This window comes from Oncorhynchus gorbuscha, linkage group LG02 (assembly GCF_021184085.1).
Source record: "Oncorhynchus gorbuscha isolate QuinsamMale2020 ecotype Even-year linkage group LG02, OgorEven_v1.0, whole genome shotgun sequence".
NCBI classification, from domain to species: Eukaryota; Metazoa; Chordata; class Actinopteri; order Salmoniformes; family Salmonidae; genus Oncorhynchus; species Oncorhynchus gorbuscha.
In genome coordinates, this window is record NC_060174.1 from 25,390,743 (window position 1) to 25,532,703 (window position 141,961).

Genomic DNA, 141,961 nt, shown 5'->3' on the forward strand with positions numbered 1-141,961 from the left:
AGGGTGTCAATTTCAGACCCCACTGCATATGCAGCCTGCTGTGTGGGAGTAGTTCAGTACTGTGGCGGCTATGGTCTGTGACTCAGAGCTCTGTGGGACAGTAGGACCCAGGGCTGCAGACAGACAAAGGCAGACAGAGATGGGAGGTGCCTGTCAGGGAGGAAAAATAAACGCAGTGAGCAGAGCTCCACACCCTGAAGGGAAGGAGAAGTTTCACTGCATTCCTGTCCTGCAACTCAACTTTGAATCAACCATCTGCAAGGACAGATCCGTAGTGTGTAAGTGTGTGTGTTTAGGTCTGTGTTCAGGACCCCTGACCAGGCCCCACCTTTATTTCAGGACAACTGTGTGTGTATGTTCATGTGTGTGTGTTGTCTGTGCTATTGTGTGTGTTCAAACATCACACTGGAGGGGGTGTGGGCCAGCTATCCACATACGCCTATTGACCTATACCTCAGCGCCCTGTCAGGTACCGTAAACTCCTTCATACACTCATTATTCTTTACTTCCCTCCCTCCTTCCTCCTCTATCTAGCTTTCACTTTCTTCCTCTCGGCCTTGATGTTACATGTTATATATATCTCTGTTGTCAGAGGCAGAGCCCATAGGAAGTTGCTTATCTGCTCAGATGCTGCTACCACACTGCCGTTTCTCTCTGCGGTTCCTTCTTGACGCACAACATAATTAAAGAGACAGTGACGTGAAGCACTTAGAGCCAAGCACAAAGAAGACTATGTACTGCAGCCGGCCTGGCCCCTTGTTTCTGTTGACAACGTCTATCTCTGGCTACTGCTGCCCTCCTATGTTGACTCAGTGTTCACAACTTCAGATCTCTGCCATCTGGTCATTCCTCTCTGTCCTCTCTATGTTTTACTGCTTCCCTGTCCTCTCAGCATCACATGCAAATTGGCCTGCTCTCTAACCTACAGCCACAAACCTCTATGGCTATTTGAACTCTCCATGTAAATGTGTGGATTACAGGGTGTATAAATATATCACAGATGATGAACCAGGTAACACACACGGCCTCTCTACAGGGAGATGATGACATCACTAGGTGATAAAGGTGAAGGCCACAGGGAGACAACGGCATTGCTGGGTAATGAAGATGAAGGCTCCGTCCAAACCCAGACGAAGGTCCTGAACCAGGACTCCTGGACGCAGGTCAGCTGTCCCTGCTGTGTGTCTGAGCAGGTGGAGCCCCTGGTCCTCATTCAGCTTTCAGACAACATCCAGCCCGTCACCAAGAGGTGGCTCATCTCCCTGATCGAGGTGTCCGAGAGAGACGGAGGTGAGAGGTCAGGTCAGGTAGGATCAGCAGCAGATCAGACGTCTTCAATCTTTGTTGTGTTTTGTTCCAGCTCAGTACTATTGAGTAATATTAGTTTATTAGATGAGTCTCTTGTTACAAAGTAGTGTGCGTACATCCAGTGACTGCTTTATTAACGTGGGTTAAGCCTGACGAAGACCTTTGAGTCAAAACGCTGCACATTACAACTGCGGGAGCATTCATCATTATCTAAGTTTATTAGCTGAATCAGGTGTCAGTCATTACCGGGCTGAAACGGAAGATTGTAGGACTACACCCTCAAAGAACACTGCAGTAGAGGCAATGATAATATGGTTGAACCTCTCTCCCTGGACTAGGCGCAGCGTTGCTGGCCCACCCTGGAGAGGATGAGTGTGGGGATGTGATCGTGGTGTCTGCTCCTCGCTGCACCCTCCTCAGAGCCACAGAGGACTTGGGTCTGTGTAAGAAATACCACAATGAAGACATGGTTGCTTTCTCCTACAATGACAGAGACAACTTCAGAAATGTTGGTAAGAATGTAGTTAATCAGCAGGGAAAGAGTAGAGGGATAGTTACGGTAATAACAGTTACTAACACGACTAGGCAAGTTGAAATTGAACTTGTTGTGTCGATATTCAGCACTCAATACACCTTCTGTTGGAATAACAATCAACACATTCACTGTGGTAATAAACTGTAGTAATAAAGATCAAATACAATATGAAATGTAATATATATGACAGTCTTGGTTGACGCCTGTCCTCTGTGTTACCAGATGACATGCAGGAGTTCCTGACGCTAGCGGAGCGTCAGTACATAGTCAAGTATGAGCTGGACTTTCTAAGGGCCCAGAAGGGGCAGAAAATCCCTGGAGTCCCTGAGTCTCAGGGGGTCCTGAAGGCCAGGGAGAACATATGTGAGTCTCTACTCTGTGTGTGTGTGTGTGTGTGTGTGTGTGCGTGCGTGCGTGCGTGCGTGCGTGCGTGCGTGCGCGCTCGCGCGCTGTTTTAAATATTCTGTTTACCTCAGCATTTTTGGTTCTCTTTGTCATTATTTTGCTTAGCTAAGCTGCTCTGCAGCAGAGCAGAGCTCCACCTCTGGTTGATCATTTCTGTGCTCTCTCCTGTCCTCCCTTACTGCTCTGAGAACTACAACACACTGTCCCTTACATATGCTGGATAGCGTTAACAGTGTAATGCATTTCTGCCGAGCTTCTGCCTATGTTACCTCCTCTTCCCTGTCTGTATGTGTAGTAATGGTAGTTGTATTGTACAGCTCTCTGTCCTGTCCTAGCCTGTCCCTCTTGTCTCTATATTGTAGGTCAGAAGCTAGAGAAGGCGGGAGTGATAAAGGACATCTTCCCTCTGCATGACAAGCAGAGACTGACAGACCTGTGCAGAAACTGGTACTCTGGGAAGCAGATATGGGGACAGCCTCTTGGTAAACGACAACAACATGAATATAAACATAGACACACATACACAAACTTGTATTCCTTTATCCTACTAATGGTCTCTCTGTCCTTTATGCAGACTCTATCCAAGCCTACTTCGGAGGCACCGTGGGGTTTTACTTCAGCTTTCTGGACTTCTACACCTGGGCTCTGGTGCCCCCTGCTATCCTAGGCCTGGTGCTGACCTTTCTGCTGCCTGGAGGTGGATCAGGAGCTGGAGTTGTGAAGGAGCAGGCTGGGGGGGTGGTAGAGGTGGACGACAGCCCCTCGGTCAGCGGTCACATGGTACAGGCCGTGTTCAGCATGTTGTGGTCCACGCTGGTCATGGAGTTCTGGAAGCGACGCAGCTCCTCCCTCTCCCACCGCTGGGGCTTGCTACACCTGGCCGAGCGCTTCGCTGAGCCCCGCCCTGGTTTCCACGGCACCCTGGGGATCAACCCTGTGACCGGGCGGCTGGAGCCCCTGTTCCCGGAGTGGCAGAGGCAGCTGCGTGTAGGCCTGGTGTCTGTGCCCCTGGTGGGGTTCTTCCTGGGGATGGTGGTGCTGGGTATGACAGGGTTCTACCACGGAGAGGCACTGGCACAGGGCTTCCATCAGGACAGCGGCTCCCTGTTCTCTGGAGCTCTGCTCTACCTGCCCTCTGTGGCTCACATCGTCTACACCAACATGCTGGGGAATGTGTACCGCACTGTGGCCATGCAACTCACCGAGTGGGGTGAGAAAGGGCACTGGGTGACGGAGAGGTAGATGGGTTAGATAGGGAGGAGGTGAAAAATAATCACATTGAGAAGAGGGAGAGAGAGGTGGTGGTGCCGTTCATAGTGGACTGGGGGTAAAATGTTTGGGAAAACAGAGCTAAGTTCACCGAAGGGCATAGGCTAATAGAATCATACAGTATGCAATTGGATACAAGGTGTCACAGATTGTTTGTCTGTAACACCTGAAAATCTGTTTATTTTCTTCTTATAGAAAACCACAGAGAGGAGTCCTCCTTCCAGAACCATCATACCACCAAAGTCCTCCTGGTCAGTCCCACTTGTCCTTCTCCATCTGTCAGTTTATTCCTCTCCTCCTCCTCCTCTTCCTCCTTCTTCCTCCTCCTCCTTCTCCTCCTCCTCCTCCTCCTCCTTCTCCTCCTCCTCCTCTTCCTCCTTCTTCCTCCTCCTCCTTCTCCTCCTCCTCCTCCTTCTCCTCCTCCTCCTCTTCCTCCTTATTCATTCTCCTCCTCCTCCTCCTCCTCCTCCTCCTCCTCATTCTCTTCCTCCACCTATCCCTCTTGTCCTCTCTCTCTTTTCCTACTGAATATCAAAATCTATTGCATTAGTTCCTGGTGCAGAGCTAACTGTATTCTGATACAGATAGGTTTAGTGTGCAGATGGTATCATCTGTGTATGTATAAGCAGATGTGGGAGCCATTCCTTAGTCAGAGGCAAATCAGATACAGTAAAACAGGATATGTATTCAGTGTTTCTCACATGTGCATTTAGCAGCGGCGGTGTGCAATTTTACCATCCCAAATAATTTTCAGTAAAATGTTTTCAGTGTGAACTTAAATGACTAGAACTAGATATAAAGTATGTAGAAAATATATTGGAGCAATATATTTAAAATTTAGATCACCTCTGGGAACTAACAATCACCAAAATAAAAATGTAGTCATGGCATGAGTCCCCCATTGATTTTGTTATAATGTTTGAGTCACCCAGATAGCATAAGAACATGGCATAAGCCATGGCAAAAATTTGTACTATTGCAGAAAGCTAGTTTTAAAACTGCAAATATTCTCTCAGCCCCATGTCAAAATGTGTAGGAAACTAGCTTTAAAACTGTAAAATGTTCTTTCCGCCCAATGACAAAATGTGTAGAATTGCAGGAAATTAGGTTTGAAACTGCCATTTTTCACTCAACCATATGACAAATGTAAAGATTTGCAGGAAACTAGCTTTAAAACTGTTAAATGTTTTCTCAGCCCTATGGCAAAATCAGTAGAATTGCAGGAAACCAGCTTTAAAACTGTCAAATCTTCTCAGCCCCATGGCAAAATGTTTAGCATTGGTGGAAATTAGCTTTGAAACTGCAAATGTCTATTTTTCAGTTCACTTTCTTCAACTACTTTGCTGTGCTATTTCACATTGCCTTCTACAAACAAGACCTTCCACTTCTAAGGAAGGTAAGATATTTCAGCTGGGCAGCACTGTTTGTTTATGACTGCCCAGAGGAAATTATTTACAATGTAACAGTAAAAATCGCTAATGTAAATAAATGTTTTCTTGAGCTGTTCAACATCTGTGTGCAGTATGTACTGCACCTAAAGTAGTTGATCACAGCGTGTGTGTGTGTGTGTGTGTGTGTGTGTGTGTGTGTGTGTGTGTGTGTGTGTGTGTGTGTGTGCGTGTGCGGGTGCATGCATGAGTGCGTTTCTATACAGCAGGTAACTATTTGTGTGTGTTAACCATCTGTCTGTGTACGCAGAGGCTTGCGTCTCTGCTAATCGTGACCCAACTGGTGAACCAGTGTACAGAGGTGGTGGTGCCGTTCATAGTGGACCGCTTCTTCAGTGCTCCTCAGAAGAAGCAGCAGGAGGATGACCCAAATGTGGACAAACTCAGAGCCCAGAGAAGCCTGCCCCCTTTTCCAGTAAGTCCATGTAAAATGTGTTTGTGTTTGAACGTTTTCCTCTGTTTCTCTTCATTGTGCTCTTGTCTGACTTTCTTTGTATCTGTGCCGTAGGGGGTTGAATTAAGGTTGAGTGTATTTGCACTGTATTTGTACTGTATGTGACTGAATGTTATGTTTTGGTGTGTAACTTATCGCATCTGTCGCTATGTTTCAGGGCCTGTTTGCGGAGTACATTGAGTTGCTGGTGCAGTTTGGGTATTTGAGTCTGTTCTCCTGTGTGTACCCGCTCACCGCCGTCCTCCTGCTCCTCAACAACGTCACAGAGATCAGAGCAGATGCATACAAGATCTGTAAACTGTTCCGAAAACCCTTCTCAGCCCCTGTGTCCAACATAGGAGTGTGGCAGGTCAGGTGGTTTTTAAGAGAGGGAATGTGAAAATGTGAACAAACAGGGAGCGCATTTTTACTGCAGATGGAAATGAGCTATGTAGCTAAATCTGGTGAATAAATAGATGTGGTTAATGTCATTTTCAAATTGGTGCCAATCCATGTTGCTGTACACGTGTCTGTCTTTGCTCCTGTCCTTCTATGTGCCTGTAACTATACTTATGTATACTTATGTATGCCTTTGTATATTTCAGACAGCGTTTGAGGTTCTGGGGTTTGTTTCAGTTATGTCTAACTGCTGGCTGTTGCTACTGTCTCCTCGGGTCCGGGAGTTCTGTCTGGAGGGAGGGATCAGTGGCAGAAACATCATTCTCTTCGCCATTCTGGTCGAGGTACAGTATGATTATAGTACAGTTCAGTATCTTGCTCATAACATACGTCTTATTCATATTCATTACTCTGTCATTATCTACCCAACTGTTCATATGTTGTATGTACACTGAGTATACCAAACATTAGGAACAGCTTCCTAGTATTGAGTTGCTCTGAAGTATAGCCTCAATTGATCTGTGCATGGACTCCACAACGTGCTGAAAGCGTTCCACAGGGATGCTAGGCACATGTCGGGGCGGCAGGGTAGCCTAGCGGTTAGAGTGTTGGACTAGTAACCGGAAGGTTGCAAGTTCAAACCCTCGAGCTGACAAGGTACAAATCTGTCGTTCTGCCCCTGAACAGGCAGTTAACCCACTGTTCCTAGGCCGCCATTGAAAATAAGAATTTGTTCTTAACTGACTTGCCCAGTTAAATAAAGGTAAAATAAAATGTTGACTCCAATGCTTCCCACAGTTGTGTCAAGTTGGCTGGATGTCCTTTGGGTGGTGGACCATTCTTGATACACACAGAAAACTGTTGAGTGTGAAAAACCCAGCAGTGTTGTAGTTTTTGACACAAACCGGTGCGCCTGCCACCTACTAACATACCCTGTTCAAAGGTACTTACATTTTTTTTCTTTCCCATTCACCATCTGAATGACACATACACAACCCATGTCTCAATTGCGCCAAACACAACAGGTGTAGACCTTACAGTGAAATGCTTCCTTACAAGTCCTTAACCAACAATGCAGTTTTAAGAAAATACCCAAAAAAAGTAAGAGAGAAGAAAAACAAATGATTAAAGAGCAGCAGTAAATGACAATAGCGGGGCTATATACAGGGGGTACTGGTTCAGAGTCAATGTGCAGGTGTACCTGTGTCGAGGTAATTGAGGGATTATGTACATGTAGAGTTATTAAAGTGACTATGCAAAGATAATAACATAGGGGGGGGGGGGGCAATGCAAATAGTCTGGGTAGCCACTTGATTAGCTGTTCAGTAGTCTCATGCCTTGGAGGTAAAAGCAGTTTAGGAGCCTCTTGGACCTAGACTTGGCACTAAGGTACCGCTTTCCGTGCAGTAGCAGAGAGAACAGTCTGTGACTAGGGTTGTCAGTCATGGAAAGAGCAGGTGTTCTTCATGTATTGTATACTAATACTTAGTGTATATGTGTGTGTTTGTTTGTCAGCATGTCCTGATCCTGGTCAAGATGATTCTTGCTTTTATGATCCCAGACGAACCAGACTGGGTCAGAATCAAGAGGGAACAGATTGAGTTTCACTCCATGCAAGCTCTTGGGCAGCAGGTGAGAGAATAATCATTATAGAAAAGCCCTGACCATACCGTAACAATCAAGTGTCTGACAATCAAACATCTCCCTTTGACTTTACAGAAACTCTAAAGGTTGTGGAACCCCCAGTGGTGTAAAAGTACTCAATTGTCATACTTGAGTAAAAGTAAAGATACCCAGTAAAGTACTACTTGAGTAAAAGTCTAAAAGTATCTGGTTTAAATGTACTTAAGTACAGTGATAGAAAAAGTACTACATAGTCATACTTGTGTAAAAGTACAAAGTAAAAGTAAATGCTGTACATAAAATTCCTTATATTAAGCAAACTATTTGGCACTATTTTCGTGTTATTTTTAATTACGGACGGAAAGGGGCACACTCAGATATAAATTACAAACACAGTAGTTGTGTTTTGTGATTCCGCCAGATCAGAGGCAGTAGGGATGACAAAGTGTTATATTGATAGGTGCCATAATTCTGCTTGAGCATTCTAATTGTAACGAGTACTTTTGTGTGTTAGGGAAAATGTAAGGAGTAAAAAGTACATTATTTTATTTAGGAATGTTGTGGAGTAAAAGTAAAAGTAGTCAAAAATATAAATATTGAAGTACAGATACCCCCAAAAACTACTTAAGTAGTACTTAAAAGTATGTTTACTTAAGTACTTTACACCACTGGGACCCCTGAGGGGAAGTCCATAATCTGTCTCCTGTTGCCCTTCAAATGTTGGTCTGGACCTGGGGGCTCATTAGACTCAGCTGCCATGGCGATGAGGGAGAGGAGGATCCAAAGAGATGTCTGTCTGACCTCTAAACCTAAATCCTGGAGCCTGCCAGAGTCTGCCCTGAGAAGCTCTGTCAGTCTCAGTATCTCACCCTGGAGGACTGCTCAAGTCATAACTAGAGAAGTCTCTCATGTCATGGGAGATGGCAGGGGTGTCAAACTAATTTTGGTCCGGGGGCCATTTGGTCTTCATCGAGGTCTGGAGAGCTGCACTGAAAATGTGCTATATTTCCTCACTGTCAAAAAGTGCAAAAAATACTTCTCTATTGTTTTTGAAAATGTTACTCCTTGTCTGTCCAGCTTTCATTTCGGTGATTTTTAGGATGCTGGACACACTCAAGAAACTGTAAGAATGTAGGTCCATTAGCATTTCTACACAGTTTCAATGTTGTTTTAGTCATTTTAAAGTATAATGAGTTTGATTCCCCCTTAAAAATGTATAATAATAATTAAAAAAATAATATATATACAGTACCAGTCAAAAGTATGGACAATAATAATTTAAAGAATAATATATATATATATATATATATATATATATATATATATATATATATATATATATATATATATATATACCGTACACTTGGACACACCTACTCATTCAAGGGTTTTTCTATATTTTTACTATTTTCTACATTGTAGAATAATAGTGAAGACATCAAAACTATGAAATAACACATATGGAATCATGTAGTAACCAAATAAGTGTTAAACAAATCAAAACATATTTTATATTTGAGATTCTTCAGTGGCCACCATTTGCCTTGATGACAGCTTTTTTCTACAATGTAGAAAATATTCCAAATAAATAAAAAACCCTTGAATGAGTAGGTGTGTCCAAACTTTTGACCGGTACTGAATATATATATATATATACATACAGTGGGGCAAAAAATTATTTAGTCATCTCCCATTGTGCAAGTTCTCCCACTGAAAAAGATGAGAGAGGCCTGTAATTTTCATCATAGGTACACTTCAACTATAACAGACAAAATGAGAAAAAAAATCCAGAAAATCACATTGTAGGATTTTAATGAATTTATTTGCAAATGATGGTGGAAAATAAGTAATTGGTCAATAACACAAGTTTATCTCAATACTTTGTTATATACCCTTTGTTGGCAATGACAGAGGTCAAACGTTTTCTGTAAGTCTTCACAAGGTTTTCACACACTGTTGCTGGTATTTTGGCCCATTCCTCCATGCAGATCTCCTCGAGAGCAGTGATGTTTTGGGGCTGTTGCTGGGCAACACAGACTTTCAACTCCCTCCAAAGATTTTCTATGGGGTTGAGATCTGGAGACTGGCTAGGCCACTCCAGGACCTTGAAATGCTTCTTACGAAGCCACTCTTTCGTTGCCCGGGCGGTGTGTTTGGGATCATTGTCATGCTGAAATACCCAGCCACGTTTCATCTTCAATGCCCTTGCTGATGGTAGGCTTTGTTACTTTGGTCCCAGCTCTCTGCAGGTCATTCACTAGGTCCCCCCGTGTGGTTCTGGGATTTTTGCTCACCGTTCTTGTGATCATTTTGACCCCACGGGGTGAGATCTTGCGTGGAGCCCCAGATCTAGGGAGATTATCAGTGGTCTTGTATGTCTTCCATTTCCTAATAATTGCTCCCACAGTTGATTTCTTCAAACCAAGCTGCTTACCTATTGCAGATTCAGTCTTCCCAGCCTGGTGCAGGTCTACAATTTTGTTTCTGGTGTCCTTTGACAGCTCTTTGGTCTTGGCCATAGTGGAGTTTGGAGTGTGACTGTTTGAGGTTGTAGACAGGTGTCTTTTATACTGATAACAAGTTCAAACAGGTGCCATTAATACAGGTAACAAGTGGAGGACAGAGGAGCCTCTTAAAGAAGAAGTTACAGGTCTGTGAGAGCCAGAAATCCTGCTTGTTTGTAGGTGACCAAATACTTATTTTCCACCATAATCTGCAAATAAATTCATTAAAAATCCTACAATGTGATTTTCTGGATTTTCTTTTCTCATTTTGTCTGTCATAGTTGAAGTGTACCTATGATGAAAATTACAGGCCTCTCTCATCTTTTTAAGTGCGAGAACTTGCACAATTGGTGGCTGACTAAATACTTTTTTGCCCCACTGTATGTATACAGTGCATCCGAACGTATTCAGACCCCCTTTTGTTACGTTACAGCCATATATTATAATAAAATGGATTACATATTTTTTTCCTCATCAACCTACACACATTACCCCATAATGACAAAGCAAAAACAGGTTTGTAGAAATTTTAGCACATTTATAAAAAATGTAAAATTGTAATATTACATTTACATAAGTATCCAGACTCTTTACTCAGTACGTTGTTGAAGCATCTTTGGCAGCGATTACAGTCTCGAGTCTTCTTGGGTATGATGCTACAAGCTTGGCACACCTTTATTTGGGGAGTTTATCCCATTCCACTCTGCAGATCCTCTCAAGCTCTGTCAAGTTGGATGGGGAGCGTCTGACACCAATCAAGTTCTACAAACCTCTCACGGATGGATGATCAATGGAAACAGGATGCACCTGAGCTCAATTTCGAGTCTCATAACATTTCTAAAAACCTGTTTTTGCTTTGTCATTATGGGGTATTATTACTGTAGATTGATGAGGAAAAACATGCAATTTAAAACATTTTAGAATAAGGCTGTAACGTAACAAAATGTGGAAAAAGTCAAGGCGTCTGAATACTTTCCAAATGCACTGTATATGTCAAACCCCCCCCCATCTATCTATCTATCTATCTATCTATCTATCTATCTATCTATCTATCTATCTATCTATCTATCTATCTATCTATCTATCTATCTATATATATATATATATATATATATATATTACTTAAACCACCCGCAGGCCGGATAGGAACCTTTCGCTGGCCGAATCCAGCCCGTGGGCCATATATTTGACATCCCTGTACTAGAGTGAGAGGCAAGGCACTGATGATGAAGGAAAACCAAAGAGCAAGAGCTAAGAGCTTTTGTACGTTGTGTTAATGCAGCTTCAGCGTAAGTGTGTTTGAGACTTCTTGAAATATTGGGTAGCTTTGGACTTTATTGTGTGTGAAACATACTATGCAAGTATTTCATTTGCTGTATAATCACACAAGCGCAAATATGCATATCATTTTGTACATTTTTCCCGACAGTTTGTTCCACGTACACTTTTAGGAAGAAAGGTGCTATCTAGCCTAAAAGGGATCTTCGGCTGCCCCCATAGGAGAACCCTTTGAATAACTATTTTTGGTTCCAGGTAAAGGCCTTTTGGGTTCTACCTGGAACCAAAAAGGATTCTCCTAAGGGGACTTCCCGAAGAACCCTTTTTGAACTCTTTTTTTCTAAGCACGTACTTTCACATTATGAGTGTTATGTTATACGCTTCAGGCACATTGCAACACCACTGAAAGCACTTGATATCACATATCTGTGTACTTTTATTTGAAGATGACTATATTTAAACATATGGATTGATGATGAGCTTGATGTTGGAATATGTTATGTTACTACATGTGCATTATCTGTATCTTTTAAAAAGGAAGAGTTTTAGAACACATGCAGTGTTGGATGAATGTAAACAGCTGGGTTGATGGTTGTGTTTGACTAAATAAACTAAACATACCTAATCATCCAAAAAGTTACTGAAATTCCTTTTGATGCATTTGTATCATTTGACTGACTAAAAAAGAAAACCATGACTGCTTCAGAGGAATAATTATTGGTTGATCATCTCTACAGCACATACAGTTGAAGTCAGAAGTTTACATACACCTTAGCCAAATACATTTAAACTAGGTTTTTCACAATTCCTGACATGTAATCCTTGTAAAAATTCCTTGTATTTGGCTAAAGTCAGAAATGTCCAAATAATAGTAGAGTGATTTATTTAAGCTTTTATTTCTTTCATCACATTCCCAGTGGGTCAGCAGTTTACATACACTCAATTAGTATTTGGTAGCATTGTCTTTAAATAGTTTAACTTGGGTCACGTTTTGGGTAGCCTTCTACAAGCTTCCCACAATATGTTGGGTGAATTTTGGCCCATTCCTCCTGACAGAGCTGGTGTACTGAGTCAGGTTTGAAGGCCTCCTTGCTCAAATACACTTTATCAGTTCTGCCCACACATTTTCTATAGGATTGAGGTCAGGGCTTTGTGATGGCCACTCCAATACCTTGACTTTGTGGTCCTTAAGACATTTTGCCACAACTTTGGAAGTATGCTTGGGGTCATTGTCCATTTGGAAGACCCATTTGCAACCAAGCTTTAACTTCCTGACTGATGTCTTGAGATGTTGCTTCAATATATCCACATCATTTTCCTACCACATGATGCCATCTATTTTGTGAAGTGCACCAGTCCCTCCTGCAGAAAAGCACCCCCACAACATTATGTTGTCACCCCCATGCTTCACGGTTGACATGGTGTTCTTCGGCTTGCAATCCTCCCCCTTTTTCCTCCAAACATAACGATGGTCATTATGGGGTTTTTTCATGGCGGTTTTAGAACAGTAGCTTCTTCCTTGCTGAGCGGCTTTCAGGTTATGTCGATATAGGACTCATTTTTACTGTGGATATATACTTTGTACCTTTTTCCTCCAGCATCTTCACAAGGTCCTTTGCTGTTTTTCTGGGATTGATTTGCACTTTTCGCACCAAAGTATGTTCATCTCTAGGAGACAGAACGTGTCTCCTTCCTGAGCGGTACGCCGGCTGAGTGGTCCCATGGTGTTTATACTTGCGAACTATTGTTTGTACAGATGAACGTGGTACCTTCAGTCGTTTGGAAATTATTCCCAAGGATGAACCAGACTTGTGGAGGTCTACAGTTTTTTTCCTGAGGTCTTGGCTGATTTCTTTTGATTTTCCAATGATGTCAAGCAAAGAGACACTGCGTTTGAAGGTAGGCCTTGAAATACATCCACAGGTACACCTCCAACTGACTCAAATTATGTCAATTAGCCTAATAGAAGCTTCTTAAAGCCATGACATTATTTTCTGGAATTTTCCAAGCTGTTTAATGGCACAGTCAATTTAGTGTATGTAAACTTCTGACACACTGGAATTGTGATACAGTGAATTATAAGTGAAATAATCTGTCTGTAAACAATTGTTGGAAAAATGACTTGTGTCATGCACAAAGCAGATGTCCTTACCGACTTGCCAAAACTATAGTTTGTTAACAAGAGATTTGTGGAGTGGTTGACAAACAAGTTTTAATGACTCCAACCTAAGTGTATGTAAACTTCTGACTTCAACTGTACCCCTTAAATCATCCACATCACAACTCCGTGACTGGTTTAATCCACTTTAATAAATAAATACAAAAATAAATGAATCTCATCGAGACATAGTTTAAATCAGGGTCAATGGGCCGACAGACAGATGGACACACCTCAGTCAGCTGATTTCAGGCCAGGTGTGGAGGTGGACCAGACAGCCGGTTGGTGGAATCTGAGGCCCACCCCCTTCCAATGACAGAAGAGGAAAGAAGACAGGGGAGGTGGAGTTGGCGTGTTCATATCATATATGTGCCAGCTAAGGTTAGTGCTCTGTGTCCATCACTACACTCTTCTCTTCCACAACGAGGGGGCTGAGACTACGCCATTCATTCTGGTCGCATTCAGTAGCATGGGATGTCCGTGTACCACTGTTCCATGGTTCCTCTGGGCATTCCACTGATGGGAAAGAACACAGCTTTCTGAAGACACTCGTACTGTAACACTCTCCAATAACATTTGTTCCTTGCATAATAGCTAGTTCCCATGTAGACTAGAGTAGGATTTCTGATTTGATCAAGCTGTATCTCTTACAGTAGTAGCAGTACGTTCTCTCAGAAAACACTAGACAGACAAAATGTATACACAAATCACAAGGCAAATCCAACAACATTTTACAAGTATCCTCCCCCATTCAAAAAAATATATACATTTCAATATATTTAAAGTAACGTAAAATATATTTCAAATACATGTAGATACATTTGCATCTTTACTAAAATGCATGTAATGCCTGACAATATTCCCGGAAATGTATGGCTTCTAGTCTAAAGGGTGTCAAAGTGGTTCCTAATTGGGAAAAACTTAGCCAAAACTTAGGCAGTTAAATTATTTAAATTGTGATGGTGAGTGCAAAAACAACATTTGATTTCACCTAATTATTTCATTCTGTCATAAAGAGCACATGTTCAACTTCATAAAAAATATGTTTTCCCCATAAAAAATAAAAAAACAGACTTTTAGTAAGTGCCTCTCTTCAGCTTAATCAAATAATAAAAACATTGGGCACTAGGCTGTTTTTATTATTACAAAATGTTTTATCAATTCAAACAAAATCGATACATACTACAATGCTCCACAATATGTCAAAGTGTAGGTCTAGGTCTTGTGCATCCAATGAGTGGTGTTATAGAGGCTCTACAGAGGATGGTTAGTGGTGTTATAGCGGCTCTACAGAGGATGGTTAGTGGTGTTATAGCGGCTCTACAGAGGATGGTTAGTGGTGTTATAGCGGCTCTACAGAGGATGGTTAGTGGTGTTATAGCGGCTCTACAGAGGATGGTTAGTGGTGTTATAGCGGCTCAACAGAGGATGGTTAGTGGTGCTATAGCGGCTCTACAGAGGATGGTTAGTGGTGCTATAGCGGCTCTACAGAGGATGTTAGTGGTATTAAAGCGGCTCTACAGAGGATGGTTAGTGGTGTTATAGCGGCTCTACAGATGATGGTTAGTGGTGCTATAGCGGCTCTACAGAGGATGGTTAGTGGTGCTATAGCGGCTCTACAGAGGATGGTTAGTGGTATTAAAGCGGCTCTACAGAGGATGGTTAGTGGTGTTATAGCGGCTCTACAGAGGATGGTTAGTGGTGCTATAGCGGCTCTACAGAGGATGGTTAGTGGTGCTATAGCGGCTCTACAGAGGATGGTTAGTGGTGCTATAGCGGCTCTACAGAGGATGGTTAGTGGTGCTATAGCGGCTCTACAGAGGATGGTTAGTGGTATTAAAGCGGCTCTACAGAGGATGGTTAGTGGTGTTATAGCGGCTCTACAGAGGATGGTTAGTGGTGCTATAGCGGCTCTACAGAGGATGGTTAGTGGTGCTATAGCGGCTCTACAGAGGATGGTTAGTGGTGTTATAGAGCTCTACAGATGATGGTTAGTGGTGCTATAGCGGCTCTACAGAGGATGGTTAGTGGTGTTATAGCGGCTCTACCGAGGATGGTTAGTGGTGCTATAGCGGCTCTACAGAGGATGGTTAGTGGTGCTATAGCGGCTCTACAGAGGATGGTTAGTGGTATTAAAGCGGCTCTACAGAGGATGGTTAGTGGTGTTATAGCGGCTCTACAGAGGATGGTTAGTGGTGCAATAGCGGCTCTACAGAGGATGGTTCGTGGTGCTATAGCGGCTCTACAGAGGATGGTTAGTGGTATTAAAGCGGCTCTACAGAGGATGGTTAGTGGTATTAAAGCGGCTCTACAGAGGATGGTTAGTGGTGCTATAGCGGCTCTACAGAGGATGGTTAGTGGTGCTATAGCGGCTCTACAGAGGATGGTTAGTGGTGTTATAGCAGCTCTACAGAGGATGGTTAGTGGTGTTATAGCAGCTCTACAGAGGATGGTCAGTGGTATTAAAGCGGCTCTACAGTGGATGGTTAGTGGTGTTATAGAGCTCTACAGATGATGGTTAGTGGTGCTATAGCGGCTCTACAGAGGATGGTTAGTGGTATTAAAGCGGCTCTACAGAGGATGGTTAGTGGTGTTATAGCGGCTCTACAGAGGATGGTTAGTGGTGCTATAGCGGCTCTACAGAGGATGGTTAGTGGTGTTAAAGCGGCTCTACAGAGGATGGTTAGTGGTGTTATAGCGGCTCTACAGAGGTTGGTTAGTGGTGCTATAGCGGCTCTACAGAGGATGGTTAGTGGTGCTATAGCGGCTCTACAGAGGATGGTTAGTGGTGCTATAGCGGCTCTACAGAGGATGGTTAGTGGTATTAAAGCGGCTCTACAGAGGATGGTTAGTGGTGTTATAGCGGCTCTACAGAGGATGGTTAGTGGTGCTATAGCGGCTCTACAGAGGATGGTTAGTGGTGCTATAGCGGCTCTACAGAGGATGGTTAGTGGTATTAAAGCGGCTCTACAGAGGATGGTTAGTGGTGTTATAGCGGCTCTACAGAGGATGGTTAGTGGTGTTATAGCGGCACTACAGAGGATGGTTAGTGGCGTTATAGCGGCTCTACAGACGATGGTAAGTGGCATTAAAGCGGCTCTACAGAGGATGGTTAGTGGTGTTATAGCGGCTCTACAGAGGATGGTTAGTGGTGCTATAGCGGCTCTACAGAGGATGGTTAGTGGTGCTATAGCGGCTCTACAGAGGATGGTTAGTGGTGCTATAGAGGCTCTACAGAGGATGGTTAGTGATGCTATAGCGGCTCTACAGAGGATGGTTAGTGGTATTAAAGCGGCTCTACAGAGGATGGTTACTGGTGTTATAGCGGCTCTACAGAGGATGGTTAGTGGTGTTATAGCGGCTCTACAGAGGATGGTTAGTGGTGTTATAGCGGCTCTACAGAGGATGGTTAGTGGTGTTATAGCGGCTCTACAGAGGATGGTAAGTGGTATTAAAGCGGCTCTACAGAGGATGGTTAGTGGTGTTATAGCGGCTCTACAGAGGATGGTTAGTGGTGCTATAGCGGCTCTACAGAGGATGGTTAGTGGTATTAAAGCGGCTCTACAGAGGATGGTTAGTGGTGTTATAGCGGCTCTACAGAGGATGGTTAGTGGTGCTATAGCGGCTCTACAGAGGATGGTTAGTGGTATTAAAGCGGCTCTACAGAGGATGGTTAGTGGTGTTATAGCGGCTCTACAGAGGATGGTTAGTGTTGTTATAGCGGCTCTACAGAGGATGGTTAGTGGTGCTATAGCGGCTCTACAGAGGATGGTTAGTGGTATTAAAGCGGCTCTACAGAGGATGGTTAGTGGTGTTATAGCGGCTCTACAGAGGATGGTTAGTGGTGCTATAGCGGCTCTACAGAGGATGGTTAGTGGTGTTATAGCAGCTCTACAGAGGATGGTTAGTGGTGTTATGGTGCATTCGTAACCAATTGGGAATTTACCAAATCTGGGAAAAACACACTTGAATGGCCCTTCAACTGGTAACTACTAGTTAAATCAGCCATAAATCCCCTTGTGACAGGGGGATTGGAAGCTTTATTCATATTGAAAATCAGATTTATTGAATTATCCTTGTTGTCTATATCAAAGGGCACTTAATTTCATATAACAGGCTTTCAAAATTCAATAGTGGTGTATAATTTCTACTTAACATACAAAAGGGACGCAAAAAGGCACTATTTTTGTGGAACGACCAGCACACGTTAAATTCTGCCTGTTGGACATTGGTTGCAATTGCTCTCATCAAGTTTGTTTGTTTATTTGTCATATGCACATTCACTGACCGATAATGTATCATGTTTGTAGTTATTTTTGTAGTCATTTAAATGCATTTATTTTCATGTTAGTGCCTTTGGTATGTGTCAAGTACAATAAATGAATTTTGACAAGATAGATTGTGTAATAGTGGCAGCCTATTAGAAGACTTGGAGGTGTGGCTTGTTGGGGCGTGGCTAAGTCTTTTTAGCCTCTCATGTGACCAATTGACATGACACTTAATGTGTTATGTTGTGTTCTGTACTTAAATGTTAAGCTTGTAGAATGACAGTTCTGCAGTCTTAATGAGACTCACATAACTGCATGTGATACCAAAGAGCCTACTAAAGCTTCATTGTTAAGACAGTCACCATTTTGCTGCAATATGATTTGGCATTTTTTTTTCATGTTTGCCATACATTTTAATAAAAAAATATATTTCTTCCAAATACATTTAAATGCATGTTGGAATATATTTAACAAAACACTTAAAAATACATGTCAAAATATATTCTAAAATACATCTTTAATGTATTTCAGAGTGCATTTTAAAATACATTAAATACATTTTCTGATGACCTTAACATATATTGTGATATACATTTTATACACATTGATATAAACCTTTTAAATATATTCTGTAATTTATCTTGGAATGTATTTAAAGTGTATTCAATAAATAAAAATGCATTATTTGGCCAATTTTGTTTTTACATTTCACATGTATCCTAAATAATTTATCAAAACATATATTTGAAATGTATTTTTTCCCCCCCATATGGGCACTCATGAGACTCATGATCACTCCGGATGAATTCTGTCACACTTACAACACAAAACAATTGTTATAATCACACACCTCTTTTCTACAACAACAAAAAATATGTTATGATAAGAGTTCAATAGCATTTGTAAGAATAAAGTACATATACACAAATAATCTGGAAGACCTGCATTTACTTAGTTGATACCTTATCATATATATACACTGCTCAAAAAAATAAAGGGAACACTAAAATAACACATCCTAGATCTGAATGAATTAAATATTCTGTGCTGAATGTGCTGACAACAAAATCACACAAAAAATATGTATCAACCCATGGAGGTCTGGATTTGGAGTCACACTCAGAATTAAAGTGGAAAACCACACTACAGGCTGATCCAACTTTGATGTAATGTCCTTAAAACAAGTCAAAATGAGGCTCAGTAGTGTGTATGACCACCCTACAATGCCTGGGCTCCTGATGAGGTGGCGGATGGTCTCCTGAGGGATCTCCTCCCAGACCTGGACTAAAGCATCCTGGACAGTCTGTGGTGCAACGTGGCGTTGGTGGATGGAGCGAGACATGATGTCCCAGATGTGCTCAATTGGATTCAGGTCTGGGGAACGGGCGGGCCAGTCCATAGCATCAATGCCTTCCTGCTGACACACTCCAGCCACATGAGGTCTAGCATTGTCTTGCATTAGGAGGAACCCAGGGCCAACCGCACCAGCATATGGTCTCACAAGGGGTCTGAGGATCTCATCTCGGTACCTAATGGCAGTCAGGCTACCTCTGGCGAGCACATGGAGAGCTGTGCGGCACCCCAAAGAAATGCCACCCAACACCATGACTGACCCACCGCCAAACCGGTCATGCTGGAGGATGTTGCAGGCAGCAGAACGTTCTCCACGGCGTCTCCAGACTCTGTCACGTCTGTCACATGTGCTCAGTGTGAACCTGCTTTCATCTGTGAAGAGCACAGGGCGCCAGTGGCAAATTTGCCAATCTTGGTGTTCTCTGGCAAATGCCAAACGTCCTGCACGGTGTTGGGCTGTAAGCACAACCCCCACCTGTGGACGTCGGGCCCTCATACCACCCTCATGGAGTCTGTTTCTGACCGTTTGAGCAGACACATGCACATTTGTGGCCTGCTGGAGGTCATTTTGCAGGGCTCTGGCAGTGCTCCTCCTGCTCCTCCTTGCACAAAGGTGGAGGTAGCGGTCCTGCTGCTGGGTTGTTGCCCTCCTAAGGCCTCCTCCACATCTCCTGATGTACTGGCCTGTTATCGCCTCCATGCTCTGGACACTACGCTGACAGACACAGCAAACCTTCTTGCCACAGCTCGCATTGATGTGCCATCCTGGATGAGCTGCACTACCTGAGCCACTTGTGTGGGTTGTAGATTCCGTCTCATGCTACCACTAGAGTGAAAGCACCGCCAGCATTCAAAAGTGACCAAAACATCAGCCAGGAAGCAAAGGAACTGAGAAGTGGTCTGTGGTCACCACCTGCAGAACCACTCCTTTATTGGGGGTGTCTCGCTAATTGTCTATCATTTCCACCTGTTGTCTATTCCATTTGCACAACAGCATGTGAAATGTATTGTCAATCAGTGTTGCTTCCTAAGTGGACAGTTTGATTTCACAGAAGTGTGATTGACTTGGAGTTACATTGTGTTGTTTAAGTGTTCCCTTTATTTTTTGAGCAGTGTATATTTTTAATTCTCCATTATGAAACTCTGTCCAAAAATGTTTCTCTCCCTGGGTGTTGCTCTTACATTCAGTTTAGATCCCAAGCCTTGTTACTATAACACACGTGATATGAACCATGGTCTCCCACGGGTCCCAACACAGACCCTGATCACGTGACCATGAGCAACCAAGTCTGACAAGTCCACTACATTCACCCCCCTTTGACCTCCTCCCCCACGAGAGATCGCCTCACGTTGGGCGCCAATGTAACATACAGGATATCATCGCGGGTCTCCCTAGGGAGCCAGACCATTAGACCAAGAGGAAATTCCCACATGGTCCAAGGTCAGACACTGGTTTTGAAGTTCGCAAGCGGGGCTACTTCATCACGTGACCAAGAGCAACGCTGCCCGACACATCTCCTCTGCACTGCTGTGTACCACTGAGATTCAACAATGCACCCACATTAGTGCACCAACAATGTAATTGACGTGAGTAACCCCCCGCATTAAATGATACCATGCTTCCAGCTACACTGTCTAGAGCATCATCACACCTTCCATCATGCCGCTAGCGGAGCTAACGAAGGATGGCGCCTGAGGCATGGAGTGTAGCTTTCACCTATACAGCATGCATCATCTTACACATTCCAATTATAGCACTGTACTAGCAGGCCTCAGAGTGACAACATACCATATGCTAAAATGGGCTCAGTTCTAGATAAGCTAGTACTAAATGAAAAGCTATGATACAAGGGCAAATAAAATAGCAATCAATTCAAAGCTACATTATATAGTGATAGTCGAAGAAGACCACGCAAAAAGCATTTTCTATAGTCCAGTACATAGCAGCACAATGAGGTCCAGTTTTTGTCTCACAAAGAAAGCAGAAATAGACGGTAAGTATAAAGAGGTCAGGGTGGGGGCTACACAGGTCTAACTACAATTGGCTGGAACGTGTCTGAGGTCACAGTATGATAATTCCGTTTAGGTTGGACACAGACCGATAGTTCAGATAGGCTACATACTGTCTGCACCAGTGTTTTGTGTTGAAGTTGAAGTAGATGGAACAGTGACAGGGTCTGGGCCTGGTGTGAGGGTGTCTGGAGTGATGCCCATTCCTACCCCTTGGCTCGGGGACAGAGTGAGTAATGTGGGAGGTATAGGGTATCTACAGGTGTCCCTGCCTACAGTACATGGCAGCAGTTGTACTGGGCGAAGGGCAGGAGTTTCTCCTTGGAGGTGGGCTGGATGTTGAAGGACAGGGCCTTCTCACAGAGAGGGAACTGCAGCAGGCGGTCTCTCAGGTTCACGTTCTTCCCCTTTCCAGGATCCAGTCTGAACGTAGGGTCGGTCCCCGTCTCCCTGGGCCCAAGGCGACCCTGTGGTGCATTGTGGGATCTCTCTAATTGAAGCTCCTCCGGAGTGTCCCCTTCAGACTCCCCGCCAGGCCCTCTCACCTTGCAGGTCGTCTCCACCCCGTCGGGGCCCAGGTCCACACAGTGGTTATGGGGCAGAAAGCGGGGTGAGGCGCCTGGTGTGGACCCCCCACCCTGCACCAGGAGCTTAGGCTTGGACTCTGTGGTGTTGTTGTTTTTAAGAATAGCATCTTCCCCTTCTATGGTGTCTGGGCTGGGAGTTTCCTGTTGCCCACAACAACACTGCACCCCCCCGAGGCGAGGCAGGTATGGAGGGTGAGCTTTAGGGCTGATCGAACTACCATTGATTGGCTGGTCTGAAGTCAAATGACTACCTAGCCTCAGTTGGTCACATGACATGTCTCCTTCCTCCATGGGCTTCTCCCCTGACTCCATCGTACCCTGTTCTTGTTCCTGTATGGCTGCCAGCTGGTCAGGCTCCATCTCTCTGCTGTGGCTAGAAACCCTGGCCTGCAGCTCCCTGTCCCACTCCCCCCTCTCTGTCTCCAGTGCCTCCTCCACTGAGGTGGCCAACAGGCCTGTTTCCTCTCCCTGAGCTGGGACTACTCTGACTGGGCTCTGTGGAGCCTCTGGAGCTGTGAGCATGGGACTAGACTGTTCTGTAGACACAGAGGCTGATACCAAGCCTATTATATGAGGCAGTGTTTGAATATTATGAAGTCCAACAAGTGGTTTGCCTGTCTCTTCCGCCTCATCTTCCTCCTCTTCTTCCTCTTCACAGATGAGCTGCAGGGCTCCCAGGCTTTTGATCTGTGGAGGTTCGTCAGGGGGTGAAGGGCGCAGGGTGAGCCCCAGGTAGGGCTCTGTGCTGTACTCAGGGAAGGGGCTCTCTGTGCGACTTGGCTGTGGCTGAAGCAGCAGGGGCCTGTGGGTCAGGAAGTCCACAGCATCAGACACCCCTTGGCGGGGACAGCCAGCCAGCAGGCCATGGAGCCCCCTCTGCTCCAGATCCAGAGGCTCAGACCGCGGCCTCCTGCAGAAGAGAAAGATATATTAGAAATTAGAGTTCATGATCAGCTAGTTGCATTTTTACTATGACTGACTGACTGCACTGTGTGCCTTTGTGAATCATTGCGACTGACTGACTGACTGCATTGTGTGCCTTTGTGAATCATTGTGACTGACTGACTGCACTGTGTGCCTTTGTGAATCATTGTGACTGACTGACTGACTGCACTGTGTGCCTTTGTGAATCATTGTGACTGACTAACTGACTGACTGACTGCACTGTGTGCCTTTGTGAATCATTGTGACTGACTGACTGACTGCACTGTGTGCCTTTGCGAATCATTGTGACTGACTGACTGACTGACTGACTGACTGACTGACTGACTGCACTGTGTGCCTTTGTGAATCATTGTGACTGACTAACTGACTGACTGACTGCACTGTGTGCCTTTGTGAATCATTGTGACTGACTGACTGACTGCACTGTGTGCCTTTGTGAATCATTGTGACTGACTGACTGACTGACTGCACTGTGTGCCTTTGCGAATCATTGTGACTGACTGACTGACTGCACTGTGTGCCTTTGTGAATCATTGTGACTGACTGACTGACTGACTGCACTGTGTGCCTTTGTGAATCATTGTGACTGACTGTACTAAATGAATGCTGAGTCTTACTGGAGTTGTGATGGTTCGGCCCACGAACTGTCGACTTTGGGGATCTCGCTGGGCTGCTCCTGCTTGTCTCTCAGGATGCGCTCCCCCAGCAGGTAATACGTGGCTGTGATGTGGTTGTATTGATCCGCTTCTAGAGCCCTGGGTGTACCACAATGACACACAATTTTGTTTAAATTTAGAATAGAATATTTTAAAACAACCACATTTCAGAACTGCATCCACAAATGCATTTCACCAAGTTATCTTGCTTGAAAAGCTTTCAGATCTGAGGTAGAGTACAAAGGAAGAGGATTGAGAGAGAAGAGGAAGATATAGGGCAGTCCTCACTGTTGGATGGCATCGCGGTCAGCGATGTTGCCGCTGGTCATGGCATGGAGGATGATCTCGTGTTCCTCCTGGGACAGGCTGCGGTGGGAGGTGAGGGGGGCGGCACTGTGCCCTGTGGGGGAGGGGTTGACCCCCTGCAGCCAGGGGTGGTTCTCGATCTCCTCCAGGGAGGCACGACTAGACGGGTCCCTCTGCAGCATACGGGAGATCAAACTGGAAGAAAGAAAGAGAGAGACAGATAGAAAGAGAGAGAGAGAGAGAGAGAAAGAGAGAGACAGATAGAAAGAGAGAGACAGATAGAAAGAGAGAGAGAGAGAGACACAGTTGAGAATTCACCTTCCATAGATCAGATACTATATATACCTCTATGGCCTCTTGTTTGTAACACCGGTACACGAGTGAAGTTCTCATGCATACTGATTCAGTTATTGACAGTCAAAGCACACAACCCCATTTATCTGCAATACGAGAGTGAATGAGATCAAACTGTCAATCTATTCCATCATCAATATTCATGAGCGCCTGCAGACATCAGACAATCTTTAGGTGCATCCATGCAGGGCAGGTCATTTCATGAGAGGCATGGCACAGCCTGACTCTGTGCATCATCATGCAGGCTCTGACGCAGGATGGGGACTTTGTATTCCCCTCTATATGTGTGTGTGTGTGTGTGTGTGTGTGTGTGTGTGTGTGTGTGTGTGTGTGTGTGTGTGTGTGTGTGTGTGTGTGTGTGTGTGTGTGTGTGTGTGTGTGTGTGTGTGTGTGTGTGTGTGTGTGTGTGTGTGTGTGTGTGTGCAGAGAGGTATGCAAAGTCTGCATCAGACTAATCTATTTGTTATTGTGACTGTTTTAATGCACTGCAGTGAGGCTGAGAGCTGGCTCTAGTCTGGTGTAGAGGAACAAGTTCCTGTGAATGACCACCAGGGGATGACACTGCTCCCTCCGTCTCACTGGTAGGCGTGTGTGTGTGTGTGTGTGTGTGTGTGTGTGTGTGTGTGTGTGTGTGTGTGTGTGTGTGTGTGTGTGTGTGTGTGTGTGTGTGTGTGTGTGTGTGTGTGTGTGTGTGTGTGTGTGTGTGTGTGTGTGTGTGATCTTGCTCTTTTATCCTCGCGGGGCCCTAAAATCTCCAAAAGTCCCCACAAGGATAGTAAAACAAGGAAAAATCTCCCTCGTGGGGCCATGGAATATGTTATTTTGAGTTTAGGGGTTACAATTAGGGTTAGGGTTGGAATTAGGGTTAGGGTAAGGGGTTATGTTTAGGGTTAAGGTTAGGTTTAGGGTTAGGGGTTAGGGAAAATATAATTTTGAATGGAAATCAATTTTAGGTCCCCACGAGGATGTGTGTGTGTGTGTGTGTGTGTGTGTGTGTGTGTGTGTGTGTGTGTGTGTGTGTGTGTGTGTGTGTGTGTGTGTGTGTGTGTGTGTGTGTGTGTGTGTGTGTGTGTGTGTGTGTGTGTGTGTTTGCACACACCTTTAAGTGGTTTAACCATGCAAGACCAGGATCACCATTCAGCCTAAAGGCTCTATCCTCCTTTAATAATGCCCTATTTTCCCTTATGTCCATTTACACTGTGCAAGTACCCATACTTCTCTGAACCTCCAATAATGCTCTTGTTGTTTGGTATATCCTACTCATACTACTGAAATATTAATACAAACGAATGACTTACACACTGTCTTCCTAACTGACCCATGCACATCTCACAACACTACTACGCAGTAAAGTAAAGCACTTAATACAAAGTAAGAGTAGGTAGGGAGAGAGAGAGAAAAAAGAGCAAGAGGGACAGAGAGAAAGAGAGAGAGATAGCAGGAGAAAGAGAGATAGCAGGAAAAAGAGAGATAGCAGGAGAAAGAGAGCAACAGGGGGGAGAGAGAGATAGCAGGAGAAAGAGAGATATCAGGAGAGGGAGAGAGATAGCAGGAGAAAGAGAGCAACTGAGGGGAGAGATAGCAGGAGAGAGGGAGCGAGAGAGAGGGTGAGAGAGAGAGCAACAGGGGAGAGAGAGATATCAGGAGAGAGAGAGAGAGAAGAGAGAGAGGGAGATAGTGAGAGAGGGAGAGAGAGAGAGAGAGAGAGAGAGAGAGAGAGAGAGAGAGAGAGAGAGAGAGAGAGAGAGAGATGGAGGGTGGGTGGGTGGGTGGGTGGGTGGAGAGAGGTCTGCTTTCACTCTGTTGATTGTGCCCACAGGACTGTTCTGTTTTGCAAGGAATCATCTTCCCATGAAAAGAGCTTTCATCAGGGCCTTGGTCATATGACCCAGGTTTTATGTTTGAAACTGTTCCTGAGCCAGTCAGTTAGATGTCTGAGGCTCATTCATCTGACTCAGAACCACAAGGTCTGGGAGGTCTGGACTGCGGTTCAGTGGCCGCAGGGGTGTTCTTGAGTCTCAAACACAAATAGCATTGGTACCAAGGGGCTTAGCTAATTCATCCCCTTTTAACACAAAGACAGATATGTTCAGATTGAACTTTAATAGATACCAGAGCTGGGGTGAGATCTGGGGTGAGATGTAGAATGGAGTGACTAGGTATCCAGGGATTGATCCTAACCAGTGGCAGTGGCAGTCCAATACAGCACGGATCTGAACCAACTCACTCAGCAACTCTCAGTTTCCTAGAACTCTCATCATTTTTGGAAATCCTGAGATAAACTTTCATTTCAGCCATCTCTTTATTCTACCCACTGGTTGGCTGGCCACCTCAAATCAACTTTCAATATTGTATTCCCTATTCAGTGATTGGCTTGCGCCCTCTGACAAAAACAGCCAAAGAGCACAGGGTTGACTGTGTCCAAAAGGCTGTTTGCACGAGGTTCTCAGTCAGGCGTGAGGTTCAGAGTTTGGGCGATAGGAGACATGGGTTTAATAAAATCTCACCCACCTCTTTGAAGTCATGTAGATCACATCAATACGCTCCACAAACGTCTGCCTTGCCTAACATCCCTGTTAAGATTTAAAATGACAGATGATCAAGCCCGCTGGTGTCTAGAGAGTTAGGTAAATCAACCTTTCATTTTTCTTGCACCTGACTTGTGGAATGATCAACAATTATACCTGGTGCCTCTAGGGCATTTCAGCCGTTTGTCAGGGGTCCTTTTTACTGACGAATGTGTCCGTTTTTTTAGGATCGTTGTGCTTTTCATGTATTGTTGTGTATAATAACGTGTATTTTATTGTGCATATGAATGTGTAGTTTGATGTGTATTGTGGTGCTATACAGGGCTCATCTGGAAAACAGACCTTGGTCTCAGCACTGACTCCTTGTCAAAATAAAGGTTGGCTGGGGATGACTGGGGTAGGGCAGGTTAGGGCCAGGCATTCAGAAACACACAGAGAGCCGACAACTGGCATCGTTGTTATTATGTGTCTGTATGTATCACTGTTGCGTGACCACAGTCTATTTCTAGTGCAACTGAGAGAACTATAAAAACCATATGACATATTTAAACTGCATTGTGTGACACCGTGTTGGGGTTACTGCATGGTGTGTGTGAGAGCTGGAGGCCCAAAGAAGAGGGTGATGCTACTCACTCTTTACAGTCTGCAGAGACATGGTTGGGGACGGTGTAGCGACAGTCCATAATCATGGTGAGCGTCTCACTGTCATTGGTCTCCTGGAATGGCGGCTGTCCACACACCAGCATGAAGAGGATCACCCCCAGTGACCAAATATCTGGAACACAAACACCATGCATACAGTCACCATAGATACATAAACACATTGTCAAACTTCGTAATGTGAGTATGCACACACATACTATTTGATCACTAGGGCCCAGATATTTGTATGTTCAGGACTCCTTGCCCTAATAATCACTGGAACAAACCAACCAACAAACATCTACAGTATAACTGTCCCTCAGTAGTCTGGTTCCAGTGGCTGAAATGAATGATGTTGTTTACAGATCCAGGCCTTTGTCCCAGACAGCTGCTGAGTAGATACAGTATGTAACTCTCCCTCCCCCAGTCAGTGTGTCATTGGCAGGGTCTGGAGCCTGGAGCAAACACACAGGCCTTGAGACACTCCGGGAAAACCTCTCACCCACACTGTGAGTGGCCCTATGAGACAGAGAGAGCCAACCTCTCACCCACACTGTGAGTGGCCCTATGAGACAGAGAGCCAACCTCTCACCCACTGTGAGTGGCCCTATGAGACAGAGAGAGCCAACCTCTCACCCACTGTGAGTGGCCCTATGAGACAGAGAGAGCCAACCTCTCACCCACACTGTGAGTGGCCCTATGAGACAGAGAGCCAACCTCTCACCCACTGTGAATGGCCCTATGAGACAGAGAGAGCCAACCTCTCACCCACACTGTGAGTGGCCCTATGAGACAGAGAGAGGCAACCTCTCACCCACACTGTGAGTGGCCCTATGAGACAGAGAGCCAACCTGTCACCCACACTGTGAGTGGCCCTATGAGACAGAGAGCCAACCTGTCACCCACACTGTGAGTGGCCCTATGAGACAGAGAGAGCCAACCTCTCACCCACTGTGAGTGGCCCTATGAGACAGAGAGAGCCAACCTGTCACCCACACTGTGAGTGGCCCTATGAGACAGAGAGAGCCAACCTCTCACCCACTGTGAGTGGCCCTATGAGACAGAGAGAGCCAACCTCTCACCCACTGTGAGTGGCCCTATGAGACAGAGAGAGCCAACCTGTCACCCACACTGTGAGTGGCCCTATGAGACAGAGAGCCAACCTGTCACCCACACTGTGAGTGGCCCTATGAGACAGAGAGAGCCAACCTCTCACCCACTGTGAGTGGCCCTATGAGACAGAGAGAGCCAACCTCTCACCCACACTGTGAGTGGCCCTATGAGACAGAGAGCCAACCTCTTACCCATACTGTGAGTGGCCCTATGAGACAGAGAGAGCCAACCTCTCACCCATACTGTGAGTGGCCCTATGAGACAGAGAGAGCCAACCTGTCACCCACACTGTGAGTGGCCCTATGAGACAGAGAGAGCCAACCTGTCACCCACTGTGAGTGGCCCTATGAGACAGAGAGCCAACCTGTCACCCACACTGTGAGTGGCCCTATGAGACAGAGAGAGCCAACCTCTCACCCACTGTGAGTGGCCCTATGAGACAGAGAGAGCCAACCTCTCACCCACACTGTGAGTGGCCCTATGAGACAGAGAGCCAACCTCTTACCCATACTGTGAGTGGCCCTATGAGACAGAGAGAGCCAACCTCTCACCCATACTGTGAGTGGCCCTATGAGACAGAGAGAGCCAACCTCTCACCCACTGTGAGTGGCCCTATGAGACAGAGAGCCAACCTCTCACCCACACTGTGAGTGGCCCTATGAGACAGAGAGAGCCAACCTCTCACCCACTGTGAGTGGCCCTATGAGACAGAGAGCCAACCTCTCACCCACACTGTGAGTGGCCCTATGAGACAGAGAGAGCCAACCTCTCACCCACTGTGAGTGGCCCTATGAGACAGAGAGCCAACCTCTCACCCACACTGACACTCCGTGTCCCTATGGCCCTGCCCAGAGCCTTCTATATATCCGGCTCTGGCTACGCTCTTACTGACGGACATTCTGTTTTAGCATGCTAGCATATACCCATAGACTTCCAGTCATTGAGCTAGCGCTAGTTAGCAATGGCTCGCAGAACTACTTCTAACTTCTGTCATACTGGACATAGAGACATAACAATGCTATCCACTGACTCTGGGGAAGTATCCCTTCAAGGTTCAGTTACTGATGTGGGGCGGCAGGTAGCCTAGTGGTTGGAGAGTTGGACTAGTAACCGAAAGGTTGCAAGATTGAATCCCTGAGCTGACAAGGTAAATATCTGTTGTTCTGCCCCTGAACAAGGCAGGTAACCCACTGTTTCTAGGCCGTCATTGTAAATAAGAATTTGTTCTTAACTGACTTGCCTAGTTAAATAAAGGTTAAATGTATGTGAGAAAGCCCTGTATGAGGATAGATTTGACCCATGTGGAATCCCAGTGATTATTCTCCTGTTCTGTCTCTGTGATCTCTCTCTATATACTGTAGATACACTGAACAAAATAGATAAATGCAACATGCTACAATTTATAAGATTTTACTGAGTTACAGTTCCTATAATAAAATCAGTCAATGTAAATAAATAAATTAGGCCCAATGTAACGAGTGCGCTGAGAGTCGGGAAGCAAGTTCAGGGAGTGAGTGTTTAAATAAATAAATAAAACAATAAACACGTAACACAAACAACATGAAAACAGAGGCAATAACGCCTGAGGAAAGAGGACAGATATAGGGACTATAATCAAGGAGGTGATGGAGTGCAGGTGAGAAGTGTGTGGGATAAACAGCAGCATGAGGTGAATGAATGGCATGACAATGGGCTTCAGGATCTCATCACGGTACCTCGTTGCCTTGGCGGAGATCTTTGTGGGCTATACCCGGCCTTGTCTCAGGATGGTAAGTTGGTGGTTGAAGTTATCCCTCTAGTGGTGTGGGGGCTGTGCTTTGGCAAAGTGGGTGGGGTTATATCCTCCCTGTTTGGCCCTGTCCGGGGGTATCATCGGCTGGGGCCACAGTGTCTCCTGACCTCTCTCATCATCATCATCATAGCCTGGGTCCTCTCTAGGTTTCTTCCTAGGTTTTGGCCTTTCTAGGGAGTTTTTCCTAACCACCGTGCTTCTACAACTGCATTGCTTGCCATTTGGGGTTTTAGGCTGGGTTTCTGTACAGCACTTTGAGATATATATATTTTTTTAATTTTACCTTTATTTAACCAGGCAAGTCAGTTAAGAACACATTCTTATTTTCAATGACGGCCTGGGAACAGTGGATGGATTCAGTGAACAGTGGATGGAGTCAGCTCGGGGGTTTGAACTCGCAACCTTCTGGTTACTAGTCCAACGCTCTAACCACTAGGCTACGCTGGCGCCCCATATCAACTGATGTACAAAGGGCTATATAAATAAATTTGATTTGATGCTGACTGCCACACCAGTCAGGTGGATGGATTATCTTGGCAAAGGAGAAATGCTCACTAACAGGGATGTAAACACATTGCATTTTATTACAGCTCATGAAACATAGGATCAACACTTTACATGTTGCGGTTATATTTTTGTTCAATATATATTGTATACCTACCGAATGCTTTCACTCACACTGTGTTTTTGTGTGTGTGCATTCGTTCAAGTGTGTGAATATAAGGATCATGTGCAGACAGACATACACAGAGCTCAATGCTGCTAATTATTGACCTGCCCACAGTCTTGATGTGTGCAGGTCAAGGGAGTGGGCGTCTGACAGCCAAATCTCTGTACTCTCTTTCTCTGCTCTCCCCCTCTCTCTCTACCTGTGCCCCCCCCTCTCTCTCTACCTGTGCCCCCCCCCTCTCTCTCTACCTGTGCCCCCCCCCTCTCTCTCTCTCTACCTGTGCCCCCCCCCTCTCTCTCTCTCTCTACCTGTGCCCCCCCCTCTCTCTCTCTCTCTACCTGCGCCCTTCTCCCCCTCTCTCTACCTGTGCCCTTCCCCTTCCCTCTCCCTGTGCCCTCTCTCTACCTGCACCCTTCTCCCACCCCTCTCTCTCTCTACCTGTGCTCTCCCCCTCTCTCTCCCTCTCCCTGTGCCCCCTCTCTACCTGCGCCCTTCTCCCCCTCTCTCTCCCCTCCCTCTACCTGCACCCTTCTCCCCCCTCCCCCCTCTCTCTCTGCACCCTCTCTCTCCCCCTTCTGTCCCTGCATCTTCTCCTTGTGCCCCATCTTACTCTCCCCCTTCTCCCTCTTCCACTTCTCCCTGTTATCCCCCTCCTCCTCTCCCTGCGCCCCCTCTCTGCCCTCTCTCTCTAAATATCCCAGCAGATGGTGTTTGTCTCCAGAGGAAATCCGCTCCCTCACTCAGAGGAAATACTTTGTTCTAGAGTACATAATGAGAGCTCTCTCCCATCTACATCTCTCCCTCCCTCTAAACCTCACCCCATCTGTTTATAACTCTTAGTACAAAACTCAAAACAGATCATCAAAAAGGCAGTGGTTTCAAAACTCTAAGCACATTTTCAATTGACAAAGTACAACACAAAATCATAGTCACCTTTTCACCAAACTTAGTGTTTCATCTAGAAATACATGTATACAAATACATCAAATGTACTTGCTCATTTGTTAAAATATATTACTTAATCCTACTGCTCTTAATTGACGATCACTTAAATGTTTGGTAAACCTAGAGGTTTGACATGTCAACTGGTTTGTCTACAAGAGATTTTGAGAAATACTGTCACATGAATGAGGCTGGAGAGGCGTTGCAGGTACGGGGAGTAAATCATTTAATAAATAACGGACATGGAACGAGACAGGAACAGCATCAGCAAACAGGTAACACAAAAAAAAGATAATCAATGCAGAAGCGGGGAACTGACAAATACAGGGGAGGAAATAATAGGTGGAACTGACAAATACAGGGGAGGAAATAATAGGTGATGAGTGAGTCCAGATGAGTCCAATATCACTGATGCGCGTGACGAGGGAAGGCAGGTGTGCGTAATGGATGATAGGAGTGATGCACTGATGCGCGTGACGAGGGAAGGCAGGTGTGCGTAATGGATGATAGGAGTGAGTCCAGATGAGTCCAATATCACTGATGCGCGTGACGAGGGAAGGCAGGTGTGCGTAATGGATGATAGGAGTGAGTCCAGATGAGTCCAATATCACTGATGCGCGTGACGAGGGAAGGCAGGTGTGCGTAATGGGAAGGCAGGTGTGCGTAATGGATGATAGGAGTGAGTCCAGATGAGTCCAATATCACTGATGCGCGTGACGTGAGGGAAGGCAGGTGTGCGTAATGGATGATGGATGAGTCCAGATGAGTCCAATATCACTGATGCGCGTGACGAGGGAAGGAGGTGTGCAGGAGCAGCCTGACGAGGGAAGGCAGGTGTGCGTAATGGATGATAGGAGTGAGTGATGCAGGGCAGCCTGGCGCTTGGGGGAAGAGCGGAAGCAGACGTGACAAATACATAATGAAAATGTCTGCCTGTGAAGTAGACTTGAATGTTAAGGCAGAACAGAGGTAGACAGACAAGTTCTAATGAAATAGCCCAGGACACAAGACAAGACAGAGGGCCTGAGATGGTATCCGACTATCTGTTCTTCCCCACTCTGCTTGGTTTGGCTTATGTAACGTTAACAGCCATGTGTTAGACACAAAAAACAGACTCCCTCTCCGATCGCCCTGGGTCTGGGACGTACCCTGTGTGACTCTGCACACACAGGCCTCTGATTGTCTCTGCCTCATCATATAACCACTGTGTTCAGACAGTCACACTGCTCTCATAATAGCTAGGAGACAGACACTCAGTTCAATGACCCTGGAGGTCCATTCATAGCAGTATGCAGTACCCACCTATACAATATTCCATACAATATACAGTACACACTGTACAAATAGTCAATACATGATTCTACATGTGTGCGGGTGCGTGTGTTCGTGTATATGTGTGTGTATATGTGTGTATGTGTGTATATGTGTGTGTATATATGTGTGTGTATATGTGTGTGTATGTGTGTGTGTGTCTATGAGTGTGTGTGTGTGTGTGTATATGTGTGTGTGTGTGTGTGTGTGTGTGTGTGTGTGTGTGTGTGTGTGTGTGTGTGTGTGTGTGTGTGTGTGTGTGTGTGTGTGTGTGTGTGTGTGTGTGTGTGTGTGTGTGTGTGTGTGTGTGTATGTCTATGTGTGTGTGTGTGTGTGTGTGTGTGTGTGTGTGTGTGTGTGTGTGTGTGTGTGTGTGTGTGTGTGTGTCTACAGCTCTTCTTCACCTGGCAGTTTGCTGCAGGGCCACGTTCTGCCCATTCAGCAGATGAAAGTCCAATCTTTCAGGTGTCATTTACCTTCAGAGTGGTTGGAAATTCAATTCACTTTCTGAATTGCCTGAATTGAAATGGAGTTGACCTCAACCCTGTGCTGTATTTTGTTATGCTTTGCACTGTTGCGTTATCATTAGCAGGGCTGTATGGCAGTGTAGTGGCGGCAGGCCTCGGTGAGCGAGCTGCCTCTCTCAGCTGGCACTCTGTCACTGAGGCCTAAAGTGTGGATTAAACCAGCACCTGATCAGTGGACCAAAATAATAGCATGCTGAGCTAAAGAATATTAATTCAGAGTCAGTCATACTGTAACTGTACACCACCAGCCAGGGAACCTGTGGAAATACTACACCACTCTGACTCAGTCTCCATCCATGGAGTTCAGGAGTCATCTGAAGACTACTGAGTCACAGAGACTAGACCATATAATGACATATATAATCCTGTAGTAATAGGATCCCCCCCCCCCCCTTGTCCCAGCTTGACTTCAACACAGCCTGTCAGATTACATCAGAGACAAGTTGACACTAGACAAAGGTATCTTCTGCCACATTGCTATGTGTGTGTTTCCCAGGTTCTGTTTAGACAGGGCGCTAATCACTGGGTCATCATGACCGGGCTCAAATCAGGTTAATGCCAGAAACCTGTCCCGTGTCGTGTGTTGGTTGGGGAATGGGACCTTTCGCTGGTCAGTTCACACTGTCTCACACACAACGCTAAGGCCACCCACGTGCAATAGGCCCAAAAATGTGGGATTTTATTTTATAGCAGTGCCACTGCTGTGCAAGCCAATAATCACGTTTTGATTTTTGTGTGTGTCTGTCGCAGATGTGTTTGTGGATTAACTGATACATCAAGCGGATGTATTAACCAGAGGGAATGAAAGCATCCACTACAAATGTAGGTGAACACTGCCCAAACACACATTGACACACACAGGACTGATCAGAGAATATAGATCTAGGGATTCTGTCACAAATCTCCTGGGCTGGCTCGTGTAGTCTTTATTTTGGGGGCATGTTTGAGGTGTGTAGGTGCTCACGCCAGGTCCTGATTCTGCAGGTGAATAAGGTGGTTGTGGTTTTGGTTTCAGTGCACGTGCCTAAACCCACTGCGGTCCCTCTGCAGTGGGCGGCCCCCTTGGCTCTGGTCACCTCGTTAGGCTGGTCTGGGTCGGTGTCTCAGAGGAATCTGACCCAGTTAGGGGCTTTCAATCTGGCACACTCCCAGCACAGCACCACATACAGCCCTGTACTGTAGTATTACCAGTCCTGCTTGGGTCACACTGTGCTGAAATATCAACATCAAACCGTCTCAACTAGATTTTCTAGAGTATGTACCCATAGGGGATATACTTTACTTAGTGTAGTGCTGATCTTCATTATTTCACATGGCCAATCCCATCAGCAGTTATGACCAAGGAATGTATAGAACCACACTGTGGACTAGTAGTGTGTCGTGCTGAGATGAGGTGCGAGTCTAATTAGATTCCCTCTAAGCTGTAATCCTGTCCTCCTGTATATGTGTCTGTCTGTGTCATTGAACGCTCAGCTGTTCCCTGGCCGGTGGCCATTACCGAGCAGATATAATAGGTTTACTGGATTCCACACTGCTAGGAACAGAAGGAATTGCTCTACCTTCACTCACCTCTTTGACTGTCTCTCAGTGTGTTCTGTTAGGGTGATAATGGCACAGCACCATAACACGCTCCACGTGTGTGTGAGGACGTCATGGCGTTTTCACAACAACAGTCCATTTTCTTAGCAACGAGGTCAGGTGAGTACGGTGCAGCCAGGTGTTCACATATCTGGGGCAGGATAGAAGTGTGTACTTGGGGAATGTTAAGGTCAGGAATTACTGCAGGTCTGGAGACCTAGTACATATCTTCATAGTTCATTCATTCTCCCTGCACTACTCTCCATTTGATTTAATTCGATTTAAATGGAAGAAAAAGCCCATATTACAACCATGTCTGTCTGCGGTAAACAGACCAGATTAAAAACAACATCAGTGTGCGGACACACTGAACTGTAAGTGGAAACCCACAATCTTCCTATTCTGACACAGAGACAACTATCCCCCTGACTGTGGGCTTTAAGCCCAGCATCGGCACAGCTTCAACGTCCCTGGCCTAGATTAAAGCCGTGCGAGGATTGCTATGCCGCCTATCCATGCGCAAATTACATTTCCATTCCAGATTCTCTGCAGCCCAGAGACCATCTGTTCACGTTTGTGTGTTTGTATGTGTGTGTGTGTAGAAAGTCTACATCCCCTTGAATTTCTTTTCACATTTTGCTGCTTTAAAATCTAAATAGGGATTCAATGAATATACACTTGTGTTGGGTGAGCTAGAGTAATGATTGCATCATGGACAGACTGACAGACAGTACCACAGATAAACCCATGTTCATTTCTCCAGCTTTATAATAGTCTCTGAGGATTTGTGTCAATTCTGTGGAGCTCCCAGGTTGCACATTTTCTTTTCTGCCCTAGCTCTACACAGCGGATTCAAATGACCAACTCATCACCAAGCTTTGATTATTTTTAAATCAGCTTTGTAGTGCTAGGGCCAAAACCAAAATGTGCACCAGGACTGAGTTTGGAAAACCCTGGCGTAGAGGGACCAGAATGTGGTCTGGACAGAATTTTAAACAAATATGTGAATCATTTGTCTGTAAAATGGATCACTCGCTGACTTTGTTTTCTATGGAGAATTATATAGAACTGTCTTTCCACATACAGCGCCCCTTTTAACATACAGCGCCCCTTTTAACATACAGCGCCCCTTTTAACATACAGCGCCCCTTTTAACATACAGCACCCCTTTTAACATACAGTACCCCTTGACGTTTTCCACATTTTGTTACGTTACTTATTTTTGTTAGTTTTTAATACTACTACATTTGAAGCACCTTTGGCTGTGATTACAGCATAGAGTCTTCTTGGGTACGATATTACAAGCTTGGCACAGCTGCATATGGGGAGTTTCTCCCATTCTTCTTTGCAGATTCTCTCAAGCTCTGTCAGGTTGGATGGGGAGCACTGCTGCACAGCTATTTTCAGGTCTCCCCAGAGTTGTTTGATCAGGTTCAAGTCGGGGCTCTGGCTGGGCCACTCAAGGACATTCAGAGACTTGTCCCGAAGCCACTCCTGCATTGTCTTGGCTGTGTGCGTCGGGTCGTTGTCCTGTTGGAAGGTAAACCTTCGCCCCAGTCTGAGGTCCTGAGCGCTCTGGAGCAGGTTTTCATCAAGGATCTCTGTACTTTGCGCCGTTCATCTTTCCCTCGATCCTGACAAGTCTCCCAGTCCCTGCCGCTGAAAAACATCCCCACAGCATGATGCTGCCACCACCATGCTTCACCATAGGGATGGTGCCAGGTTTCCTCCAGATGTGATGCTTGGCATTCAGGCCAAAAAATTCCATCTTAGTTTCGTCAGACCAGAGAATCTTGTTTCTCATGGTCTGAGAGTCCCCGATTGTGCAATCTCCCCCGATTGCGCAGTTTGGCCTGGTGGGCCGCTCTAGGAAGAGTCTTGGTGGTTTCAAACTTCTTCCATTTAAGAATAATGGAGGCCACTGTGCTCTTGGGGACCTTCAATGCTGCAGAAATGTTTTGGTACCCTTCCCCAGATCTGTGCCTCGACACAATCATGTCTCGGAGCTCTACTGACAATTCCTTTGACCTCATGGCTTGGTTTTTGCTCTGACATGCACTGCCAACTGTGGGACCTTATACAGACATGTGGGTGCCTTTCCAAATCATGTCCAATCAATTTAATTGGACTCCAATCAAGCTGAAGAAAAATCTCAATGATGATCAATGGAAACAGGATGCACCTGAGCACAATTTTGAGTCTCATAGCAAAGGGTCCGAATACTTATGTAAATAAGGTACTTCTGTAATTACATTTTTAATAAATGTACAAACATTAAAAAAAAAAGGTATGAATATTTTCTGAAGACACTGTATATCTTTCTCTCATCTCTTGAGCCTTATGATAGAAAAAGCCATCCAGCCAGCCAGCAAGTCATCCATCCATCCAGAAAGCCAGACAGACAGAGAGAAAGTTAACCAGCCAGACATCCAGATGGACAGACAGACCCCCTGCTCATCCAGACACCCAATGTCCAGGTCCCCCATGTGTCTTACCTACAGCCGGAGCGTCATACTCATCCCCCAGCAGGATCTCTGGGGCGGAGTAAGCCAGCGAACCACAGCTGGTCATCAGCATGGTCCCGGGCTTGAAGAGGTTGCTGAAGCCGAAGTCGGTCAGCTTGACTGTACCCTGCTGCCTGAAGAACACCACATTCTCTGGCTTGAGGTCTCGGTGCACCACATGGAGCCGGTGGCAGTAGGAGATGGACTGGACGATCTGGGCGAAGTGAACTTTAGCCGTGTCCTCGGCCACTCCACCCTCGTGGCGCAGGATGTAGTCATACATGTCCCCTCCATCGCCCAGCTCCAGGATGAGGTAGAGCTTGGTGGCGGTGTCGATGACCTCATAGAGCCGCACCACGTTGGGGTGCTGCACCAGCTTCATACAGCGCACCTCCTGCAGCAGGTGACCCGTTGCCATGGTGTCCAACTTGGTCTTGTCAATCACCTTGACCGCCACCAGCTGGCCTGTGAAGACGTGCCGGGCCAGCTTGACCACGGCGAAGTGGCCTTTCCCCAGCGTGCGATCCAGGTCGTAGAGGCCGGCGATCTTGCCCTCGTAGCCACCCTTAGAAGCAGCCATGTCTGGGTGGGGCGGGGCAAGGGCGGGGTGAGGGGAGTGGTGTGTTGGTGCTGGAGACAGTCTCAGTCTGGATGAGGGGTCTCGGTATGAAGAGAGGGAGGGTTGGGCTGGAGGCTCTCTCTACTGATGCATTACCTGGACAAATTAAGCGATGGGAAACACAGTCAGTACTTCATATCAAACAAGATGGAGGAGGGTTTTTATTATCCAGATTGTTATGGGAGATGTGGTGTTTGAAATACTATAAAAAAACACTTCGATCCTAACAACATTGAAATGCACTGCAACTTCTTCAGCCCTGCAGTCTTTTGCAAGCAGCTATGTTCCTTTATTAGAGTTTGATTGCTCAGATTTTTTATTTTACCAGGCATGTCAGTTAAGAACAAATCCTTATTTTCAATGTAGGCCTACCCGAGACGTTGCTGGGGCAATTGTGCACCACCCTATGAGACTCCCAATCACAGCCGGTTGTGATACAGCCTGGAATTGAACCAGGGTCTGTAGTGACGCCTCTTTCACTGAGATGCAGTGCCTTTGACCACTGCGCCACACAGGAGCCCCCAAGTGGTACAGGCAGAGTACTCAGTGGGTGGTCTGCCAAAAATAAAGGCTCCACTGACAGATTTACCATTACAGGGCTGCTATGGTGACAACACACATTACACAACACACATTACACAACTTTAATGAAGCAATTCATTGTATCGGCCTTATGCCTATAGATCCCAAATACGGGCGATTCCAAGCCAGCTAAAAATATTTTGGGTATCTCAGATTGTTCTGGCAATTCTGAAATAGAAACTGAATTTACATCATATGCTCTTATCCAGAGTGACTTACAGTATTGAGTCACAACCCTGATGTTACAAGTGCCATGCTCTACCAACTGAGCTACACATGAAGAAGGATGTTTGAAATGCTATATACATTTGTATCACAAACCATTTTTTAACCTACCATTTTTTAACCTACTGTATACTGTATATGCCTCCTGTAAGACCCTATGATCTGTGAAACGTACATGATACAGACAACATCTTGGTGTCAGGATACTCCTTATAGTGTTCTCTCAAATATGGGGAATGTCTAGATTCTGAAATACACATTTTCACATGATTTTTGTCAACATTAAAAATATTTACATTGATATTTACATTTACATTACATTTACATATCTCAAAACTACCTTTTTAGATGCATCTTATTTTAGACATGTTGTTGGTAACAACACACTCTTCAAATTAGATGTCACAATATCAGTGTCGCGATACTACAACACCAGATTTTCCATGGCAAAAAAGAAAACATGAATTAGACTTAATTCTATCCCCATTGAGATCGTTTCTGTGCCTTCGATCTAGATTGGGCAAAATCACCCATATATCGCCCGAACAGTGTAGTTATTCCCTCCGCAAGGCAATCAAAAAAGTGAAATGTCGGTATAGGGTCGGTATAGGGACAAAGTGGAGTCGCAATTCAATGGCTCAAACACGAGACGTATGTGGCAGGGTCTACAGACAATCACGGATTACAAAAAGAATATCAGCCACGTCTTGCTTCCAAGCAAACCAAACACCTTCTTTGCCCGCTTTGAGGATAATACAGTTTCACCGACGCGGCCCGCTGCTCTCCCTCTCCGTGGCTGTCATGATTAAGACATTTAAACGTGTTAACCCTCGCAAGGCTGCTGACCCAGACGGCATCCCTAGCCGCGTCCTCAGAGCATGCGCAAACCAGCTGGCTGGTGTGTTTACGGACATGCTTAATTGCTCCCTATCCCAGTCTGCTGTCCCCACATGCTTCAAGATGGCCACCATTGTTCATGTACCAAAGAAGGAAAAGATAACTGAACTAAATGACTATCGCCCCGTAGCACTCACTTTTGTCATCATGAAGGGCTTTGAGAGACTAGTCAAGGAACATATCACCACCACCTTACCTGCCACCCTGCCATCATCGATGCAGTGGGTTTTGTCTCTGGGCCTACACATTGTCACGGTCATACCATGGATCATACCTTTGTCCCGTGGAATAAATATTGTGAATCTTAATGTTTTTCCTCATAATCCTGGACTATCGGACTGAGTACTGAGACTGCACTCGTGAAGGTGGTAAATTACCTTTTAATGGCGTCGTACCAAAGCATCTGTCCTTGTGCTTCTAGACCGCATTTGACACCATCGATCGCCATATTCTTTTGGAGAGATTGGAAACCCTAATTGGTCTACGCGGACAAGTTCTTGCCTGGTTTAGATCTTATCGCTCGGAAAGATAACAACAGTTAATCTCTGAGGATGGTTTGTCCTCTGTCAAATCAATTGTAAGATTCGGTGTTCCTCAAGGTTCTGTTTTAGGACCACCACTATTGTTTTCACTATATATATACTAACTCTTGCTGATGGCATTCGGAAACACAATGTCAACATTCACTGCTTTGCAGATGAAACACAGCTGTACATTTCGATGAAACATTGTGAAGCCCCAAAATTACCTACCCTGGAAGCCTGTGTTTCAGACATAAGGAAGCGATTGGGGGCAAATTTACTTTTAAACTCAGACAAAACAGAGATGCTTCTTCTAGGTCCCAAGAAACAAAGAGAATCTGACAATTAATCTTGATGGTTGTACAGTCGTCTCAAATAAAACTGTGAAGGACCTTGGTGTTACTCTGGACCCGTATCTCTCTTTTGATGAACATAGCAATAATATTTCATGGGCAGCTTTTTTCCATCTTCGTAACATTTAAAAAAATAAGAAACTTTTGTCCAAAAATAATGCAGAAAATCTAATTCGTGCTTTTGTCACTTCCAGAGTAGACTACTGCAATGCTCTACTCTCCGGCTATCTTAGGACCATCAATAGTCGTGGTCCTAAATAAACTTCAGTTAGTGCTAAATACGGCTGCTAGAATCTTGACTAGAAACAAAGAATCATATTACACCAGTACTAGCCTCTCGACACTGGCTTTCTGTTAAGGCTAGGGCTGATTTCAAGGTTGACGCTAACCTACAAAGAATTACATGGACTTGCTCCTACCTGCCGTACATACCTACACATAGGCTATGGTCACAAGACACAGGCCTCCTAATTCTCCCTAGAATTTCTAAGAAAACAGCTGAAGGCAGGGCTTTCTCCCATTGAGCTCAATTTTATGACTCTATTACGGGGGCTGAGTCACTGTCTTACTAGTGTTCTTCAATGCCGTCCCTAGGAGGGATGTGTCCTGTCATGCCAGGCGTTTTTGCTCTATACTCAACTTGAGTGTGTTGAGTCACTGACGTGATCTTCCTGTCTGTTCTTGTGCTTGTGTGGTGGAGGAGATCTTTGTGGGCTATACTCAGCTTTGAACCAGGGTAGTAAGTTGGTGGTCTGTTGATATCGCTCTAGTGGTGTGGGGGCTGTGCTTTGGCAAAGTGGTGTCATACGGGGCCACAGCGTCCCCCGACCCCGCCTTTCTTAGCCTCCAGTATATATTCTGCAATGGTCTATGTTTTCGGGGGGCTAGGGTCAGTCTGTTTTATCTGGTGTAATTATCCTGTTTTATCTGGTGTCCTGTGTGAATTTAAGTATGCTCACTCTAATTCTCTCTCTCCCTCCCCTCCCAGAGGACCTGAGCCCTGGGACCATGCCTCCAGACTACCTAGACCGATGCCTCCTGGCTGTCCACCTGGTCGTGCTGCTCCAGTTTCAACTGTTCTGCCTGCAGCTATGGAACCCAGACCTGTTCACCAGACATGCTACCTTGTCACGGACTTGCTGTTTTTGACTCTCCCTCCCTCACTCTCCCTCGCTCTACCCCACCTACTGTCTCGACCTCTGAATGCCCAGCTATGAAAAGCCAACTGACACCCAAAAGAGCACCCAAATGAGAACCAAAAAGGGGTTCATGAAAGGGTTTTCCTATGGGGACAGCCAAAGAACCCTTTTATACTGTACAAAAAATATAAACACAACATGTAAAATGTTTCATGAGCTGAAATAAAAGATCCCAGAAATGTTCAATAGGCACAAAAAGCTTAGTTCTCTAAAATGTTGTCCACGCTGGCGTGGAATCGCCCATATAATACTAGCAGAATCACCCTTTACAATCCTTAAACTCATTTTAGTAGTCATAGTGGCCACAGTCACCATATATGCAATAGAGACATTTAGCTTCAGAACTGTTGCCAAAATTTCCTGGCTGCATTTCATTCTCATTTCCAGTTTCTCACACAGACACAGGCTGACATTGAACCCACGCAGAGGGAGTGTGTGTGTGTGCATTCTTGCACAGTACATAGTGACCTGACAGACAGGTTAGGGAAGTGTTCCTTCCTATAAACATAAGGGACTGGAAGCAGGAGCCAGGTGGCCTCATCGACTTCTGTCTAACAAACACAGCCAGTTGAACAACATAACATGAAAAAACTACAACAACAAAAAATGCTTTTTTTTGGTAATAAATGACATAAAACCTTCTCAAATCCCTTAATGGCATCATAAACATTCCAGCATAAACAGTAGAGGTACACCTCTGTGCCTCAGTTACAAGTTACAACCCACTGGGCAAAAACTGGTTGAATCAATGTTGTTTCCACGTCAACACAAACAAAAAATGTGATGACATTGAATCAATGTTGTTTCCACGTCAACACAAACAAAAAATGTGATGACATTGAATCAATGTTGTTTCCACGTCAACAAACAAAAATGTGATGACATTGAATCAATGTTGTTTCCACGTCAATACAAACAAAAAATGTGATGACATTGAATCAATGTTGTTTCCACGTCAATACAAACAAAACATGTGATGACATTGAATCAATGTGAAAAACTGATTGGATTGGAAAAAGGCATCACCGTAAGGGCATTTAGTCTTTTTTTCACCCAACTTCGAACCTCAATCCACTGACATGGTGACATTTTTTGTTGATGTCATGTTGAATTCCCCTTAGTTACCAAGTCAACTACATGTAAATCAAAACTAGATGTTGAACTGACTTCTGTGACCAGTGTGAACTGTCCAAGAATCCCAGAGGACTATCGAAGGAAACAGGAAGGGAGGCAGAAAGACCAGCAGAACAGGCGTCACCATAGGTGTGGATACACGCAACTGTGAGAGGATAATGGACAGGAGAGGGGAAGGGCTAGAATAAACAGAGGTAGGTGGGGAAGGACTAAATGGAGACGGGTGGCAGATACAGACAGGGTTGGTAGGAATAAAGGCTATGGATGTTGAGTGCGTTCATGCAAAAATGGTATGGATCGATATCTGTAATGGGATATTAGAATTTGTTTGTGTGGGTGTGTGTATCCGTGTGTGTGTGTGCTGCTGCCATGCAAGTGTGTCTGTGTCTGTGTGTGCGCTCAAGTGTGTGTTCGTGCGAGTGCTGTAACTGAATGGTTAATGTGCCAAAGAAGCAGAAGGGATGGGGAGAGAGCAGGCCTTCTCACATGTGTCTGAGTGCTGAGTCCTATGAGGAGCATGTGCTGACAGACAGACATAGAGCTCTGTTTATCTGCAGGAATCAATTCTGTGAATTATTGACTTGCCCACAGTCTGATGTGTGCAGGTCAAAGGAGTGGGCATCTGACGGCCAAGTCTCTGTACTCTCTCTGTGCTCTCTCTGTGCTCTCTTTCTCTCTGCACACTCTTTCTGAGCTCAAGTGGAATGTATACAAAACACTGTAAAGCTGGACAACCAAGGTTATAGCTAATTAAAAACAAAAAACAAATGTTTTAAGTGAAGCTGAAAAAGAAAGGAAATTCAAGAGCACCACAATGCCTACTCAATCCATGCTCTACCAAGGTTTTCCAGCACACAGATTTGACTTACTACAGTAGCTATGTTGTTATATTGTATTTCAAACAATGCATATGCAGGTTGCTTAGGATTCAAACCTTCTCAAACAGCCTAGTTTATACTCTTAGAGGTGCTCCCACAATAATGGGCTTCGTACCGCATACAAGTTAAATCATTCTTCACACACACCACACTAATCCCATTCCTCTACCAATTCAAGCTTTTTTTTATTAAGCTTTGCTTTTATAATTACAAGACCATAATGCTTGATTGAGCCAGCTGTTTTGTCTTGTAGAAATGTGGTGCCTGCCTGTATTTCCTTAAATCTTTATTTTAGCTATACATGTCATTGAGAATTTAAAAAATATTTAATAACATATTTTTTTGTTCAGTATGTCACCATCATAACAACAGGTGGTGGTCTGTTGGACAGTTTCTCATATACAGTAGAGGTCTATAGGACCTGTCTCTATTCCTGATTTCTGTAATTGTGTAATACTGACATAAGTTCAGAAACACTTTTTAAACATGGTCCTGTTTTATCAATTGCTGTGCTGAACAATGGGCAGTTCATTACCTCTATCAAATTAATATGCAGCTTAAAGTAATTTGTGTATTTGTGTTTATTTTTGCAATGAAGAAGGTGACGCCACAATAATACACATTTACAATAGGCCTACAGTACCTTCGGAAAGTATTCAGACCGCTTGACATTTTCCACATTTTCTTACGTTACAGCCTTATTCTAAAAAAAATCTATCTAATACCATGTATTATCCATACAAATTGTCCATAGAGCGCCGAGGCAGGATTGTGTTGAGGCACAGATCTGGGGAAGGGTACCAAAACATTTCCGCAGCATTGAAGGTCCCCAAGAGAACAGTGGCCTTCATCATTCTTAAATGGAAGAAGTTTGAAAAGTCACATGACAACTCACTTGGAGTTTGCCAAAGGGAACGCAAAGACTCTCAGACCACGAGAAACAAGATTCTCTGGTCTGATGAAACCAATATTCAACTCTTTGGCCTGAATGCAAAGCGTCACGTCTGGAGGAAACCTGGCACCATCCTATGTTAAAACATGGTGTTGGCAGCATCATGCTGTGGGGATGTTTTTCAGCGGCAGGGACTGGGAGACTTGTCAGGATCGAGGCAAAGATGAACGGAGCAAAGTACAGAGAGATCCTTGATGAAAACCTGCTCCAGAGCGCTCAGGACCACAGACTGGGGCGAAGGTTCACCTTCCAACAGGCCAATGACCCTAAGCACACAGCCAAGACAATGCAGGAGTGGATTCGGGACAAGTCTCTGAATGTCCTTGAGTGTCCCAGCCAGAGCCCGGACTTGGACCCAGTCGACCATCTCTGGAAAGACCTGAAACTAGCTGTGCAGCGACGCTCCCCATCCAACCTGACAGAGCTTGAGATAATCTGCAGAGAAGAATGGAAGAAACTCCCCAAATACAGCTGTGTCATACCCAAGAAGACTCAAGGCCGTAACGCCTGCCAAAGGTGATTCAACAAGGTACTGAGTAAAGGGTCTGAATACTTATGCACAGTAAATGTAATATATATATATTTTTTTAAATAAATTAGCTAATACAATTTCTCATAAAACTGTTTTTGGGGTATTGTCTGTAGATTGATGAAGGAAAAAAACAATTGAATCCATTTTAGAATAAGGCTGTAACCTAAAAAAATGTTGTTGTTTTTTAATTCAAGGGATCTGAATACTTTCCGAATTTTTTTTACCCCTTTTTCTCCCCAATTTCGTGGTATCCAGTTGTTGTAGTAGCTACTATCTTGTCTCATCGCTACAACTCCCGTACGGGCTCGGGAGAGACGAAGGTTGAAAGTCATGCGTCCTCTGATACACAACCCAACCAGCCGTACTGCTTCTTAACACAGCGCGCATCCAACCCGGAAGCCAGCTGCACCAGACACCTAGGTATTTGTAGTTGTCCACATATTAAGTCAGAACCATCCAGAATAGTAATGCTGGAGAGGCGGGCAGGTTCGGGCAGCGATCGGTTAAAGAGCATGCAGTTCTACTTGCATTTTAGAGCAGTTGGAGGCCACGGAAGGAGTTGTATGGCATTGAAGCTTGTCTGGAGGTTAGTTAACAGAGTGTCCAATGAAGGGCCAGAGAATGGTGTCGTCTGCATAGAGGTGAATCAGAGAATCCCCAGCAGCAAGAGCAACATCATTGATATATACAGAGAAGAGAGTCGGCCTGAGAATTTAACCCTGTGGCACCCCCGTAGAGACTGCCTGAGGTCCGGACAACAGGCCCTCCTATTTGACACACTGAACTCTATCACAGAAGTAGTTGGTGACCAGGCGAGGCAATCATTTGAGAAACCAAGGCTATTGAGTATGCCGATAAGAATGTGGTGATTGACATAGTCGAAAGCCTTGGCCAGGTTGATGAACACAGCTGCACAGTAATGTCTCTTATCGTTGGCGTTTATGATATCGTTTAGGACCTTGAGCGTGGCTGAGGTGCATCCATGACAAGCTCTGAAACCAGATTGCATAGCGGAGAAGGTACGGTGGGATACAAAATGGTCAGTAATATGTTTGTTCACTTGGCATTCGAAGACCTTAGAAAGGCAGGGTAGGATAGATATAGGTCTGTAGCAGTTTGGTCTAGGGTGTCTCCCCCTTTGAAGAGGGGGACGACTGTGGCAGCTTTCCAATCTTTGAGAATCTCAGACGATACGAAAGAGAGAACCAAGGGCTATATCTTTTCCAGGTTCTAGATTTTTTGAATGGGGCATGCTTATTTAAGATGGTGAGGAAGGCACTTTTAAAGAATAACCAGGCAACCTCTACTGACAGGATGAGGTCAATATCCTTCCAGGATAACGGTGCCAGGTCGATTAGAAAGGCCTGCTCGCTGAAGTGTGTTAGGGAACGTTTGACAGTGATGAGGGCTGCTCGTATGACCGCAGACCCATTACGGATGAAGGCAATGAGGCAGTCATCGCTGAGATCTTGGTTGAAAACAGCAGAGGTGTATTTGGAGGGCAATTTGGTTAGGATGATATCTATGAGGGTGCCCGTGTTTACAGATTTGGGGTTGTACCTGGAAGTTCATTGATAATCTGTGTGAGATTGAGGGCATCAAGCTTAGATTGTAGGATGGCCTGGATGTTAAGCATGTCCCAGTTTAGGTCAGCTAGCAGCACAAGCTCTGAAGATAAATGGGGGTGCAATCAATTCACATATGGTGTCCAGGGCACAGCTGGGGCAGAGGGTGGTCTATAGCAAGCGGCAACAGTGAGAGACTTGTTTCTGGAAAGGTGTTTGTTTTTAAGTAGAAGCTCGAATTGTTTGGGCACAGACCTGGATAGTAAGACAGAACTCTGCAGACTATCTCTGCAGTATATTGCAACACCGCCCCCTTTGGCAGTTCTATCTTGTCAGAAGATGTTATAGATCGGGATGGAAATTTCAGGGTTTTTGGTCGTCTTCCTAAGCCAGGATTCAGACACGGCTAGGACATCCGGGTTGGCAGAGTGTGCTAAAGCAGTGAATAAAACAAACTTATGGAGGAGGCTTCTAATGTTAACATGCATGAAACCAAGGCTTCACGGTTACAGAAGTCAACAAATGAGAGCGTCTGGGGAGTAGGAGTGGAGCTAGGCACTTCAGGCCCTGGATTAACCTCTATATCACCAGAGGGATAGAGGACGAGTAGGATAAGGGTAAGGCTAAAGGCTATCAGAACTGGTCATCTAGTACGTTTGGAACAGAGAGTAAAAGGACCAGGTTTCTGGGCATGAGAGAATAGATTCAAGGCATAATGTACAGACAAAGGTATGGTAGGATGTGAGTACATTGGAGGTAAACCTAGTCATTGAGTAATGATGAGAGAGATATTGTCTCTAGAGACGTTTAAACCAGGTAATGTCACCGCATATGTGGGAGGTGGAACTAAATGGTTGGTTAAGGCATATTGAGCAGGGCTAGGGGCTCTACAGTGAAATAAGACAATAATAATTAACAAGGACAGTAATGGACAAGGCATATTGATATTAGGGAGAGGCATGCGTAGCCGAGTCATCATGCGGTGACGTCGATAGACCAGTCATGATAGATTAATAGGGTTCAGAGTAGCAGAGGGGTCCAAGTGGCACATTTTTTTTTTTACTAGGCAAGTCAGTTAAGAACAAATTCTTATTTTCAATGACGGCCTGAACAGGCAGTTAACTGCCTGTTCAGGGGCAGAGTGACAGATTTGTACCTTGTCAGCTCGGGGATTTGAACTTGCAACCGTTCGGTTACTAGTCCAAAGCTCCAAAGCTCTAACCACTAGGCTACCCTGAAATTGGCCGATGGATCTGTTCCGCTAACAGTCCAATATGCTCTAGACAGCTAGCAGGCCGCGGCTAGCAGATGGGCATTCAGGGGACGTCGCGGCATAGGGACCAGTTGAGTGTTCTCTCGAGCAGGTTATGTTGGTAGTCCAGTCGTGAAGGATCGGCCGGGTTCCGTGCCTGGTACCAGCAGTAGAAGGGGTCCGGGTATTGTAGCCCAGGAGTGGCTGATGGGCCTCTTCAGCTAGCCGGGAGAATGGGCCTAGCATGGGCTAGCTCCAGGCTAATTGGTGCTTGCTTCGGGGCAGACATTAGCTAGCTGCAATGATCCAGTTGAAAAGGTTCAGAGTTTGCGGTAGTAATCTGGGGATATGGAGAGAAAATAGGTCCGGTATGCGAGAGCTTTCCGAGCTAAAGGTTAGCTGATGGCCACTAGCAGTGGTTAGCTGACTACTAGCTACTGAGCTGGCTAGCTTCTGTTAGGGGATTCCGGTTCCGAGGTAAATAAAAATACTTTAGAAAAAACAGATCCACACCACATTGGGTGAGGCGGGTTGAAGGAGTGTATTTTGAAGTTGAGGTTTAGAAAAATATTAAAAAGATATGCGAAGAAAAAGGTATATAAAGATATATACATGGGACACAACAAGACGAAGGACAAAGACGTCTGAATGCTACGCCATCTTGGATATTGAATTGCATGTGCTGCATAGACCATGCAGACTGAACGCAAATGTCTCGTGGTTGAGGAACATCAAATGCGCTCCTTGAGTGAAAGGGGCGTGGCTAAGTCTGTGGGGAAAGTGGCACGGAGAGAATGTGCGGAGAGAGATGGATCAAGTAAAAATTGACATTACACATGGCGTATCACATTCAACAAACCAAACCATTCAAAAACTGGTTTAGAAGGTAAAGTAAAAACCCAAATCAATCCCTGCATCAATACCGGTATGTCATAAAATACAGTATACCATCCAGCCCTAATAAGACGTAGGCATCACACAGACGTTATGCAGGCGGTGGTATCACGACATGTCAGTCAATGGTAGGTGACAGACAGTAGCTAATTCGGCTCACGATTGGCTCTTTTCACCAGCGATAATTCATACTGGCGTGACTACTTACTGACTGTATTGTCCCCATGGAGAAATGTTGTTGCAGTATCATGTACAGGTTTAAAGTGGTGTTTAAATACAGTAGAAAACACATTGTCAATACAACACTCATAACAGGTACATACCAATAAAATGAACCTAGCGTGCTGGCCTTACTGGGTTGATAGGAACATTAGACCGAGCTGTTAAGGAGGGATATCACACCTGGCACAAATTAGTTCAAAGTCCAGGTACAGGGGTTGGCTTGGGTCCAAAATAATTTTGTGAGCCTTGCTGAGGGCCCTGTGACCTTAAAGATCTCATCCAGGCCTGTCTGTTTGACTCCAAGTACCTTGCTTGCTGATAATCCTTCTCAGCATATTTTTCTGGCTGACAGTGGTTTTGCCAAACCAACAAACAATACAAAAAGTTAAAATACTCTTAATGAAAGATTTGTAAACAGAATCAATGTAGTAAAGTCAACATTAAAAGATCCCAGCTTTTTGAGAAAATGCAGTCTCTGTTGACTCTTTTTGTAGATCAGGTCTATACTCCACTGAAGCTTATTGTCCACACACAGATATTTGTATTCCTTTACAATCTCTATGTTCTGACGTAGATGGTAGGTGGATATTGCAGAGGTAGGTGTTGTTCGCACCTATGCACATCTCTTTGGTCTTGTTACTATTGAGGACCAAGTGTGATTCATCACACCACTCTACAAAGTCATTTAGGACCGGGCCACGGTGTTCCTCATCATATAACACAAATACAAATAGAAAGAACAAAAAAAGGAAAGAAATCCCTCAGTTTAAAATAAGTAATACCATATGAATTTGGTACAGCAAAATAATCACATTGCAGTGAATCAGAAAAAGAAGACAGGGAAAAAAGCCTTGAACTGTACATCAAGGCTGTACAGGAGAGGGGACCAAACACATCCCTGTGGGGAGCCTGTGTTGGTGGTGCATATGTCCAACACGTGGGGACCCACCTTGACCCGCTGTGACCTGTGGCTCAGGAAGTCCAACAGCCACAAAACCAGCCCCCCATCTAAGGAGAAGTTCATAATGAGTCTCTGTGCTTTAATGGCTGGATTATGTTGAAGGCAGAAGAAAAGTCAACAAACAGAAACCGGACATGGGATTTAGCGGCCTCTAGATGTCTATAGACCATGTTGAGGAGCATAAGAATGGCATCAACTCCTCTGCTGGGCTGATAGGCAAACTGAAACAGATCGAGGAGCTTCTGGGTGGCGCTGACTTTTCACAATTTTCATTACTAAGGATGTCAAGGCAACAGGGCAGTTGTCATTCAGCACAGAGGGATTAGACACTTTAGTAATGGGTATAATTATTGCGTTTTTCCACAATACTGGCACATTTTGCTGGTCGAGCAAGGATTGTAAAATGTCTGTAAAAACACCAGCTAATTGTTCAGCACAGTGCGTCAACTCATGTTCACTTATTTTGTCTGGGCCTCAGCCTATTAACAGGTTGTTCAGGTGATGTAACGCACACAATCTACCTGAAACATTCTGGGAATCAATCATTGTTAGTTGAACTATGTATAATACCCTAGTAGTATATACACAGAAAGTCTAAATCACATTTGTGCATTCAAATGCACACAGTCACACACACACATGTTTTGTGTATAGGACTTGCAAGATAGGACTTTCCTCAGGATCTGTTCTTGGGATAGAGCTTTTATGTTTCCATTTGAGAGAAACACCAGCAGTTATGCTAAACAAGGTTCAGTGCACAAGCTGTGCTGTGGTAGACTGTAAAATAGAAGAGAGATGTGAGAAAGAGATAGACAGTGGGGCGAGATGAGAAAGGGAAAGAGAACAGAGACTGAGAGACTGAAAGAGAATGCCACCCTCCTATTCACTGTGGCTTTCACTGCCTCTCTTGTCAGCTACCAAAGCAGAACAGGCCTAAAACAGCACAGTGTGAGACCGCTGCGTCCTATAGGGAGCAGGGAGGAAACAACCCTGTTTCCTTCTGATAGTGTTCAAACAGGGACCAGGCTTCCGCTGGGGAGATGACTTTCACTGTTATAAACACACAGACACACACACAACTGACAACTAACACATACTGTATATTTATCTCATGCACATACACACACTCACAGGCACATGCACACAAACATTAATAAACAATGCTAAAGCATCAGGATTTCAGCAAACTTAGCATGTTTGTTTGCTAACATCTTGAGAAAATGAGTGAGAATATCTATTCTTCTGGTGCCTGGTGCCTGGTGCTAGCTGAGCAGAAAGGCTGAGAACACATTGTACCTAGGTGAACATATCAGACAAACAAGCAATAGAGGTACTGCACTTAACACAATGACCAGAGTGGATATGGACAAATCCACTGCCACACACGCACGCGCAAACATGCACACACGAGACATGGCGCTTGATTGGATAGCGGTTGTTTTACGTGCTCCTTATCAATTCTGCTATTTTGGGTGTTTCTTTTGCATTGATCGTAAATATTTTTCTACATATTGTTTCCACCATCATTTCTTATGACCGAATAGAGCTTCTGGACATTATAACAACGATCTTTGGATGACGATTTCTACATCAATGAATCGGAAGTGGAGGACATACTGTTCACCCCGGACTAGGTCCTAATCCCCAAAACTCAGAGAAGAAAGAACCAGCGTACAGTGAGTGAAGCCGAAGTGCGTGCACTCTGGAGAAACTACGTTGGCGAGGGAATAAACCGCCTCTACCCAGCATTCTATTGGCGTACATACAACCACTGGAGAATAAACTGGACACGCTCCGTTCAAGACTATCCTATCAACGGGACCGGAAGAACTGTAATATCCTATGTTACTCGGAATCGTGGCTGAACATGGATGATATACAGTGCCTTCAGGAAGTCTTCACACCCATCATTTTCTTCTTCACATTTTGTTACAAAGTGGGATTGAAATGGATGTAATTGTCATTCTTTGTCAACGATCTACACAACATTAACTGCAATGTCAAAGTGGGAGAAAAAAATCTAACATCTGTAAAATCAAAAATGACATGAAAAAGAAAACACTAATATGTCTTGACCTTTGGCAGAAATTGCAGCTGTGATTCTTTTTGGGTAAGTTTCTGAGGGATTTGCATGCCTGGATTGTAAAACATTTGCACATTATTCTTAATACATTCTTAAAGTTGGCTGTTGATCATTGCTAGACAGACATTTTCAAGTCTTGCCATAGATTTTCAAGCAGACCAACTCAAGTGTGTATTTGGCTTTGTGTTTTAGGTTATTGTCCTGCTGAAAGGTGAATTTGTCTCCCAGTGTCTGTTGGAAAGCAGAGAGAACTAGGTTTTCCTCAAGGATTGTGCCTGTGCTTAGTTCTATTCCTTTTCTTTTTATTATAAAAAAACTCCCAAGTCCTTGCCGATGACAAGCATACCCATAACATGATGCAGCCAACACCATGCTTGAACGTGGTCTGCGGTTGTGAGGTCAGAGGACGTACCACCAAATTCTCTAAAACAACGTTGGAGGCGGCTTATGGTAGAGAAATTAACATTAAATTCTCTGGCAACAGCTCTGGTGTACATTCCTGTAGTCAGAATGGCAATTGCACACTCTCTCAAAACTTCAAACAATTGTGGCATTGCGTTGTGTGACAAAACTGCACATTGTAGAGTGTGAGAGCCACAGACGGAAGTGTGTACGGCCCAGTACATCACTGGGGCCAAGCTCCGTGCCATCCAGGACCTCTCTACCAGGTGGTGTCAGAGGAAGGCTCAAAAAAATTGTCAAAGACCTAATCCCCCAAGTCATAGAAATAATCTCTGCTACTGCACGGCATGCGGTACCGATGCACCAAGTCTGGAACCAGCAGGACCCTGAACAGCTTCTACCCAGATGGACGTCTGTTTTGTCTTGTCCTGTGTATATATTTTTTTCTTCGTAAATATTTTCAATATAATTTTTATATTTTTAATCTCAATTTCCATCTATGGATTGAACATACTCTTCTGCAACCCGCCCCACCCAACAGGCTCTTCTGTTGCGACGTCCCCCGGATGCCCATCTGCTAGCCTGCTAGCCCCAGCCCGCTAGCTGTCTGATTCGCTGTGTCCAGCTTGCCTAGCTACTCACTGGACCCTATGATCACTCGGCTACACATGCCTCTCCCAAATGTCAATATGCTTTGTCTATTGCTGTTTTGGTTAGCGATTACTGTCTTATTCCACTGTAGAGCCTCCAGCCCTGCTCAATATGCCTTAGCTAGCCCTTTTGTTCCACCCCCCACACATGCGGTGACCTCACCTGGCTTAAATGGTGCCTCGAGAGACAAAACCTCTCTCATCGTCACTCAATGCCTAGGTTTACCTCCACTGTACTGACATCCTACCATACCCATGTCTGTACATTATGCCTTGTATCTATTCTTCGGCGCACAGAAATCTGCTCCTTTTACTCTCTGTTCCAAACGCACTAGATGACCAGTTCTTATAGCATTTAGCCGTACCCTTATCCTACTCCTCCTCTGTCCCTCTGGTGATGTAGAGGTTAACCCAGGCCCTGCAACCCCCAGCACCTCTCCCATTCCCCAGGCACTCTCATTTGTTGAGAATTAAGCATTTTTCTACGGCTGGCCATGCTTTCCACCTGGTTACCCCTACCCCGATCAACAGCCCTGCACCCCACACAGCAACTCGCCCAAGCCTACCCCATTTCTCCTTCACCCAAATCCAGATAGCTGATGTTCTGAAAGAGCTGCAAAATCTGTACCCCGACAAATCAGCCGGGCTAGACAATCTGGACCCCCTCTTTCTAAAATGATCTGCCAAAATTGTTGCAACACGTATTATTAGCCTGTTTAATCTCTCTTTCGTATCGTCTGAGATTCCCAAAGATTGGAAAGCTGCCACGGTCGTCCCCCTCTTCAAAGGGGGAGACACCCTAGACCAAACTGCTACAGACCTATGGAACGAATTGCAAAAATCACTGAAGTTGGAGTCTTATATCTCCCTCTCTAACTTTAAATATCAGCTGTCAGAGCACCTTACCGAGCACTATCCCTGTACACAGCCAATCTATAAATAGTACACCCAACTACCTCATCCCCATATTGTTACTTATTCTCTTGCTCTTTTGCACCACAGTATCTCTACTTGCACATCATCATCTGCACATCTATCACTCCAGTGTTAATGCTAAATTGTAATTATTTCACCTCTATGGCCTATTTATTGTCTTACCTCCCTAATCTTCTACATTTGCAGACACTGTACATAGATTTCTCTAGTGCGTTATTGACTGTACATTTGTTTATGTGTAACTCTGTGTTGTTGTTTTTGTCGCACTGCTTTGCTTTATCTTGGACAGGTCGTAGTTGTAAATGAGAACTTGCTCTCAACTGGCCTACCTAGTTAAATAAAGGTGAAATAAATACATTTCTTTTAAAAAATGACTCCAAGCTGAATCACATCCGGCCGTGATTGGGAGTCCCATAGGGCGGCGCACAATTGGCCCAGCGTTGTCCGGGTTTGGCCGTGGTAGGCCGTCATTGTAAATAAGAATTGGTTCTTAACTGACTTGTCTAGTTAAATAGAGGTTAAATAAAATATATCAAATAAAATAAATAAATAAATAACAATTGTCTCTTATCAAAGGAGAGTAGATCGGGATGGAAGGGGGAAAGGGGAAAGGGGAGGGTAATGGAATGAGGATAGTGATGGGGAAAGAGGAGGGAGGGGTTATGGGTGATGGAGGAACGGAGTGGGGTTTCCTTATGTAGGATCTCATCTCACTTGTTCCCATCATGCAATATTCAAAATGGTGAGGTCACCGTGAGAGACTTGAGAGAGAGAGAGAGCACTCTCTCTTCTGAATTCTTACTTCAGTCATTATCACACAGAGAATTCAATTCCACACTCATTTCCAGCATTTAAACTCTTATCACATATTTAACTCCTCCATTTCTTCTGTCTCTCTCTTTGTATGGAACAGCATGTTAATATTAATAGGAATTGAAATAGAATTGTAATTCTATTGGAGAAGTACAGGGTTGAGTGAGTTGTGTCTGTAGCTGCATGCTTCTCCTGTGACCTGCCTGCTCTCTCCTCTCTGACCCAGGGGACAATGTCCCGTCCTGCTCAGAATAAAGTATGGAGAGTTACAAGCAGTCACATGTACACACGTATGCATTGTCTCACACACACTCACATGCACGCTAGCTATATATACACACACACTCTGTTAGTTCACTTTGACTTTTCTCTGCTATTCAATCACCCCATCTGTATTCTCCTCCACCCTTTCCATCTCCTCTCCCCCTTGCTCTCGATCTTCCTATCTGGTTGGCAGTCCTGTGATGACTCAGAGTTGGCCAGTGCTCCCTGGGGATGGCAAGGCAATAGAAAGACAAGGTGCAGGCCAGGAACCAGCTCTTTTGTTACAGTAACGAACAATAGCCTACAGAGTTATGAGAGATGGGGAGTGATCACACTGTGAGATGCCACCAAACTTGCTACTCCCTAACAAAGGACAACACACACAGAACAAATGGGTAAACTTAGACTTGGTCTCACAATCATTGTACTCATCATCCCCTGTACTACAATCATTATCATCATGTCCCATTCATGGCCCAGTGCAGTCAAAAACGTGATTTTGTGTGTTGTATATATATTGTAATGAAACGGGCAGGGAGCAGGTCTTGAATTCTCAACCTTCTAATCCAAAGTGCAGAGCGCTATCGACTGTGCCCCAAAAGCATGCTCGAGCTATTCGATATCCGCGCTTATAAACCCAGGGTCGTTACAATATATATATTTCCACACTACAAGGTTGGAATTATCCTGTGAAATTGTGAAAATTGTGAAATGTCTGTTTTGGTCGGATGGAGTATTGGCTAGCCCGGTGACATCACCAGGCGGTATATGAATGAATAGACCAATAAGAAAGCTTTTTTGTGTTTTTTCGATCATTTTAATTGAAAAGAATCACAGTAAGGTACTTAACTGTTAACCATAAATGTTATAATATTGCAATGAAAACGGCTGCATTGACCTTTAATGAATTAAGATATCCTTACCAAACAGTTACACAAATATATATCATAAACATATCTTTAAATGTATTTTAAAGCATTGTGAAAGTTTTGTATGACAGCGGTATTGGAGAGGATGGATCATAAGTTAATCGGTATAATTTTATGTAAAAGCTGCCAGCGCATATATCTAGTTATCAAAGTACAAATTATGATCATTCTAGTCTCCACATGGACATGAATACCAGCAGTAGGCTATAACAGCCCATCGTAAACACTTGCTTTAATTTCGACTGGTAACGTTAAACTTCCACTCCGCAATCATCCCGAGTTCGTAAAATACACATATACTGACTAGCCTACGCATCTGATGAAATGCAAACATAGACTTGTCGTCCACATCTGGCACCGAAATCTGACAATAACATTATAGCCAAAATAGATCATTCTTAAATTGCTAAGAGTGGGCATATAGTTAGCTTAAATATGTAAAAAATAAATACTTACCATTGTTCGGAAAATGCGTTATCCTTGAGGCTAGTGGAGCGATCCACCACTGTAAACAGCAATGCACTTCTTTCTATACCAAGAATACTAGCCTACTTGATGTGTTAAAATCTTAATAACGCATAACGCTATTACACAATATTTTCCCCTCGCCCTGTTGTATTGACTGTGCCAGGTGCGTAGTGTTTGCGTGCCCCGATGTCTCCGCAAATGACGAGGCAACAGGGATGCTCGATGTGAGTGCGTCTCTCTCTGCAGCAGGCTAGCCTATTCGTGCATTCACCTCCGTCTGATCGGCTCTGAGCGCTGGCCTGGGTTGGCCTGCTACTGACGTCAAAGCATTCCAGCTAACTCCGGTCTTATTCGGAGGATGTTCTCTCCTATGGCGCGCTAGGGCTGAGGCAGGCGGAAAGACCTAGAGGAAAATGTCTGTTCTGAAGTCGAGAGAGCAGAAAACTATTATGGCCTATGCAATTGAACAGCCAGCGTGTCTATAATTAGGTATGCGGAGGAGATGAAGGAGCATAATGGGGAGAATACATTCTTCACATATTTATATATGGGTGAGGCATAGCGGTCTATAGGGGAGGCATTTCCAACCACATCACATTAGGTCAATTGTAGCGTTGACTATGATTCACAACTCCAAAGACAATGCTTTTTACAAATGTGAATGATTTAGAATGCATTTGGAGGGAAATAGTAAAACACATTCTCTTTAGTCAGTATGGACACAGAGTTCAACCGTGCTTACGTACAAAATACACCCCAAAAGCAGTCATTTCTAAAAATGTAACTTGACGTGAGAATGTGCTGACCTCCCGGCAAACTTTAGACCATGCATACGTACATTTTCTAGTGCTTGAAAATTGTATTGCAAGCTGGCAAGTAAGTATTTTGTACAAATGGTACATATGATGAAAAGCTTTTTTCACAAGAATGCAACCATTTGCCTTTTTTTTTCACCTTTATTTAACCAGGTAGGCTAGTTGAGAACAAGTTCTCATTTGCAACTGCGACCTGGCCAAAATAAAGCATAGCAGTGAGAACAGACAACACAGAGTTACACATGGAGTAAACAATTAACAAGTCAATAACACAGTAGAAAAAAATGGGCAGTCTATATACAATGTGTGCAAAGGGCATGAGGAGGTAGGCGAATAATACAATTTTGCAGATTGACACTGGAGTGATAAATGATCAGATGGTCATGTACAGGTAGAGATATTGGTGTGCAAAAGAGCAGAAAAGTAAATAAATAAAAAACAGTGTAAAAACAGTATGGGGATGAGGTAGGTGAAAGTTAGTGAGAAGAGCGAAAATCTGTGTTTTATTTTTAGAATCTAAAATAATTAGACATCGGAATCGTATCATTAGAAATAGGAATCTTTTTATTATTTTATTTTCATAACCATTCCAGAATACATTCCTCCTCTTTTCTGGCTGTGATGGTTTCATATTCCCGAAGGAGCCATACAACAAATTACCATGCGAATCTCTCATTTAATTGGACCTAATAGCCTAGTAAATACACTGAACAAAAATATAAACACAACATGCAATAGTTTTAAAAAAATGTACAGTTCATATAAGGAAATCAGTCAATAAAAAACAATATTATGCCATTATCTATGGAGTTCACGTGACTGGGAATACAGATATGCATCTGCTGGTCACAGATACCTTTAAAAGGTAGGTGTGTGGATCAGAAAATTAGTCAGTATCTGGTGTGGCCACCATTTGCCTCATGCAGCGCAACACATCTCCTTCGCATAGAGTTAATATAATAATAATAATATGCCATTTAGCAGACGCTTTTATCCAAAGCGACTTACAGTCATGTGTGCATACATACGTATGGGAGTTGATCAGGCTGTTCATTGTGTCCTGTGAAATTACGTCCCACTCCTCATCAATGACTGTGTGATGTTGGATATTGGAGGGAACTGGATCCAGAGCTTCCAAAACATGCTCAAGGGGTGACATGTTGGATGAGTGTGCAGGCAATGGAAGAACTGGGACATTTTCAGCTTCTAGGAATTGTGTACAGATCCTGTAACATGGGGCTGTGCATTATCATGCTGAAACATGAGATGATGGTGGCGGATGAATGGCACGAGAATGGGCCTTAGGACCTTGTCACTGTATCTCTGTGCATTCAAATTGTCCATGCCTGCCTGCCCATACCATAACCCCGCCGCCACCACCACCCTGTTCACAACATTGATATCAGCAAACCGCTCGCTCACACAACGCCATACACATGGTCTGCGGTTGTGAGGCCAGTTCGACGTACTACCAAATTCTCTAAAACAACATTGGAGGTGGCTTATGGTGGACAAATTAACATTAAATTCTCTGGCACCTGCTTTGGTGGACATTCCTGCAGTCAGCATGTCAATTGCATGCTCCCTCAAAACATGAGACATCTGTGGCATTATGTTGGGTGACCTGCGTGGTTTTGGTACTGGTTTCAACCCACATTTTTGCTTACAATTTGGTCTGTGGACACCATAGATCGAAGTGGCTTGCATTGAGCAATAGCCCAGGTTTCCAGCGACACAGTTGTATATTTTCTGAGTCTGTGTGATGTAGGATGTGAAATCTGAAATGACGTGAAGCTGGAATGTCCCTCCTACCATTTAATTTGCTCTTACGACTGTCCATCAATTCCTGGCTGAATCCTACATCACAGCCACTGTGTAATGAATTTCCTCCTCTTCTTCCGAAGAGGAGAGGCGAAACGGATCAGAGGACCAATACGCGGCGTGGTAAGTGTCCATGGTTCTTTTTAATACGTTAAGGTCTGGTGCAATCACAGAGATAGGAACAATCACCCACAAACACACAGTGAAACCCAGGCTACCTAAGTATGATTCTCAATCAGAGACAACTAATGACACCTGCCTCTGATTGAGAACCATACTAGGCCGAAACATAGAAATTCCCAAAACCTAGAAAAACAAACATAGGCTGCCCACCCAACTCACGCCCTGACCATACTAACTAAATACAAAACACAGGAAATAAAGGTCAGAACGTGACACACTGACAAAGCACATGCCTGCAATCTTTACCCTGTAGCACAGCAGTTAGCACATTCAGAAATCAATTTATAGCCATTCATCTAAAACAATTCATAGAATTTAAACAAAAAACACTTTCTGTTTGTCATAGACACCCAAGTCTAAGGCACTGGTCTAAGGCACTGCATCTCAGTGCTAGAGGCGTCACTACAGACCCTGGTTTGATCCCAGGCTGTATCAGAACCGGCCCTGATCATGAGTCCCATAGGGAGGCACACATTTGGCCTAGCATTGTCCGAGTTATTACGGGAGGGTTTGGCTAGGGTAGGCCGTCATTGTAAAATAAGAATTTGTTCATAACTGACTTGCGTAGTTAAATAACAAAAAAATAGTCGGACAAGAGTAATATGAGATGAAAAAAGAGTTCAGGAAGCCAAGCTAGAGCTCTGTGAGACGTTCACAGCAATGGGGGCAGACGTTTTGATCAGAAAATATGCACATTTTCTCTAACACTAAACATACAAATATGTATTTTACAGCTATATATAAGGTGTAATCTTCTAGTTAGTCATTGTATAAATGGATTATTCTATCTTTAGATACCATACAAGTCATTTCAAGCCTTATTCATACAGTGTTGTTGAATAGGAAATCAATCATATGCAGTATAATATTTCATATGTATCATGTTTGTACTGTGCACTTGAGCTTGTGTCCTCAAAAGTGACTACACCTCAGCAATGTATTACACTTTCTTACCATAAAGATGATATTTGAACCTTTCTTGGAGTATACAGCATTACTAGTTTTTGTTTATGGCCATCTCATGATTAACATTTCTTTTAAATAAAGCAATTAAAACAATTAATTTTGGGGATTAAGTCGATTACATTTTCGATTACATGTAGGTACATTTAACTGCTACTGATATAGCCAATTTTGACTTTGTAGTTGTGGTAACTCGTGGAAACTGAGGTTTGGGGTTTAGAAGTCAATGAGATAAGTGAAAAATAATTCCTTAGTTGTTAACTTTCTTGAAATCTAAAGGCACAACCGAATTTCTAGCCAATGTCTTAAGTAGTTGAACATCTTATTACTCCAACCTCGTGAAACTGACACGTTTTCATTTTAGTCAAAATAAATGTTATATAGGGTGTCCAATCAAAAACGCATATGATATTTTTCTTGTTTTTCTTTGGTAGCATGGCGTTCACACATTTTGTTTGTGCATGCCGCCACCTACTGTGCGGTAGTGTGTAGTCAATTACGTTCTATTTCGTGATACAAAAATGTTAAAGGACCGGGGGAAAGGAAAACATTGCAACACCAACTAACCCTACGCCTATATACCACTATGTAATTCAAATTAATATCACCACCCCATTCGACTACTTTGACCCTAACTGATTCTACACCAGGCCGACAGCCTGGGAGGGCAGGACCCTTTCGTTCAACACACCTTGTAGCTCTTCTGCAGTAAAACCTCGTATATGTACTTTTCTGCAGCTGAGCTAGCTTCACTGATTAAACAGTACCCGACTTCTTTTCTACCCTGGCCCGAGACTGCATATGGATCAGCCAAAAGGCAGGGATCTACTTTCTCCCAAAATCTCACTCCCACTCACCCCTTTGCATGACCATCAGGCTCGGATTTGGAGGTCGTCACAACACTTGCCACCACAGGTAATTCATCCTCACTCTTGTCAGGTTCCATTTCTGAGCCATCAGCGACAGCAGAATACGGTTTTTACTTGGCGCCATTCTTCCCCAACACACATCTTCCCACTGCATTCGGCTCTTCTCCTTCTTCCTCGTTTTCCATGACCACGTTTATGCGTTCACCACTCTTTTGCCGTGCCTTCTTCCGCTGTATTGCTTGCACACACTGATGCCGTTTTTCCAAAAACCCAACTTCGGTTTCTTAACCCAATTTTTAAGTCTGGCTATTTCTGGCCTCTCTGTGCTTCTCTTATATCGTAAACCTCATCCAGCAACCAAACGCATCTTTTGACGAATGGGTAAAATAATGAATTAATTGTGTAGATAATAAAGTTATTGGAGTTTTTATGCATGTATGATGGTCAGAATTAGGGTGACTAAATCAATGGAGCCCGGAGAAAAAAAAGTTGTAAAAAATCTGGAAAATCTGGATTTTCTTCTCATTTTGTCTGTCATAGTTAAAGTGTACCTATGATGAAAATTACAGGCCTCTCATCTTTTTAAGTGGGAGAACTTGCACAATTGGTGGCTGACTAAATACTTTTTTGCCCCACTGTATGTTTTTTATATTTATAAGGAAGGGGAAATATTATAGTTAGCTGGTTTATAATTTATTTATACTATTTTTAGAAAGCATGTAAGTGATTTGAAGCCTTATTCATACAGTTTTGTTGAATAGGAAATACGTCATAAAATATTTCATATTTTCATCATGTTTGTACTGTGCACTTGAGCTTGTGTCCTCAAAAGTGACTACACCTCAGCAATTTATAACTATTTTAACAGAAAGGTGAAATTTTAACCTTTCTTAGTGTATGCAGCATTACTAGTTATTGTTTATGGTCTGCTCATGATAAATAATTACTTCCGGGGATTACATAGATTACATTTAATATTTCATGTAGTTACTGTATATTTAAAAGGACATATACAGTGCATTCGGAAAGTATTCAGACCCCTTGACTTTTTCCACATTTTGTTACATTACAGCCTTATTTTAAAATTGATTAAATTGTTTTTTCCCTCATCAATTTACACACAATACCCCATAATGGGGAAAAAAACGTTTTTTGCTTTGTTTTTGCTTGGTGAAATAGCTGTGCGTCACTGCACAGCTATTTTCAGGTCTCTCCAGCGATGTTTGATTGGGTTCAAGTTTGAGCTCTGGCAGGGCCACTCAAGGAAATTCAATGACTTATCCCGAAGCCACTCCTGCCTTGTCTTGGCTATGTGCATAGAGTTGTTGTCCTGTTGGGGGGTGAACCTTCGCCCCAGACAGAGGTCCTGAGCGCTCTGGAGCAGGTTTTCATCAAGGATCTCTCTGTACTTTGCTCCATTCGTCTTCCCCTCAACCCTGACTAGACTCTCAGTCCTGACCACTGAAAAACATCCCCACAGCATGATACTGCCACCACTAGGCTTCACCGTAGGGATGGTATTGGTCAGGTGCTGAGCGGTGCCAGGTTTTCTCCAGGTGTAACACTTGGCATTCAGGCCAAAGCCAGAGAACCTTGTTTCTCGTGATCTGAGAGTCTTTAAGTTCCTTCTAGCAAACTCCAAGCGGGCTGTCATGTGCCTTTTACTGAGTAGTGGCTTCCGCCTGGCCACTCTACCATAAGGCCTGAATGGTGGAGTGCTGCAGAGATGTTTTACCTTCTGGAAAGTTCTCCCATCTCCACAGAGGAACTCTGGAGCTCTGTCAGAGTGACCATCGGGTTCTTGGTCACCTCCCTGACCAAGGCCCTTCCCCCCGATTTCTCAGTTTGGCCGGCCGGAGCTCTACACACAATACATTCCAATTAATGGCTTGGTTTTTGCTCTGACATGCACTGTCAACTGTGGGACCTTATACAGACATTGTGTGCCTTCCAAATCATGTTCAATCAATTAAATTTACCACAGGTGGACTCCAATCAAGTTGTAGAAACATCTCAAGGATGATCAATGGAAACAGGATGCACCTAAGCTCAATTTCAAGTCTCATTGCAAAGGGTCTGAATACTTGTAAGGCTTGTAATAAGGCTTATAAGGCTTATAATAATATGAATACAATGTTTGTCTATGCTCTTTTTTCACCTTTCAACCTATAATGTCTATAGATGCAGGGTATACACTTGAACAATTAAGTGCAGTAAGCCTATGTGGTTCTTGTGTAGTCCCTTTGTTCAATTACGGATTAAATATTATTAGCCTAATAGAGTGGTGAGTAGGAGCAGTGATCCCTGCATTCCGTTCTGTGTGTGTTGAAGATGGAGTGTCCTTGAGTGAAGCAGTCAGGCAGCAACATGGCAGAGACGAGTCTGTGCACGTGAGCTCAGCCTTCTGGCACTGAGCAGGTGTGTCCTGTCTCACTCACACACACACACACACACACACACACACACACACACACACACACACACACACACACACACACACACACACACACACACACACACACACACACACACACACACACACACACACACACACACACACACACACACACACACACACACACACACACACACACACACACACACACTTTATTTGAATCCACCAATCAAATGTACATTTAAAAAAGATTGAAACATGCATGGTCACTCAAGGGTTCAGAAAGCACCTCCTTTTCCAAACAGCCAGGCTGTCCACGACAGCTGAAATAGAGCAATACCTAGCCAACTGTCTTGTCCTAGTCTTGGTAGGCCTGCAATCTGGAGGCCATGCACTGCAAGCCTGTGTATGTGTCCAAGACTGTAAAATATCAGCGTCGCCAGCCTGCACCTACACCCTATGCTGTCCAAGCGTGCAACGAGGGGCTGTTGTGGGCAAAGGCCTTCTCCATGTAGCCATCAAATGAGCAGCCCACTTCCAAAATGAGCACCTCCCACTGGCCACCCCCCACAACAACAACAAAATCTGGTGTATTTGGCACACAGGAAAACACATCATTATCAACATCAAACCAGCTTTCTGTTACACATGAATGTTTATTGATGTGTGCTGTTGGTGACCAAGAATATTCCTAGAACTGGCAGCCCAGCCAAACTGAGCAATCGGGGGAGAAGGGCCTTGGTCAGTGAGGTGAATAAGAACCTGATGATCACTCTGACAGAGCTCCAGAGTTCATCTGTGGAGATGTGAGAATCTTCCAGCAGGACAACCAGCTATGCAGCACTCCACCAATGAGGCCTTTATGGTAGAGTTGCCAGACGGAAGCCACTTCTCAGTAAAAGGAACATGACGGCCCGCTTGGAGTTTGCCAAAAAGCACCTAAAGAATCTCAGACCATGAGAAACAAGATTCTCTGGTCTGACGAAACCAAGATTGAACTCTTTGGCCTGAATGCCAAGTGTCATGTCTGGAGGAAACCTGGCACCATCCCCACGGTGAAGCATGGTGGTGGCAGCATCATGCGGTGGAGATGTAATTCAGCGGCAGGGACTGGGAGACTAGTCAGGATCGAAGCAAAGATGAACGGAGCAAAGTACAGAGAGATCCTTGATGAAAACCTGCTCGAGAGCGCTCAGGACCTCAGACTGGGGCGAAGGTTCACCTTCCAACAGGACTACAGCCCAAAGCACACAGCCAAGACAACGCAGGAGTGGATTCGGGACAAGTCTCTGAATGTCCTTGAATGGCCCAGCCATAGCCCGGACTTGATCGAACATCTCTGGAGAGACTAGAAAATAGCTGTGCAATGACACTCCTCAACCAAGCTGTCAAAGCTTGAAAGGATCTGCAGAGAAGAATGGGAGAACTCCCCAAATGCAAGTGTGCCAAGCTTGTAACGTCATACCAAAGAAGACTCGAGGCTGCAATTGCTGCCAATGGTGCTTCAAGAAAGTACTGAGTAAAGGGTCTGAATACTTATTAAATGTTATATTTACGTATTTTTATTTCTTAAAACTTGTTTTTGTTTTGTCATTATGGAGTATTGTGTGTAGATTGATTTAAATCAAGTTTAGAATAGGCTGTAACCTAATAAAATGTGGGAAAAGTCAAGGGTTCTGAAAACTTTCCGAAGGCGCTGTAAATCACTTGGTGCAGATATCCTAGTGTTTTTACAACAATGAACATTAAAAAATATATATAAGTTTAATAATAATAATAATATTTTGCTAAGAAAACTGGATGGGCCAAATAAAACTGCCTTCGGGCCGCTAGTTGGGGAACTGATGTCCATGTATATGCTTGTGTGCACAGTAGTGTCTTACTTACTTTCTTTCTCTCCTGAGGTCTGATTGTGGGTTATGTTGGAGATGGACACTTCCACTGTATAATGGTTATGTACCCCTAATGACCAGGATGAGTTCACTAGAGTTCACTGAGAGACTGGCTAGGTACTGTACGTCTCTCTTTCCTCTATATTTTCTCCCTAGTTTTTCCTACCACGTCATTGATCGGCCCCTTGTACCTCACCATGGAACTCATTCTCTCTTATCCCTGTCTTCATATTTCTCTGTTTCTCTCTCACTCTGTAGAAAAGCAGTGGCACTGGATGGGACATGGACATGGAAGCATGGGGTGGGACTGGGAAACGAGTGTTGCTTCGTGAGGAGATGGGACCCCTTGCCATGGAGGTCATGCAGGGCCTCAAGGCCACTTTGGACCCCAATAACCTAATGAATCCTGGGAAGGTACTGAAGCTATCACCTTATCACAGAGCACTGAATAAATGAATGAAGTGTACAGTACTACTTAGGGATGCAATACCTCTGTCTGCCACCTGGTGTCAGGCGTTTGGTATACTTGTTTTTGTAGCGTGAGTGACTGACTAGTCCCAAGGGCAAATTGTGTATTATTGTCTGTCCTCTGTTTATCCTCTTAAGTTCCTCAGAATTAAATGCTTCTTTAGATTTTACTACAATATAACTGTATGGCTTGAAATTATTTATTGACTACATGTAATGAACTAAATCCATCGGTTTAATTTGGTTTCTGCTCTATTTTGTGCCGTTGATATGTGCATACTGTAACTGTAAATGGCCCCTTCTGATAGAGACTTAAGTATTTATTTATATTGCAATGGTGAAGTTGCTCATGTCTCTAAAGATATCTTCTTACAATCTTATTTGCTCAGTGGTGACATGTGTTGAGACAAGCCAATGAGACTAGAGAAAAACAACCCAGGCTTTATGCAACAGAGCAATAACACCTGTAAGGAGTCACAGGAGTGATCCCAGTTTTCTCCTCGAGAGAATCCATCAATCTATTCAGGACAGAAGAGAACACAGCTTTTGCCTTTTAACATTAGCTGATGGGTCAACAAAGTAGCTTAATGACAAGCATTAGCACACCATTATTTATTGAGTAGATTTGTTAAACTTAACATTTAAGCCTGAATCTAGTTAAGGAAATTACATGAAAAAGCATGTTCATTTTGTCATTTATTTATTATTATTATATATATATATATTTATATATATATTTATATACAGTACCAGTCAAACGTTTGGACACACCTACTCATTCCAGCATTTTTCTTTATTTTACAAATTTTCTACATTGTAGAATAATAGTGAAGACATCAAAACTATGAAATAACACATATGGAATCATGTAGTAACCAAAAAGGTTCAAAGTAGCCACCCTTTTCCTTGATGGTAGTATTGCACGCTCGTGGCATTCTCTCAACCAGCTTTTCTTCATGTTTTTTTTTAAAAATTGAACCTTTATTTAACTAGGCAAGTCAGTTACAAACAAATTCTTATTTACAATGACGGCTTACCCCGGCCTAACCCGGACGACGCTGGGCCAATTGTGCGCCGCCCTGTGGGACTCCCAATCATGGCCAGATGTGATACAGCCTAGAATCGAACCAGGGACTGTAGTGACGCCTCTTGCACTGAGATGAATTGCCTTAGACAGCTGGGCTGGAGCCCAAGCTTCATGAGGTAGTCACCTGGAATGTATTTCAATTAACAGGTGTGGAATTTCATTCCTTCTTAATGAGTTTGAGCCAATCAGTTGTGTTGTGACAAGGTAGGGGTGGTGTACAGAAGATAGCCCTATTTGGTAAAATACCAAGTTCATATTATGGCAAGAACAGCTCAAATAAGCAAAGATAAACGACAGTCCATCATTACTTTAAGACATGAAGGTCAGTCAATCCGGAACATTTCAAGAACTTCAAGTGTAAAAACCATCAAGCATCAAATGCTTCACAGAGTTCAAGTAACAGACACATCTCAACATTAACTGTTCAGAGGAGACTGCGTGAATCAGGCCTTCATTGTCAAATTGCTGCAAAGAAACCACTACTTAAGGACACAAATAATAAGAAGAGACTTGATTGGGCCAAGAAATATGAGCAATGAACATTAGACCAGTGGAAATCTGTCCTTTGGTTTGATGAGTCCAAATGTTTGATTTTTGGTTCCAACTGCCGTGTCTTTGTGAGACGCAGAGTAGGTGAACGGATGATCTCTGCAGGTGTGGTTCCCACTGTGAAGCATGGAGGAGGAGGTGTGATGGTGTGGGGGGGCTTTGCTGGTGACACTATCCGTGATATATTTCGAATTCAAGGCACATTTGACCAGCATGGTTTACACAGCATTCTGCAGCGATAAGCCATCCCATCTGGTTTGCGCTTAGTGGGACTATCATTTGTTTTTCAGCTGGACAATGACCCAACACACCTGCAGCCTGTAAGGGCTATTTGATCAAGAAGGAGAGTGATGGAGTGCAAAGCTGTCATCAAGGCAATGGCTGGCTATTTTGAAGAATCTAAAATATAAAACATATATTGATTTATTTAACACTTGTTTGGTGACTGCATGATTCCATGTGTGTTATTTGAAGATTTTGACATCTTCACTATTATTCTACAGTGTAGAAAATAGTACAAATAAAGAAAAACCCTTGAAGGAGTTGCTGTGTCCAAACATTTGACTGGTACTGTGTATATATCATTATCAGTATTCATCCCACAGATTGCACATCAAAATCATCAAACAGTTAGTTGGTACCTCCAAATCAGGCACCCATTCACATCCTTGGAAAAGAAGTCATCTCAAAACATTCAATCAAATCAAGGTATATGGCCCTTTAGCAGAGTCGGGCAGGGATACAGTTAGCAGGAGACATGAATATGTATAGTATACTCTATCATAACTGACTAGTAGTCTGTCTTCCCTGTGTTCCTTGTTCAGTTGAAGCTTGGTGGTTGTCTGCTTGCTAATGAATTGTTTATAGTGGCCTCACAGGTACTATATTCTCTACATTTTCACCCTACAGAAATTGAAAAAATATTCACCCATTTGTTGAGCTATGTTCGTTGTTTTCTTCCAGAATAATCATTCTGTTATTCTTTATACACTAGAGGCATTCTGAAGAGTAATGTATGTTCTCTGACAGATTTGCGAAAACAAATCTTGTTAAATGTGAATAAATAAGTTATAACCCCGGAATAGCTCCACGATGTGACTGTCATTTAGGTCTTTAATACGTCCATTACATTAAGTCACATCAGCCAACACAACCAGAGAGGACCTGACCTATTTCATCAGACAACATGTGGGGCACAGACAGTAGCTTAGACCAAGAGGCATCACACATACACACACATGAACACACTCAAGGCCCTTACAGGGAAATTACTAATTCTGGTCAGCGTTTCCCGATCGCAGCAAAAACCTGGTGGACAAAAACAAGGAGAAAGAGTTTGTATGTCATGTCGATTTTATGTAACTGTAAACATTAGCAAAATAAAGGGAGCGATACCACATTCACACAGGGAAAATGGACATCTAAATTGTAAACATTTCAAACACAGACCAACACATAGTATTGTCTCAGACTTCTATTTGACCCTTTAGCAAATCAGGCTCTCACACTACAGAGATGGCTGCATCATCACCCCAACCTCAACCACACCACATGTATGCTTACGGACGTCATCCTCACAGCCCCAGAACATAGAAAGACATAAACCAACGACCCCCAACAGTCCTCCACGACACATAAGCACACTCACACACATTCACCCACCACCAAGCATAAACTACGTACCCCTCCACACACTAACGCACACAGAACAAGTGTAGTCTGACTGATATTTTCACTGCCCGACACATATAGAAGCATTGTCTACACCCCTCCACACACACACACACACACACACACACACACACACACACACACACACACACACACACACACACACACACACACACACACACACACACACACACACACACACACACACACACACACACACACACACACACACACACACACACACACACACACACACACACACACACACACACACAACCCAAACAGAAACCTACATAGACAGACCCTGCCTGCCACACCAATGTTGCACTTCACACATCGCTGCTCCACCTCAAAGTAAAGACTAAGACAAGTGCATGTCTCTTCAACTAATGATTGGGTGGGTGGGTGCTGTAACTCTGGGGATTGGAGGAAAGCCTTTTGTTGCATTACCAGACAACGTCCTGGGAGTCTACCCTGCCCTGGCACACAGGGTTCATTCAGCCCTATTCTTCATCTTTATCTTCATTATCCTCCTCTGTCTCTTCCTGATGAAGGCCATGAGATGGCTGGATCCAGATGAATGATATGGAGCCAGGCAGGGCCAAACTCAGGAGGCAAAATGGAAGGCAGAGCAGAGCAAGGGCCAGACCCCCGGAGGAGCCCAGAGAGGACCAGGCCATGTGGCGTGGTGACTGGCTGGCTGGGGGCCAAGCAGCCTGGTGAGGCAGTTGGCCTGGAGGGATGGTCAGCCTAGTTGGGCCAACATAGGGACTGGCAGTTAGCAGCCTTTAGGGCTAGGGGGGAGGTGGCAGGGAGGAGGGGCACTCTTTTATGCATGTGGAAGTGAAAGTATAGATTGATAGATCAATTGATAGATAGGTTGTTTTGATTGTTTAGTTTTTTTGGTTACTTCAGTGTCCAGATATCCATGATAGGAACATAAAGTGTCCTGATAGATAAAGAGAGAAATGGAGGGGAGATGTTAACCATACATTAAAGTGGATACACAAAGACAGTTCAGAAGGTTAATTCGAGTGCATAATTTACGCTTACAGTATGCTCTAGCTTCAAACTGACTAAGAATGTTGAGTTTTATTGAGGGTGGTCGTATGTGTGCGTACTGCGTATGCATTATGCAGCGAGTGAGTGAGCTATGTGGATCATAATGTTCTTTGAAACACCTCGTGTCACCAGTCTCCTGTGTGGAAGAGAAGGAGGTGAGGAGATGCTCTCACCTTGAACAGTAGGAGTAGGAGCACAGAGGTCAGTCAGTCTGAAGGATGCTCAGGGCAGGAACGATTGATCTCAAACCAGGAGTCTATACAGCTGAACAGAAAGAGGAGAAACCCCACCATCATCACATGAATGCACATATCTCTCTGGCCTTAGCTACAGTACATCGCTAGGGCCTAAATGTATTGCCCCACTGAGCATAATTAATCTAGTGGTCATTTCAGGCTGTGTGTAATCCTGTGAGCCTGCATGCGTATTGTACAGTCAGGATCAGGAACTGAGCTCAGTCTGAAGGTGTGTCCTAAAATGGCACCCTATTTCCTGTGGCAACCTACTTTTGACCAAAGCCCCCAATTGACCCTAATCAAAAGTAGTTCACTATATAAGGGACAGGATGCCATTTGAGTAGTCCCACCGTCTCACCTTTTGTGGTAGATGCAGAGGCACGGCAGTCTGGCGATGGTGTTTCCTTGCTGCAGCTCCTCCAGACAGATTACACACTCCCCGGCATCCCTGGCCAGCACGTCATCTGGAACACACACACAAACACAGGCAAGCAGGTACACATACACACAAACACACAAAAGAAAACACAAGACAACCGTGAGCGGCAATGACACATCATCAAATTGTACCTAATATGAAATAGCAAAGGCAGTGAGGCAGTGGCATATCAAGATCAACAACAAATCTGTAAATTACTATAGGCTTTACAACTACAGCAGCAATAGAACAGAAATACCAGAATAGAACAGAGCAAAAGACACACAGCTGGGGACTAGTCAGATGGAAGAGCATCTAGTCGGTGCGTCAGAAAGAGGTCTAGGCCTGATCTGGTTGCTGCTATGTAAATAAACAGCAGGGGCAGCATTGAACACAGTCTAGTCTGGACCAACAAATCAAAATCAAATCACATTTTATGTCACATGCACCGAATACAACAGTGAAATGCTTACTTACAAGCCCTTAACCAACAATGCAGTTTTTAAAAAATATTTAAAAAATGCCTGAAAAGAAACAGATTATTAAAGAGCAGCAGTAACATAACAATAGTGAGGCTATGTACAGGGGGTACCGGTACAGAGTCAATGTGCGGGGGCATCGACTACGCAAGGTAATTGAGGTAATATGTACATGTAGGTAGAGTTATTAAAGTGACTATGCATAGATAATAACAGAGAGTAGCAGCAGCGTAAAAGTAAGGGGGGGCAATGCAAACAGTCTGGGAAGCCATTTGATTAGATGTTCAGGAGCCTTAAGGCTTGGGGAAAGAAGCTGTTTTAGAAGCCTCTTGGTCCTAGACTTGGTGCTCCGGTACCACTTGCCATGCGGTAGCAGAGAGAAGAGTCTATGACTAGGGTGGTTGAAGTCTTCCTCTGACACCGCCTGGTATAGAGGTCCTGGATGGCAGGAAGCTTGGCCCCAGTGATGTACTGGTGCAGCTGTAGAACCTTTTCAGGATATGAGGACCCATGCCAAATCCTTTCAGACTCCTGAGGATGGAATTGGTTTTGTCGTGCCCTCTTCACGACTGTCTTGGTGTGCTTGGACCATGGTAGTTTGTTGGTGATGTGGACACCAAGGAACCTGAAGCTCTCAACCTATTCCACAGCAGCCCCGTCGATGAGAATGGGGCTGTGCTGTGCAAACTGTTTCAACTGGGAAGCATGCGACAGGCTTAAGCCGGTAAAACCCTGCATCAGTCTTTAGTAGAATGACACCAGAGAGGATGGATGACGTTTTACCTGCTCCTAACAAACTCTGTTATTTGTTTGTTTTTTGCGATGTTTGTAACTTTTTATTTTTATTTTGTACATGTTGCTGCTACTGTCTCTTATGACCGAAAATAACTTATGGACATCAGAACAGCGATTGCTCACCACGAACTGGAAGAAGCTTTTTCCTTTAACGAGTCCGACGTGACGGATATACTGCTTTCCCGGGAACAGGCCCAAGTCCCCGTCATTTGTGTGAAGAGAAGACGGAGAAAAAGGGGGCGGATGTCGGGCGGCCTTCTGAGAATTTGTAGGCGAGCGAATAAACCCCCATTGCCATCAGTTCTATTGGCCAACGTGCAACACTGGGGCCCCTCAGGGGTGTGTACTCAGTCCCCTTCTGTACTCCCTGTTCACTCATGACTGCACGACCAGGCATGACTCCAACACCATCAGTAAGTTTCCCGATGACACAACAGTGGTAGGCCTGATCACCGACAACGACGAGACAGCCTATAGAGAGGATGTCAGAGACCTGGCCATGTGGTGCCAGGACAACAACCTCTCCCCCAACATGATCAAGATAAAGGAGATGATTGTGGACTACAGGAAAAGGAGGGCCGAGCCCGCCCCCATTCTCATAGATGGGGCTGTAGGGGAGCAGGTTGAGAGCTTCAAGTTCCTTGGTGTCTACAGCTGCACCATCAAGTGCATCTTGACTGGTTGCATCACTGCCTGGTATGGCAACTGCTCGGCCTCCGACTGCAAGGCACTACAGAGGGTAGTGTGAATGGACCATCCAGGACCTCTATACCAGGTGGTGTCAGAGGAAGGCCCTAAAAATTGTCAAAGACTCCAGCCACCCTAGTCATAGACTGTTCTCTCTGCTACCGCATGGCAAGCGGTACCGGAGCGCCAAGTCTAGGTCCAAGAGGCTTCTAAACAGCTTCTACCCCCAAGCCATAAGATTCCTGAACACCTAATCAAATGGCTACACAGACTATTTGCATTGTCCCCCCCCCCCTTTACACCGCTACTACTCGCTGTTGTTGTCATCTATATCATCTTTAATAACTCTACCTAGATGTACATATTACCTCAACTAACCAGTGCCCCCCGCACATTAACTCTGTACCGGTATCCCCCCTGTATATAGTTTTGCTATTATTATTTAACTGCTGCTCTTTAAGTACTTGTTACTTTTATTTCTTATTCTTATCTGTATTTTTGTAACTGTTGTTGATTCGGGGCTCGTAAGTAAGCATTTCACTGTAAGGTCTACACCTGTTGTGTTCGGCGCATGTGACTAATAACATTTGATTTGATTTGATTTTGATATATTATAACAACATTTTGTTGTTGTTTTGGTGTTTGTCAGGTTTTTTTCCGGCTGTTCGCACACACAATATTTTTTCTTGAGGCAAGGTGAAGTTCAGTAGCCGATGTCTACGCCCCTTTGTCTGTGATTGATTAACAGTAGGAGTGGGAACTATGGATGGGATTCTTCAATGAACTGTTGAGGCGACTAGTTTTCATGCAAAGTTTTTCACTTGAGAAATGCTGCAACAACCATCCTAGTTTGATGTAAAATTTTGCGACTAAGACCTCAACAAAAACGTCAATGGAATTCAGATTTCTTGATTTATCTTAGAATAATTCTGACTATTTGAGGAAATGTTATTGGCTATGTGGTTGCTATAGTGCCTCAAGAGGGACAAACAGTAATATTGCTGATTTTTTCTCATTTTTCAAGCAAGTTATTTTAAGGTAGTATTTTGTATTTGTATTTGTGGACTATGGATCTATGGATCCCCATTAGTTCCTGCCAAGGCAGCAGCTACTGTTCTTGGGGTCCCAAAAAATTAAGGCAGTTATACAATTTTAAAAACATTACAATACAATTCACAACAGATTTCACAACACATTAAGTGTGTGCCCTCAGGCCACTACACTATGACAGACCTCTCCCTATCTTAGCTACTTTTGCATCAACATGTTTTGACTATGACAGTTTACAATTCAGGGTTACTCCAAGCAGTTTAGTCTCCTTAAAGTGAACTGTTAGCTAGCCAGCTAACGTTAGCTGGCTGGCTCGCTAGCTAACATTATATGTATGATCTTATTATTCGTATCTCAGTGCTATTTGCTTGGCTAGTTATAGCCTAATGTTAGCTAGCTAACATTGAGCCTGGTTGGTTAGCTACCTGCAGATTCATGCAGGGTAGTAATGTCATGAATTGAGATGATGGTTTATTGTTTACCTAGCTAGCTAGCTACATGTCTTAACAAAAGACTCCACTATGCAAGTAACCATTTTGGGTGTGTTCGTAAAGTCAGTCTGGCCACATACTCCGATTTCAGAGTACTCTAGTCTGAATGTGCCAGAGCGCAGAATATGGCCATACGGACAATCTGACAGCACAGTTGCAGTCACCAATGCTCAGGATAACATAAAAACAGCGTAACCAGTTCTGCTATGGAGAGTAATGTTCAGTGAGCTATTCTCTCATTTGTGTCTGGAAGTAGCTAGCAAGTTAGCCAGTTAGCTTGGGTGCTTGTACAGAAAGCCCTGATCAACCCTTAAAGACATGGGCCGGCTAAATCTTAAGAGGGTGTGAACGATGCTGAATTGGATGTAGACAGAGAAGAGCTCTCCAGTTGGTACCAAAACATTCAAAGGCCATTTTCTTAAAAGTGAGGTTACTAGTTTATCAACTTTCAAAGCAGAATGACTTTCCCATTGATTGTCAAATGAAGTGTATGATATAACATTTTGTAGCTCTATGTTTCTGTTTTATAAAAACAAAACACAATTTCCAATTTTTCTACATAAGACTGAATCAAGGCAGTCGGTCACACATTATGCCCATCCTTTGGAACTTTGGGTTTCCTAGATATGGCTACTGAATTATGATCACTACATCTGATGGATTTGGATACTGCTTTAGAGAGGATTTCTGCAGCATTAGATTTGATTAATACATGAAAAAGATTTGATTAATACATGTGGATGATTTTGATTAATACATGTGGATGATTTAATTCCTGTACTGTTTGTAAATACCCTAGTAGGTTGACTGATAAACTGAACCAGGTTGCAGGCACTGGTTACAGTTTTATGAAAGCCAGTCAATATTTAGGTCACCCAGAAAATATACCTCTCTGTTGATATCACATACATTATCAAGTATTTCACAGATATCATCCAGATACTGACTATTAGCACTTGGTGATCTATAGCAGCTTCCCACAAGAATGAGCTTCAGGTGAGACAGGTGAACCTCTAGCCATATTACTTCAACAGCATTTGACATGAGATCCTCTCTAAGCTTTACAGGAACAGGACATGAACATACACAGCAACATCTCCACTATTGGCATTCCTGTCTCTTCTGCAGATGTTATAACCATGTATTCCTACCATTGTATCATCAAAGGAATTAACTAAGTGGGTTTCAGAGATAGACAGTATATGAATGTTATCGGTTACTAGCAAGTTATCGATTTCATGAATGAGGATCCACATGTTAATTTTAGGAATGACAGGGGCAATCAGGGGAGTTAGAGGGACATAAATTAGATTACTTACATTATGACTGCCAACGCCCCTCGGACAATGTACATTTGCAGCAGCACTATGACAACTCAGCAACACAATAGTAGGGATTATCTGAGCAGGTCTTGGGTCACAGATAAATCATTGGCTGCATTCCAAACACTTAAAAGACACACCCTCTCCCCTCAAATTAAGTAGGCACTTCTGATGACGTACCATGACGTCTGACGAGTTTACACTTGCAGGGCAAGGGGTGAGGGAGGAAGGAAGGAATTTTAAATAGACCACCCTTGCCCGGAAATTCGTCCCTCGTTCGTCCCGCGACGATTGTGTTTTCAGTCACCGGTAGCTTGTGGGTGCTTTATATGTGCTACAGTCAATTATGATTGCATGTCTACTAATATTAACTATATAATTATTCATATACGCCTACTGTATGATAGCTAGCAAATTAATTAGCTAGCCTGCCTAGCTGGAACTTCTGAAGAAGGAAAATGTTTTATTTCTACAATTTCCAAAAGATAACCAAACAAAAACATAACTTTTACTAGATGTGTTTGTGCCGTCATGTGTACTAGTAGCACAATTTATTTACATTTGTTTTTACTTACACTTGTATCTTGACTTCTCCATATTGATGTTGAGGTTTTAAGTCTTAGTGTATGTACAATCATCGCAAATTTAATTATGGGGCGTTTCAGTCCCCGAAGTGAACATAATTGTACACTCGCAAACTCGATTCAAAACGAGGGCTGAGGGGCTTACGTTGCGAACTGCACTTGCTTGGCTAATCATTTGGACTGACGACAAAGATGATTATGGGGATTCCCCCAATGGCATAAGTCGAGGGTAAGTGGACGAGCGCGTGTCTCTTACAAGTTTGAAACGCAGCCACTGTCTCAATGCAGCCTTGAAATGCATGGACAGGGTCTAGGAGCGAAGATGATTTGGATTTACTCCTTAGTATGCGAGGCACAGACGTTCACTTCGCCTTGTCGAGTTCTGCTAGGAGCAAACCGAACCTAGTATTCGGGCGCCTTTACACTGTGCCATCACCACATCATTTTTTGGCTTGTAGACCCAACATGGCTCACAGTTCTGTCTCTGTGCACAGGAAGAACCCGGAGACTGTGTTGTGCTGTGCTGTGCTGTGCTGTGCTGTGCTGTGCTGTGCTGTGCTGTGCTGTGCTGTGCTGTGCTGTGCTGTGCTGTGCTGTGCTGCCCATTATAAAAAATACACATGAAAACATAACAAAAAAATAAAGAAGAAACATTTGTTGTTGAAATTTTCAAGAGTCAGATGTGGGTTGAACACGTGTTAAGTTTTCCCCCTACTTCAAGCTACATCTGGTCTCCCATCCAGGGACTGACCAGGACTGCCCCTAAGTAGCTGGAGAAAAGCAAACACTCTCAAATCCATAGACTAAGCAAGCTGTGGATGCAAGGACTGACCTTCTACGATATCGAAATTCTAGTTTTAACCATCGTTATTTTACACTATACAGTGTTTGTTTACATTTACTTAGTTTACAAACAGAGTAAAACAAGATTATGTTTTGGGTTCTGATGGAGTACAACAATTAAACTAAACTCATGAGGCATTTGTACATTATATTCTTCAAGAATCAATGGGTATATGTCGTTCATTTATAAATCCAAAAATGGATTGCCCCTTTAACAGGTAGCACCCTTCATACAGCAAAACTATGTTGCCATTTGAACATGATCCATTAACCTGCCCCCCAAAATGATTCTGTCCACTGTTCCGCGAATGTCCCTCAAAATCATTCCCTGGTCGTGCATTTGGGCATTTTAGATGTTCCTACCCTAACTCCACCAGTGGAAATCATCTTTTCACATGTGGGGAGAATAACATTATTTCAACCCCACAGGTGCATCTGCAATTCCAACCCCAGAGGTGCATCTACAATTCCACATGTGAAAGTGAGATTTTCAAGTGTGGAGTTTTCTTACATGTGAAATGGCAAATGGGATTTTCACATGTGAATTTGAAAATCACAGTTATAGAATTGCAAGTTAACATATGAAAAATAATATTTGCAGTTTCACGTGTAAGAAAACTCCCTTTGAAAATCTAACTTTCACATGTAGAATTGCAGATGCACCTGTGGGGTTGGAATTGCAGATGCACATGTGGGGTTGGAATTGCAGATGCACCCGTGGGGTTGGAATTGCAGATGCACCTGTGGGGTTGGAATTGCAGATGTACATGTGGGTTGGAATTGCAGATGCACCTGTGGGGTTGGAATTGCAGATGCACCTGTGGGATTGGAATTGCAGATGCACATGTGGGTTGGAATTGCAGATGTACATGTGGGGTTGGAATTGCAGATGCACATGTGGGTTGGAATTGCAGATGCACCTGTGGGGTTGGAATTGCAGATGCACATGTGGGGTTGGAATTGCAGATGCACCTGTGGGGTTGGAATTGCAGATGCACCTGTGGGGTTGGAATTGCAGATGCACCTGTGGGGTTGGAATTGCAGATGCACCTGTGGGGTTGGAATTGCAGATGCACCTGTGGGGTTGGAATTGCAGATGCACCTGTGGGGTTGGAATTGCAGATGCACCTGTGGGATTGGAATTGCAGATGCACCTGTGGGGTTGGAATTGCAGATGTACATGTGGGTTGGAATTGCAGATGCACCTGTGGGGTTGGAATTGCAGATGCACCTGTGGGATTGGAATTACAGATGCACCTGTGGGGTTGGAATTGCAGATGCACATGTGGGTTGGAATTGCAGATGTACATGTGGGGTTGGAATTGCAGATGTACATGTGGGTTGGAATTGCAGATGCACCTGTGGGGTTGGAATTGCAGATGCACATGTGGGGTTGGAATTGCAGATGCACATGTGGGGTTGTAATTGCAGATGCACCTGTGGGGTTGGAATTGCAGATGCACCTGTGGGGTTGGAATTGCAGATGCACCTGTGGGGTTGGAATTGCAGATGCACCTGTGGGGTTGGAATTGCAGATGCACCTGTGGGGTTGGAATTGCAGATGCACATGTGGGGTTGGAATTGCAGATGCACATGTGGGTTTGGAATTGCAGATGCACCTGTGGGTTTGGAATTGCAGATGCACCTGTGGGGTTGGAATTGCAGATGCACATGTGGGGTTGGAATTGCAGATGCACATGTGGGGTTGGAATTGCAGATGCACCTGTGGGGTTGGAATTGCAGATGCACATGTGGGTTTGGAATTGCAGATGCACCTGTGGGGTTGGAATTGCAGATGCACCTGTGGGGTTGGAATTGCAGATGCACCTGTTGGGTTGGAATTGCAGATGCACCAGCGGGGTTGGAATTGCAGATGCACATGTGGGGTTAAAATGTGAAAGTGACTTTTTCACATTTTTCACGTGAATGTGAAACCCGCAAATTTCATGTGAAACTACAATTCACATGAGGTGAAAACATGGTATTCTCCTCACATGGGTACTTTGTTGCTACTTTGCTACCTGCCAACTTTACGTTTTTTAAAAACTTTTTAATAACCGTTTAATCAAAATCTTAGTTTTACACATTTATCAACGTCTAAAGTTTTTTTTTCCTCGCTCAACTTTTTTCATTCAACTTTTTCACCTCAGACGCTTTATCTGGACATGGTTCTACAGGACCTCCGCCAGCCGAAGCTAAGTAGTAACATTAACATCGCTGTATTCGTAATATACAGGAAAACTATTGCCTTATGGTGAGGATAGCCATGCTGCAAGCCCAGCTTCAGACGTAATCGTTAGGCAATGGTAATTTAAGTGTAGGAAAGAATGAAACAGTGTTTGTGCCACAAATAAGCACAGACAGCAGTATAATTCCCCTCGCACAGTACCCGCAGCCGGACTATTTTCTTATGGCTTCTGGAAAGAAATGCTGTCGGAATGCTCAACCAGTTCTCCTCATTAAGCAACGAGTCGGAGTCAGAGGCCAAGACTTCTCTGGTTTCTCCTCCACCCGTTATGGGGTCTGAGCCACCGAAGCCTCCCACCATTAGCTCTGACAAATTGAAAACCAGTCATTGGCGACTCCATTACCCGCAGTATTAGACTTAAAAATAATCATCCAGCGATCATACACTGTTTACCAGGGGGCAGGGCTACTGCAGGCTAATCTGATGAGGCTGCTGGCTAAGGCTAAATCTTGCGAGCGTAGAGAATATAGGGATATTGTTATCCACGTTCGACACCAACGATGTTCGGATGAAACAGTCAGAGGTCACCAAGCATAACATAGCTTCAGCGTGTAAATTAGCTAGAAAGATGTGTCGGCATCGAGTTATTGTCTCTGCCATCTTCCCAGTTAGGGGGAGTGATGAACTCTACAGCAGTCTCACAAATCAATCACTGGTTGAAAACTGTTTTCTAACCTTTCCAAAAGATCGAATTTGTAGATAATTGGCCCTCTTTCTGAGACTCATTCACAAAAGGACCAAGCCTGGCCTGCTGACTCCATCCTAGCTGGAGGGTTGCTCTCATCTATTTTTTAAATTGATTTCACCTTTATTTATTTAACCAGGTAGGCTAGTTGAGAAAAGGTTCTCATTTACAACTGCGACCTGGCCAAGATAAAGAATAGCAATTAGAGACATACAACAACACAGAGTTACACATGGAATAAACAAAACATAGTCAATAATACAGTAGAACAAAATAAAACAAAAAGTCTATATTACAGTGAGTGCAAATGAGGTAAGATAAGGGAGTTAAGGCCATAAATAGGCCATGGTGGCGAAGTAATTACAATTTAGCAATTAAACACTGGAATGGTAGATGTGCAGAAGATGAATGTGCAAGTAGAGATACTGGGGTGCAAAGGAGCAAAATAAATAAATACTGTATGGGGTTGAGGTAGGTTGTTGGATGGGCGGTTTACAGGTGGGCTATGTACAGGTAGTGATCTGTGAGCTGCTCTGACAGCTGGTGCTTAAAGCTAGTCAGGGAGATATGAATCTCCCGTTTCAGAGATTTTTGCAGTTTGTTCTAGTCATTGGCAGCAGAGAAATGGAGGAAAGGCGGCCAAAGGAGGAATTGGCTCTGGGGGTGACCAGTGAGATATACCTGCTGGAGTGCGTGCTACTAGTGGGTGCTGCTATGGTGACCAGTGAGCTGAGATAATGTGGGGCTTTACCTAGCAGAGACTTGTAGATAACCTGTAGCCAGTGGGTTTGGCGACGAGTATGAAGCGAGGGCCAACCAACGAGAGCGTACAGGTCGCAATGGTGGGTAGTGTATGGGGCTTTGGTGACCAAACAGATGGCACTGTGATAGACTGCAACCAGTTTATGGAGTAGAGTGTTGGAAGCTATTTTATAGATGACATCACCAAAGTCGAGGATCGGTAGGATGGTCAGTTTTACGAGGGTATGTTTGGCAGCATGAGTGAAGGATGGTTTGTTGCGAAATAGGAAGCCAATTCTAGATATAATGTTGGATTGGAGATGCTTAATGTAAGTCTGGAAGGAGAGTTTACAGTCTAACCAGACACCTAGGTATTTGTAGTTGTCCACGTATTCTAAGTCAGAGCCGTCCAGAGTAGTGATGCTAGTCGGGCGGGTGGGTACGGGCAGTGATCGGTTGAATAGCATGCATTTAGTTTTCCCTGCATTTAAGAGCAGTTGGAGGCCACGGAAGGAGAGTTGTATGGCATTGAAGCTCGTCTGGAGGTTAGTTAACACAGTGTCCAAAGAGGGGCCAGAAGTATACAGAATGGTGTCGTCGGCATAGAGGTGTACCAGAGAATCACCAGCAGCAAGAGCAACATCATTGATGTATACAGATAAGATAGTCGGCCGAGGATTGAACCCAGTGGCACCCCCATAGAGACTGCCAGAGGTCCAGACAACAGGACCTCCTATTTGACACACTGAACTCTATCAGATAAGTAGTTGGTAAACCAGTTGAGGCAATCATTTGAGAAACCAAGGCTGTCGAGTCTGCCAATAAGAATGTGGTGATTGACAGAGTCGAAAGCCTTGGCCAGGTCGATGAATACGGCTGCACAGTAATGTCTCTTATCGATGGCAGTTATAGAAACTGAGGTGAGGTGCACCCATGACCAGCTCTGAAACCAGATTGCATAGCGGAGAAGGTACGGTGGGATTCGAAATGGTCGGTAATCTGTTTGTTATTTTGGCTTTTCGAAGACCTTAGAAAGACAGGGTAGGATAGATATAGGTAGGTAGCAGTTTGGGTCTAGTGTGTCACTCCCTTTGAAGAGGGGGATGACCGTGGCAGCTTTCAAATCTTTGGGAATCTCAGACGATATGAAAGAGAGGTTGAACAGTCTAGTAATAGGGGTTGCAACAATTTTGGCAGATAATTTTAGAAAGAGCTAATACAAAACGCCACATGATGTTTTTGTGCTGGTCAAGGGCAGACAGGTTTGGAGTGAACCAAGAACTAAATCTATTCCTAGTTCTCATTTTTTTGAACGTGGCATGCTTATTTAAGATGGTGAGGAAGGCACTTTTAAAGAATATATAAAAAAAAATAATAATAAAATAAATAAAAATATGCCATTTAGCGGACACTTTTATCCAAAGCGACTTACAGTCATGTGTGCATACATTCTACATATGGGTGGTCCCGGGAATCGAACCCACTACCCTGGCGTTACAAGCGCCATGCTCTACCAACTGAGCTACAGAAGGACCAATAGCCAGGCATCATCTACTGACGGGATGAGGTCAATGTCATTCCAGGATACCACGGCCAGGTCACTTAGAAAGGCCTGCTCGCAGAAGTGTTTTAGGGAGCGTTTGACAGTGATGAGGTGTGGTCGTTTGGTCGCAGACCCATTACGGATGCAGGCAATGAGGCAGTGATCGCTGAGATCTTGATTGAAAACAGCAGAGGTGTATTTGGAGGGCGAGTTAGTTAGGATGACATCTATGAGGGTGCCCGTGTTTACGGATTTGGAGTTGTACCTGGTAGGTTCATTGATAATTTGTGTGAGATTGAGGGCATCAAGATTGTATTGTAGGATGGCCGGGGTGTTAAGCATGTCCCAGCATGGGACCATTCCTCAGGACTACCTGGCCTGATGACTCCTGGCTGTCCCCAGTCCACCTGGTCATGCTGTTGCTCTAGTTTCAACTGTTCTATCTGCGGCTATGGAACCCTGACCTGTTCACTGGACTTGCTACCTTTTTTCCGGACCTTCTGTTTTCAACTCTTTCTCTCTCTACCGCACCTGTTGTCTCGAACTGAGCATTCAGCTATGAAAAGCCAACTGACATTTTTCCTGAGGTGCTGACCTGTTTGTTGCACCCTCTACAACCACTTGATTAAAATTATTTGACCCTGCTGTCACCTATAAACATTTGAACATCTTTGCCATGTACTGTTGTTATCTCCACCTAACACAGCCAGAAGAGGACTGGCCACACCTCAGAGCCTGGTTCCTCTCTAGGTTTCTTCCTAGGTTCCTGCCTTTCTAGGGAGTTTTTCCTAGCCACCGCATTGCTTGCTGTTTGGGGTTTTAGGCTGGGTTTCAACTGATGTGTAAAGGACTTTATAAATAAATGTTATAGATGTGAAAAGGTGATGTTAACATGTGAAATTAAATTTCACTTGTGAAATGTCAGCTCAACATGTGAATATGTCTTTTTTCTTAAGGGTATGCTGTACTGTGTGTGTGTGTCTGTGTCTGTGTGTCCGTATAGTCTGAGCTGTTACTGAAACATCCAGCCGGTTGTTCAGCAAGGTCTTGATCAGCAGGATATGACATGTTAGCTCATACTCCTACCGTGACTCACTGAAACACATGTTGAAACAGAGTGTTCTTTGAAGACGAGGTGGTGGATTCCAGTAAACCTAGTTTTAATTTGACAGGAAATGCTGCACCGTGCCAGACCATAGTAGGAGACCAGACCACATCCTGTTACAGCAACTCACTCACTTCTGTCACGCCCTGACCTTAGAGATCCTTTTTATGTCTCTATTTTGGTTTGGTCAGGGCGTGAGTTGGGGTGGGCAATCTATGTTTTGTGTTTCTACGATTTTCTATTTCTATGTTTTGGCCGGGTATGGTTCTCAATCAGGGACAGCTGTCTATCGTTGTCTCTGATTGGGAACCATACTTAGGTAGCTTTTTTCCCACTGTTCTTTGTGGGAAGTTGTCTTTGTTTGTGGGCACTAATTGCCTTTAGCTTCACGGTTTGTTTTGTATGGTTTATAGTTTTTTGTCGGCGTCATTCTTTAATAAAGTAATATGTACGCTGCACCTTGGTCCTCATCCTTCAACAGCCGTGACAACTTCATTATGGAGTGAGATTTGTTTCCTTATTCTGTAAATATGTCTACCACGATCTGTGCGTACATTCAACATAACTCACAAATAAAACTATGATATTTGAATATATTAAAACATTTCTTAAATAAAACCATAATCCGTAAATATGTATAAATATTTCACAAATGAAACCAAGATTCATATGCATGTTCAACATGAGTCACAATACAATCATGATCTGTAAATATATTTAACGTAGCTCACAAATAAAATAACAATTTGAACAAGTGTACAACGATGTGAGCAAATGTAAAAAAATTCCTAACATTTACAACTGTGTATTTGCACATCAAAAAGTGCTTGTGGTTCTGTATTTTCTGCTGATTTGTGTGGTCAATCAGAGAGGAAGAGGCAAAGCAAGAGGTTTTACTCAGCACAAAATTTGTCCACGAAAGTAAGCCCACGAAGTGAGGAATCAATGAGAGTGTCAAATTTGCTAATTTGCTACATGAGGCTTATTTGATCGGATAGAAGTTTCATAATGGTTAGGTTGTTACGAAAGCACTGATATAAGTGGACGGACACACGTGGCATTTCGGCAACTTTAAAATACAACTTTATATCTGAGCTGTGCCCGTTGTCACACAGATATATAGAGGAGTCACCGTGGATATAACTTGTTTTAGCATGGACATTGTCATTGAGGGTTTCCACCACAATGAAGAAGAAAAGACGTTACGATGGCCCAGATACAAAGAAGAGTCCTCCATCTATCTCTGTTGCCTATTGTTCACGTGTATCTGTCTTCTCATTGGCTATAATGGTCCCACCTGATCCCGACTGACTTCCATCTTTAAGGACATGTACCTCCATTGTTAGAGCGATCACTTGACTATCTTGTCAATCTGATAGACAATGTTTGGTTAATTCCACAAATGGACAGTGCAGCTCCAGTCATTGAGATCTATGTCACGTAAGGTGCAGTGTGATGACGTCATGTCAAGGCAGGATGTTATATCCCCATGTCTTGGGACAACATTTTATAGAAGAATATTAAACAATAACTTTGTGAAATGTAAGAATTATGTTTATTTAATCAAAAAATTATCATAAAACTTTCATATGAATGTTAAATTCAATCATTAGGACATACAGTTGAAGTCGGAAGTTTACAAACACCTTAGCCAAATACATTTAAACTCAGTTTTTCACATTCCCTGAGATTTAATCCTAGTAAAAATTCCCTGTCTTAGGTCAGTTAGGATGATAACTTTATGTCAGAATAATAGTAGAGAGAATGATTTATTTAAGCTTTTATGTATTTCATCACATTCCCAGTGGGTCAGAAGTTTACATACACTCATTAGTATTTGGTAGCATTGCCTTTAAATTGTTTAACTTGGGTCAAACATTTCGGGTAATCTTCAATAAGCTTGCCATCTTGCCATCTTGATGTAATGTATCACTAGCCACTTTAAACAATGTCATTTTTACATGTTTACATACCCTACATTACTCATCTCATATGTATATACTGTGCTCTATACCATCCAATGCATCTTGCCTATTCCGTTCTTTACCATCCATCACTCATTCATATATTTTTTTTTGTAGGCTATTTTGTAAATGACATCCCGAAGTCGAAAATTGGTAGGATGGTCAGTTTTACGAGGGTATGTTTGGCAGCATGAGTGAAGGATGCTTTGTTGCGAAATAGGAAGCCGATTCTAGATTTAATTTTGGATTGGAGATGCTTAATGTGAGTCTGGAAGGAGAGTTTATTGTCTATCAAGACACCAGACACAGGTTAAGTGGATATAGGACTCGTTTTTACTGTGGATATAGATTATTTTGCAACTGTTTCCTCCATCATCTCCACAAGGTCATTTGCTGTTGTTCTGGGAATGATTTGCACTTTTCACACCACAGTACATTCATCTCTAGGAGACAGAACGCATCTCTTTCCTGAGCGGTATGATGGCTGTGTGCTCCCATGGTGTTTATACTTGCGTACTATTGTTTGTACATATGAATGTGGTATCTTCAGGCGTTTGGAAATTGTTCACAAGGATGAACCAGACTTGTGGATGTCTACAATTTTTTTCTGAAGTAATGGCTGATTTCTTTTGATTTTCCCATGATGTCAAGCAAAGAGGCACTGAGTTTGAAGGTAGGCCTTGAAATACATCCACAGGTACACCTCCAATTGACTCAAATGATGTCAATTAGCCTATCAGAAGCTTCTAAAGCCATGACATAATTTTTCTGGAATTTTCCAAGCTGTTTAAAGGCACAGTCAACTAAGCGCATATAAACTTCTGACCCCCTGGAATTGTGATACAATTAATTATAAGTGAAATAATCTGTCTGTAAACAATTGTTGGAAAAATTACTTGTGTCATGCACAAAGTAGATCCTAACCGACTTGCCAAAACTATAGCTTGTTAACAATACATTTGTGGAGTGGTTGAAAAACAAGTTTTAATGACTCCAACCTAAGTGTATGTAAACTTCCGACTTCAACTGTACAACCGATGCCAAGTAAAGCTAGCTAACTATAGCTTGCTAGCTATAACATCGGCTAGCTATGGATGCGATAAAGTTAGCTAACATAGATGGCAATCTCGTCATGTTTATGCTAGATGAACAATTTACGTTAAACTAACTAATTCTAACTTCAGGAATGTGTCAATTATGAAGGACCGCACAGTTTTTAAATCCTAAATTGGTGATCTTGCTAGCCAGATAGTTAGCTAGCTGATGTTTTCATTCAGGAACAAGAGGACAAGTAATTCGAGGCAGGACAAATCTCTCTTTCCCAACTGGTTTGATGGTATGAAATTTGACCATTATCTGATTAAAAAAGTAAGAAATGCTGCTTGCTGTGTTTTGCTCCATCTAGGCTTATTTGCTAGCTAGTCAAGTAATTTGTTGTTCATTGTAACATTGATTAATATATTGTTTCCTAGTCAATGACATGCATTCTGTTTCTGTCGATTTCCTTTGTCAGTTTCCTGCCCTTTGTCTTGTGGGTTGAGGGCAATGTTACCAGTTAAATAAAAGGCTACATTTTGTAATCATACTCTACAGACTTAACTTGAGCATAAAAGCACATGATATGAATCTCACTTTAATGTCATACACCTTGTCATGGGTGTCCATGCCTCCGTGGATTGAGCTCAGCTGTGGTCCATGTTTTTCTTGGGGAGAAAAGCAGATACTGCCACTGTGGAACTATATGACTGTCTGGCCTTGGACATCCGTGAAACCAGTAAGCTGGTGTGTATATTGATAGTGTACATTATTGTCATTCTAAGAACACAATATGTATTGTGTCAATGTGTCATTATAATAGATTTACTTTATCCTGTTGTTCTGATCCTGAGACCACATATGTGGTCTTTGTTAATTCATGGTGTCTATACTATGTGTTGGTACCAATATCATGGACTGGGTGCTGCTCTAAGGCTTCACCACATGCGTTGAGAGACTACAAATATAATGCTATTTGAGACCACGTCTCTTTCTTAATTGTCATTCCTAATTGTGTTCTCGGGCGCCGAAGGCATGGATGTCGATGAAGGCAGCCCCCAGCACCTCTCTGATTCAGAGGGGTTGGGTTAAGTGCAGAAGACACATTTCAGTTGAAGTCATGGATGTCGATGAAGGCAGCCCCCAGCACCTCTCTGATTCAGAGGGGTTGGGTTAAGTGCAGAAGACACATTTCAGTTGAAGGCATGGATGTCGATGAAGGCAGCCCCCAGCACCTCTCTGATTCAGAGGGGTTGGGTTAAGTGCAGAAGACACATTTCAGTTGAAGGCATGGATGTCGATGAAGGCAGCCCCCAGCACCTCTCTGATTCAGAGGGGTTGGGTTAAGTGCAGAAGACACATTTCAGTTGAAGGCATTCAGTTGTACAACTGACGAGGTCTCCCCCCTTTTCCTTTCCCTTTTTTTTGAGATTCCTCTGACATTTTTCTCACATGTTTTTTGTTGTTGTCAAGGAGGTGAGGAAAACAGGAAATACAGTTGAGAAAGAGCCACGGTCTGGGATAAGACAATAGCATTTACATTACATTTACATTTAAGTCATTTAGCAGACGCTCTTATCCAGAGCGACTTACAAATTGGTGCATTCACCTTATGACATCCAGTGGAACAACCACTTTACAATAGTGCATCTAAATATTTTAAGGGGGGAGGGGGTGAGAAGGATTACTTTATCCTATCCTAGGTATTCCTTAAAGAGGTGGGGTTTCAGGTGTCTCCGGAAGGTGGTGATTGACTCCGCTGTCCTGGCGTCGTGAGGGAGTTTGTTCCACCATTGGGGAGCCAGAGCAGCGAACAGTTTTGACTGAGCTGAGCGGGAACTGTACTTCCTCAGTGGTAGGGAGGCGAGCAGGCCAGAGGTGGATGAACGCAGTGCCCTTATTTGGGTGTAGGGCCTGATCAGAGCCTGGAGGTACTGAGGTGCCGTTCCCCTCACAGCTCCGTAGGCAAGCACCATGGTCTTGTAGCGGATGCGAGCTTCAACTGGAAGCCAGTGGAGAGAGCGGAGGAGCGGGGTGACGTGAGAGAACTTGGGAAGGTTGAACACTAGACGGGCTGCGGCGTTCTGGATGAGTTGTAGGGGTTTAATGGCACAGGCAGGGAGCCCAGCCAACAGCGAGTTGCAGTAATCCAGACGGGAGATGACAAGTGCCTGGATTAGGACCTGCGCCGCTTCCTGTGTGAGGCAGGGTCGTACTCTGCGGATGTTGTAGAGCATGAACCTACAGGAACGGGCCACCGCCTTGATGTTAGTTGAGAACGACAGTTTGTTGTCCAGGATCACGCCAAGGTTCTTAGCGCTCTGGGAGGAGGACACAATGGAGTTGTCAACCGTGATGGCGAGATCATGGAACGGGCAGTCCTTCCCCGGGAGGAAGAGCAGCTCCGTCTTGCCGAAGTTCAGCTTGAGGTGGTGATCCGTCATCCACACTGATATGTCTGCCAGACATGCAGAGATGCGATTCGCCACCTGGTCATCAGAAGGGGGAAAGGAGAAGATTAATTGTGTGTCGTCTGCATAGCAATGATAGGAGAGACCATGTGAGGTTATGACAGAGCCAAGTGACTTGGTGTATAGCGAGAATAGGAGAGGGCCTAGAACAGAGCCCTGGGGGACACCAGTGGTGAGAGCGCGTGGTGAGGAGACAGATTCTCGCCACGCCACCTGGTAGGAGCGACCTGTCAGGTAGGACGCAATCCAAGCGTGGGCCGCGCCGGAGATGCCCAACTCGGAGAGGGTGGAGAGGAGGATCTGATGGTTCACAGTATCGAAGGCAGCCGATAGGTCTAGAAGGATGAGAGCAGAGGAGAGAGAGTTAGCTTTAGCGGTGCGGAGCGCCTCCGTGATACAGAGAAGAGCAGTCTCAGTTGAATGACTAGTCTTGAAACCTGACTGATTTGGATCCAGAAGGTCATTCTGAGAGAGATAGCGGGAGAGCTGACCAAGGACGGCACGTTCAAGAGTTTTGGAGAGAAAAGAAAGAAGGGATACTGGTCTGTAGTTGTTGACATCGGAGGGATCGAGTGTAGGTTTTTTCAGAAGGGGTGCAACTCTCGCTCTCTTGAAGACGGAAGGGACGTAGCCAGCGGTCAGGGATAAGTTGATGAGCGAGGTGAGGTAAGGGAGAAGGTCTCCGGAAATGGTCTGGAGAAGAGAGGAGGGGATAGGGTCGAGCGGGCAGGTTGTTGGGCGGCCGGCCGTCACAAGACGCGAGATTTCATCTGGAGAGAGAGGGAGAAAGAGGTCAGAGCACAGGGTAGGGCAGTGTGAGCAGAACCAGCGGTGTTGTTTGACTTAGCAAACGAGGATCGGATGTCGTCGATCTTCTTTTCAAAATGGTTGACGAAGTCATCTGTAGAGAGGGAGGAGGGGGGAGGGGGAGGAGGATTCAGGAGGGAGGAGAATGTGGCAAAGAGCTTCCTAGGGTTAGAGGCAGATGCTTGGAATTTAGAGTGGTAGAAAGTGGCTTTAGCAGCAGAGACAGAGGAGGAAAATGTAGAGAGGAGGGAGTGAAAGGATGCCAGGTCCGCAGGGAGGCGAGTTTTCCTCCATTTCCGCTCGGCCTTCCGGAGCCCTGTTCTGTGAGTTCGCATTGAGTCGTCAAGCCACGGAGCGGGAGGGAGGACCGAGCCGGCCTGGAAGATAGGGGACATAGAGAGTCAAAGGATGCAGAAAGGGAGGAGAGGAGGGTTGAGGAGGCAGAATCAGGAGATAGGTTGGAGAAGGTTTGAGCAGAGGGAAGAGATGATAGGATGGAAGAGGAGAGAGTAGCGGGGGAGAGAGAGCGAAGGTTGGGACGGCGCGATACCATCCGAGTAGGGGCAGTGTGGGAAGTGTTGGATGAGAGCGAGAGGGAAAAGGATACAAGGTAGTGGTCGGAGACTTGGAGGAGTTGCAATGAGGTTAGTGGAAGAACAGCATCTAGTAAAGATGAGGTCGAGCGTATTGCCTGCCTTGTGAGTAGGGGGAAGGTGAGAGGGTGAGGTCAAAAGAGGAGAGGAGTGGAAAGAAGGAGGCAGAGAGGAATGAGTCAAAGGTAGACGTGGGGAGGTTAAAGTCGCCCAGAACTGTGAGAGGTGAGCCGTCCTCAGGAAAGGAGCTTATCAAGGCATCAAGCTCATTGATGAACTCTCCGAGGGGACCTGGAGGGCGATAAATGATAAGGATGTTAAGCTTGAAAGGGCTGGTAACTGTGACAGCATGAAATTCAAAGGAGGCGATAGACAGATGGGTAAGGGGAGAAAGAGAGAATGACCACATGGGAGAGATAAGGATCCCTATGCCACCACCCCGCTGACCAGAAGCTCTCGGGGTGTGCGAGAACACGTGGGCGGACGAAGAGAGAGCTGTAGGAGTAGCAGTGTTATCTGTGGTGATCCATGTTTCTGTCAGTGCCAAGAAGTCGAGGGACTGGAGGGAGGCATAGGCTGAGATGAACTCTGCCTTGTTGGCTGCAGATCGGCAGTTCCATTCAATAGCCTATGTAGTCTCTCAACTCAAGAGGTTAAGATGCACCACTGAGTACAGACTCTTGTTGGTTACGTTGATGTAGAAGTGGAAGTGATTAAACACAAAAGTTAAAGGGCACCTTGCTTTGTACACGTGTAAGACAGGTGAGCAAGCCCTGCCAGTGTGCAATGGATAATGTCGAAAATAAAATCGGTATTTATCTGTCATTTTAAGATGGTTAGTCTCGGTCAGGTCTTGTTTGTCTACATTTAAACGTGTCTTGGTCTCGACACATGGGGGCTTGAAAGCTGGGGGGTTGAAAGCTGAAACAGTGCGACTGGCTGCCCCGTGTGCAAATGTTATTGTTTTTTGTCTTGAGGAAATTAGCATATAACTGCATGAAGCCAACATTTTTATAAAACCTTTTAAAACTGTTGCACTGCTTCCTCATCACCTAAGGCTTGTGTGCATTGTAGACATGTATTTTAGGTGGTCTGACAAACAATGAGAAAGGGCCTTCAGGAGACCACCATGTGGAACTTCCTGACATAGCGACCAGACATTGTTACATTGTTGTTTCGGTGAGAGGCAGCCGCTGTCTTAAGCCTAGAGGTATAGTGCCCTTCATAATATTTAGACATTTTAGTAAATCTATACCCTTTACCTAGCCCTGGCTGTGCATCTGGGGGCAGATCTTTGATGTTGATGGCAAAATGAGTCAATAATTGGGGTGGATGTGCTTTCACTGGTTGCATCTCTGTCACTCAGACACTCACTCAAAACACACACACACGCACACAGCCTCTGAGCGCTGCCTCCTCGCTTTGAAAACCGTTTGTTTTCAAATTCAAACAGCAGGTCTCAACCCCCTGGGGAAAAGAACTTGTGTGATAACCAATCAGCGCAAATGCTGGAAATCTGAGTGCACGTTCTCGCCTAATGTTCTAATGAGAAAGAGAAAAAAGGAGAATTGGGTATTTAAGGTTATGTTATACCACAGGGTCAGGATCTCAGTCTAGAGATCAGCCTAGCACTTTTTGGTCCTAGTTATTCTCAAGAGGTGCTTGAATTATTTCATTTTTTTCTATTAAATTGTACTTGCACAAATAGTCTGGCCCCTGGACGACGACAGTGATGAGAATGTTGACGAATGCCCAACAGATGCAAAATGCCTGACAACTGGATACCTCCGGCAGTTTTTTGAAAACGAGAATCAAGTTCAATAACTATGTAGACATTCAGTTTTGCTATAATAGTAGTGTGTACTATAAAAAAGTACAAACTACTAAAGTAGTGGAATGATTTTGTTCTGTTCATTATTAGCTTTAAGAGACATGCTAATGAGGCTCCTCAAATTCTGGGTTGGGTGGAAGATCCTGACTCAATCAGTGAAGGTTACAGTGAATGATGGCAGCCTTCCAAAAGCCTCAACATGCTTCCAGACCCTCCGCCTACCAGGGCACCATCACCAGTACATTCTGTAAAGACTGGATTTCTTCAATCAGCATAGCAGACACATGGTTAGTTTAGGAACCAAAATCTACCAAACAAATAGTTGGGGAGTGACTTGGGACCGGACGTAAGTGAGATTAAAAATCCAGAAAATCACATTGTAGGAATTTTTAATGAATTTATTTGCAAATTATGGTGGAAAATAAGTATTTGGTCACCTATAAACAATAATTATTTCTGGCTCTCACAGACCTGTAACTTCTTCTTTAAGAGGCTCCTCTGTCCTCCACTCGTTACCTGTATTTATGGCACCTGTTTGAACTTGTTATCAGTATAAAGGACACCTGTCCACAACCTCAAACAGTCACACTCCAAACTCCACTATGGCCAAGACCAAAGAGCTGTCAAAGGACACCAGAAACAAAATTGTAGACCTGCACCAGGCTGGGAAGACTGAGTCTGCAATAGGTAATCAGCTTGGTTTGAAGAAATCAACTGTGGGAGCAATTATTAGGAAATGGAAGACATATAAGACCACTGATAATCTCCCTCGATCTGGGGCTCCACGCAAGATCTCAGCCCGTGCGGTCTTGATCACAAGAACGGTGAGCAAAAATCCCAGAACCACACGGGGGACCTAGTGAATGACCTGCAGAGAGCTGGGACCAAAGTAACAAAGCCTACCATCAGCAAGGGCATTGAAGATTAAACATGGCTGGGTCTTTCAGCATGACAATGATCCCAAACACACCGCCCGGGCAACGAAGGAGTGGCTTCGTAAGAAGTATTTCAAGGTCCTGGAGTGGCCTAGCCAGTCTCCAGATCTCAACCCCATAGAAAATCTTTGGAGGGAGTTGAAAGTCAATGTTGCCCAGCAACAGCCCCAAAACAACACTGCTCTAGAGGAGATCTGCATGGAGGAATGGGCCAAAATACCAGCAACAGTGTGTGAAAGCCTTGTGAAGACTTACAGAAAACGTTTGACCATCGTCATTGTCAACAAAGGGTATATAACAAAGTATTGAGATAAACTGTTGTTATTGACCAAATACTTATTTTCCACCATAATTTGCAAATAAATTCATAAAAAATCCTACAATGTGATTTTCTGGATTTTTTCTCTCATTTTGTCTGTCATAGTTGAAGTGTACCTATGATGGAAATTACAGGCCTCTCTCATCTTTTTAAGTGGGATAACTTTTTCCCCACTGTATGTGCCTCGACACAATCCTGTCATGGAGCTCTATGGACAGTTCCTTTGATCTCGTGGCTTTGTTTTTGCTCTGACATGCACTGCCAACTGTGGGACCTTATATAGACAGGTGTGTGTCTTTCCAGATCATGTCCAATCAATTGCATTTACCACAGGTGGACTCCAATCAAGTTGTACTGTGATATTAGCAAACATTTAACAGAAATCTGTTTTTGCTTTGTCATTATGGGGTATTGTGTGTAGATTGATGAGGGGGAAAAGAACTATTAATCAATTTAGAAAAGGCTGTAACGGATTTCATCCTCTTCGTCTGAAGAGGTGTAGCAAGGATCGGACCAATACACAGCGAGGTAAGTGTCCATGTTTTAATAGAAAAGACTGAACATGACACAAATACAAAATAACAAAGTGAAATGTAAACTAAACAGTCCCGTGTGGCACAAACACTGACACAGGAAACAATCACCCACAAAATACCCAAAGAAGATGGCTGCCTAAATATGGTTCCCAATCAGAGACAACGATAAACACCTGCCTCTAATTGAGAACCAATCTAGGCAACCATAGACCTATATAAACACCTAGCTGGACAAAACCCCATAAATCTACAAAAAAACATAGACAGTACAAACACCCTAGATGAGACAAAAACACACATATCGCCCATGTCACACCCTGACCTAACCAAAATAATAAAGAAAACAAAGAATACTAAGGTCAGGGCGTGACAGTAACGTATCAATGTGGAAAAAGTTAATGGGTCTGAATACTTTCCGAAGGCGCTTTATGTTGAATATACACACGGATTGTGATAAACATATTTACAGAGTTAAGAAACAAATCTCACTCTGTCATGTTTTGTCATTAATTATCATGTCTTGTCCCTGTGCTTCCCCTTCTATTCGTTTCCCTCTGCTGGTCTTATTAGGTTCTTTCCCTCTTTCTATCCCTCTCTCTCCCCCTCCCTCTCTCACTCTCTCGCTCTCTCTTCTCTCTATCGTTCCGTTCCTGCTCCCAGCTGTTCCTATTCCCCTAATCATCATTTAGTCTTCCCACACCTGTTCCCGATCCTTTTCCCTGATTAGAGTCCCTATTTCTCTCCTTGTTTTCCGTTCCTGCCCTGTCGGATCCTCATCTAATATTCACCGTGCTGTGTCTATGTTTTGCCCTGTCGTGTCGTGTTTCCCTCAGATGCTGCGTGGTGAGCAGGTGTCTGAGTCTGCTAGGTTCAAGTGCCTTCCCGAGGCAACCTGCAGTTCTCGATCAAGTCTCCAGTCTGTTCTCGTCTTTACGAGTAGTATTATGCTTTTTGTTTTGTAAAGTTTCTTACTGGATTAAAGACTCTGTTTCGCCAAGTCGCTTTTGGGTCCTCATTCACCTGCATGACAGAAGGATCCGACCAAGGAATGGACCCAGCGACTACAGACGCTCGTAACACTGCCGTCGAGATCCAAGGAGCCATGCTCGGCAGACACGAGCAGGAATTGTCTGCTGCTCGCCATGCCGTGGAGAACCTGGCCGCTCAGGTTTCCGACCTCTCTGGACAGTTCCAGAGTCTTCGTCTCGTGCCACCTGTTACTTCCTGGCCTGCCGAGCCTCCAGAACCTAGGGTTAATAACCCACCTTGCTACTCCGGGCAGCCCACTGAGTGCCGCTCCTTTCTCACCCAGTGTGAGATTGTGTTCTCTCTCCAACCCAACACATACTCTAGAGAGAGCTCGGGTTGCTTACGTCATTTCACTCCTTACTGGCCGGGCCCGAGAGTGGGGCACAGCTATCTGGGAGGCAAGGGCTGATTGTTCTAACAATTACCAGAACTTTAAAGAGGAGATGATTCGGGTTTTTGACCGTTCAGTTTTTGGTGGGGAGGCTTCTAGGGCCCTGGCTTCCCTATGCCAAGGTGATCGATCCATAACGGATTACTCTATAGAGTTTCGTACTCTTGCTGCCTCTAGTGACTGGAACGAGCCGGCGCTGCTCGCTCGTTTTCTGGAGGGACTCCACACAGTGGTCAAAGATGAGATTCTCTCTCGGGAGGTTCCTTCCAGTGTGGACTCTTTGATTGCTCTCGCCATCCGCATAGAACGACGGGTAGATCTTCGTCACCAGGCTCGTGGAAGAGAGCTCGCATCAACGGTGTTTCCCTGCTCCGCATCGCAACCATCTCCCTCCTCTGGCTCTGAGACTGAGCCCATGCAGCTGGGAGGGATTCGCATCTCGACTAAGGAGAGGGAACGGAGGATCACCAACCGCCTGTGCCTCTATTGCGGATTTGATGGACATTTTGTTAATTCATGTCCAGTAAGAGGCCAGAGCCCATCAGTAAGCGGAGGGCTACTGGTGAGCGCTACTACTCAGGTCTCTTCATCTAGATCCTGTACTACTATGTCGGTCCATCTACGCTGGACCGGTTCGGGTGCTACATGCAGTGCCTTGATTGACTCTGGGGCTGAGGGTTGTTTCATGGACGAAGCATGGGTTCGGAAACATAACATTCCTTTCAGACAGTTAGACAAGCCTACGCCCATGTTTGCCTTAGATGGTAGTCATCTTCCCAGTATCAGATTTGAGACACTACCTTTAACTCTCACAGTATCTGGTAACCACAGTGAGACTATTTCTTTTTTGATTTTTCGTTCACCTTTCACACCTGTTGTTTTGGGTCATCCCTGGCTAGTATGTCATAATCCTTCTATTAATTGGTCTTGTAATTCTATCCTATCCTGGAACGTATCTTGTCATGTGAAGTGCTTAATGTCTGCCATCCCTCCCATTTCTTCTGTCCCCACTTCTCAGGAGGAACCTGGCGATTTGACAGGAGTGCCGGAGGAATATCATGATCTGCGCACGGTCTTCAGTCGGTCCCGAGCCAACTCCCTTCCTCCTCACCGGTCGTATGATTGTAGTATTGATCTCCTTCCGGGGACCACTCCTCCTCGGGGTAGACTATACTCTCTGTCGGCTCCCGAACGTAAGGCTCTCGAGGATTATTTATCTGTGTCTCTTGACGCCGGTACCATAGTGCCTTCTTCCTCTCCGGCCGGGGCGGGGTTCTTTTTGTTAAGAAGAAGGACGGTACTCTGCGCCCCTGCGTGGATTATCGAGGGCTGAATGACATAACGGTTAAGAATCGTTATCCGCTTCCCCTTATGTCATCAGCCTTCGAGATTCTGCAGGGAGCCAGGTGCTTTACTAAGTTGGACCTTCGTAACGCTTACCATCTCGTGCGCATCAGAGAGGGGGACGAGTGGAAAACGGCGTTTAACACTCCGTTAGGGCATTTTGAGTACCGGGTTCTGCCGTTTGGTCTCGCCAATGCGCCAGCTGTTTTTCAGGCATTAGTTAATGATGTTCTGAGAGACATGCTGAACATCTTTGTTTTTGTCTATCTTGACGATATCCTGATTTTTTCACCGTCACTCGAGATTCATGTTCAGCACGTTCGACGTGTTCTACAGCGCCTTTTAGAGAATTGTCTCTACGTAAAGGCTGAGAAGTGCTCTTTTCATGTCTCCTCCGTTACTTTTCTCGGTTCCGTTATTTCCGCTGAAGGCATTCAGATGGATTCCGCTAAGGTCCAAGCTGTCAGTGATTGGCCCGTTCCAAGGTCACGTGTCGAGTTGCAGCGCTTTTTAGGTTTCGCTAATTTCTATCGGCGTTTCATTCGTAATTTCGGTCAAGTTGCTGCCCCTCTCACAGCTCTTACTTCTGTCAAGACGTGTTTTAAGTGGTCCGGTTCCGCCCAGGGAGCATTTGATCTTCTAAAAGAACGTTTTACGTCCGCTCCTATCCTCGTTACTCCTGACGTCACTAGACAATTCATTGTCGAGGTTGACGCTTCAGAGGTAGGCGTGGGAGCCATTCTATCCCAGCGCTTCCAGTCTGACGATAAGGTTCATCCTTGCGCTTATTTTTCTCATCGCCTGTCGCCATCTGAGCGCAACTATGATGTGGGTAACCGTGAACTGCTCGCCATCCGCTTAGCCCTAGGCGAATGGCGACAGTGGTTGGAGGGCGACCGTTCCTTTTGTCGTTTGGACAGACCATAAGAACCTTGAGTACATCCGTTCTGCCAAACGACTTAATGCCCGTCAAGCTCGTTGGGCGTTGTTTTTCGCTCGTTTCGAGTTTGTGATTTCTTACCGTCCGGGTAGCAAGAACACCAAGCCTGATGCCTTATCCCGTCTGTTTAGTTCTTCTGTGGCTTCTACTGATCCCGAGGGGATTCTTCCTTATGGGCGTGTTGTCGGGTTGACAGTCTGGGGAATTGAAAGACAGGTTAAGCAAGCACTCACGCACACTGCGTCGCCGCGCGCTTGTCCTAGTAACCTCCTTTTCGTTCCTGTTTCCACTCGTCTGGCTGTTCTTCAGTGGGCTCACTCTGCCAAGTTAGCTGGTCATCCCGGTGTTCGAGGCACTCTTGCGTCTATTCGCCAGCGCTTTTGGTGGCCGACTCAGGAGCGTGACACGCGCCGTTTCGTGGCTGCTTGTTCGGACTGCGCGCAGACTAAGTCGGGTAACTCTCCTCCTGCCGGTCGTCTCAGACCGCTCCCCATTCCTTCTCGACCATGGTCTCACATCGCCCTAGACTTCATTACCGGTCTGCCTTTGTCTGCGGGGAAGACTGTGATTCTTACGGTTGTCGATAGGTTCTCTAAGGCGGCACATTTCATTCCCCTCGCTAAACTTCCTTCCGCTAAGGAGACGGCACAAATCATTATCGAGAATGTGTTCAGAATTCATGGCCTCCCGTTAGACGCCGTTTCAGACAGAGGCCCGCAATTCACGTCACAGTTTTGGAGGGAGTTCTGTCGTTTGATTGGTGCGTCCGTCAGTCTCTCTTCCGGGTTTCATCCCCAGTCTAACGGTCAAGCAGAGAGGGCCAATCAGACGATTGGTCGCATACTACGCAGCCTTTCTTTCAGAAACCCTGCGTCTTGGGCAGAACAGCTCCCCTGGGCAGAATACGCTCACAACTCGCTTCCTTCGTCTGCTACCGGGTTATCTCCGTTTCAGAGTAGTCTGGGTTACCAGCCTCCTCTGTTCTCTTCCCAGCTTGCCGAGTCCAGCGTTCCCTCCGCTCAAGTGTTTGTCCAACGTTGTGAGCGCACCTGGAGGAGGGTGAGGTCTGCACTTTGCCGCTACAGGGCACAGACTGTGAGAGCCGCCAATAAACGCAGGATTAAGAGTCCAAGGTATTGTTGCGGCCAGAGAGTGTGGCTTTCCACTCGCAACCTTCCTCTTACGACAGCTTCTCGTAAGTTGACTCCGCGGTTCATTGGTCCGTTCCGTGTCTCCCAGGTCGTCAATCCTGTCGCTGTGCGACTGCTTCTTCCGCGACATCTTCGTCGCGTCCATCCTGTCTTCCATGTCTCCTGTGTCAAGCCCTTTCTTCGCACCCCCGTTCGTCTTCCCTCCCCCCCTCCCGTCCTTGTCGAGAGCGCACCTATTTACAAGGTACATAAGATCATGGACATGCGTTCTCGGGGACGGGGTCACCAATACTTAGTGGATTGGGAGGGTTACGGTCCTGAGGAGAGGAGTTGGGTTCCGTCTCGGGACGTGCTGGACCGTTCACTCATTGATGATTTCCTCCGTTGCCGCCAGGATTCCTCCTCGAGTGCGCCAGGAGGCGCTCGGTGAGTGGGGGGGTACTGTCATGTTTTGTCATTAATTATCATGTCTTGTCCCTGTGCTTCCCCTTCTATTCGTTTCCCTCTGCTGGTCTTATTAGGTTCTTTCCCTCTTTCTATCCCTCTCTCTCCCCCTCCCTCTCTCACTCTCTCGCTCTCTCTTCTCTCTATCGTTCCGTTCCTGCTCCCAGCTGTTCCTATTCCCCTAATCATCATTTAGTCTTCCCACACCTGTTCCCGATCCTTTTCCCTGATTAGAGTCCCTATTTCTCTCCTTGTTTTCCGTTCCTGCCCTGTCGGATCCTCATCTAATATTCACCGTGCTGTGTCTATGTTTTGCCCTGTCGTGTCGTGTTTCCCTCAGATGCTGCGTGGTGAGCAGGTGTCTGAGTCTGCTAGGTTCAAGTGCCTTCCCGAGGCAACCTGCAGTTCTCGATCAAGTCTCCAGTCTGTTCTCGTCTTTACGAGTAGTATTATGCTTTTTGTTTTGTAAAGTTTCTTACTGGATTAAAGACTCTGTTTTCGCCAAGTCGCTTTTGGGTCCTCATTCACCTGCATGACACACTCCATACTTCTTCCCCTGGAAATGTGTGCTGCCTGCATGCTTTCTTGCAGTGACTGTTTTGTGTGAGTGAGTGTGTGGTTTTAAAACAAAGGGTAGCCTACTAGTTGATAGCTGCTCTGAATCTCTGATGCTCTATTCAAAGCATTCAAGGAAGAGTGTCTTTGAGAATGACCATTAAAAATGTTTGATCCCTGGGTAAATACCGTAAGGTTGCAAAATTCTGGGAACTTTAATATTAAATTCACTGGTTTTCCAGAATCCTGGATGGAGGAATCCGGATTTCCTGCTTATTCCCTCCTGATTCCGGGAACGTCCCAGAATTTTGCAACTCTTAACTATAAGTATTGAAGCTCCTCATATGAACAAAGGAAAGCGGGAGAAGAGGGAGGAGGGAGGGAGGGAATGTGGGGCAGCTAAGGTGAAGGGAGGAGAAGACAGCGTGAAATGGAGTGAGACAGACAGAAGACATATGCTCTGAATGTAAATCAGCTTAGCTTAGCCGCCCAGTCCCATCAACCCCCTAGCTGCCTCCCCCTCTCCCCCACCCCCTTTCCTCCTCCAGCATCCTCAATCTCCAAAACTGGATCTCAGTAAGTCTATACACAGCTGTTCCCCTTCCACACTCCTCGCTAGAACAATAAGCACCCCGTCCTCCTCCCCCAGTCCACTCTCCTGCTCCTTAGCTTTATCCTCTAAGGAGCTATAGCTTCAGCAGCTTCCTCTGCATTACGCCAACCAGCCGGAGGGAGGGTGGAGACAGGTTAGTTGTGAGTGAGTGTGTGTGTTTGTGTACATGCAATGTGGTCTACAGTACAATGGATGGATTTAGGTCTAGGTCAGGGCTCTCCAACCTGTTCCTGGAGACCTACCGTCCTGTTGGTTTTCAATCTAACCCCTGTTGTAACCAACTGGTTCACCTAATCAACCAGCTAATTACTAGAATCAGGTGAACTCAATTAGGGTTGGAGAGAACCTACAGGACAGTAGCTCTCCAGGAACAGGGTTGGAGAGAACCTACAGGACAGTAGCTCTCCAGGAACAGGGTTGGAGAGAACCTACAGGACAGTAGCTCTCCAGGAACAGGGTTGGAGAGAACCTACAGGACAGTAGCTCTCCAGGAACAGGGTTGGAGAGAACCTACAGGACAGTAGCTCTCCAGGAACAGGGTTGGAGAGAACCTACAGGACAGTAGCTCTCCAGGAACAGGGTTGGAGAGAACCTACAGGACAGTAGCTCTCCAGGAACAGGGTTGGAGAGAACCTACAGGACAGTAGCTCTCCAGGAACAGGGTTGGAGGGCCCTGGTCTAGGTCTTCACACTGCAGTGTATGTATTTTTATTTGTCTTAAATTGTTTAATTCTTGTGGTTGCTAAGATAGGTTGTGTTTGTGTTTTCTAGGATTCTAGGGGTGTTCGTGAAGTGGTTTTTGAGTGAATGAATTTGCCACTGTTTTAGTGAACATGTGAGTATGAGCTGAAGAGTGAGGCCTTGGTATACGCAGTCCACGTGAGCTGACCACTGTGTCTTTTTTGGGCTACGACTTTGTATGCTTAAATATAGCCCTTGAATAGAGAGGATAGAGTTGGAGAGAGAGAGAGAGAGAGAGAGAGAGAGAGAGAGATAGAGAGAGAGAACAAACTACTTTCCTCCTATTTGATGTGTTTGGGGAGAATGCCAAATCTCTGTTGGTAATATACTGTATGCAAATGACACTGAGTGTGGAAGGAGTTTATCAGCTAAATATTACATTAATAATTCAATACAGTCAAGATATTACATTGTCTCATATCATTTTGATGGAACTACTGTTAATGCACTGCTATTTCTGTATTATCTGGGTGTAACTTACGTGTCACCCCATGTTCATCCCCTAGCAGGAGCAATACCCACTGGGGTAGATGGGAGTTCATGGAGCTAAGCACCAGTAAATACCACAGGGTACACAACACAATAATGTTTGGCATTTCAAACCCTTAACCAATATCACAATGCAAACCTTGTTGGCCAGATACCCACACAATGTATGTATTGTCTATCTCATTATTTCTCGATAGACACACACAACTCTGTAAATGCTCCACAAACAGAAACACAGTAAGTATATAGACAGGCACACACATTTATCACGGACCACTGCAGGCAGGCAGGGTGTGTGTGTGTGTGTGTGTGTGTGTGTGTGTGTGTGTGTGTGTGTGTGTGTGTGTGTGTGTGTGTGTGTGTGTGTGTGTGTGTGTGCGTGCGTGTGTGTGTGCGTGTGTGCGTGTGTGTGTGCGTGCGTGCGTGTGTGTGTGTGTGTGTGTGTGTGTGTACATTGGCCTTGCAGAGACGAGATCTGCTGATGTGTGACAGGCAGTGAGCCCAGCTGATTGACAATAGACCACAGAGCATTCTGGGAAATAAGATAAGCCACAGTCCTGTCCCTGTATGTCACAAATGTAGGGGATTGCGGACAGAGGGGGGGGCAAAATACGGAGAGAGAGACAGACTGTGAGAGAGAATGAGAGTGACAGAGAGAAGGAAAGAGATAATGATAGAGAGGGATAGTGGAAGAGATGGAGAGGGGGAGAAAAAGTAAGAAAAAAAAAGAGTGACAGGGAAGTGGAAAACCACACAAACAATGAGATATGTTCTTACTCCTCTCCAATCTTACTCTTTATCAGCAATCACTGTATCACTCTTCATACTCTTCCATCAATCCCAGTCAGTTTCTCTTTTTATTTCTTCTCACTATCTCAATCAATCTTTTACCCCCATTCATTTTCAGCCTCTCATCAATCTCCTTCTCCCTCTCCCTATGTGTCCCCAGACATACCTATGCCCCAGAAAGCAGACTGATCATATGTGACACGTAGCCCACAGGGTCACCTTCAGCCCCAGACAGACCAGACAGGCTGGGCCGGACAGTCAGTCAGTCAGTCACATAGGGCTGCCCAAGACTACAGGCAGACAGATATCTCAGCCAGCCACACTGACAATCACACAACCTGGGGCCAGGCAGGCACACAGGGAAAAGAACAGCAAACAGGCACCCATAATGTCCTGGAAAGGCTGATTGTATACCTGAATCGACTTTGACCATACTGTGCTCAGGGAGTCAAGACAGGTATACATGTGACTCGTTTCAGGAAACTAGGTGTATGTCGTCACTACTTCACAGTAGAAGCATTTGAACATAAACATGTATTTTTTAATCTAAATCCATTTTTTGGCAGAAATGCCTTCTGGAACATGTGAACTTTCGTGTGTCTTAATAACAAACTTGTATTCCATCTGTAAAATACGAATAAAATGGTTAAATTACGAGCCTAGTTGGTTTAGCCAAGGAAAAAGAGGGGAATCTTCCCGCTAGCCCCAAAAAAGACAGGAGCCTTCCCTCTACCATTTTCTATCTCTGTCTCTACTTTTATCCAATGTAAAAAAACACAATTTCAAATGTTGCTATATACTGTAAGAATAAATCAAGTCGTTCGGTCACATTTACAGTACCAGTCAAAAGTATGGACACACCTACTGGTTTTCATTAATTGTACTATTTTCTACATTGTAGAATAATAGTAAAGACATCAAAACTATGAAATAACACATATGGAATCATGTAGTAACCAAAAAAGTGTTAAACAAATCAAAATATATTTCATATTTGAGATTATTCGAAGTAGCCACTTTTTGCCTTGATGACAGCATTACACAAAAAACTATTGTAGCGCTAATGACATACAGACACTATCTATGTATTTGGCTACTGTATGGTACATGTAGATCAGGCTTTTCTTGTTTGGATACTGTGATTACTTGAGTACAAGCAGGTCAAGCCATTGATATAGAAATACAGGATTCTAATTCTATATCTACTGTATTTGACAATTATGAACTCCAGTACTATCCTATCGAGACAGACAGACAGACAGACAGACAGACAGACAGACAGACAGACAGACAGACAGACAGACAGACAGACAGACAGACAGACAGACAGACAGACAGACAGACAGACAGACAGACAGACAGACAGACAGACAGACAGACAGACAGACAGACAGACAGACAGACAGACAGACAGACAGACAGACAGACAGACAGACAGACAGACAGACAGACAGACAGACAGACAGACAAAGTAGTGCTATGGAGAGAGTCAATGGAGGGAATAACACACCAACATGACCCCAGCTCTGGTACTAGAGAGACGGGCCACATAGAGTTCACAGCTACATTCCTACAGTCACAGCCAGCATCATTTGAGTAAGATGGGGAAGAAAGGCTACATGAACCAGAGAGAGATGGAGGGATGAAGAGATGGCAAGAATTTGAAGTAGGAAAAGAGAGCGACAGGGAAGAGGAGAAGGTTTCAGAGATTCACATGGAGGAAAAGTGGCAGACGTGAGGGGAAGGAAGCAGAGATGAGGAGGGAGGAAGCAGAGATGAGGAGGGAGGAAGCAGAGATGAGGAGGGAGGAAGCAGAGATGAGAAGGGAGGAAGCAGAGATGAGGAAGCAGAGATGAGGAGGGAGGAAGCAGAGATGAGGAGGGAGGAAGCAGAGATGAGGAGGGAGGAGGCCATATTGTATGAGGAAGGGTGTCTCACCGTTGTAGGACAGGCGGGGCTTGCTTAGACACATGATGAAGTGCACCTCCATCTCATTAGACGCCACAGACTTGGAGCAGACAGGACACTTGAACCCTGTGGAGAAAGAGAGGGAGGATTGGTTAGACTTTGTTGTATGCATGTTACACTGGCTCTCTGGCTCTCACTGCCACCATCCAACTCACAACAGTGAATAAGTGAACCAAATGATCCTAGATTATTACAAACCAGTGTTCCCAACTAGAATGGGGCACCATGAACACTGGCATCAACCATGTAGACTCACATTGAATCACTCTGTCTGTCTGTGTCTCTCTGTCTTTCTGTGCGTGTCGGTCTTTTCAAGTCATTCCCCTTTGCATGTAATACAGACCTGTCTCTTATTCACTATGTAATAAACATGTAGTCATCTGTAAAAATGATGAATGTTAACCTGCATATTAAAAGACATTGCCGATGAAAATGAGCTATGTTGCTAAATCTGGTAAGATAATTGTTGTGCCTGGTCCCTGAATAATAAAAAACTAAATGTTGATACAAATGAAAGACGTACACTGTGTATATCCCATTCCAAATAGCAGACATAAATTACTGCAAAGCTCTATCTTAGCTATCTCTCTTACGATGTTTGTTTTCAGCTTTGTGCATATTACAGAATTAGCAAAGCACATAAAAGGAGATTACATCAATTCCTGGCGTGGCTCTCCCTCCAACCACATGAGTTGAGTTTTGCATCATGAGTCCTCAATACTGTTTTAACACAGACACCAGTAGTGTTCAGATGGCTGCACCCAACACTACAGAACTACCATAAGCACAGACACCAGGGCTCTGTCCAAACGGCACCCTATCCCCAACCCTGGTCAAAAGTAGTGCACTATATATGGAACAGGGTGCCATTTGGGACTCAACTCAGTAGTGTTTAACTGGCCGCTGCATCAAACCCTGTACATTTACATATTTACCATCCCAGATCCCCAGCCAATGGCTGGACTTGCCAGTCTTTTTGGGCACAACAGCAGGCCATTATCACGTTGGTCATTGAACCACTCAGTCCAGGGACCACGCTGTTCTGTGTTTACATTGCCAAAAATAATCTCAGCTGTGCCAAAATCAGCTTGTTTTTGGTCCAATGACAACTATACAGTCATAAAGGTTGATGCCAGTGTTCATGGTGCCCCTATTCATTACGTATTTTCTCTTTATTCAGACAATATTGAAAGTACATGTTGGGATACAGGTAGCGGAGAGATCGCATGAATGTGTCAGGGGTGGGTTTTGTACCCATATCGTTCATGTATACTTGGGAGACTGCAGCACTATTGCTGCTCCACGCTCCCGCACCAGAATGTGTGTTTTAATGTTAATGCTAAGTCAATATTTATTCATTCCTTCGGTGGGATCAGAGTCTAAAGTCTTACTTTGAGACTTGTCTGGTTGGTCTGAGTCTGTCTGGGGTTCACCTAGAAAGCATAAAGCAATAACCTGACAGACCAGCACAGTCAGGAAGAGATGGAGAGCTGAAACACCCCGTAAAGGCCTCAAGCTGAAGTGAATGAGCCAGCTTTATAAATGAGAGAAAGAGAGTAAGGGGGAACTGGAACGAAACAGCAAGTATGACAAAGGGATGAGGGTGGGATTGATAGATAGAGGGAGCAACTAAGAAAGATAAAAGTAAACCTAGCCAGTCAGTAAACCGAAGCCCCCCCCATGACAGCTGACCCACATTTCCCCTGGCTGCTATTTTCAGCCCCCACTTAGGGACAGACAGAGAGAGGAATGGAAGACATCTGAGAAACAATAGAGGTGCAGGAGAAAGGTAGAGTAAGGACTTTCTATGAGAGATGGTAGGATGTGATGGACAGAGACAGTCCATGGATCACCTCCCAGAAGGCAAGAGGCCAAAGAGGCCCTATCTGTAAATGGCAATGCAGACAGTATATGGCAACAGCTCTATGTCCATTTCAATGATCAAAGAAATGTTCAGAGTTCACATGACGATACTGTGGACCTCTTTTTGTGTGTGTGCTCATCCATCCACTGGCAGCACTGAAAAGAAATCAGTCTCTGAGAACATACTGTAACTGAGAAATACCACTCGTTGCTTGGAACAACTAATGTTTACAGTAAGTCATGGGGGATTAATTGTATTCTAGGAAACGGTGAGGTTAAATAGGGACCATTAAAGTAAATCACAAGACTGCATGAAAACATAAGCAAACAAAGATATCCCCTACAGTGAACACAGAGTGTTTCATGAACACAGAGCTGGCCCTTCATCAAACCACTAACAAGACATACTTCATACTGGCAGAGAGAGCACAAATATCAACACAATACAATGTCCCAACCTGAAACTAACCATCACAGCAGATTCATTATACCCTACTAAGTAATAGTACAGCCACTGTTTACTTACCCTGAACAATGTACAGTATAGTTGTCACACTGTATAGATATCAAGCCATTGGTATAGGCCTAGTAACTATGGAGTGGACATGCTCTGTTTCTACAGAAGTGAAATAGAGCTGTCACACTGCGCTCTGTTAAAGTGTCCCATGGCACCTCTCCACAAAGCTGACACATTTCTCAACCCAAGCCAACTGACTCAATCTTTACTCCGTGCATTTTTTATGATACCTCTGTAGTCCTGCCCCATTCCCCATGGTCAATGATTAAGAATTAAAATCCTTACAAAAAATACTTGTGTCTCGGAAGCTCATAAAATGTCCATGACTGGCCACCAGCATTATGATAGCTTCCTTCCTTAGGATCATTACCCTCTCAATATATTCCCACTCCTCTCCATGTGTTAGACAGAGTAGAGAGGGAAAGCCATATCCTCTTTTAGGCAATGTTAAACAGCATTTACCCTTCTTCAGAAGTGCTTAAAATGTAAATGACTGTGATTTGAGGGTAAATTGTGAACATTACCCTCCCCATACCCACCAATGTTGTCTACACTTAGACTGAATCAATACAACAAGCTATCACAGTCTCACTGTAGATTTAGACGTTTTTTCACTTTTCTTCAAATGTGAACCGATTCAGGAAACTACGAGTATTCCGCAAGTCACGACTTCACAGTAGAACTGTTTGAATGCAAAAAAATATTTTTTTATAGCTAAATTAGTTTTTGGCCAGAAATGCCTTCTTGAACATGTGAACTTTCATGTGCCTTAATATAAAACCTGTATGCCATCTGTAAATATGAATCAAATTGTTAACTTACGAGCCTAGTTGGTTTAGCCACAGAAAAAGAGAGCAATCTTCCCGCTAGCCAAGATTGGCTGAGATAATGAGTGGGCTGGACATGCCGAGAGATTAGTTTGGATTGGTCTGCCATGTAGCATGTGTCTGTCTATTGGAGCTGGTCAGTATGTTTAGATAATCATGTGGAACGTAGGCTTTAAAAAAAAAAGTATTGTGTAGTAAAACTGTATAAACCTAATGTCAAGTTAAAGTGTACTGTTAGCTAGCTAACGTTAGCTGGCTAGCTAAGGTTATGTGCATGCTCTCCACTTTCTGGAGGACCGAGTTTTGAAATCAGTGAAATTCGAGTATGATAGCTAAGTAGATGGAGAAATCACCAGTCTGGATTACATCGTCAAACTAAGGGCAACGATTCATGGCATCAGACAGGAGACACGTCCAACCATGATGTATACTGGTATGATTTTCAGATATTACACGTTTCTAATTTTGACAGAAAGTGGTTTCATTTCAAGTGTACTGTTAGCTAGCTAACGTTAGCCGGCTGTGTCGCTAGCTAACGTTATGTGTATGATCTTATTATTCGTATCTCAGACACATTTGTTTGACTAGTTAAAGCCATAGAACCTGGTTGGTTAGCTACCTGCAGATTCATGAGGGTAGTAACATCATGAGTTGATATTATGGTTCATTGTTTAGCTAGCTAGCTACATGTCTTAACAAAAGACTCCACTCTAATGTTAGCTGGCTGGTTCGCAAACTAATGTTATGTCATGCTTTGGGATTAATTGTTTACCAAGCTAGCTATCTAGCTACATTTCTTAACAATAGACTCTCGTCTTTGTGTGCCAGAGCGAAGAATAACTGATGCATTTTTAAATGCTCAAAACCCGTTGAATATGAACAGTGTCAGTAAACGTCAGCAACAAAGTGTCATACAATTGAGTGATTTGTTCTCTCATTATGTGTCTGGAAGTAGCTAGCCAATGTTAGCCAGTTAGCTTGGGTGCTTGACAGAGCGATAGGGCAAGTAATGTTCAGTGAGCTGTTCTCTCTCTCTCTCTCTCTCTCTTAGATATCTGGAAGTAGCTGGCAAGTTAGAACAGAATGGTTGGAGATGAGTGGGGCTAAGACTTAAGAGGGTGTGAACAATGCTTAATGGGTATAGACAAAGAAGGGGCTCTCCAATAGTACTACCAAAATATTGAAAGACGGTTTTCTCAAAGGTGAGTTTACAAGTTTATCAACTTTCAAAGCAGAATTACTTTCCCATTGTTTCCTCAAATGCAGTGAATGATATACAATTGTGTAGCTCTGCTTCTCTACTTTTATCCAGTGTAAAAAAAACAGAAATGTAAATGTTACTACATAAGACCAAATCCAGGTGGTAAGTCAATCGATAGTAAGGCAATGGATAGTAAGGCAAAGTCATGCATCTGACATAATCGTTCACTCATGTGGCACAAACACCACTGCGTAATTACAATTAATTCAACTCATTTACTCCCTAGGCCAACACTGTGAATCTCTCTTCTCATTCAAGGACAAATGTTAGCCAGATGAACCTGGGACTGAAACTTCACCTGGAAAACAAGGAAGGAAATGCAATGATATAGTTTTCTAGTTTTGAATGAATGAAGTACTAACTTTTAGACCTTAGTTTCCAGATGTTTCCAAAGACCTTCATCATGACTCATCCTCTGCTTCCAAGCCAACATACCATTTTCATTCATTGTAGCAATTCATTTAGACAAATGTTCTGCTTCTGTCTTGAGCTTGATTTGACTTTATAGCAATCATGAATCTGTACGCTACATGAACCATACATCTCTAGTTTAATTGAATTCCGTGTTATATCCTGAAGTATTCTGCATAAATGATATATAATATTTGATGGTTGATATAGATTAGAATATCAAAAAATAACATGTATTAGATCAAAGGAGTCGGTTTCAGTGGGTTTAAAATCCATGGATGCCTACCCACATGTTCTCTTAAGCCTTCCATAAACATAAACATCTATAGGGAGTCTTCACATTAAGAAGACGCCCTCAGGGGCAGATCATTGGATTTCAAAGTCCCAATATCAATATTCAGATACATATTTTAATATCACTCACTTAGCTCATTGGTATCAATTTGTGACAAACCGGCTCGATTCGGTTCTAAATATCATACACTGCAGTTGAGGAACAATGGGATAGTAATTCTGCTTTGAAAGTTGATAAACTTGCAACCCCACTTTTGAAAAAATGGCCCTTGAATGTTTTGGTACACGAAGTGGAGCTCTTTGTCTACACCCATTCAGCACTCCTCTTAAGCCTTAGCCCCAACCATCTCTTTCACATGTGAAGTCATGTGCTGAACAGAGTGAGTAAGGAAGTGCAGAAAACAACCAATGATTTCAAGACTAAAAGTGGTGTAAGTGGTAGCAAAAACACACTTTATCTAGTCCTTGACCTACAGTATATCCTAATCTGACTTTGGTGCAGGTCATGTTGTTCTTCACATTTCCGTCTCTGGTAAACACACACTATATCAAATAAAAATCTAAGTTTGTCACATGCACAGGACACAGAATGTGTAAACAATACAGTGAAATGGTTACCTGCATATTTGCCTAGTAGCATCATCAAAAATAGAAAGTGTCCAGATAAATATTGTCTAAATATTATAGAATTATTAGGTGATTTTTACCCAGACACACTGGGTCATTAGAAATAAAAGCTATAACCACCCCCAGCCACATCTAGCTAAGTGGATGGGTCACTATTGTCTAGACATGTACACATGTTTATGAAATACAATAGATGACCGTAATCACCCCCAGATACACCTTGCTAACTTGATGGGGCATGTAAACATCTGGCGAAGTGGAGTCTTTTGTTCAGACATGTAGCTAGCTAGCTAAATAATTAACCTAATGGTGCTTTCAAAACATCTGGAACTTGGAAAAATACAAGGTCAAATCATGACGTCAGTGATCTTCAGGTTGTAAAGTAGGAACTCTAGAAAGAGGCCTGAGTTCCTGCGTTAGAATTCAAAGTTGAATGACCGTTCAAAGAGATTTTTCCGAGTACCCAGTTGTCTTGAACGCACTGAAGTCAGAAGTCGGTGATTTCTAAATTCAGAGATCCCATTTGTTTTGGACACGACAATAATCCCAACTAGGGCTGTTATGGTGACCGTATTACCGCCACACCAGCGGTCACGAGTCATGACGGCAGTCAAATTCCACGTGACCGTTTAGTCACTGTAATTAGGCTTCTCCAAGCTCTGATGCTGCTGATGGTCATTAGTAGCCTACCAAATGTGCTAAATGCCTGATACTCAGCACACTATTGTCCCTCTAATCACTCTGACATCAATGACAACGTAATCAAATATCTATAGGCTATGCAATTGCATGAGAAAACAGAGTGATAGCCTCTATTAAAAAGAGGAGGATCCCATCATCTTTCTATAGGCTAGGCATACTATATTTATTTATCAACTTTGCTAATATTAACCACATTGCTTGTATTTACAACAGGAGTATAGCCTACCTGGCTGGCATGCAAATGAACCACGGGAAAAGTGTCCTCAATTCCCTATTTAAGTGCACAGATTACATACATTTTTTCACTGCCCGTTTTTGAGACAGGTGCATGATAACGGACCATTCTAAATCAAAACTAATTTCACACATATATTATTTAGTATATGGAATAGTGTGATGGGTGAAACTATTAGCTTGTGAATGATATATCAGCAGTTTAAGGTAAGAAACAGCGCATGCTTTTTTTCTCGACTTCAAATCACCTCATGTAGCCTAGCCCATAGGCCAATATGTTTTGATAAGGTTGTATCACAACTAAAGTGGACAAATAACTCCTTAAAATTAAGCTTAATAATCTGCTTTACAACGGGTATAGCGCCCAAATGGCATACATAAGCAGCATGTGAGTTTCAAATTTGGGGAAGATAATTTTCACCATAAAAATGCACCTTTATAATAAAAGCATTACATGCGTAATCACATTTGTGGTCACTTTTGAGAATGGCGTTAACGCTTATAGCCTACTGCCGTGTGCACTTTGCTGCACTTATAATGTGAAGAAATAGCCAAATAGTTTATCACGTTTTAAGCTAATTACTCTCATCTGTTGCATCGGACTCATTGCTTAAAACAGTTTTTTTTTATGCTAGTGGTTTTATTAATTTGGGATCTATCGCATCCCACAACTGTCCCAGACTATGTTTGGAATATTTATTTATCACACAGAATAGAATAGGTCCACCTTTGTGCTATGGAGGATAGTAGATCGACATAGGCTAGGACTTTTGTAGTTCTTTAGGCCTACTCATCTTGTTGGCTGACGAAAAGTACATGTGGATAGTTCTTCCAATATCTTCAATATGCATCTCGGAATTGGATAAGGACGTGCGCAGTTGCGTCCCTGATGTATTCGTCTTCACTTGTAGTCATGTGAGTGAGAGGTGCTTCGACATGCAACCGGGAGAAGGGAATTATAATGATTATATTCAGCCCAAGGGCACAATGGCCACTGGCCGCAAAAGGCATGGATTTTTTGGGGTGCATTACGGCCACACAAAGGGGATGCAGCCGGGAAATTCGAGGCATTATCAAGTCTTTGTCAAATTGTGAATGAGAGACTGATGAAGTCTGTACAGTTTCTCGCAAAACAACAAAGCAGAGCTCATGCCTTTCATGTCATCATTAGAGCTGTACCATGCAGCCTTAGAATGTATGAAAAATCAAAACATATAGCCCAACATTTTTTATCACAACTAAAGTTAGATAAATAACTTTAAATTAAGCACATAGGTGGACCTGTTTCTTTGTTAACCGTTCAACACAGACTAGCCACGTGTTCACTCCCTCAAATCATTTGTAGAAAATATCCTTTTTATTTTATTCAGTTATATTCAACTGTATTCTTTATACTATAAAATAATATACAAATAATGCCATGGAATTCTAAGCAAATCTTGTCCGCTAAATTAACTAGCGTAGCCCACAGCCATATGGCATAGCCAGATCAGGACCTAACATAAGGACAACTCAGAGTATGCTATTCTGTTCTTCTGAAATAGACTACATTTGCTTCATATCATGTTTCTTTAGACCTGTCTAAAATAAATCATGGATTTATTGTGATGGTGTAGGCTATATTACATGGATTTATTAGACTTTTTAAAATATAGATGTTCTAAAGGTCTGCATCATTGGCTTGTAGGCTGTGCGTGGATGCAAAATTTCATGACTGCCACAGCCCTAATCCCAACCCATACTACTAGTAATACTAACCGATTATCATAGCTAGCCACCATGCATGAATCTGCAGGTAGCTAAAGCTAACCAACTAGGTTCAATGTTAGCTAGCTAGCCAACATTAGGCTATAACTAGCAATGCAAATGGATTTCTGAAATACAAATAATATTACTAAAGAGATCACGCATGTAATGTTAGCTTGGGACACAGCTAGCTAACGTTAGCTAGCTAGCTAACAGTATGCTTTAACTTGCAATGAAAATGACTATCTGACACACTTAGAAACGTGTAATATCTGAAAATGTAGCTAGCTAGACTCGTACCCATATGCATGTATGCTTCTCCCTCTCTGTCACAGATGCCATGGTTGACCTTAGTCCAGAGATTTTCGACTCCCTCTGAAAGCAATCAAACGCTATAATTTTCTCCGTCTCCTTTGCTATCATATTCTGCTTACACCGGGCATTCCACTTATTTCAAAACTCAGGCAAGTTCTTCCGTGATAACAACACAAATTCAGGGCAGAAATGTTGAGAGCACTGTAGTAATACTTTTGCAGTTTTTATTGATATCTTTCAAAAAAGCTGCAGGAGAAAGTATTATCTACACATACTGAGCAGCTCATGTTATAGACCGAAGCATGCTACATGGTAGACCAATCTGAACTCATCTCTCGGCAAGTCCAACCCATCCATCCGGTCAAAATCAGTGTACTATATGGGGAATAGGGTGCCATTTGGGATGTACACAGAGGAGAGAAGTCACCATTAAAGGTGCAGATGGGAGGTCTGTGGCTGCCTCTAGCTCCTGCTCTAATCAAATGGCAGGCAAGCAGTGTGACAGCTAGCTAGCTCCCTGTAATTCCCTGCTGTCTAGAAAGCCTCTGTCTCTCAGAAGAATAAACACCTTGCTGTTTCATGCCCTCTTTCTGTCATGTCAAGGACATCACTTGTTTACTGTCTATCACAGGTCATTAGACTAGACAACATGGATAAGCTTATTAAATGAGTGACCTTGTTTGTTAGTGTATGCCTGTGTGCATCTTCTTTCCACGTGTCTGGGCTGGATGTCCCTCTAATGATGATACTAAATGCTGGAGTGTGTCAGCATGTCTAGAGACCTGTTTAGTCCAGAATACAGGATATTATGCCCATACATGGACTGTAGCCATTTGATTACATCACATCCAACTCAATCGCAACTCAGACAACTCTTTACCTTACCGGAAGGAACAGCAGTTTCCATGGAAACAGCTGAATGAGAAAGGTAAAGACAGAGAGGGAGATGGGGAGGAGGGAGCTGTGAGAGAGACATACTGACCTATTGTTGTGTTCCTCACTAAACTCCTTGATTGCAGGAGGTAATGTGGCCTTAGATACAGGTGAAATGGGGGGTAGAGTGTGGGTTGGAGGGAGGTGTGTAATGGCATTGGGGTGTATTGTGTGGGAGAGACTAGGGTATCATTACACAGGGAATGAGACTGCTTTGCTGTGACGGGAAGCACTGGGAAACGATGTGATTTAGGTTTGTGATGCTAAATGACATAGAAAGCATCCTGTGATCAGTGTGATGCTTGCTATTCAGTGGCATCATCTGCCTTTTTGATTGACAGAGGCTAATGCCCCCTGCTACTGAAGTCAAAGGTTTATCTTTAGAAAGTCTCTGCTGTATAGTGACAGGATTTAGTCCCTGCACCATGGCAACGGTTGCCACTGCCTTTGCCCTCACCCCCTGTCCTTTTAATTGGCCAGTTGTTTGCACTTGTGGCATCCTTTTATTAGAAAGGTCTGTCGGCTGTCACTCAACAATAGACTGGCTGTGAAACACTGGTGACAGGAAGTCTGTCAGAGGAACATGTCAAGCCTCTCTCTCCCTCTCTCTCTCTTCCCTCTCTCCCTCCTTTCCTCCATCTCTCCCTATCTCCCTTCTTCCCTCTCTCCCTCCCTCGTCCTCTGCGTCTTGAAGAAACAAGTGTGTGAGGATAGTGTGAGGGTGGTATGGAGCAAGCAAGTGTTCATCTTGAAAATAGCAGTGACAAGAAACGTGGTTGTCACAGACGCAGCAACAGAAACTCCTCACTTAGCCATCCAGTGTAGAGTGTGTGTGTGTGTCTCGGAGTCTGTGTACACTGTGCTGAGACATTGGGAGAAGAGAGAGAGACAGAGATAGAGAAAGTGTGTGTATGAGGGGAAGGGAAAACATAAATAAATTGAGAATGACCTATATTGTTGAATTCCACTGCCAGACAGTTCAGCACAGATCTTCAGACGTTCAGTTCAGCACATCCCATCATTCTTAAAAGACTTGCCACTAAAACCCAGCCACAACACTGTGTCTACAGTAGCATGCGTGTGTATGTGTTCATCTGTGTTATCATCATTATTTACATTTAAATTAAAATGGCGGTGTACACAAGTGAATGATTGCTTATGGCTTTCATTTTAGAACAATTACATTGGCTTCTGCTCAAAGAGAGTTCAGTCAGTGCCTCTGCTCTGCTCAAATCAGTGAGTGATTACTTAGCTCTGTGATGGGTGAGTGAGCACCATGGGTCTGTCACAGGAGGAGAGATTACACAGACCATTGCTAAGGGGTCTCTAATCTGAGAGTGCATAACAACAACAGTAGGTGAGCAATTTACTAAGTAACAATCTAGACGGGACTCTGTTCAGGAACTGGATCAGTGAAACTGTTTGCTCCTGGATCAAGCAGTTGGTTATCAGAATGAGGTTTCCTGCCAGGATCAGACTAATCAGCAGTCATACAATATTAATTAAGAGTATTAATGGAGTATCAATAAGAAAAACAGAAACAAAACAGTCCAGTTGGTAAATATCAGAAGGCTCTGCAATATTTGTAATGCTTCAAGCCTAAAAAGTGTGTCGGCATGTATACCATTGTCATAGGGGATTTCTGATGTGACCTTGTGTCAGACTTTGGGTTTTAAAGTATGAATTACATTGTTTATTATGCTGCAGAACTGTCTACTGTCATGGTGGCACCTCACCAGAGTCTTTCATGCTTTGCAGACCGTGAGTACTGTTTTTAGTTTGACAAATCAGTTGTTGTTGTTTTTTTTTTTTTTTACCTTTATTTTACTAGGCAAGTCAGTTAAGAACAAATTCTTATTTTCAATGATGGCCTAGGAACAGTGGGTTAACTGCCTGTTCAGGGGCAGAATGACAGATTTGTACCTTGTCAGCTCGGGGATTTGAACTTGCAACCTTCCGATTACTAGCACAACACTCTAACCACTAGGCCCCATGTGTCAGAGTTGAAGGCAACAAGATGTCTGACCAATGCTCCACCGAGATAAGAGAAAGGCTCCAAGAAATTTCCAGAAAATAAATATTTTTAATGGTTCTTTCAATCAATTCAAATCCATACTATGATAGGAGTGTGACCACACCAGACTGGAGAGTTTGAAATTGGTCAAATTTAAGATCTGGTGTCTCTGTCTTCCTTCTACCCCCCGCCCCCTCACTCCCTCACCACTTCCCAAGGGCACTTGACGGAGGCACCTGTGATCAGCCCTATTAATAGCCATTTTACAGAGAGGACAGAGAGAGACTCAATGCCTTGAGAACAGGGCTGAATTATGTACCTGAAGCAGGACCAGAGCCTTATCCGTTATGGGAGCGTCTCAGTCATCAAAAGGAACAGCAGGGTCACCTAGCAATAAAAGGCAAACAGTCTGGACGTTGACGCCTGACATTCCCTCTTGTGGGTTGCTGGTATGGGCTTTGGTAATGAGTGCCTGGGGACCTGAGCCAGTGTCGTCAGTATTCTGCAGCTCAGACCCTGACAAGCCCAGTCAGTGAGACAGATGATAGCTGTGCATCATCTTATGTGTACATAAGGTAGATAAAGTCAGACACTCAATGAACCCCTGATTAACTGCCCTGATGCACACACATGCGCGCACACACACACACACACACACACACACACACACACACACACACACACACACACACACACACACACACACACACACACACACACACACACACACACACACACACACACACACACACACACACACACACACACACACACACACACACACACACACACACACACACACTAATTCATTAATGAAGTTCCATGGATGGCAGGGAAGTTTGCTGATGACATCAAGGCCTAATGTCATTGTAAGCCCTGATAACTGTGATGTGTGCAGCCAGCCATGGTTGGCTGTGTTGATACTTACCACTGTGGGCGCTAAACCACCGGGGTGCAATGTGCAGGGGCAAGGTGTCTGCCAACGACCCTCGGGAGCCCAGATAGAGCATACCATCCGTGTGATGCCCGCTGCCCGTTTCCTGGTAGCCATTACCATGGGCGGCGTTAGTGCCAGACCCCCCTCCAGCCCTGTCCGAGTCTGTTCCTCTGGGGGTATAAAAACCAAAGGGCACCGTAGGACTATGTTCTATGCCCATCCCAGCCACAGAACTCACTGAGCGACTGCGTAACCCCATAGTGCCACTTGGTCGGTAGTGCCCAAAGTGGGCCGAGGGTGCCACTGCGCTGTCATCAGCCGAGACACCGTGAAAAGCACCCCGGGGCCGCCCTGCCGTACTCTGCTTGCCCCCCATCCAAATCGCCCGATAAAATTGGGTGGGGGCTGTTGAAACGGGGCTCCCGCAGAGAGTCGAGAGCCGTCACTGGAATCGCCCCCGACACGCCTGTCTGCAGTGCACTTGATCGCCTCTTGCCAGGGACAAAACGGCAGCTTTAAAAAATCCCGGTTGTCAAGTCTGACTACAGCAGCTGTGTATAACAGACGCAACAGCCCATTTCCCTGACTGGAACATGAGCGACTCGAATGTTTTGATTCAGCTCAACAGAGAAAAACGACCATTTATAGGAGGATGATGTCAAATGAATGACAGAAAAACAACTCCCTTTGATGAAGATAAGCAAAACGCAAAACGTTTCCCCCTCACAACGAATGACAGGACAGCCTGCTCCAAATCACAACAGGGATGATGACAAGCACAAAGCGCAACAACGGTTCCGACAGTTGCGCTTCCCTGCAGTAGGCTAGGCTACCCCCCTTTAATGTTATTATTTTTGTCTTGAAGACTGGTTCAGCTGATCATAACCATATCCATGACAACTGTTGCTGTCTGTCTGCCAGTCTGTCTTTCCAACGACATACGTGTGTCCGGGTCCGCTTGTTCTCCGGTTCCCGGAGATTTGGGTCAATGTATGCCGCTCCCCTGCATTCTCATATCCGCGCGCTCGCTCTCACTCCTTGCTTCTGGTAGACAATGGAGGCGTTCAGTGCGCATACTCGGATTAACAATGTAACGCGTGTGAATAGGGAATATACAGTAATCTATATATATTCTTAATCACGAGGAATTGATTAAAATATTGTCCTAATTGTCTGTTTATCTTTTAGAAATCCACTGAAGGCTCATGTCTGGCTCGCCCCAGGCTACCAAGTCAGACGAACGCAGTGTGAGCAGAGGACAGAGATTGATATGAGCTAGTAACGCTGTCATAACCAAGTTAACATGCAGATGGCACAGCATTCATATTTTTTTAAATTCTGAATTATTGAGATTGTTGACAAATGACAATTAGCAGCCTAAAGGTATTTCCCCCAAATGGGCCTATTGGTTATTGGCATGAATTTATCACGCAATTATCATACAACTGTTTATTATTGGTTCTTAAACTATACATTTAAAAAACAATAAACACTATTAACCATTGACAAACCCTTTATAAACGTTACGTAAATTATTACTGCCGCTGTTTGCTATTAATGAGAAAACTACTATTCATGCATGCATCAAAGTTGAAAGACAAAATTATATACCATGAACACATCGTGTGTGTGTGGAATGTATCAATATGATGAGGATGATCTCTTGGATTTTGGGTAATGAGCAGGTTTGAATGACAGCACAGTCGGGAGTGACAGACACCTGTCACTCCCATTCACTCCTGCAGAATAAAGCCAGTCTAACACACAGATTCTCTGATTCTCATATCTGAGATCAAATAACCCAATTCAGGACATCACTGTTGATGTATAGTTATTGCTGCTGCATTAAACATACACAGACATACTGTACAGGCACGCACACACACACACACACACACACACACACACACACACACACACACACACACACACACACACACACACACACACACACACACACACACACACACACACACACACACACACACACACACACACACACACACACACACGCACACGCACACACACGCACACGCACACGCACACACGCACACACGCGCACACGCGCACACACACACACACACACACACACACACACACACACACACACACACACACACACACACACACACACACACACACACACACACACACACACACACACACACACACACACACACTAATTAAAATGCTAATCTGGCCCTCATACCTTCATGGACACTTAATCCACTGCTTCCTATTGGCTCATTCAATCATCCCTTCTCCTCTCCCTTGTAATTACTGCCCAGGTCATAGCTGTAGATGAGTACCGGTATGTGTTCTCAGTCAACGTACCTGTTAAAATAAGAGTCAAATAAAACAAAACAATTAGGGAAATCTACCAACTGCTTTTTAAGAAGGTGCAATTCCATGGTAACAGAATGATGCTGAGACTCGAATTCTTTCACTTTAAAATGTATGTCAAAATGCAGATACAACGTTTGGTAACAGAATCATGGCACAAAGAGCACAACCCATCATTATGTTACCAATCTTTGAATCTGCACGGTTCTTCAAGTGATTTTGTAAAATCTTCTGTGGAAATTGTTCAAAGTAGTCCTTGTTTATAGAGTTGTATGGTTTGTTTAACCTTGCAATCATTGTTTTTTGTTTGACATACATTTAAAGTGAGAAATCTGAGTCTGAGGATCATTCTGTTATCATGGAGCGGCTCAAAGGAAGCCCAACGGGGCCGCAAGATGGTGCTATTATTCATTTGAAGTTGTTTGTCATAGGGTTGTTGACAATATTCTGTTGGTTTTTTTGCTTGTCAAAATTATAATACAATTTGTTTTTTATTCCCAAAATGATACTAGCATACTCCTGTCTGAACATACTGGAATAAAATAATTTAAAACACTACACCAGAGAGCATTATTTAGCCACAGAGGATCAGTAGCCGCTAAGAAATAGCTGTGGAAAACATTTTATAGTAAGCACTTACTGTCATGAAGGCTGCAATTTGGGCAGCGCTTGCCAAATATAGAACAGCTTGTTGCATTGTGGCCATAGTCATATAATCCATAGAAGGATTTTGGAACCTTTAACCCCGGCACTTTGACTGTTAAACTGATGTTTACCCTAGAAATGGTTGCCAAACCTGATTGGAATGGAAACTGCATCTATGGATTATATTTCTATGGTTGGTTGTGGCTGTCAATTAGCTTTTTGCAAATTTCAAAATACAATCACAAGCAATGTCATGTTTTGTCATTGGTTATCATGTCTTGTCTCTGTGCTTCCCTTCTATTCGTTTCCCTCTGCTGGTCTTATTAGGTTCTTTCCCTCTTTCTATCCCTCTCTTCCCCTCCCTCTCTCTCTCTCTCTCTCTCTCTCGCTCTCTCTCCCTATCGTTACGTTCCTGCTCCCAGCTGTTCCTCATTCTCCTTAACTACCTCATTTACTCTTTTCACACCTGTCCCCTATTTTGCCCTCTGATTAGAGCCACTATTTCTCCCTCTGTTTTCCGCTTCTGTCCTTGTCGGATCCTTGTATGATGTTCGCTGTTCTGTGTCCTTGTCTCGCCCTGTCGTGTTTTATCTTCTTCAGATGCTGCGTGTGAGCAGGTGTCTTAGTCTGCTACGGTCGGTGCCTTCCCTAAGCAACCTGCAGTCTATGGTGGAGTCTCCAGTCAGTCCTCGCTACTGACGAGTGGATTTCAGTTTTTCCTGTTTTGTTTTCTCCTTGATATATCCAGGATTATTACTTTTGTCATTTACTGGAATAAAGACTCTGTTTTCGTTAAGTCGCTTTTGGGTCCTCATTCACCAGCATAACAAGCAAATCATAGCCATACAGTTTGGAAAGCAAATGCCTGCTGCTGAAAATGAATTACTAATCTGTCTGTAGAAGCTAACCACCACTTTTTAAATAATTCTGAGCGAACAGCGCTGTTTTTCAAAGTAGCTTATTTTAAGATAGGCTATTGATTTGCACGAGCGCATCGGCCATGACAGGTGAGTAGCCTAGGGTTCATCTTCATCATTGGGTGAGTCAGTGTCACTGGAAAGTCTATTTTGTAGCCTACTGCAGCCTATAATATATACTGTATATATATTTACTAAGTATAGCAAACATTAGGAACACCTTCCAAATATTGAGTTTCCCTCAGAACAGCCTCAATTCGTCAGGGACATGGACTTTACAAGGTGTCGAAAGTGTTCCACAGGGATCCTGGCCCATGACTCCAAGGCTTCCCACAGTTGTATCAAGTTGGCTGGGTGTCCTTTGGGTGGTGGACCATTCTTGATACACACTGGAAAATGTTGAGTGTGAAAAAAACAGCAGCATTGCAGTTCTTGACACAAACCAGTGCCCCTGGCAAATTTTACCATACCTCATTCAAAGGCACTTAAATATTTTGTCTTGCCCATTCACACTCTGAATGGCACACATACACAATCAAATCAAGCCAAGCTTTATTTATACAGCACATTTCAGACATGGAATGCAACGCAATGTGATTTACAGGAAAAAACGAATAAAAAACAATGAAAATAAAAGCAAAAACTTTACTACACAACAAACATAAGATAATACATAATTTACTGACACAAACTGAACTAAAAAGCACCCTAAGGAAAGTCACTGTTTTAAGATGTCTTTTAAATACTGTATATCCACAGTTTCAGCCCCTCTCAGGTTCTCTGGCAGGCTATTCCAGAGACTGGGCGCATATTAACTGAAGGCTGCCTCTCCATGCCTCTTGGTCCTAGGCATTGAGATAGTTAAAAGGCCTTTGCAGCCTGAATGGAGGATGTTTTATGTACGAGCCGGTCCATAGCGGACGCTAATGTATTACTGGCTGGGCTGACTGCGTCAATACCAACAGGTATTACAACATCAGGAAAATTACGCCCTCTAGGGGTCTCGGCGCTAGCTCAAAAGCAATCTTGGGCCCTCCACTGGATAAATGACTAATTGCAAATGAAATCACTCACCTCCACTGAAACTTTTATTGTTGTTGCAAAGGAATACAAGTCACCTAAGATAAACATGCTGTCTACTTTATCTTCAGAATTTAATATCGAGAATGTGTTTAATGAGACAGGTGACCCTATTTATTCTGTGAAAATGTAGCAAGTCTGCTATATATTTTTTAAAGGATTAAGCTAAGCACACGTCTCTCATGTGCTCTTCTCATAATACCATGTAACTACAGGCCAAATGTTTACAAAGCTCTCTATTTTATCCAATTGTTTTGACTGTTGGAAATCGATTGCTCTCGATTGACTCAATAGCCGACCGTTGCGCCGTTTAGAAATTTTGTGCCAAACCAGGGAAGCAAAGTGTAAACACACCAGGGAAGCAAAGTGTAAACACACCAGGGAAGCAAAGTGTAAACACACCAGGGAAGCAAAGTGTAAACACACCAGGGAAGCAAAGTGTAAACACACCAGGGAGGCAAAGTGTAAACACACAGCAGAAGCTAATAGCTAGCTAATGACTTGTTACTTGGCGGGTATCTACTTTTTAACTACAGTGAATTTTTAATGGAGACAGTCGGACCTTCCCCTGCCTCCCTCTTCTCCCTTGAAGATATTTTGCTTCCTCACGAGAAGCTGCCTAGCCAGACAGAACGCACGTTTCCCTGACTTGAATTCCTGGAGAAATCTAGTGACCTGCGAGGCATCCAAGAAGTCGGTCACAAATGTGAAACAATGTACAGTGCAATCGGAAACTATTCAGGCCCCTTAACTTTCTCCACATGATCTTACTTTACAGCCTTATTCTAAAATAGATTCAATTGTTTTTTTCCCCTCATCAATCTACACACAATACCCCATAATGACAAAGCAAAAAGTGAAATATCACATGTACATAAGTATTCAGACCCTTTACACAGTACTTTGTTTAAGCACCTTTGGCAGCAATTACCGCTGCCAACCATTTTTGGGTATGACGCTACAAGCTTGGCACACATGTATTTGGGGAGTTTCTACCATTCCTCTCTGCAGATCTACTCCAGCACTTTTTATTTGGACTTTATTTTATTTAGTAAATATTTTCTTAACTTGTTCTTGAACTGTACTGTAGGTTTAGGGTTTTAAGTGAGCATTGTATTCGACGCATGTGACAAATTTGATTTGATTTGAGTGAAATGCTCACACTGTGGAGCCCTGATAACCCGCTACCGTGGCTGGTGAACTAGTCATCTTACCTGCCAATGCCAAAATGGAAGGTGGCAGGTGTTCATTTTAGGCCCTGACCGCTAGGTTTCATGGGTATTATGACACCACTGTGTGGCTATATTATACCGCCACTAATGCTCGTCGTATGTGGCAGGGCTTGCAGACAATAACGGATTACAAAAGGAAACCCAGCCGTGAGTTGCCCAGCAATGCAGAACTCCCAAACTCACTTCGAGGAATATACCACTGCCTTGCATGAAAGCTCCAGTTTTTCCGGATGACTGTGTGATCTCGCTCTCTGTCGCTAATATGAGAAAAACTTTTAAACATGTTAACAATCACACGGAATACCAGGGCGATCTTAAAACATGCACAGACCAGCTTGCAAGTTTCTTCATGGATTTCAGTCTCTCCTTGTCTCAGTCTGTAATCCCAACATGTTTCAAACTGACCACCATTGTCCATGTTGCCAAAAGCACCAAGGTAACCTGCCTAAATTACTATCACCATGTTGCACTCACATCTGTAATTATGAAGCGCTTTGAAAGGCTGGTCATGACACACATCAACACCATCATCCCAGACGCCCTAGAGCCACTCCAAATCGTATACCACCTCAACACATCTACAGATGAGACTCAATATCAATTACACTTCACACTGCCCTCTCCCACCTGGACAAGATGGGAAATAACTATGTGACAATGTTGTTTATAAACTACAGCTCAGCATTCAATACCATAGTCCACTCCAAGCTGATCACCAAGCTGGGGACCGTGGGACAAAATCCCTACCTCTGCAACTGAATCCTGGACTTCCTGACTGGCCACCCCCATGTGGTGAGTGTAAGCAACAACACCTCCTCCACGCTGATCAACACAGGGACCACTCAGGGGTGTGTGCGTAGTCCCCTCCTGTACTTCTTGTCACCCACAACTGCGTGGCCACACACTACTCTAACACCATCATCAAGTTTGCTGACCACATGACTGTGGTAGGCCTGATCCCCGACGGCGACTTAGCAGTGTGGTGCCAGGACAGCAACCTCTCCCTCAATGTAAGTAAGGCCAAGGAGCTGATCGTGGATTTTAGAAGAAAGAGGGGAGAGCATGCCCCCATCCACATTGATGGGGCTGATGTGGAGCGGGTCGAAAGCTTCGAGTTCCTTGGCATCCACATCACTAAGGACTTAACATGGCCCACACACACCCGCACAGTCCTGAAAAGGGCAAGGCAGTGCCTCGTCCCCTTCAGGAGACTGAAAAGATTTGGCATGGGCCCTCGGATCCTCAGAAAGTTATACAGCTTCACCATCGAGGGTATCTTAACTGGCTGAATCACCGCTTGATATGGCAAATGTATGGCCCTCGACTGCAAAGCGCTACAGAGGGGGGGGTGTGGATAGCCCAGTACATCACTGGGGCTGAGCTCCTTGCCATCCAGGAGCTCTATATCAGATGGTGTCAGAGGAAGGCCCAAAGAATTGCCAAAGACTCCAGTCACCCAAGCCATAGACTGTTTGGCAAACGGTACAGCAGCATCGGCTCTAGGACCAACAGGCTCTGAGACATCAAAAAGAAAGAAGGACCAATGCACTCTTCATATTAATTCATTCAAATGCCTTTATTTGTATGGCAAGTTCAATGGAACAAAGAATTTAAAACTTCATGGCCTTCATCAGGGAGTTTAAAGATAAGATGATACGTCTTATTTTTTAACAAAATTTTTTCCAATCAATTCTGATTGAAGAGGGAGTGGTTACAGAATAGTTAATAGTCAATATTCATTGGATGAAACAAGAGACCGCCTGAAACCCCAAAGCCAGGAGACCGCCTGCCTAGACCGCTAAATAGCCAGACTACTAAATAGCCAGACTGCAACATAGTCAATTAATGGTACCCAAAATATCTGCACTGACCCTACCTTGCACTGACCCTACGCACACACACTAACTACAGTATATACTGTATACACACCATATACGACTCACTCACACACACTACATTGACACAAAGCCCACACAAATTCACATACACTACATACGCACACACACACACACACACACACACACACACACACACACACACACACACACACACACACACACACACACACACACACACACACACACACACACACACACACACACACACACACACACACACACACACACACACACACACACACACACACACACACACACGCATACCGACACAACACGAACACACATATATGCACTCACACATACAGTGCCTTCTGAAAGTATTCACACCCCTTGACTTTTTCCACATTCTGATGTGTTACAGCCTGAATTTAAAATGAATTAAGTTGAGATATTGTGACAATGATTCACATATAATACTACATAATGTCACAGTTGAATTGAGTTTTTAGAAATGTTTACAAATAAATGAGAAATGTACAGCTGAAATGTGTTGAGTCAAGTATTCAACCCCTTTTGTTATGGCAAGTTCAGGAGTACAAATTTTGCTTAACAAGTCACATAATATGTTGCATGTACCCACTCTGTGTGCAATAATAATGGTTAACATTATTTTTGAATGACTACTCCATCTCTGTACCCCACACATACAGTTATCTGGTAGGTCCCTCAGTGTAGTGCATTTCAAACACAGATTAAATCCACAAGGACTATGGAGGTTTTCCAATGCCTCACAAAGAAGGGCACCTATTTATAGATGGGTAAAACAAGGTTCAAGGTGAAGTTATCAATTACGCTTCAGACCGTGTATCAAAACACCCAGCCGCTACAAAGATACAGGCGTCCTCCCTAATTCAGTTGCCAGAGTAATACTGCAAAAACTGTGGCAAAGTTGTTGTTTTTTAATCCCTGAATACAAAGCGTTATATTTGGGGCATATCCAACGTCACTGATTTCCACTTCATATTTTCAAGCATGGTGGTGGTTGCATAATGTTATGGGTATGCTTGTCATCGGCAAGAACTAGGGAGTTTTTTAGTCTCCCAGATGCTGCACTTCGACAGCCCTGAGAATCCGGAGATTTCACAGGTGGTGCTTCAGGATACAAGTAGGTCTACAGCATGCCCTCAAACACACAATGCACCTACTCCCTGCTAGTATTTTTGTGTTGAAGAGCACCCTGTCTGCCACTACACGAAGGACTGTGTGTCAGTTGGTGGGACATGGCACTTGCAATGCTCACCCTTACGAATGCATTTTTATGCACACACCAATGTAGGTCGCTTTGGGTCAAAGCATCTGACGTATGAGCTTATATGAAATGGCTCATTTTATAGATGTTTTGTTGTTGCTGCCATCGGAATCTACTGCATGTAGGTTATATTGATCTGGAACTGCTTATTGTGCTTTGTGCAGCACATGATCAATTAACTAGACTACAGGATTTCATAGAGTAGGCCAGAAGGCTATACTGGAAAACCTGACCTCTGTCAAAATAAAAAGATGGCGGAGCCACAAAAGTTATTCTGTGCTTCAGGGTGTTTATTTACAAAGTGATTCCAGAACAAAAACAACAGTACTGCCATCAAACATATACCTTATGGGCCAGCTAAAAACAATTCTGCCCCATTCACAGCTCAATCCAAAATGGCTTCCCATGAACTGAAAGAGAGGCTCCTTTTGTAGGGCTAGCACCTCCCCTCAGAACAATTAACACCAATTAATTAAGCAATTAATTACCTAGTCAAACCTACATTTCCATTAACTAAACATACTAAAGTATATACAGTGGGGCAAAAAAGTATTTAGTCAGCCGCCAATTGTGCAAATTCTCCCACTTAAAAAGATGAGAGAGGCCTGTAATTTTCATCATAGGTACACTTCAACTATGACAGACAAAATGAGAAAAAAATCCAGAAAATCACATTGTATGATTTTTTTATGAATTTATTTGCAAATTATGGTGGAAAATATGTATTTGGTCAATAACAAAAGTTTATCTCAATACTTTGTTATATACCCTTTGTTGGCAATGACAGAGGTTAAACGTTTTCTCTAAGTCTTCACAAGGTTTTCACACACTGTTGCTGGTATTTTGGCCCATTCCTCCATGCAGATTTAAGCCACTCCTTCGTTGCTCGGGCGGTGTGTTTGGGATCATTGTCATGCTGAAAGACCCAGCCACGTTTCATCTTCAATGCCCTTGCTGATGGAAGGAGGTTTTCACTCAAAATCTCACGATACATGGCCCCATTCATTCTTTCCTTTAAACGGATCAGTCGTCCTGGTCCCTTTGCAGAAAAACAGGCCCAAAGCATGATGTTTCCACCCCCATGCTTCACAGTAGGTATGGTGTTCTTTGGATGCAACTCAGCATTCTTTGTCCTCCAAATGCATCCAAATGCTCTCTAGCAAACTTCAGACGGGCCTGGATATGTACTGGCTTAAGCAGGGGGACACGTCAGGCACTGCAGGATTTGAGTCCCTGTGGCGTAGTGTGTTACTGATGGTAGGGCTTTGTTACTTTGGTCCCAGCTCTCTGCAGGTCATTCACTAGGTCGCCCCGTGTGGTTCTGGGATTTTTGCTCACCGTCTTTCAATATGCCCATTTACATTTATGCCCATTAATGAGCCATTTGGGACAGGCACTACAAAGTCAGCCCGATTCCCTTTGCTCGGGTCCTTATCCAGCATACCTAGAGAGAGAGAGGAACAGAACAAACAAACAAACATACGCACTCATCCACAACATAGATAAGTAAAATAGATATTGCTTGTATTAAATATGAACATTGACATGAGTGTGAAATGTATGTACTAAGACAGAAAAGTTCACTTGTGTGTCGACCCACATTGTTACCTTATCTGATAATGGAGCAGGGAGGAGTGATGAATGTGTGCGTGCGTTAAAGAACCAAATGCTGCCCGTGGCCAGTGACGGACTTCTACGTCGCAATAGCTCTTATGTTCGTAATCTTATTTATTACTATTTCTCATTTGTTGTTGCATTGTCGAGAAGAAACCTGCAAGTGAGCAATGTGTACATACATATCCCGTGCATACAACTAATACAACTTGAAACGTGATATCTGTCCATGAACAACTCATTCAGTGTTATGTCCCATAGGTGGCCACTAGAGGGTGCCATCTGATCATGTTGTCCTCATTGGGCAAATTTGTTTAGCATGTTCCAGTGCCCAAGAAAAGTGAAGATTTATTTAAAGGACAATGGAATGGTTTAAAGAATAAAAAATCAAATTAAACTCACCCGGGGCACCGAGCCATGTAAAACGAACTTACCCGTTGACTAATGTAGGCTACTGTGTTGTTTTTTCGCTGGGCAAATCACATCATAGTCATCTTTGAAAAACAACAAAGTGAATTCAACAGGACTATTAGTAGATTCATTTGTGTTTCATCATGTTTTTATTAACCTCTTCCTCTTGAGGTATGTACACTCCCCTACGTATTTGTTTGGACAGTGAAGATGAAACATTTCATTTGGCTCTATACTGCTGCATTTTGGATTTGAGATCAAATGTCTTTGAGGCAACAATACAGAATGTCACCTTTTATTTGAGGGTATTTTCATACGTATCTGTTTACCGTTTTAGTAATGAAAGCACTTTATGTATCTAGGTCCTCCATTTGAAGATGTCATAAATATAAATATTTGGTCCCATATCCCTGCCACACATTGATTACATCCAGCTTGTGACTCGTCAGAGGCTTTTGCCGTTTGTTTTGGTTGTGTTTTTGGAGTAAATTTGATTGTAAAAAAATTAGAATATGTTTCTCTACACATGAATGGTTACAAATAAGCATGAATGAAGGATGATTGAGAAGTTACAGATGCACAAAGATCATGCCCCCAAAACATGCTAACCTCTCAACATTACCAATAACTGAGGAGATTAGCATTTTTGGTAGGGTATGATAGTTAAGGGGGGAAATCAGAATTGGGCTCCTTGTCTAAATGCGGCCAATATTACAGTGTAAGCGTGTGTTTGATTTCTGAGATCTTCACGCATGCAGTACACGTGTTTTTCAAAGGCTTTGTTTCATGTTATGGAAGTCAGTCTTTGAATTGGATGTTGTCCTGGTTCTTATGTAACGAATGACTGCTGGGGAAAAACCGGAGAGGTTTTGTGAGATCTTATTTTGAAAAGTGTGTGGTTTGCAGATGATCAGAGATGATGTAGGCCAAATAACTCAAATGGTTGTGTAACATGTATTTATTACCATAGTCTAGCTCTGCATGTGTAATGAATATAATCTACCCTTTCTCCATAAATGTAACTTCTACAGCAACTTCATGTAAATATGCCATAACTGATTTACATCTAATGAGTCCATTTGAACCCCATCTACAGTACATTAACATTAGGCTGCAGAAGAGGTTCGATCTGCATTAGAGTCCATAGTGTCAACGCAGTAAACAGGGCAGCAAGTAACCTAGCAGTTAAGAGCGTTGGGCCATTAACTGAAAGGTCGCTGATTCCAATCCCCGAGCTAGGTGAAAACCTGTCTATTTGCCCTTGAGCAAGGCACTTTACCATCATTTCTCCTGTAAGTCACACTGGCTAAAAATGTGAACGGCACAGAGAGGTTGATGCTACTTCATTTGTGCCTTGTCATGACACTGATACTGTCATAAGGTATTGCCTAGTTAAGAATCGATCTCTGTGTCTACTGTGTCTTCATCAAGTTTCAGCCTGTGAAAGAAATGAATCACAAGGTGCGATTCTTGACTAAAACACATGTAAGAAACTCATTCTCACATTTGTTTACCTGTAATGTTGACATTTAATAATAATGACATCTGATTTGATCCTCTCTGTACAGTATATATCCATGAGATGCAGTGTCTCCATATATATATATGTATGTCTGTCATGTCTATGTTAATGTTTTAAATATACGTAAATTGTAAAGTATTTTTTTCTGTATTGTCTTTTTCGTTGCGTGTTGGACCCCGGGAAGACTAGCTGTCACTAATGGGGATCCTAATAAATATCATGAATCATGTCTGCAGTCAGGGAGCCCTACGGAGATGTTATAGCCGGCTGAGGGCACATGGTTACAATGTCCACGTTTAATGGTTTATTTGGAGGAGAAGTGTTTTAGTGTGAGATACATGAATGTGGGTGTGTTGACCTTTCACTGCTTGTCATTCACTAGCCTTAGTGTTAATGTTGACTGCCTGTTTCCCAGAGGTGACATTGACACACACGTCACATTTCTGTGTGTGAGAAATCAAAAGCTCCATCTACGTCATTATGCACAAGGGCAAATCTCAGCACTTCACACACACACACACACACACACACACACACACACACACACACACACACACACACACACACACACACACACACACACACACACACACACACACACACACACACACACACACACACACACACACACAAATGAAAGACCTGTAGGAATTTTATAGGACCTATAGAAGTTTACTAAGGAGTCTGAGTGCAGCACATTTTCTATTGTCAAACTATTGAACTTCATCCCTGTTGGGAGGAAATGCACATACCATTTGTGTGGTATACAGGAGGTTGGTGGCACCTTAATTGGGGAGAACGGGCTCGTGGTAATGACAAGTGGAATAGGTGGAATGGCATAAAATGCATCAAACAGATGGTTTCCAGGTGTCTGATGCAACTCCATTTGCACCGTTCTGGACATTATTATGGTGTTGTAGTTAATCGGAGTGTGTTTGTTTAGTGCAGTGAAAGTCCTAGCTGTTCTCGCATGTGTTAAATGTGGGTCAGCTGATGGCTGTCCTGTTAGTGAGTTGGTGATGTGATGGACCCTATTGATGTTCCCCTCTGGGGTCTAGACATTGATCCTGGGGGGACTGCCCTCTGTGGGGAGGGGAGTGGTTGAAGAATATGATTAAACTTTACCTCGTGATGGTCCTACATCACAATGTACTGTAACTTTTTATGCTGGACCATCAGGAATCCACCAGTCCAGACCATTTGGAGGGACAATGCAGTATGGATGGAAGAGGAAGCGAGATATCCCACTCCCTCATTTTTATGTTTAGATGAAAGTCAATGACCTTAACAGACTGCTATCGCATTGGTGTCTATGGGATAGCCACCCCCATTGGTGTCTATGGGATAGCCACCCCCATTGGTGTCTATGGGATAGCCACCCCCATTGGTGTCTATGGGATAGCCACCCCCATTGGTGTCTATGGGATAGCCACCCCCATTGGTGTCTATGGGATAGCCACCCCCATTGGTGTCTATGGGATAGCCACCCCCATTGGTGTCTATGGGATAGCCACCCCCATTGGTGTCTATGGGATAGCCACCCCCATTGGTGTCTATGGGATAGCCACCCCCATTGGTGTCTATGGGATAGCCATTGGTGTCTATGGGATAGCCACCCCCATTGGTGTCTATGGGATAGCCAGCCCCCATTGGTGTCTATGGGATAGCCACCCCCATTGGTGTCTATGGGATAGCCACCCCATTGGTGTCTATGGGATAGCCACCCCCATTGGTGTCTATGGGATAGCCACCCCCATTGGTGTCTATGGGATAGCCACCCCCATTGGTGTCTATGGGTAGCCACCCCCATTGGTGTCTATGGGATAGCCACCCCCATTGGTGTCTATGGGATAGCCACCCCCATTGGTGTCTATGGGATAGCCACCCCCATTGGTGTCTATGGGATAGCCACCCCCATTGGTGTCTATGGGATAGCCACCCCATTGGTGTCTATGGGATAGCCACCCCCTTAAGCAGACAATGGTAAATGGCCTGAGTGAGCTATCTTCATTTATTCACCATTTTTGTCTGCAGTTCTGGTAATGGTAGAAGTATGTTGTCATTGATTGGGCAAAGAGTGTTTCCTGACCATATGACCTGACCAGGAAAACTTCTGGTTCCAGTCATTGATGCTGAAGAAATGTTCTTAGCTCTAGCACAGGATCTATTTCTCCATGGTCTTGAGGTGAGAGTGAGACTATCATGGCTTGGCTTGAGTAGCTGTCAATCAATGATCCGCCAGACTGAGCCAGGGTTGTCTATCAGGGATTCCCAGTCCTGGGGCCTCCCCTGGGTGCAGGTTTTGGTTCTTTCCCTTGCACTACACAGCTGATTTAAATAACCAACTCATTATCAAGCTTTGATTATTTGAATCAGCTGTGTAGTGCTTGGGCAAGAACCAAAACATGCACCCATGGGAGGTCCCAGGACTGAGTTTGGGAAACCCTGGTCTAGAGCACTGGTTTTCAACAATGGTTTTCAACACTGGTTTTCAACACTGGTTTTCAACACGGGTGTTCAACACGGGGGTTACTGTAAGTGGGCCGCATTTAAACATAATTGTATTTTTTTAATCCAAAACATTTGGGAGTATTAATTTTTACTATAAGCAATCATTTTGATCTACAAGTTATTTTATGTAAAAAAAAGATTCCATTTAGATTCCATTTAATGGTGTTCCTCAAGCTTTTGGCAGTGAATTGGTGGTCTCCGGGAGGTAAAGTTTGGGAACCGCTCATCTAGATATCTGAAGATTGTAATGCAATGTGTGTGTGATTGTAATGCAATGTGTGTGTGATTATAATGCAATGTGTGTGTGATTGTAATGTATGGCTGATTTCCAGACGTCTAGAATGTTCTGGTCTGCTCTTGTCTAGTGCTGTGACGGCTGTCAGAGGTCTCCCTGGAGCCAATTAGAGACTATACTTGGCCAAAAGATTATAAATAAAAAGGGTAGAGTTGCAGATGGAGTCCAGGAACTGACACACACCACCCCGTACAGCAGCCTCTGCTTTCTGTTTAGTTTAAGGGTCTCTGACAGGGACATTTCAAACGAACCTATTTATGTACTCTTGCTGTGTTGAAGTAAACTTCCGTCTAATTTTCTAGATGTTATGCAGGCAGAGTTGGGCTTTTATTATGACTGTAGTTGTCAATACTACTACAGCACTTCTCATTAAAGTCGTTGTCCTTATTTGAATAATAGTGGAAGTGGACGAGTACCTTTTCTGCGATAACACTATTCGTCGAAAGATGTGTATTCTCACCTTTCTACTTTCTGATTGTCTTCTGTGGGGTTTCTGCCCTTCTTACCCACATGACTTCACAGATCAAATAAAGGTAACACCAGCATAAAGTATCTTAATAGGTCTTTGGGTCACCACGAGCCAGAACAGTTCCAATGCACTTTGGCATAGATTCTACACGTCTGGAACATTTTAAAAATGACTTATTATTATTTCTTCTTTATTTAAAACTATGTAGAATAGTCTTTAATACATACAAGAAGTACACAAATAGACAAATAGTCTGGAACTTTACTACCATTCTTCCAAGAGAAATTCCATGATTTGGTGTTTTGTTGATGGTGGTGGAAAATGCTGTCTCAGGAATCTGTCTCACTGCTCCAGAATCTCCCATAAGTGTTCAATTGGGTTGAGATCTGATGACTGAGACGGTCATGGCATTTGTTTTTCATCATTTTCATGCACATCATACCATTCAGTGACCACGCGTGCACTGTGGATGGGGACATTGTCATCCCAACCATGGTAGCCAAAATAATGGCCTGCCCACAGTGCTCGGCATTTTTATGCATGACCCTAAGCATGATGGGATGTTAATTGCTTCATTAACTTAAGAACCACACCTGCGTGGAAGCACCTGCTTTCAATATACTTCATATTCATCATTTACTTAAGTGTTTCCATAATTTATGCAGTTACCTGCATTCTAACGTATGGAAATGGTTTCAGTGCATAACATGGCTGAATAGAAGAACTGCACAAAAAGGTGAACAATACCCTACACACTAGAGTTTTATAAGAAGGTATTATCATGAATTTTAAGGAGATATAATGTCAAATTGTACTCATGTACGTTATGTGTTTGTAATCTTGTGTATAACACTTATGCTACTTTCTTGGAACTTATAAAAATGGATGCCCACCGCAATGTGAACTTCCTGGTTAAATAAATGATAAGATCATTTTTTAATGAAATGTTCAATACCTGACAGCTGTCTCTATTCATGTTTTGAACTACACTGCCCAGCAGCATAAAGTATATTGTTTAATCAGTACCATGACTTCAGTGAGGTGAAACTTTAACACAAGCAACTAAAAGTCAACTTTTGATGTGGTGTACTTCTGTGAGAGATGACACCTTCCTCTCATCCTCACCACAGGGAGCATGTAGCCTAGCTACATCAATAGAACTATCGCTGCATCTGTCTGCTTTCTCCTCTTCCTCTCTGTCTCCTCAGACTCCATGTCTGTGTGAGTGTTCTGCAAGAAGCTGAGGCGAACAGAGGCTCCCTGCCTGAAGGCATAGTGAGGGAGAGGAGCTGAGGCGAACAGAGGCTCCCTGCCTGAAGGCATAGTGAGGGAGAGGAGCTGAGGCGAACAGAGGCTCCCTGCCTGAAGGCTTAGTGAGGGAGAGGAGCTGAGGCAAACAGAGGCTCCCTGCCTGAAGGCATAGTGAGGGAGAGGAGCTGAGGCGAACAGAGGCTCCCTGCCTGAAGGCATAGTGAGGGAGAGGAGCTGAGGCGAACATTGCAGCCACAGTGATGAGGTGTCAGGATTAGGTATATCTGAGCGAACACCCCCACAATGCTCTTCAAATGGTTATAATCTCCCCCCACTTCGCACTCATTGGTACTGATGCAACAGTCCAACAACGCCATGGGCTGGAGGTGGGAGGATAGAGAGAGAGGAACATATTCTTCCCAATATTATGCGGCAAACACTGGTTTTGTAATAGGTTGGTAACAGCTAGGTAGTGGTAATGGAAAAACTGTGATACAGAACCATTGTTTGCCTACAGTAGGTGATGACACACAGCCTGGCTAAACTACCTATACACGCTCTATAAAGTATACCTTAATGTACAGTACTGGTCAAAAGTTTGAACACACCTACTCATTCAAGGGTTTTTCTTTATTTTTACTATTTTCTACATTGTATAATAATAGTGAAGACATCAAGACTATGAAATAACACAGAATAATTTAGTAACCAAAAAAGTGTTATATATTTATACGTTTATTTATATACTTGAGAAAATATATTGGCGCAGCGGTCTAAGGCACTACATCTCAGTGCAAGAGGAGTCACTGCAGTAACTGGTTCAAATCCAGGCTGTATCACATTCGCCTGTGATTGGGAGTCCCATAGGGCAGTGCACAATTGGCCCAACGTCTGGCTGAGGTAGGCCGTCGTAAGAATTTGTTCTTAACTGAATTGCCTAGTTAAGTAAACATTTCTAAAAAAATCTTGGCCCAAGCAAGTCTCTTCTTATTGGTGTCCTTTAGTAGTGGTTTCTTTGCAGCAATTGGACCATGAAGGCCTGCAGTCTCCTCTGAACAGTTGATGTTGAGATGTGTCTGTTACTTGAACTCTTGTGGCATTTATTTGGGCTGCAATTTCTGAGGCTGGTAACTCTAATAAACGTATCCTCTGCAGCAGAAGTTACTCTGGGTCTTTCCTATGGCGGACCTCATGAGAGCCAGTATCATCATATTGCTTGATGGATTTTGTGACTGCACTTGAAGAAACTTTAAGTTCTTGAAATGTTCGGCATGATGTCTGTCATTTCGTTTCTCTTTGCTTATTTGAGCTGTTGTAACGATATTCGTCGTCGGAAGATGAGGAATCACCGGACCAAAGCGCAGCGTGGTAAGTGTTCATACTTTTATTTCAGCTGAACACTAAATAACAAAAATCATAAAGAGAATGAACGGAAACTGAAACAGTCCTGTCAGGTGCAGAAACACAAAACAGAAAATAACTACCCACAAAAACCCTGTGGGGTAAAGCTACCTAAGTATGATTCCCGATCAGAGACAACGATAGACAGCTGTCCCTGATTGAGAAACATACCCGGCCAAAACAAAGAAATACAAAAAAATAGAAAAAGGAACATAGAATCACCACCCAAATCCCACCCTGACCAAGCCAAAATAGAGACAAATAAAAAAGCTCTAAGGTCAGGGCGTGACAGCTGTTCTTGCCATAATATGGACTTGGTATTTTACCAAATAGGGCCATCTTCTGTATACCACCCCTACCCTGTCACAACACAACTGATTGTCTCAAATGCATTAAGAAGGACAAAAATTCAAACGAAATTTTAACAAGGCACACCTGTTAATTTAAATGCATTCCAGGTGACTACCTCATGAACCTGGATGAGAGAATGCCAAGAGTGTGTAAAGCTGTCATCAAGGCAAAGGGTGGCAACTTTGAAGAATCTCAAATCGCAACTATATTTTTATTTATTTAACACTTTTTTTGCTTACTACATGACTCCATATGTGTTATTTCATAGTATTTATGTCTTCACTACTATTCTCCAACATAGAAAATAGTAAAAATAAAGAAAAGCCCTTGAATGAGTGTCCAAACTTTTGACTGGCACTGTACATGTAAAGTGTTACCACTCATCCATCTCCCTTTCTGTCTTGATTGACTCTCTCTGCCTTGATCCCTGGTTCTCTCTGTGTTCTATTACCTCTCTGTTGGTGGATTGAATGTCACACTGGGTGGTCTGTCAATGGACAAGGGAGCGTTTCCATAAATACATCAGAGGAGAGTCACCCTCGCTGTCTGAGAGCTGCCCAATCTCAGCATAACACACAGACGAGTCATTACTCAGATCCACTCTGGCACTCTGGGTGCCTGTCGCCACCACAGCCCCTCGACTGGCACAGTAGCATTAGTGGTGAAAATTAGGGTCTCTTACTGTGGGCCATAGATGAGCAGATAAAGAGTGTTGCAATTGATATACTGTTTAAGGCATGTAGTTGTCAACGTGCAGCACAATGAGAGGACATGTTGCTACCCACTAGGGAGATGGCGGGTGTGATCGATTGTGAAATTGGGAGTGTTAGCGATTGGGCAAACAAATGGAATCAAAGTGAGATCAATAAGCACGCAGAACTAAACCACAACTAACCCACAAAGGCTGTTCACCACTTCACAGTGTGTCTCAAATGGAACCATATTCCTTATTAGTGAACTACTTTTGACCAGAGCCCTGGGCACTATAAAAGGAATAGGTTTGCAATTTGGGACACAGTCCCTCAGTGTACCAGGTCTCCCCTCAGCTTCTCAGCTGCCCACGCCCCTTCGGCTATCGCCTGTTCTCTACTCAAGTCTACTCTCCTGTCTACAACCCAATAAAGTCTCTGACCTGTTTACTGTACCGGACCATCAAAACCAGTATCCCTGCACAGAGACAAATTAGGGCCAATTGGTTCCTGTTTGTGAACACTGTGTATACTAATCTGTCTGGTGAAGACTGAGCATTTTGTTCAGACTGAACAGGTCAGCGTAGAACTGTGACTCACCCTGCTAAATTAGCTTTTCTTGGACATTCTCTCTCTGGCCCCAAAACATACATGGCTCTGGTCCCAGCAGTGGATAGTGAGTTCTCTTTCTTAAGAGCATGGTCCCCTCTTTGTATATCTGCTCCTGTCAAATGTACTTATGTTTGGTCTTGCTGTTAATGAAACTGATCGAAGCAATGGCCCAAAGGAGATATTTTTCTAGTAAAGCGGGCTCTGGCGAAGAGCTGTGTCCAAGATGACCGCCCTGACAGCCTCAGGGTGCTAGATAGATTATTTATGAGACTTTGATATTACAGCTTGTGACACATGTCACTCCATAAGTGTATAATCATTTTAAAAAATGACACTCCTCACTCATGGTGGTGGTCAACAACCAGGCTGTGGTGGTACACTCTGCCAATCTGTACAACTGTATGCACTCCATACTCAAAACAGTAACCTCACTGAACCTAAAATAAATGAGAACTCTGGTACTGTGTGTAGCTAGTGTAGATATACAGGTTACGGCCAAAACAAAGGAAACAGCAACATTGTGTCTTCATAGGGCGTCGGGCCACCCGAGACAAAACAGCTCCAATGCACATAGCATAGATTGTGTTGTCTGGAACCCTATTGGAGGGATGCGACACCATTCTTCCACGAGGAGAACTTCCATAATTTGGTGTTTTGTTGATGGTGGTGGAAAACACTGTCTCAGGCTCCAGAATCTTCCATAAGTGTTCAATTGGGTTGAGAGCTGGTGACTGAGACGGCCATGGTTTATGGTTTAAATCATTTTCATACTCAACAAACCATTCAGTGACCTCTCCACTCGTGCCCTTTGGATGGGGCCATTGTCATCCTATGGGCGCATAGCCATGGTTGACAACATAATGGCCAGCCCAGCATTTTTATACATGACCATAAGCATGATGGGATGAAGGTTGCTTAATTAACTCAGAAACCTGTGTCGAAGCACCTGCTTTCAATACACTTTGTATCCCTCATTTACTCAAGTCACATCACACCCACTATACTACTACCATCTTTCTCACGAGTGCATACAATTGCACAGACATGTCCTGCATACCTCTTTAAAGTGCACATCCTCATCTGTGAGCAACCGATTGAGTCTGACAGCCTGTCAGGAGCTGCATGAGACATTTCTGAGGTGTCTGCCTCAGTCAAAACAGACAATAGACTGTAGAGCCATAGCAACGCAATACCATTCTCAGACATTTTACATTTACATTTACATTTTAGATATTAAGCAAATGCTCTTATCCAGTGTGACTTACAATTAGTGCATTCATCTCAAGAGTCAAGATACTGTAGCTGGGTGAGACAACCACATATCACAGTGGTAGCAAGTACATTTCCCCTTAATAAAGTAGTTTTCAGGGAAGCTAGGGATAGTAGGAAAATAGTCTTTGAAAAGGTAAGGTTTCAGACGTTTTCGGAAGATTGGCAGTGAGTCTGCTGTCCTAGCCTCAGGGGAAGCAGATTCCACCATTGGGGTGCCAGGAGAGCTGTTCAATTGTGTTGAAGAGCTTTGACTGGGCTGAGCGGGAGCTGAAAACCCACAGGGATGGGGCGGCCAAGAGACCAGAGGTGGCAGAACAGTGCTCGGGTTGGGGTGTAGGGTTTGAGGGGCAGTTACCCTTGCTGCTCTATCGGCAAGCACAATATTCTTGTGGTAGATGCCAGTGAAGTTTGCGGAGGAGCGTGGTGACATGGGAGAACTTGGGAAGGTTGAATACGCTGCAGCGTTCTGGATAAGTTGCAGGGGTTTGACGGCACAAACTGGGAGCCCAGCCAACAGAGATTTTCAGTAGTCTACAGTAGATGGGAGACAAGAGCCTGGATTAGGACCTGCACCACTTCCTGTGTGAGGTAGGGTCGTACTCTACAGATGTTGTAGAGCCTGAACCTGCAGGAGTGTGTCACTGCTTTGATGATAGCAGAGAATGACAGGGTGTCGTCCAGGGTCACGCCAAGGTTCTATGCACTCTGGGAGGGGGACACCGTGAAGTTGTTAACCGTGATGAAGAGGTCTTAGAGCTGGCAGGCCTTCCCAGGAGGAAGAGCAGCTTCGTCTTGTCGAGGTTGAGCTTGAAGTGGTGAGCCGACATCCAAGTTGAGATGTCTGCCAGGCACACAGAGGGATGACTCAATAACCAGGACACATTGATTCAATAGGCTGGTCATCGTGCCATAGTCTAACTGATCGCCTAGGTTAAGCCAACTGTGTAGACCTATCTCTAGATAGCTTATGATTGATATATATCTTAAGAGAGATACCATACAATAACAAAAAACATTTGCGATTTATCTTAATTAATGTACCAGTTTACCTCCACTTACAAGGAGAAAAATACGTAGAATATAATTTACAGTAATGATTACATTTCATGAACATAAATTCTCATACGTTAGACATAAGCTTATTGGAAACCAGGGGCGCAACTTTCACTGGGGACGAGGTGGACATGTCCCCCCCACATTCTAAAATTGCATTCCCCCAACAGTTTTATCACTGGAATGTGATACAAAACGAGGTAACGATGTGCTTTTGGACCATGCGAAAGCTCCTGACCGATTTATTAATTAAATAAAAAGTTATGTCCCCCCACTTCTAAAACCAAAGTTGCACCCCTGTTTGAAACCTTTTTTAATTATTGCATACAAACAGTCTCCTCTTAGCTGAGATAAACAAGGTATGAAAGAGATTTTGGCAATTACTCCATCTGGTCTGATACCACTGTGTCTAGTCAGTCTGATAACACTCTGTCTAGTCAGTCTGATAACACTCTGTGTCTAGTCAGTCTGATAACACTCTTTGTCTAGTCAGTCTGATAACACTCTGTGTCTAGTCAGTCTGATAACACTCTGAGTCTAGTCAGTCTGATAACACTCTGAGTCTAGTCAGTCTGATAACACTCTTTGTCTAGTCAGTCTGATAACACTCTTTGTCTAGTCAGTCTGATAACACTCGGTGTCTAGTCAGTCTGATAACACTGTCTAGTCAGTCTGGTGTCTAGTCAGTCTGATAACACTCTTTGTCTAGTCAGTCTGATAACACTCGGTGTCTAGTCAGTCTGATAACACTCGGTGTCTAGTCAGTCTGATAACACTCTTTGTCTAGTCAGTCTGATAACACTCGGTGTCTAGTCAGTCTGATAACACTCTTTGTCTAGTCAGTCTGATAACACTCTTTGTCTAGTCAGTCTGATAACACTCGGTGTCTAGTCAGTCTGATAACACTCTTTGTCTAGTCAGTCTGATAACACTCGGTGTCTAGTCAGTCTGATAACACACTGTGTCTAGTCAGTCTGATAACACTCTTTGTCTAGTCAGTCTGATAACACTCTGTGTCTAGTCAGTCTGATAACACTCTTTGTCTAGTCAGTCTGATAACACTCGGTGTCTAGTCAGTCTGATAACACACTGTGTCTAGTCAGTCTGATAACACTGTGTCTAGTCAGTTTGATAACACTGTCTAGTCAGTCTGATAACACTCTGTGTCTAGTCAGTCTGATAACACGCTGTGTCTAGTCTGTCTGATTACACTCTGTGTCTAGTCAGTCACACAGTGATGTTCTAAAGTAGGTCACTTTGTCACTGTGAAATGAAGAAAACAGACGTTAATCTAGACGTAAGGGACAACAGAGTGCGTAGAGAGAGGGGAGAGATGTGATGAGGCTCACTGGATTCAGCAACAAACACAGATCCAGTGTTGTCTGCATGATGTCCACTGTGTTTTGATATCATAGGATAAAAAAATCATGTTCAAAAGTAAACCATCTGATCCGCGGTAGCCATTGTATTGGTTTATGCCAGTGTGGGTGTGAGGGAGCCTGAGAGAGGCTGACTAGAGTTGAAATGTGTCAAAGGGAATGATAAATCCATTATGTACTATATTCTTTGTGTCATTTTGTGGGTGCTGTTAAAAATAGTATTCTGAAGCTCATGATTGTGAACTTACTGGTGCAGTGGAAGCTTCACTCTTCTGTTTTCAAGAGCAATAATTGTTACCCCAAAATTATCTATCCTTTATCTTCTATCACTCTAAATCTCATTTTTATGACCATATCCGTCT

The 141,961-nt window shown here is 44.0% G+C and overlaps 3 protein-coding genes and 1 long non-coding RNA gene across 6 annotated transcripts; 2 read left to right on the plus strand and 2 right to left on the minus strand.

Moving 5' to 3' along the window:
• Window positions 1-139: 139 nt before the first annotated feature.
• Window positions 140-8,698, plus strand: LOC123999657 (anoctamin-10-like). Of its 2 annotated transcripts, none has more exons than XM_046305636.1 (13): window positions 140-278; window positions 1,037-1,290; window positions 1,647-1,820; window positions 2,066-2,206; window positions 2,611-2,730; window positions 2,823-3,458; window positions 3,713-3,768; window positions 4,839-4,913; window positions 5,216-5,380; window positions 5,577-5,768; window positions 6,004-6,141; window positions 7,313-7,429; window positions 7,517-8,698. In XM_046305636.1, exons 2-13 carry the CDS (start codon window positions 1,041-1,043, stop codon window positions 7,523-7,525), a joined length of 2,073 nt encoding a protein of 690 aa, XP_046161592.1. In that variant the 5' UTR covers window positions 140-278; window positions 1,037-1,040; the 3' UTR covers window positions 7,526-8,698. The 2 variants fall into 2 exon arrangements, with proteins under 2 accessions (XP_046161592.1, XP_046161583.1); XM_046305627.1 differs by having other exon boundaries at window positions 157-469.
• An 11,284-nt stretch (window positions 8,699-19,982) lies between these two features.
• Window positions 19,983-61,768, minus strand: LOC123999667 (SNF-related serine/threonine-protein kinase-like). 2 transcript variants are annotated; one of them, XM_046305656.1, is made up of 6 exons: window positions 61,417-61,768; window positions 37,438-38,161; window positions 27,001-27,142; window positions 23,468-23,680; window positions 23,141-23,278; window positions 19,983-22,488 (listed from the first exon to the last, which is right to left on the minus strand). In XM_046305656.1, exons 2-6 carry the CDS (start codon window positions 38,024-38,026, stop codon window positions 21,264-21,266), a joined length of 2,307 nt encoding a protein of 768 aa, XP_046161612.1. In that variant the 5' UTR covers window positions 38,027-38,161; window positions 61,417-61,768; the 3' UTR covers window positions 19,983-21,263. The 2 variants fall into 2 exon arrangements, with proteins under 2 accessions (XP_046161612.1, XP_046161604.1); XM_046305648.1 differs by lacking the exon at window positions 61,417-61,768 and adding an exon at window positions 56,766-57,264.
• LOC123999681 lies at window positions 61,100-66,967 on the plus strand. The gene is made up of 3 exons (XR_006832495.1): window positions 61,100-61,474; window positions 65,728-65,832; window positions 65,974-66,967. It is a non-coding gene; the product is annotated as an uncharacterized LOC123999681 (long non-coding RNA).
• Window positions 66,968-68,278: 1,311 nt separating this feature from the next.
• On the minus strand, window positions 68,279-118,646 carry LOC123999685 (E3 ubiquitin-protein ligase znrf1-like). The gene is made up of 5 exons (XM_046305672.1): window positions 117,397-118,646; window positions 104,695-104,790; window positions 71,147-71,252; window positions 70,726-70,816; window positions 68,279-70,439 (listed from the first exon to the last, which is right to left on the minus strand). Exons 1-4 carry the CDS (start codon window positions 117,779-117,781, stop codon window positions 70,759-70,761), a joined length of 645 nt encoding a protein of 214 aa, XP_046161628.1. The 5' UTR covers window positions 117,782-118,646; the 3' UTR covers window positions 68,279-70,439; window positions 70,726-70,758.
• Between the last annotated feature and the right edge of the window lie 23,315 nt (window positions 118,647-141,961).

Coding starts and splice junctions, on each gene's coding strand:
- LOC123999657 (XM_046305636.1), top strand. CDS start 1,041: ATGATGACATCACTAGGTGATAAAGGTGAAGGCCACAGGGAGACAACG. Junction 4,914..5,215: donor ACCTTCCACTTCTAAGGAAG/GTAAGATATTTC, acceptor CTGTGTACGCAG/AGGCTTGCGTCTCTGCTAAT. Junction 6,142..7,312: donor TCTTCGCCATTCTGGTCGAG/GTACAGTATGAT, acceptor TTTGTTTGTCAG/CATGTCCTGATCCTGGTCAA.
- LOC123999667 (XM_046305656.1), bottom strand. CDS start 38,026: ATGGCTGCTTCTAAGGGTGGCTACGAGGGCAAGATCGCCGGCCTCTAC. Junction 23,681..27,000: donor GTCTCTGCAGACTGTAAAGA/GTGAGTAGCATC, acceptor TCTTTCTTCCAG/TTTGATCTCCCGTATGCTGC. Junction 23,279..23,467: donor GACCGCGATGCCATCCAACA/GTGAGGACTGCC, acceptor TGGTACACCCAG/GGCTCTAGAAGCGGATCAAT.
- LOC123999685 (XM_046305672.1), bottom strand. CDS start 117,781: ATGGGGGGCAAGCAGAGTACGGCAGGGCGGCCCCGGGGTGCTTTTCAC. Junction 104,791..117,396: donor GTGGTTTAGCGCCCACAGTG/GTAAGTATCAAC, acceptor CTTTCTCCACAG/GGTTCAAGTGTCCTGTCTGC. Junction 70,817..71,146: donor CTCTGCATCTACCACAAAAG/GTGAGACGGTGG, acceptor CTTTCTGTTCAG/CTGTATAGACTCCTGGTTTG.